The sequence below is a fragment of the Musca autumnalis genome, unplaced genomic scaffold, assembly GCF_047663935.1.
Source record: "Musca autumnalis isolate F117 unplaced genomic scaffold, ASM4766393v1 scaffold_1, whole genome shotgun sequence".
Taxonomy (NCBI): Eukaryota; Metazoa; Arthropoda; class Insecta; order Diptera; family Muscidae; genus Musca; species Musca autumnalis.
Genome location: NW_027411644.1, coordinates 50,006,171 through 50,150,349, shown reverse-complemented (window position 1 = coordinate 50,150,349; position 144,179 = coordinate 50,006,171). Strand labels below are relative to the sequence as shown.

At 37.2% G+C, this 144,179-nt stretch overlaps 7 protein-coding genes across 9 annotated transcripts; 2 read left to right on the top strand and 5 right to left on the bottom strand.

The window, feature by feature from the left end:
- Positions 1-34,685: 34,685 nt before the first annotated feature.
- Positions 34,686-35,749, bottom strand: LOC141386411 (chymotrypsin-2-like). Its single transcript, XM_073955313.1, has 3 exons — positions 35,689-35,749; positions 34,898-35,496; positions 34,686-34,838 (listed from the first exon to the last, which is right to left on the bottom strand). Exons 1-3 carry the CDS (start codon positions 35,747-35,749, stop codon positions 34,686-34,688), a joined length of 813 nt encoding a protein of 270 aa, XP_073811414.1.
- Positions 35,750-45,474: 9,725 nt separating this feature from the next.
- Positions 45,475-56,962, bottom strand: LOC141390530 (transmembrane protease serine 9-like). The gene is made up of 5 exons (XM_073963471.1): positions 56,869-56,962; positions 56,155-56,798; positions 55,929-56,079; positions 45,723-46,327; positions 45,475-45,657 (listed from the first exon to the last, which is right to left on the bottom strand). Exons 1-5 carry the CDS (start codon positions 56,936-56,938, stop codon positions 45,505-45,507), a joined length of 1,623 nt encoding a protein of 540 aa, XP_073819572.1. The 5' UTR covers positions 56,939-56,962; the 3' UTR covers positions 45,475-45,504.
- A 6,176-nt stretch (positions 56,963-63,138) lies between these two features.
- On the top strand, positions 63,139-66,752 carry Rsbp15 (Radial spoke binding protein 15). Its single transcript, XM_073963470.1, has 6 exons — positions 63,139-63,417; positions 63,480-63,790; positions 63,922-64,020; positions 64,086-64,145; positions 64,208-64,297; positions 66,404-66,752. The coding sequence occupies exons 1-6, from the start codon at positions 63,234-63,236 to the stop codon at positions 66,713-66,715; spliced, it is 1,056 nt and encodes a 351-aa protein (XP_073819571.1). The 5' UTR covers positions 63,139-63,233; the 3' UTR covers positions 66,716-66,752.
- Positions 66,753-70,315: 3,563 nt separating this feature from the next.
- Positions 70,316-72,523, bottom strand: LOC141390528 (uncharacterized). Its single transcript, XM_073963469.1, has 2 exons — positions 71,485-72,523; positions 70,316-71,418 (listed from the first exon to the last, which is right to left on the bottom strand). The coding sequence occupies exons 1-2, from the start codon at positions 72,373-72,375 to the stop codon at positions 70,633-70,635; spliced, it is 1,677 nt and encodes a 558-aa protein (XP_073819570.1). The 5' UTR covers positions 72,376-72,523; the 3' UTR covers positions 70,316-70,632.
- Positions 72,524-83,929: 11,406 nt separating this feature from the next.
- Positions 83,930-125,490, bottom strand: LOC141397527 (uncharacterized). 2 transcript variants are annotated; one of them, XM_073973932.1, is made up of 2 exons: positions 125,129-125,490; positions 83,930-84,514 (listed from the first exon to the last, which is right to left on the bottom strand). In XM_073973932.1, exons 1-2 carry the CDS (start codon positions 125,189-125,191, stop codon positions 84,347-84,349), a joined length of 231 nt encoding a protein of 76 aa, XP_073830033.1. In that variant the 5' UTR covers positions 125,192-125,490; the 3' UTR covers positions 83,930-84,346. The 2 variants fall into 2 exon arrangements, with proteins under 2 accessions (XP_073830033.1, XP_073830045.1); XM_073973944.1 differs by lacking the exon at positions 83,930-84,514 and adding an exon at positions 110,658-110,973 and having other exon boundaries at positions 125,129-125,402.
- Positions 89,838-93,680, bottom strand: Hip1 (Huntingtin interacting protein 1). Its single transcript, XM_073973920.1, has 2 exons — positions 93,269-93,680; positions 89,838-93,154 (listed from the first exon to the last, which is right to left on the bottom strand). The coding sequence occupies exon 2, from the start codon at positions 93,144-93,146 to the stop codon at positions 89,931-89,933; it is 3,216 nt and encodes a 1,071-aa protein (XP_073830021.1). The 5' UTR covers positions 93,147-93,154; positions 93,269-93,680; the 3' UTR covers positions 89,838-89,930.
- On the top strand, positions 96,598-104,184 carry Cog1 (conserved oligomeric Golgi complex subunit 1). 2 transcript variants are annotated; one of them, XR_012411420.1, is made up of 6 exons: positions 96,598-96,892; positions 97,611-98,275; positions 98,391-99,481; positions 102,216-102,875; positions 102,951-103,043; positions 103,926-104,184. XR_012411420.1 is itself a non-coding variant. In XM_073973901.1 (5 exons), exons 1-5 carry the CDS (start codon positions 96,756-96,758, stop codon positions 104,049-104,051), a joined length of 2,679 nt encoding a protein of 892 aa, XP_073830002.1. In that variant the 5' UTR covers positions 96,598-96,755; the 3' UTR covers positions 104,052-104,184. The 2 variants fall into 2 exon arrangements, 1 of the variants encoding a protein (XP_073830002.1); XM_073973901.1 differs by lacking the exon at positions 102,951-103,043.
- Positions 125,491-144,179: the final 18,689 nt, after the last annotated feature.

Here is a 144,179-nt window from a genome sequence, read left to right as displayed (position 1 = left end):
CCGCGAAGCCGAAATTCACAGAAAGACGTGTTCCTATGCTTTATTGATTATGAAAAAGCATTTGACACGGTCCAACATGACAAAATGATCGAGATTTTATTGTCCATTGGAGTAGAAGAGAAGGAGGTTGAATGCATAAAAAGCTTGTACTGGCACCAAACAGCGCAAGTCAACGTCAATGGCGAATTGACCGAAAATATTAATAATTCCAGAGGTGTTAGACAAGGTTGTGTCCTGTCTCCTCTATTATTCAACACATACGCTGAACGAATATTCCAAGAATCAATAAATGGTGTCCGGAAAGGAATATATGTAAATGGAACGTTCATTAACAACATAAGGTATGCCGATGACACCACTCTCATAGCCGATAATATAACAGCACTTCAAGAACTGGTTAACAGATTGACCACTTGCAGCGAAAAATACGGTCTTAAAATTAACATCAAAAAAACGAAATACATGGTCATCAGTAAACATCATACATATGCTAATGCGGCCCCATTAAAAATTAATGAAATAAATGTGGAAAGAGTCCAAAGCTTTAAATATCTTGGAGCGATAATCAACGACGAATGGGACATTTCTAAAGAAATAGCCTGCAGGAATGAAATGGCCAGAGACACATTCTTTAAATATAAAAAAGTTTTTACAAGCCATAATGTAAACTTAAAAACCAAAATAAGATATATGAAAACATATGTATGGTCTGTCCTATTGTATAGCATGGAAGCATGGACCTTAAAATCGGTAGATATGAAAAAACTGGAAGCATTTGAGATGTGGACATATCGTCGCATCTTAAAGATATCATGGACACAATTCATATCAAATAATGAGGTTCTAAGAAGATTTAATAAAGAAAAAGAACTGCTGAACAACATAAAGAGACGGAAAACGGCATACTTGGGCCACATTATGAGAAATCCGAAATACAAACTGCTGCAAAGTATTCTCCGTGTAAACATTGAAGGAAGGCCTACTAGAGGGAGGAAACAACTAATATGGATCAACAACATCCAAGAATGGACCGGCATACGTGATGTCATAAATCTGCTAAGCGAAGACAGAAACAGAGAGACTTTTGCCGATATTATAAACAATATTTAATAATTTAAGTATGATAATATAAAACTATTGTAATAATATTCTTATATTTGCATTTTGGTCGCCAACATTCGAAAATCGAATAGGCAAATAAAGAAGAAGAAGACACCTATGAAAAAACTATTTTCGGATAGGTAAATAAATACACATTCTTTCATGTGTAGTGTTTTTTAAATTAGTTTTTTGGCGAACCAAAGCGGACCTGCCGGTTCTGTAAACATTTTTATATTTTAGACATTCAAACACGAAGATACGTATTTAAAACTGTTTTCAATATGCAAAAATTTACGATATTGTCACAAATTTTCAAATTTCAACCACGTTAGACCTAACAAATATATATAGGAATTTTAAATATTTATAATGGTATCTCAATGCTGAGCGTTATTTTGCAAAAATTCCCTAGAGACAATTCGTAACACAGTGACATCCAACGTATGTATTTGTTTCCATCAAAAAATATCTTCTTTGATGACACCACAAAGAGTCACGTAGGGAATGGAAGATACCAAGGAACGGCTTTAACATGGCAAAGCCCAGGTCCCTCTTTCATCAAAAGTGGTCACTGACCTCCCCGTGGAGTCACCTGGGGTAGCTGCCTTTAACACCCGTTAAAGGTAGTGAGCTAAAATGTGCCGCGCGTTCACCCATAAGAACGTTAATAGGTTGGGTTTGGGCGCAGGGTTAGTAACCCTCCCTTAGAAAAAGCAGCCTACTATGAAAAAACAACAGAAAAGAAAAACAAAACCCTTAAAAGTTGACAACCCCCGCAAACGTTTTAAGGGCCATGATCTGCGAATCTACACCTGGAATGTTCGCACTCTTTATTGAGAAGGTGCAATTTACGCATTGGCAGATGTACTTGAAAAGTACAAGGCCGATATTACTGCCATACAGGAAATACGATGGAATGGGAAAGGCGTCACAACAACACTTAAAGGTGACGCACTGTATTATAGCTGCCATGACACAAAGCATGAGTTTGGTTGCGGATTTGTAGTTAGTCGGAGGTTAAAACACCTGGTTTCCAGCTTCACCCCAGTGAATGAAAGACTTGCTGCAATTCGAATAAAAGCTAAATTCTTCAACATCAGCTTTATTTGCGCTCATGCTCCCACTGAAGAAAAGGACGAACAGACCAAAGATATATTTTACGAGCGCTTAGAAGAAACATATGACCGTTGCCCTGCCCGTGACATTAAAATCATTCTAGGCGATTTTAATGCCTAAATTGGAAAGGAGAATATCTTGGGCCCAACAGTCGGGAAATACAGACTCCACAATGAAACATCTGACAATGGTATGAGGCTGATAGACTTTGCAGCTGCAAAAAACATGGTAGTTAGCAGTACCAGATTTAATCATCTCGATATTCATAAGCAGGGACGTACGCAGGTGGGGGGGGCACGGGGGGCCCGGGCCCCCCCCGAAATCGTTTGGTCCGACAACATTTTTTGAGCTACTTTAACAAATTATTACGATTTTTTCTCTAAAATAATTTTTGTATTTGAAATTTCAAATGAAATCTGATATTGTTCTGAAGGTTCTGTACTGAAAATGTACTTTATCAACAATTTGTCTGAAGAAATATTGAATTTTTTTGTTTGAATACGCTCTTTGAAAGAAACTTCCAGTAAAACTGAATTCCTCCCTTATGCCATGGCTGTGTTTTGGAATTCGTATTCAAGAGATTACAAATTCATTATTGTGCGGATTAGAAGTACAGAAAATGAAGTGCCTATTGGACAATATGTACGACATATCAAGGGTTTTCCGTGGAGTATATCTCGAAAACCAATTAGCAAATTGATATACTGTATTCCTATTTTATATTAACTTATTGCTAAATAGTGGGAGGAAATAATGGAGAAAAATTTATTGTTGTGCATCATAAAGTGATGATATCTGCTATAAATAGCATGCCCATCTGATTTTTTTCCTATCAGTAACAAATTCGTAGCTGAAAGCAACCGTAATCGAAATTAATGCTCAAACTTTGGTTATTTGGTATTGTATTAAAATCTGTTGTTATTTGTTTTGTATATAACGGTGCTCTTGAATCAACTTTAACCCTCCGTCATGCACATGTATCTGGCCAGATATTTTAGGAAATCAACTGTGATTTAAATATATTTCTAAATTAGCTAGGGGCTTGAGTCTCCAGGTACCCTCTACAAATATTGTAAGGTATCGTTTTATGAAAAAAAAACACATTAAAAAAACAACAAACAAAATTTATGTAGATTTTTTCATCTATACATCGTATACGTAGCGCATGTATCTGACCAGATACACACTCAGTTTGTATGAACAGTTATGTACTTTATTGATATATGTATTCCTAACGATATGAGAAAGGATCGTTCTCGTCCTGTTTTGTCATCGCTATTTGGATTCCACGAAAATTTGGTATCAATTTGCAGCTACGTGCAAAAAAAAAAAATAAATGTGTGACAGTTCATTTTACGAAACATTCTGAAGGGGAAGCAATGAAACCAGAAGCAATTATCTTTTACGCGGGATAAGCATGTACTAAGAACAAAAAAAGAGAAAATATATATCTGGCTGGCGCGATAACAATATAACAATATAATATTATCACTAAAATAGCATATTTTTCATATAAAAGTCTGAAATATATACTGTATCTGGCCAGATACATGCGCTACGTACGTGACTATCGGAACATGTGCATGACGGAGGGTTAAACGAATGAAGCTTACCCCTGACTTTACAGATGAAAAAATAAAAAAACGCATTTTTAGGGGTTTTCAGGTTTTGACCATTTTGCTGGAAAACCACAAACCCTATCCAAATGGAAATAAAGAAAATGTTGTAGCAGTGAAAATTCTTGTTCTTTTATGATATTTTCCAACGTTTTACTATTTTTGAGATATAGAAATTCAAGTTGGGACAATTCACTGACTGTATCGTCTCCTTATAAAACAATGTCATGACAGCAATTTCCCAACTTAAACTTATATATCTCAAAAATGGTACAACCGAGGAGCCAATTTTCAAAGCTACACCATTTTCCTTAGCCCCATTTCGATAGGACTTGCAGTCGCGAAAACCTAAAAATGTGAACTTTGACCGCGATTTATTTAAAAATCTCTCCAGCGATTTTTTTTGTTTTTGGATTTTTCTCGTCTATGAATATTGCTGTTTCAGAATCCGCAAGAACTTCCCGGTTTAACGTTGGTTCAAGAGCACCGTGATATTGTACCCTCAGCTGTTAGGCTAATGATAAAAATGTAACCCACGTTACAATTTGGAGTCGATTTATCCCAGTTCGTCCGTCCGTCAGTCTGTATGGCACGAGCGCATTATAACTCTCGAACAGATCAAACGATTTTGCCCAAAATTTGGATCTCGCAATATTTTGTTCAAACTTCCTTTGGACACTTCCCCAGCCAGACTTCAAAATGTTTCCCTAAAATCGCGAGCAAAGTCCAATTCGATTTTTTCGAGACCTAGAGTACTTTCGAATATGGATCGATTCACTTGAGGGATTGTTTACAGCGATATTGTATTTTTTGTGGGTGAGTCAATGGTTATATCAGTATTGGTCCAAAAGCTGTAAATCTTACGCCGACCAAATTAAAATTAGGCCCACTTCCAAAATGGACGATATCAGTCGATTCTTTCAGGTATCGTCTGTACAAAAATTCAAAACGTTTGCGCTTTCATCGAAGTCACATTTTTGATCACAACGCCAACAATCGAGAAGTTGTACTCCCCAAATATTTTGGTGTTTTTATGCACTTAAAGAATGTTATTTTCTTGCAATGATACAAAACGTTTTTAATGGCACTGAAATTAGTGTGTTATATATGGTAATATTAAAAAATGTTTTACAATCGTTGAAGTTGAGGTTCACCATTTAATAAGTCGCGAACTGTCAATATATTTTATACAATATGAATATATTTATATTAATTGAAGTGTTTTAGCTGGGGTCGCATAATGAACCATAACAAATAATTTATGTGGAAGCCGTGTTGGTGGTAATATTAAAAAATGGGTAAAAATGTGTTGAAGTTTACAAGTTTTTTTTTTGTGTTCTTTCTTGATTTCTGGTCAAACCACGGAAAATTCAGACCTGAGATCAAAGAAAGAATTGAAGAGTACCCCTTGGGCAACATGGTTCTAATGTATGACTTTTCGATATATACACTGCATACCCCTAAAATCGATGCTGACATTTTGAAGTTTTGAAATATGGGTTTTTTGAATTTTTCTTATAATTGGAGGACGCAATCAGATAAATACCCAAACTATTTATTGGATTGTAGAACTCGATTGATTTGATGTATATCTCATGAGTGTGCTTCATACAGTTCCCTAGTAATAGGATTCCAAATCGAAATTTTGGTGCGTAAATTTTCTTTAAAAACCTATTTTTTGGCTACAAAATTTACAACTGTGACTCAGGTACCCTTGAACCCCGCGTGATTTTAGTTTTTTTTTCGCCTTTTCGTCTTTTTTTCTACGCGTTGTCTAGAATCTGTACGTATTTTTAATTTATTTTTTCGAGTTTTATTTGTTTAGAATAAATTAGAATAAATTAAATTTACTCCAAGATTTTTTCAGTATTTCTTGATTCTCCGCGAAAATAGAAATAAATTTAGTAAATATTTAGGCATCTACGGATAGATATTAAATGCTGTTAAAGCTTTATATATACATTTTCTTATTACAGCAAAAATTGAATTTTAAATATTTGTCCTTTATAAGGGAATAAAACCCCCCATAACTTTGGAGCGCAGCATCCAATTTTGTGAAAGCGAAAAGGTTTGAAACCACAACTTTTTTTCTTAATATACATAAGTTCCAAAAATTGCGGATGTGCTCGCAAAAAAATTTTTTACATTTCTTCCTATGGAATTGCAAAAGAAATTTGAAATTCACCATATGTACTTTAAAGAATAAACGGCGTTATGTTCGGGTCGAACTGTTTATATCCTCCAAACACTGTATATATCTATTCCACATATTCGCACTTTTTGCATGGAAGTTCTTCCACCAAAAGGATTTCCAAAATCCAATTTTTTAAAAATTATGCTAATACCCTCAACAACACAACACATGGTCGTATGTCAAACTGTCCTGGGTATGATTATGTCAAATTACGTCTGGCGACACTGCGTGTTGCCTAGGCCAGAAGGTTTTTAGTGCCCCTCATACATAAAATCATAAAAACCCTTTAAAATAGCTTTACGTAACGATACATAACATTTTTAATTTTCATGATTTTTGGTGAAGTTAGGCCCCCCCGAAATGAAATCCTGCGTACGTCCCTGTTCATAAGGGCACCTGGCTGTCTCCAGATCAGAAAACAAGTAATCAAATTGATCACGTTGTGATAGATGGAAGACATGCATCGAGCGTGTTGCATGTACGATCGTTCCGAGGCGCAAACATTGATTCGGACCACTACCTTGTTGCAGCAAAGGTACGTACCCGTCTAAACGTTGCAAATAAAGCACGAACAGACACAACGCGGAAGTTGGACATCGGTAGGCTGCAAACACAACAGATAGCCACAGCATATTCCACTCAACTAGCCCAATTGCTTAATCAAAGCACTCCTCATCCCGATAACATATCAGCGCAATGGCAAAGTATTGCCCACTCCATGCAAACAGCCGCAAAATCCATACTTGGATACCAGAGACCTCCACCAAGGAATCCATGGTATGATCAGGAATGTCGTACTGCTACCGAAGAGAAAAATGTGGCATATAGGGCTACTTTACAATCCGTAGCAACGAGTAGCGCACGAGAAAGATATCATGAGAAAAGGAGAGGAGAAACGTCTTTTCCGCAGGAAAAAGAGAGAGATGGAAAAGCGGGAGTGTGAAAAAATCGAGATGTACAGGAGCCAGAATGAAGTCCGAAAATGCTACCAAAGAGTCAAGCATCAAACTGATGGCTTTGGTACAGGCACATCCTCCTGTAGAGACCAGCAAGGTAATTTGGTAACTGATACAGATAGTGTACTCAGGATATGGAAAGAACATTTTTCAAATCTGTTGGTATCCAATAGCAGCGAAGACGACTAAGATACCACAGTCCCAATCCCAAAAGATGGTATTGAATGTATACCGCCCAGCAAAAGATGAGGTAAAGACTGCAATAAACCGGCTAAAGAATAATAAGGCAGCAGGAGCCGACGGCTTACCAGCCGAGCTGTTTAAATCCGGAGGCGACACGCTGATAAGGTGTATTCATCAGCTAGTTAGCACCATCTGGCAGGAAGAACGAGTACCCGACGATTGGAACCTGAGTATCCTGTGCCCCGTCCACAAGAAAGGAGATAAGACTATATGCTCTAACTATAGGGGCATAAGTCTACTCCCTATTGCCTACAAGATCGTGTCAGGGATATTGTGCGAACGACCAAAGCCTATGGTCAACGAGATAATTGGACCATACCAATGCGGCTTTAGACCTGGCAAGTCCACCATTGACCAGATATTTACCCTGCGGCAAATCCTGGAGAAGACTCAAGAGATGCACATCGACACCTACCACCTTTTTGTCGGTTATAAAGCAGCCTTCGACAGTCCGCTGCTTTCAAAGGTATTCCAAGCCATGTCTGAATTTGGTATCCCGGCAAAGCTCATCCGGCTTTGTAAAATGACTTTAACTGACACGAGATCCTCAGTTAAAATAGGAAAGAACCTGTCCGAAGAATTTTGTACCAAAAGAGGTTTCAGGCAAGGAGACAGCCTCTCGTGTGATCTCTTCAAAATCCTGCTGGAAAAGGTTATTCGAGAGGCAAACGTCAAAAGAAGTGGCACAATCTACACCAATAGCCACATGTTACTTGCTTATGCTGATGATATAGACATCATCGGACGATCAGTAAAAGAAGTAACAGATACCTTTATGAAGGTCGAAGGAGAATCTGCTAAAATGGGTCTGGCGGTAAACGGCGGGAAGACTAAGTTCATGGTGTCGACGCGCAATGCGTCCATAGAGATCGGGCCAACTGTTGACGTAGTAAAAAACTTCGTCTACCTCGGCACCTCCGTAAACACAACAAACGACATCGGTTGTGAAATAAAAAGAAGAATTGTATTAGCCAACATATACAACTTTGGTTTGAGTAAGCAGTTTAAAAACAAAGCCACATCTCGTCAAACAAAAATAACGCTTTACAAAACACTGATACTACCCGTGCTGATGTATGGCTCCGAAGCCTGGGTACTTGCGCAAGCAGATAAGGCAGTGCTTGGTGTGTTTGAGAGAAAAATTCTTCGAAAGATCTACGGACCAATCTGCGTTGACGGTGAATATCGACGTCGCATGAACCACGAGCTGTATCTGCTATACGCAAATATGGCCATAAATACAAAAAATGCAAAAAAAAAAATAATAAACAATCCGAGACGAGTCCTTAAACGGCACTCTTTCCAAAATTTGTGTGGGAGGCAACCGAAGGAGTGTTCTGATGTAGTCCATATTCGGATGTAATCCAAGTCTCTAAGAAATAATGCGAAGGGAAAATGTACAAAATTAAGACCAAACCGGGTTTTCCCTTCGAGGGTTATCTTAGGCACTTGTCAGATTAGTTTGCGTCGTCTCAGGAAGTATGGACTTGACCCAAAAAAATTGCACCGCAAGGCGAACATGTTTCTAACAAATTCAAAACGGTTCGATAAAAACTGTTAAACTATACTTTTCCCAAAGGTAAAATCCTTTCTGGAACTATCGTTCGAATAATCTTAGCGAAAAATATTGAACTTTTGTTGGGGGTAATTAACGGAAGGGGTAGACCGATATGGTGCATCTTCGAACTTAAACTAAGTTTGGACAAAATTTACGAGACCTAAAATTTGAACCATCATTTCCAAAGGATCTTCGAACAGATCCTAAACTGTACTTAGACACAAATGTTGAACTTTTGTGGGGGATGTACCCTAAGGAGAGGACCGATATGGGTCATTTTAGAAGTTAAACTAAATTTGGACACAATATGAGGAGATTCAAAGTTTGGACCAAATTGGTTGCCCCGTTCAAGAGATACCGTGCATACCATTTGAGTGACATTTTTTAAATATTAGGGATAAGTACCGGAAGTTCTGGACCGGTATTGCCCATCTTCGAACTGAAACTAAGTGTGGACAAAATATGACGAAGGCCAAATTTTAGACCAAATCAGTTCATCAGTTCGAGAGCCACTACATATGGTGCCGTAGGAATTTTTACAACTTTTGGGCTGTTTTCTCAAGAAGTATGAACTTGCCCCTGAAGCTGCAAGTTGCTTTAACAAAAATCAAAGTGATTGGAGAGCAGGTCTTAAAGTAAACTTATCGGAAATTTTGAGTGGGAGGTACCCAAAAAAGTGGACAAATATAGTCCATATTCAAACCTGATCCATATCTGGTAAATATATGAGGATGTGTAAAGTATGGACCACATCAGTCACTCGCATCATCACTCCGAACATTTTGAACTTTTGTAGGGGAGGTACCTGAAGGAGTGGACCGATATGACTTATCTTCGAACTTAAAGTAAGTTTAGACAAAATATTACGAAGGCCAAACTTGATGAAACTTGCACCATCGTATGGGGGACAGTGAATACAATGTGTTGCAATAAAAATCAAAGCGATTCGAAATCAGGTCCTAAACTGAACTTTTCTGAACTTTTTGTGTGGGAGGTATCCGAAGGAGTGCACGGAGAGAGTCCATACTGAAACCTCATTTACGTATGGTAGAAATTTCACGATGTGCAAAGTATGGACCACATCGGTTACTCCCTTCAAGAGTTATCGTTCGCAGAATTGTTCGGAACATTTTCGAACTTTTGTGGGGGAGGTGCGGGAAGGAGTGGACCGATATAACCCATCTTCGAACTTAAACTAAGTTTGGAGAACATATTACGAAAGCCAAATTTTGAGCCAAATCGTCCGTTCGAGAGTTATCGTGCGCTCCAGCCAGCCAGACAGACGGACGGACATGGCTAGATGAACTCCAAATTCCAAATTCGTCCAAACATACTTGGGTCTAGGCTAGGATTCGAACCTGGGTCTCCGACAACTGAGTGTCAAGGTTGCCGGCGTCTTAGCGTTTTGAGCCACCATCAACTTGTCAAAACTCTAGTAGACCATAATTGATGATCTTCTGATTTAGAAGAGCAATTACTAATGACGTAGGAATAAAACTTACCATAGTATTTGTGAACATTGACTATAGGAAAAGTTTGGAATTTCAATTAACTGACATAATTTCGCATATGCATTTATCTAATGAAGTGCGATATGTATACTAGTTACCAAGCTTTGCCTTCGTCTGCCACAAAAACAACATCCTAATACGCCTAAAGATCGGCTTAACCACCCGTGAAACGTAGCGTAATGGTTGGATGCGTGGGACTTCGGTAGACTCCTACTTTTTCAATGTATCTCTTAGGTCATGAAAGCTCAACTCGAAAGAGAATTAATTAATTAAATAAACAAGTAAGAAAAGCGTTAAGTTCGGTCGGGCCGAACTTTTTATACCCTCCACCACACATTTCAGCCATTTCGGTGGATTAATGTGGCCACTACCTTCAAAATACCGAAATTCGTTCTATGGGGGCTATATGATGGCGTAGACCTATACCTACAAATTTCTGGGGGAAAGTTTTATACGCCTAAAGAAGACTAACTACCAAATTTCAGCCATATCGGTGTGATAATGAGGCTAAAACGTTCAAAATATCGAAAATCGGGAGATATTGTATTATGGGGGCTATATCAACACGTGGACCTATATAAACATTTTATGGTAGAAATGTTTCTTAGCCTCTGGAAACACAAAATACGAAGTTACAACCGATTCTTTGGTCAAATGGGTCTAATACATTCAAAATATATTAAAATGACGCGTACTTTATAAGGGGCCTTATGTGGGGGCTATACCAAAACGTGGACCTATATAACCCAACTTTGGTAGGAATGTTTTTTGGCCTCTGAAGACACAAAATACCAAATTACAACCAATTCTGTGGTCAAATGGGTCTAATACATTCAAAATATATTAACATGACGCGTACTTTATATGGGACCTTATATGGGGGCTATACCAAAACGTGGACCTATATAACCCAACTTTGGTAGGAATGTTTTTTGGCCTCTGAAGACACAAAATACCAAATTACAACCAATTCTGTGGTCAAATGGGTCTAATACATTCAAAATATATTAACATGACGCGTACTTTATATGGGACCTTATATGGGGGCTATACCAAAACGTGGACCTATATAACCCAACTTTGGTAGGAATATTTTTTGGCCTCTAGAGACACAAAGTACCAAATTACAACCAATTCGGTGGTAAAATGGGCCAAATATCTTAAAAATGCCTTAAAACGACGACGCGTCACGCGTCATTTTGTATGGGGGCTATACGAAAGCGTGGACCTACAAAGCCCGCTTTCAATACCAAAAGTCCTACGTAAATATAACATATTTTCCCAAAATTTCATCAACCTACGTCAATCCGTTCGGACGCTAGAGTGATTTCCACAGACGGACAGACGGACGGACATGGCTATATCGATGTAGAATTGCACGCTGATCAAGAATATATATACTTTGTGGGGTCTACAATGATTATTTCGAGTAGTTACAAACGTAGTGACAAACTTAATATACCCCCATCCTATGGTGGAGGGTATAAAAATCACTATAAATGACCTTCGCCTTAATAAGGTAAAAATAAAATAATTTGTTTGTATCCAAACAAATATATGTTTGCAACATTTTGTAACATATCTCAATTTTATTTGTTTGGATACCAACATATTTTTTATGTTAGAACATATTTTTTATGGGTGGAGAGAGGATTTTTTGTCAAAGAGAGTAACAACAGGGCTCTCGCGACTGCGGAATGCTGTTTTATAATAAAGAGCTGTGTGTATGGTGTGATAGATGACGCAGAAGCGAATACAGGAGGGTAAACAAATTTGGTTTTTGATGGTGTGTATGCGTTAAAACATGTGTGTTTCGTACGTTGTTGTTGTTAACCAACGTGTAATAAATGCAATCGTTGAGTAAAGACGGTAAAGTGAGTGAATAAATCAGTGTTTTGTGTTTTCTTAAAGACATGGTGCTTTTTAGTAAATATTTTATAATTGCAAATTTGTAATTGAATCAAAAAAGTGAATGGAAATATTTTATTGGATAAGGAAGAAATCGCATATTATATTGGTAAATACATCAATACATTTTTCATATACATACATACATATGGGGATTTCTTAGTGAAATCGGACACTTTTTCAAGATGAGGTTTTTGATTTCCTTTATTTTTTGCTGTGGTGATGCTGCTCATTACCAAAACATTTTAGTATATTTTCAGATTTTTTTGGCTAACGGTTCCAGAGATATCGCGCCTTGAAAAAGTCAAATCCTGTAAAAATTACATGCAAAGAAATACTCATAACTCCTTTAATATTGGTCCAATTTGATAACATCTTTTTTGTATGTTTTGTTGTTTTATCAGCTATTAAATAAAAAATAGCAAACAAATTTGCACAGTGGGCTTGGATGCTATTTTCGCGATTTAATATTTAAAATAAATTTTTAAAGATGTTCGACCCCTTCGATTTTCTTTAAATTTTTTTGTATTAAACTACGTTTAATTACAAACATTTTAAGTCCTATGTGGTAATAGGGTTCGGACGATTACTATTTTTTCTGAATTTTTTAAAATTTGTCAATACAATTTTCCCTTAACACCTTTGTCCAAAATTTGTATTTCCTGTGTTTTTGAAGCTAAGAGAACATATTTATCATTATATATTTATCATAAAAAATAGAAAAAAATGAACAGTGGGCTTTAATGGAATTTTCGCTTATGCATTTTCAAAATCGAAAAATGACGCAGTTTTTAAGATGTTTGAGATAAATTCATAAATATAAAATCAAAACAAATATGTATTTATAAATGAAACTTTTATTTTTTTTTAATAAAGTAATAAATTTTGCACAAAGGTATAAAGGGAAAATTGAATTGACAAATTTAAAAAAAAAAATCAGAAAAAATAGTAATCGTCCGAACCCCATTACCACATAAGACTTACAATTTGTGTAATTGAACGTAGTTTAATACAAACAAATTTAAAGAAAATCGAAGGGGTCGAACATCTTTAAAAATTGATTTTAAATATTAAATCGTGAAAATAGCATCCAAGCCCACTGTGCAAATTTTTTTGCTATTTTTTATTTAATAGCTTATAAAACAACAAAACATACAAAAAAAGATTTTTTTCAAAATGGACCAATATTAAAGAAGTTATGAGTATTTCTTGGCATGTAGAATTCGACTTTTTCAAGGCGCGATATCTTTGGAACCGTTACTAAAAAAATCTGAAAATATACTAAAATGTTTAGCTAATGAGCAGCATCACCACAGCAAAAAATAAAGGAAATCAAAAACCTCATCTTGAAAAAGTGTCCGATTTCACTCAGAAATACCCATATGTATATTTGAAATATGGATGTACATATTTTTACATTGTATAATCATTTAATTCCAAATGCCGATTTCCCACTGATGATTTCAACTTTGAGAAAAATGTGTTTTATTTCACAACTAAGGAGAAGCGTTAAACGATGGTTCTATATAATTTTTTCTTTTTAAAAGTGCGACTTTTTAAAGTTATTTCATTCAGTTTTTCTTTTATTATACCCTCCACCATAGTATGGAGGGTATATTAAGTTTGTCATTCCGTTTGTAACACATCGAACTAATCATTTGCGACCTAAGACGATCTAGCCATGTCCGTCTGTCCGTCTGTTGTAATCACTCTAGCGTCCGCAATAATTGAGATAGAGTACTGAAATTTTGCACGCGGGGGTCTTTTCCCAAAGCCAGGTCAAGTTCGAAGATGGGCTATACCGGTCCACTCTTTGGTATAGCCCCCATATAACGGTACCTCCGGATTTGAGGTATTTTGACATTCTTCGCCACATTTACAGACCGAATTAGCTATAATTTGGCACTTAGGGTTCCTAGTGATCAACAAACTTATATCCCAAAGGATATGGGCATAGGTCCATGTTTTGGTATAGTCCTCATATAACGGTACCTCCCGATTTTCGGTATTTTGAGCATTTTAGCCACAATTTTTAACCGAACTATCTGCAATTTGACATTTGAGGTTCTCAGTGGTCATGAAATATCTCCACGAAACATCGTCAACATAGGTCCATGTTTTGGTATAGCCCCCATATATCGGTATCTCCCGATTTTCGGTATTTTCAGAATTTTAGCTACAATTTTTAACCGAACTAGCTGTAATTTGCTCTTTGAGGATCTCAGTGATCACGAAATATCTCCTCCAAACATGGTCGTCAACATAGGTCCATGTTTTGGTATAGCCCCCATATAACGGTACCTCCCGATTTTCGATATTTTGAGAATTTTAGCCACAATTTGTAACCGAACTATCTGCAATTTGACATTTGAGGTTCTCAGTGGTCATTAAACATCTCCACCAAACATCGTCAACATAGGTCCATGTTTTGGTATGGCCCCCTTATAACCGTACCACCCGATTTTCGATATTTTAAGCATTTTAGTTACAATTTTTAACCGAACTAGCTGTAATTTGACATTTGAGGTTCTCAGTGGTCATAAAACATCTCCACGAAACATCGTCAACATAGGTCCATGTTTTGGTATAGCCCCCATATATCGGTACATCCCGATTTTCGGTATTTTGAGAATTTTAGCTACAATTTTTAACCGAACTAGCTGTAATTTGCCATTTAAGGTTCTCAATGGTCATTAAACATCTCCACCAAACATCGTCAACATAGGTCCATGTTTTGGTATAGCCCCCATATAACGGTACCTCCCGATTTTCGGTATTTTGAGCATTTTAGCTACAGTTTTTAACCGAAATAGCTGTAATTTGACATTTGAAGTTCTCAGTGGTCATAAAACATGTCCAACGAAACATCGTCAACATGTTTTGGTATAGCCCCCATATAACGGTATCTCCCGATTTTCGGTATTTTGAGAATTTTAGCTGCAATTTTTAACCGTACTAGCTGTAATGATCGGTATTTTGAGAATATTAACTACAATTTTGTCTATTCAAAAATAATCGTCAATATAGGTCCATGTTTTGGTATATCCCCCCATATAACTGTACCTCCCGATTTTCGGGAATTTTCAGTGGTCACGAAATTTCTTCACTAAAATTCGTCAACATGGGTCCATTTTTGAGGGTCTACATTGTTTTGATGAAACTACCCTCAATTTGACTCTTGAAGTTCCCTACTATAATAAAACTTTTCCGCCAAAAAATTTAAAGATAGGTTGACTCTTTGATATAGCCCCGTAGGTGGTACCTTTCACCTAGCTGAACACATTTTTTTTAGATTAGATTAGATAACACTGTGCAACAAAATGGAGGTGAAAGTCTGGGGCACGGAAAATTCCTCTTGGGGAAGAAAGGCCTTGGTGAGTATATTATGAACCCCGAAGGACAGATCCGCCGTGAGTCGAACTTCCGCGTTATGGCGTGATAAAATTTTTGTTAGAGACCCTGTGGGCCATCAGGAATTAGCGTTATATCTTTGTTCACTGTTGCTTAAGTGCTCTACAAAAACAACTAACAAAGATATAATGCTAATTCATGATGGCTTACAGGGTCTCTTGCAAAAACTTCATCACGCCATAACGCGGAAGTTCGACTCACGGCGCCATCTCCAAAAGGAATTATCTCTGCCCCAACATTTGTGTTCACAGTGTAATTTAAGCAATAGTGGGAGGCAGTAGGCGTCTGTCTATTCATTGTCGAAAAGTTGTTCCACCTAAAACTGTGAAAGGACCCTAATTATTCCATTTCAATTAACAATATTTAATGGTGGAGGGTATAAAAAGTTCGGCCCGGCCGAACTTAACGACTTTTTACTTGTCTTTTATTAAAGTGTGTTATGTATTTCTTTGGAATTTTGTATGTACCTATGTGTCTTTATTGTTTTGCCTTTTTTTCTATGCCCTTCAATAAAAAACACCACCATTTATAAATATGTAAATATCTTAGAAATATCCAGAGAGCGCTTGCTGAGAGCAAGTGAGCATACATTTCAATGTGTTTCACATTGACATTTACGCTCCCTTGCTCTCAGAAAGGGCATGTGTTTGGGTTTTTTTTTGCTTTTGGGTTTATATTTGTTTGCATGTTATGTTTGGGACTGATTGCAAACAAATATATGTTTACTGCAAAATATGTTTGGGACCTATGTTAGAGAGGCATTTTTTTGCTCCGTGTATGCGTATAAGTAATAAAAGCATGCGTTTGCTTCTTCCTACTTAAACTACTATTTTTTCGAATATTCTAGAAGGAACATGAGAAGACTTATCATATCAAATTGAACTAAAATTTAAATTATAATCCTTTGTTGCTTTCATTTTTCCTGAGATAATTGCCCGAAATCTATAAAAACCATTTCTTTCACCGAAAAGTACTGCCGCTCGTTGTTACTCCCGAGTGAACCTCTGAGCTCAATCTCTCTTCCCACTTCTTACTTGACCAATTTTGGAAAATATCACTGTCTTTTGTAGCTCTATCTTACCCATTATTTTACGAAGCTTCTTCATATGCCTACTATTAAATAGACTAGGCTAAACGAAACATTAAACCCTAATTTGGATAATAATCCTGACCAAAGCAACTCGTGATGCCACTTAGAGTGTGAAATCTCCTCTTTCTTCGACAAGTAAAACAAAAATCTGTAGGCGTTTGGCGCTTCAGTGCTTTTACAAAAGAAAACTTCTTTATCCTACAAAAGAGAAACACACACACACACACATATAGCATTTCATTTCACAGGCAACAACTGTGCCAATGTCAGAAGGTTGGTGGCGACATACTGTGTCCCATCATTGATATGCTATGGTATGGCTGGCTGAAAGGCTTGACTTCATTTTTGGCGTGTGTTCCAGGTTTTTGTTTGCTTCGCAGTGTGTGCGAAGTTTTTTTGTGCAGTTTTGACTGATTAAAAGTTGCTGATTTGATTAAAGCGAAAAGTAATATGTAGCCATGGATGGATATGACTCCAACAACAAGGAAAACAACAACTCAAATACCATATCAAAATCTACTGATGATGGTTCGGGTAGTGTTGAAGACATTGTTAAGTGTTATGAACTTTAAACTGTATTTATGTTTATTTGTTTGTTCTTACTTTGTTGTTGTTAATATTGTTGTGGATGGTTTCAATGAAAGCCACATCAGGCCAACTCCTGCTGGGTGTTTGTTGCCAGAGAAAAGGCCAAAGGAAATTGTTTCAAATTTTGTTGCTTAACACTTACACAAACATACAGTATTGTAATATTTATATACGGATTACATTTGGTAAAAGTAACAACAACTTCCCCTCCTTTCCCCTCTCAACCATATTGCCATAACATTATTGGGTGGGCCAATTAAGCAAAATTTCCGATGATACCCCGAACTCCAGTTTCTTAATAAACAAAAAAACAACAAACGAAATACTCAACACAAGGCGCCAATTCAAATTATATTCGCAGCTCTAAACATCACGACAGGAAATGACATGCAACCGCACTCCAGCAATCCACACTTTACACATCACAAAATATCACAACATTTCATGAAGTACGTACAAAGCGCAGAGATGATGAAGGATCTGGGTGTTCTCTTGCTGCCGCTGCTCCGGCTGTATTTTTTGATTTAAATAAAGCCATTTGATGTTCATGATGATGTTTATACCCCACCGAAACTTCGATATCAGCAATTAAGACAGTAGTCCAAAGGTGAAGACCTTCTTTAAGCCCAAAACAAAGCTCAGAAGGTGTGCATAATTAATTCGCCAAACTTCAAGACCACAGCCAACCAACCACTCTGCTGATCGATGCTGTAGCACAAATACACAAAACAAACTACCTGTACATGTGTACGAATGATCTCAGCCACCACCAGAACAAAATATCAACAAAGATATGAACGGTCGGACGGGCGGAAGAAGAGTGGATGGTCATACAAACAGATCAATATACCAATACTACTGCTGATATACTGCAAACAACATACATATCACGGCATCGCAAATCGAGAGAAGTTACCTGTGTACCCTATGTTACGGCCAGAATGATGATGCAAAGGTTTTGTTATTGGTTTTTACAACTTAGTTCACTAACTTTTGTAGCTAAACTCCTCAAAACACGTAAGGTCGGGAAGTATACCAAAATATGACCACTGCGAACCTCAAATGTCATATTAAGCTAGTTTGGACAAACATGCAGCTAAAATCCTCAAAAGACCTAAAATCCGAGGGTACCGTTATATGGAAAATTTTTAGTAGAGGAGTGTTGCGAACGCTAAGGATCTCAAATGACAAATTCCTGCAATTTTTCGGTTAAAAATTGTATCTAAATTCCTCAAAATACCGAAAATCGGGAGGCACACTTATATAGGGGGGCTAGAAATCAAAACATGGACATATGTTGCTAATTTTTGGTGTAGTAGTTTTGCTATCACTGGTGACGTCAAATGTCACCTTACAGCAAGTTCTATTAAAAATTGTAGTTAAAATCCTCAAAATACCGAAAATCGGAAGGTGCCGTTATATGGGACCTATACCAAAACTTTGACCTATGTTGAGCATTTTTGGTGGAGAAGTTTTGTGATCACTGGGAACCTCAAATATCAAATTATTCATAGTAAAAAATTGTAGCCAACATCCTAAAAATACCGAAAACCGCCTAGATAAACTCTTCTAAACACCTAAAATGAACCTCAGATAGTACGGTCAACAAATGTACCTTAATTTCTAAAAATACCGAAAATCGGGAGGTTCCTTTGTATGAGGGCTATGCAAAAACATGGACTAATGCTGACAATTTTTGGTGTAGAAACTTAGCGATCACTGGGAACACTGAATCGGTCAACAAATGTGGCTAATCTCTTCAACCAGCTAAATTCAAGATGTGCCAATATATGAGGGCTTTACCAAACCGTCACCACTGGGAACCTCAAATGTAAAATTACAGTTAATTCGGACAAAAATGCAGCTAAAATCCTCAAAATACCTAAAATCGAGAGAAGTTTGTGGGGGCTATATAGTCCATTTTCGAATTCGGCCCGCTTATGGAAAAATACACTGGGGACAATTATTGTGGACTCTAGAGTGATTACCGGATTGCACCAGTCTGTTCAATACTGACCTATGTCGCTAGAGCCTAACTCTAATGGCCCGTTCATCGAATGTATGGGTATAGCAGTCAGCAAGGAACTGCCGAGGAAAGTTTAATCATCCAAAGATCTGTTCCCTGATGGAATCTCTATGGTAATGCTGAAACAGCTGGATGAGCTGGGAGTCGTTTATCTCACTAAAGAATCGTTGCGATATCAATATAAGGACCAATGTGACTTTCGAATGTTATCATGTGTTGTAGTAACAGTGTTTATTATTATGTTTGTATGTTCATTCTTCTGTTCAATCTGGCTCTGGGTCCAAGAAAGTGGCTGCTTCGATGGGATGTAACCACAGATACACTGGAGTTAGATGAGTAGGTTTGGCGGGGCAGTTGAAAAGGTGTTTTGTGTTGTGCGGGCCAATGCCGCATACTGGGCAGATGTCTTGCACGGCGTGGTCGATTTCCGCCCAATAAGAATTTAGGCGACTGCAATATCCCGAGCTTAGTTGAGCCAAAACTACTCTAGTTTGTCGTGGCAGCTGACGCTCCTCGGCAGCGATATATGGGGGATGTACTCCGAGGACTTTATTCACACTATATATGCTTATGGCCTTAGCAACTGCATCCGTGAGAATACTATTTAAACCTGCTTGATATGCCTGTTGATCTAGGGGTTCTCTCCTATATTGTTGGACCTCCCTCTCTAGAGCATGAATATCCTTCCTGACATGTCTGAATTAGAGTTGTGTCGTTCATGAACGAACCGGCTCAAAGGAACGATTCCGTGAAAAGAACGAACGGATGCGTATCCAGCTCATTCTTTTATATCGTTCATTTAGATCCCCGATGGACGAGTCATTGCTGCTTACACAGTTAGCAGCATTGGTTTTGCTCTAAACAAACTCTGCGTTGGCGGAAGCAGCACAAATTTCCACACAAAACAAACAATGATTCAGAGAGCTACTCTCGCTTAGTAACTCACCTCATTCAGTAACACATCTCGATCATATCTTTCTTTTGCATCATTCGTTCATCTGGTTCTTTCATATCAAAACCACCACCACTACGTTCAGAAACAAAACCACCCCCATTAGCACACAAACAAGCAAGTAACACAACAGTTGTGTCATTCGTGAACGAACATTTTCAAAAGAACGATTCGGTGAAAAGAACGACGGAGTCATATGCAGCAGAGAACGAACGACTTCAAAAGAAAATAATAAAGTCAAATGTATTGTTGAACGAAAAAGAGCCAACGAACGAAGTAAATGACCCGGATCTTTTTGGTGAACGGAATGAAAAAGATCAATCCGCTCAATGAACGAGATTGCCCAACACTAGTCTGAATGTGTCGGACCTAGCCAGCAGATGGTGATTGGGATGGCTCTCATGGTAACACCCAAGCAAGTACTGCAACGAAAGCATCTCATTGTGTTGCTTTATTGGAAGAATATTTGTCTCCTCATGTAGATGGTCCACTGAAGACTTAAGGATGCACCCTGTTGCTGTTCTCAGTGCGGCATTCTGGCAGGTTTGAATCTTTTTCCAATTCGTATCACATAATCCCGGGGACCAAACGGGCGCCGCATAGCTTACCACACACCGACATATCGCGTTATATGTGGTCAGCAAGGTTTCTTTATCTGCACCCCAAGTGCTGCCGTCAAGGGACTTAAGGACCTTGTTCCCACTTTTCAGTTTGTCGCAGATAGCTGTGGCGTGCGCGCACGGCTTGAAAGTAGTGTCGAATGTGACCCCTAAAATTTTGAGGCCGTTTGTGGTAGGAATTCTGCTACCGTCGCTGTCCATGTGGTGAACAGAGTGGCTGTAGATTTTGTGGCGGAAATCTGCATATTCCTAGTGTGGAAAAAAGGTGGTAAGATCGGTTAAATAGGAGTTCAGTCTCTCACAGATGTTCTCAGGGAAGGTACCTGACGCCAGGATCGTGCAATCCGCATACGTTACGATCTCGATGCCGTCTGGAAGGGGGCGGAATACAGGAGAGGTAGAGGTTAAACAGTTCCGGAGATATCACCCCACCTTGGGGAACTCCCTGTTTCACTCTACGGGGTTTGGACCTCTTGTTCCTGAATTCCACGTACGACTGGCGTCCACACATATAGTTGACTATCCAACGTTTCAAGCTTGGCCGGAGGTTTGTCTGCTCAATGTCCTCAAACAGCGTGGAGTGCCTGACTGTTTCAAAGGTATTTGATAAGTCAAGCACCACCATAACTGTTCTATCACACGGCTGTCTCTGGTTGAGTCCTGCTTACGGAATCCATTACCATGGAGATTCCAGCAGGGCTCAACGCTTTAGATGATTTAGCGTTCCTGATGGCATTCGCAACATTATCCTTTGTAAACTGTAGTGGTTCATACTCGGCAGGGTTCGAGACCGACTTAACCGTTGCCCACAATTCACTTATACCGGCTCCAATGTTGCAACTCTTCAGATTATTTAACCACTTGTTCCGCTTATGTTTGCCGACCAGCATGTTAACTTCCAGTGTCAGTTCCCTGACTCTAAGGTAATTGGAGTTGGCTCGACGAAGCTCTTCATGCTCATTTGCTAATGCCGTCGCCTCTGCTGGGAAGTTTGGTCTTACTTCGGGTATTCGACCAGCAGCGATAAGACGAGCGGCTGCAGCACTGATGATGTCTCGGAATGTCCTTTCCGCTACCCGAACACCAGAAGAATTGGGCAGTTCTCTGAAGCGGTGATTGGTGAACTCTCTGAAACTCGGCCAATCAGATTTCCTACGATTGACGAACGTGTCGAGTTCAGAGGTGATAAAATCGGAAAGCTAATCCCCCACATCCACTTCTGGTGCGATCCTTTTTTAACACGTTGTAAGCTACAGTTGTTGTTGAGCTTGGTTTCTTGCACCGCTGGGACCTTGATGTTCTCCCGACTCATGAAATCTACTATTTCCTCGATCTTACCTAGGAGTCCATTAAAATTAAGTTGCAAAAAGGATGCATTTTCTGGGATTGGGACAACAACGACTGGTGTTAAAGGCTGTGTCTGCGGTTGCTGTCGAGAGGACTGCGGGGGAGTTTCATAATCAGACGACGAGGGAGTTTCGTAATCCGATGACGCCTCACTGGGGACTGTATTCACGCAGCATGCTGCAACATAGTCCCTGTCGTAGTCCCCCACGTGGACAAGTCCAGAGCAACCCCTTAGATGCACCCACTCCAGACATCTATTGCATCTCACCGAAGGTTGGATATGGGTGAAGATGCGAATGTGACAAACAGAGCACAGATAAATTGGGCCTGGGTTTTCCTCCGTCCCGGCACGTACCAAAAGAATTCGGAGCAGACATTCCGGGATATGCTGATCCCAACACAGAAAAACGAAACAAATACGAACACATATATCATGTACCCTATCGGTTTCAGTTGGTCACCGTAGGATTTTCAGAGCTTTTGAGCTATTTATCTCAGGAAGTTTGGACTTCGGCGAAGACTACCTTCGCTTAACATTTTAAAACGACTGGAAACAGCGCTTAAACTGTTCTTAGGCGAATATATTTGAAACTTTTGTGGGGGTGGTTATGGTTAGTGAGTGGTTATTTGTAAGTGAGTAGACCGATATTGACCATCATGGAACTTAATGTAAGTTTGGAAGAAATTTTACGATGTGCAATCTTTAAACTATGTTTGAAAGAATGATAACGATGCACGAAGTGTAATCACCTGCGAGATTTATCGAAACATGTCGATCGTGGGGTGTAAAAAACATTATTTCGTCGAGGCACAATTTTTATTGTATCAAAGTGCATATACCATCATAAGCCACATAATGATATAATAGTACCTCAGTTTTGCTGAGATCAAACGGCGTGTAGGACATAGAAACCACCTGTAGTAAATGGCTGAAATACTCAGTAAATGTAGGCGACATAACGCTAAGTCGTTAATCCATCATGAAAAATGTATTGATTTTGTCTGGCTGGAGGCTCGAGCTATCTATCCACTTTCGGTGCGCAAGACGGCTATTCTAACCATAGTACCCACAGCTATTTTATCTTAAAAAGGGTGTTCAGAACTTCGTTGCAAACATAGAGGATTTTCCTGTTTTTCTACTGAAAATCAGAACGTACCGCAGCCTACCGGCAACAAAACATATCCTAAAATAAAATGATTCATTAGTTAAAGGTGGAAATCAGATTTTAAGTCACATGCAAAACAAAACAAACAAACCTGACATCTGATGCCTTGAGAAACATACATATCTAGTCTGGTCTTCTTACTTGTCTCAGGCGACAAACAACAACAAAAACAACTATGGATTTTGGACAGATACAGATATGTATGTGTGTATCTGCACATTTAGCCACATTCACAACCCGCTCAAAAGAAAAACACGTCTAAACCAGAACAGCAGCGGCAACTGATCCAAACAACGTAGGAGACGACAGCTCAAAGAGTCAATGGATGTAAGACTGATTTGCATCGTACATGCGAACGAGCCAAGGTGTTGATTGGTAGGCACACAAAAACCATAATATTCACCAACGTTGTCAGTGCTGTTGCTGCTGATGTTGTTGTGAAGTTACACTTTGGGCTTGAATATCCTAGAATTACTATTTCATATGAACATTGGGCAAACAGGGTTGCCAGATTTTTTAAATTTTTTATATACACATACATACATATAGAAGCAACCTTTCTTTCAAAAAGGGTCTATAAAAAAACCTTTTCTATTAAAAAGGTTTTATAGAAGCACAATTTCTCTCAGAAAGGGCATATATAAGCACACTTTCTCTCAGAAAGGGCATATAGAAGCACCCTTTCTCTCAGAAAGGGCATATAGAAGCACCCTTTCTCTCAGAAAGGGCATATAGAAGCACACTTTCTCTCAGAAAGGACATATAGAAGCACCCTTTCTCTCAGAAAGGATATATAGAAGCACCCTTTCTCTCAGAAAGGGCATATAAAAGCACCCTTTCTCTCAGAAAGGGTCCATATACGCACCCTTTCTTTCAGAAAGGATCTATGGAAGCACCCTTAACCTCGGAAATTGTCTATAGAAGCATCCTTTCTCTCAAAAAGGGTCTATAGAAGCTGCCTTTCTCTCATAAAGGGTCTACAGAAGCACGCTTTCTCCCAAAAAAGATCTATAGAAGCAGTCATTCTCTCAGAAGGGGTCTACAGAAGCACAGTTTCTCTCAGAAGGGGTCAATGGAAGCATCCTTTCTCTTAGAAAGTGTCTATAGAAGCACACTTTCTCTCAGAAAGTGTCTATAGAAGCACACTTTCTCTCAGAAAGTGTCTATAGAAGCACACTTTCTCTCAGAAAGTGTCTATAGAAGCACCCTTTCTCTCAAAAAGGGTCTATAGAACCGCACTTTCTCTCAGAAAGGGCCAATAGACGCATCCTTTCTTTAAGAAAGGATCTATAGAAGCACCCTTTCTCTCAGAAAGGGTCTATAGAAGCACCCTTTCTCTCAGAAAGGGTCTATAGAAGCACCCTTTCTCTCAGAAAGGGTCTATAGAAGCACCCTTTCTCTCAGAAAGGGTCTATAGAAGCACCCTTTCTCTCAGAAAGGGTCTATAGAAGCACCCTTTCTCTCAGAAAGGGTCTATAGAAGCACCCTTTCTCTCAGAAAGGGTCTGTAGAAGCACCCATTCTCTAAAAATGGCCTATAGAAGCACCGTTTCTCTCAGAAGGTGTCTACAGAAGCACCGTTTCTCTCAGAAAGGCTCAATAAAAGCATCCTTTCTCTCAGAAAGGCTCAATGGAAGCATCCTTTCTCTCAGAAAGTGTCTATAGAAGCACTATTTCTCTCGGAAAGTGTCTATATAGAAAGGGTCTATAGAACAACGATGAAAGGCGAGTGCTCTTCTTGTTCATCTATGCTTTAGAATCACCCTTTCTTTCAGAAATGGTCTATAGAAGCACCCTTTTTCTCGAAAAGGGTCTATAGGAGCACCCTTTTTCTCGAAAAGGGTCTATAGAAGCACCCTTTATCTCAGAAACGGTCTATAGAAGTACCCTTTATATCAAAAAGATTCTATAGAAGCACCCTTCGTATCAAAAAAGGTTCATAGAAGCACTCTTTATATCAAAAAGTGTTTATAGAAGCAACCTTTCTCTCAGGAAGGGTCTACAGAAGCATCCTTTCTATCAAAAAGGGTATATAGAAGCACACTTTCGCTTATAAAGGGTTTACAGAAGCAACCATTCTCTCAGAAAGGGTCTATAGAAGCACCCTTTCTCTGAGAAAGGGTCTATAGAAGCACCCCATCTCTCAGAAAGGGTCTATAGAAGCACCCCTTCTCTCAGAAAGGGCCTATAGAAGCACCCATTATCTCATAAAGAGTCTATAAAAGCACCCATTATCTCATAAAGAGACTATAAAAGCACCCTTTCTCTCAGAAAGGGCCTATAGAAGCACCATTTCTATAGAATCACCCGTTCTCTTTTAGAAAGGGTTTATAGAATCACCCTTTCTCTGAGAAAGGGTCTATTGAAGCACCCTTTCTCTGAGAAAGGGTCTATAGAAGCACCCTTTCTCTCAGAAAGGGTCTATAGAAGCACCCTTTCTCTGAGAAAGGGTCTATAGAAGCACCCTTTCTCTGAGAAAGGGTCTATAGAAGCACCCTTTCTCTCAGAAAGGGTCTATAGAAGCACCCTTTCTCTGAGAAAGGGTCTATAGAAGCACCCTTTCTGAGAAAGGGTCTATAGAAGCACCCTTTTTGAGAAAGGGTCTATAGAAGCACCCTTTCTGAGAAAGGGTCTATAGAAGCACCCTTTCTGAGAAAGGGTCTATAGAAGCACCCTTTCTCTCAGAAAGGGTCTATAGAAGCACCCTTTCTCTCAGAAAGGGTCTCTAGAAGCACCCTTTCTCTGAGAAAGGGTCTATAATGCACCCTTTCTCTGAGAAAGGGTCTATAATGCACCCTTTCTCTGAGAAAGGGTCTATAATGCACCCTTTCTCTCAGAAATGGTCAATAGAAGCATCCTTTCTCTCAGAAAGGGTCTATAGAAACACCCTTTCTTTCAGAAATTGTCTATAGGAGCAGCTTTTCATACAAAAAGGGTCTCTAGATGTACCCTTTCGTTCAGTGGCACCCTTTCGTTTAGAAAGAGTCTACGGAGGCTTTCTATTCGATAAATGCCACACACGAAGGTCCTCTATTCTAAAGAAGCCCCAACGAAGGTCCTCTATTCTATAGAAGCTTCCTACGGAGGTCTTCTATTCTATAGAAGCTCCCTACCGATGCCTTCTAATATATGGAGTTCCCTACGTAGGAATTCTACTGTATAGAACCCCTCTCTATTCCATAAAAGCATCTGCAGAGGCCTTCTAATCTATAGAAGCCCCCTACGGAGGCCCTCTACTCTCCTCTAATACTGTTAGGGAGGTCCTCATTGGCCGGACAAAACAAAGAGCTCTCAATATGTTCAACTGAATTGTTGCAATATGGCAACCCTTAACGGTTATTCGATATATTCGAATTAAAAGAAATGTAGACGTCTGTTAAGTTGCACAACACAGTTTAATCGTAAAATATTTAAATTATTTCACTGATTAAATTTATTTCGAAGCACAAAAAGCAGCAACAAAACTCGATCATCCATACATACCTATGAGTGTATGCATGTGCATGGTACTATGCAGATAAAGCTGATGGTAGGTAGGTGGGTTAGGTACGTTCGGTAAATACAACTGATAAACCTAACAAGGTTCAATAGTCGGTGGTGGTCTGCTGGTTGGCGGTGGTTCGTTGGCCAGAAGTCGATATAGTCGTTGTAATTGAATAAAAGTCAATTGTTGATTTTGATTGGTGTCGTTATGGTGTTGTAACAGCAACTCGCTGCTGGCATATGCCACCACCGCCGCAGTTAGTGTAGGTGTCAATACCACGAAATTATCAAGTGAACTGAAATGCCACCCAATTCGAGTAATGGAAAAGAAGAAGAACAAAAAAAACAAAACATGTATGCAAATAAAAGCAACTGGAAAATGATGCAAAAAATAAGATATGAATATAGGATACGCATGGGAAGGAGTGGGGATAGGTAAATATGGGGATTTGGGGGATATTGATAGAATATTTTCCACCAAAGCAGTAACCGCGGATTTTTTAAAGAATATTTTTCATGGTACACCAAAGCAATAATCGTGGATTTAAAAAAAATAGAATATTCTCATGGACCACCAAAGCAATATTTGTCAACGTACAAACAACAAAATGAATAAAAGTCGAGTTCTGCTTTCAATAATGCCTTTGTCAACTTCAAGATTGGTCCCACTGTATAAAATTATGCAGATCAATTCATATTTCATTCCCCCACCCCCCTCCTTCTCCCCATCACATAAATGCACAGCCATCTAAGTTTATAGGTTAAGCTACAAATCGCAAAAATTCTTATCTTATCAAAAGATCTTCACATTATTTCATAAATATCTTCAACATTTAATCTTGTTTAAATAACCACCATAGTCACTTGTAGACTCACTTGCTGCCTGTTTACATACCAATGCTTTCCACCTTCCTCCCTCCTCCCTTGTCACACTACCACACCAAATGTATTAATCTGTAGCAGCAGCACATGCTTGGTAAACAGTTCAGATCATAATTTATCATTAAGTTTTTTTCAGTTGTTGCCCAAAACAGCAAGAGACGACAAGTAGAAGAAGAAAAAACGTGTATCTGCAACATTGGACATTTTTGCTGATTACCAACCAGCAGCAAGAAGCGCAACGACCAGCGAACAAATTTGCAAATCGAAAGTAACAAGCTATTAATTTAAAATAGACAAAACATATGTTTATCTTAAGCGTTTGCAGGATGATAATTTCTGGATTCATTATGTGAAACATAGGTTGTATCGATAATGGGAGATATACTTTTTGACAACTGCGAGACTTCTATAAAATAGGAGGCCTCCGTAGGGGGGCTTCAAAAAATAGAAGGCCTCTCAAGGGGGCTTCTATAAAATAGAGGAGGGTGGCCTCCCTAGGGGGCTTCTAAAAAAAGAAGGTCATCGTAGGAGGTTTCCATAAAATAGAATGTCTCCGAAGGGGGTTTCTATAGAATAGAAAGCCTCCGTAGGGGGCTTCTTTAGAATGGGAGTCCACCCTCCTCTATAGAATAGAAGCCTCTGTAGGAGAGCTTCTATATAAAAGAAGGCCTCCGTAGGGGGTTCTATACAATAGAAGGCCTTCGTAACAGACTCCTATAGAAAGTAGAAGTCCTCCGGTGAAGTCTTCTTTAGAAAGAAGGCCACCGTAGAGGGCTTCCATAAAGCACACTTTCTATTAAAAAGGGTCATATAGAAGCACACTTTCTCTCAGAAAGGGTAAAGCAGCCTTTCTCTCAGAAAGGATCTTTAGAAGCACCGTTTATCTCAGAAATGGACTTTAGAATCACCCTTTCTCGTAGAAAGGGTCTTTAGAAGCACCCTTTCTCTCAGAAAGGGTCTTCAGAAGCACCCTTTCTCTCAGAAAGGGTCTTTAGAAGCACCCTTTCCCTCAGAAATGGTCTTTAGAAGCACCCTTTCTCTCAGAAAGGGTCTTTAGAAGCACCCTTTCCCTCAGAAATGGTCCTTAGAAGCACCCTTTCTCTCTGAAAGGGTTTTTAGAAGCACCCTTTCTCTCTGAAAGGGTCTTTAGAAGCACCCTTTCTCTCAGAAAGGATCTTTAGAAGCACCCTTTCTCTCAGAAAGGGTCTATAGAAGCACCCTTTCCCTCAGAAAGGGTCTTTAGAAGCACCCTTTCTCTCAGAAAGGGTCTATAGAAGCACCCTTTCTCTCTGAAAGGGTCTATAGAAGCACCCTTTCTCTCTGAAAGGGTCCTTAGAAGCACCCTTTCTCTCTGAAAGGGTCTATAGAAGCACCCTTTCTCTCTGAAAGGGTCCTTAGAAGCACCCTTCCTCTCAGAAAGGGTCTATAGAAGCACCTTTTCTCTCAGAAAGGGTCTATAGAAGCACCCTTTCTCTCAGAAAGGGTCTATAGAAGCACCCTTTCTCTCAGAAAGGGTCATAAAGAAGCACCCTTTCTCCAAGAATGGGTCATATAGAAGCACCCTTTCTCTCAGAAAGGGTCATATAGAAGCACCCTTTCTCTCAGAAAGGGTCATATAGAAGCACCCTTTCTCTTAGAAAGGGTCTATAGAAGCACCCTTTCTCTTAGAAAGGGTCTATAGAAGCACCCTTTCTCTTAGAAAGGGCCTATAGAAGCACCCTTTCTCTTAGAAAGGGCCTATAGAAGCACCCTTTCTCTTAAAAAGGGTCTACAGAAGCACCCTTTCTCTTAGAAAGGGTCTATAGAAGCACCCTTTCTCTTAGAAAGGGCCTATAGAAGCACCCTTTCTCTTAGAAAGGGTCTATAGAAGCACCCTTTCTCTTAGAAAGGGCCTATAGAAGCACCCTTTCTCTTAGAAAGGGTCTATAGAAGCACCCTTTCTCTTAGAAAGGGTCTATAGAAGCACCCTTTCTCTTAGAAAGGGTCTATAGAAGCACCCTTTCTCTTAGAAAGGGTCTATAGAAGCTCCCTTTCTCTTAGAAAGGGTCTATAGAAGCACCCTTTCTCTTAGAAAGGGTCTATAGAAGCACCCTTTCCCTTAGAAAGGGTCTATAGAAGCACCCTTTCTCTTAGAAAGGGTCTATAGAAGCACCCTTTCTCTTAGAAAGGGTCTATAGAAGCACCCTTTCTCTTAGAAAGGGTCAATAGAAGCACCCTTTCTCTTAGAAAGGGTCTACAGAAGCAGCCTTTCTCTTAGAAAGGGTCTATAGAAACACCCTTTCTCTTAGAAAGGGTCTATAGAAGCACCCTTTCTCTTAGAAAGGGTCTATAGAAGTACCCTTTCTCTTAGAAAGGGTCTATAGAAGCACCCTTTCTCTTAGAAAGGGTCTATAGAAGCTCCCTTTCTCTTAGAAAGGGTCTATAGAAGCACCCTTTCTCTTAGAAAGGGTCTATAGAAGCACCCTTTTTCTTAGAAAGGGTCTATAGAAGCTCCCTTTCTCTTAGAAAGGGTCTATAGAAGCACCCTTTCTCTTGGAAAGGGTCTATAGAAGCACCCTTTCCCTTAGAAAGGGTCTATAGAAGCACCCTTTCTCTTAGAAAGGGTCTATAGAAGCACCCTTTCTCTTAGAAAGGGTCTATAGAAGCACCCTTTCTCTTAGAAAGGGTCTATAGAAGCACCCTTTCTCTTAGAAAGGGTCTATAGAAGCACCCTTTCTCTTAGAAAGGGTCTACAGAAGCAGCCTTTCTCTTAGAAAGGGTCTATAGAAGCACCCTTTCTCTTAGAAAGGGTCTATAGAAACACCCTTTCTCTTAGAAAGGGTCTATAGAAGCACCCTTTCTCTTAGAAAGGGTCTATAGAAGCACCCTTTCTCTTAGAAAGGGTCTATAGAAGCACCCTTTCTCTTAAAAAGTGTCTATAGAAGCACCCTTTCTCTTAGAAAGGGACTATAGAAGCACCCTTTCTCTTAGAAAGGGTCTATAGAAGCACCCTTTCTCTTAGAAAGGGTCTATAGAAGTACCCTTTCTCTTAGAAAGGGTCTATAGAAGCACCCTTTCTCTTAGAAAGGGTCTATAGAAGCACCCTTTCTCTTAGAAAGGGTCTATAGAAGCTCCCTTTCTCTTAGAAAGGGTCTATAGAAGCACCCTTTCTTTTAGAAAGGGTCTATAGAAGCACCCTTTCTCTTAGAAAGGGTCTATAGAAGCGCCCTTTCTCTTAGAAAGGGTCTATAGAAGTACCCTTTCTCTTAGAAAGGGTCTATAGAAGCACCCTTTCCCTTAGAAAGGGTCTATAGAAGCACCCTTTCTCTTAGAAAGGGTCTATAGAAGTACCTTTTCTCTTATAAAGGGTCTATAGAAGCACCCTATCTGTCAGAAAGGGCCAATAGAAGCACCATTTCTCTCTAGGGGGCACCCTTTCTCTTAGAAAGGGTCTATAGAAGCACCCTTTCTCTTAGAAAGGGTCTATAGAAGCACCCTTTCTCTTAGAAAGGGTCTATAGAAGCACCCTTTCTCTTAGAAAGGGTCTATAGAAGCACCCTTTCTCTTAGAAAGGGTCTACAGAAGCAGCCTTTCTCTTAGAAAGGGTCTATAGAAGCACCCTTTCTCTTAGAAAGGGTCTATAGAAACACCCTTTCTCTTAGAAAGGGTCTATAGAAGCACCCTTTCTCTTAGAAAGGGTCTATAGAAGCACCCTTTCTCTTAGAAAGGGTCTATAGAAGCACCCTTTCTCTTAGAAAGGGTTATAGAAGCACCCTTTCTCTTAAAAAGTGTCTATAGAAGCACCCTTTCTCTTAGAAAGGGACTATAGAAGCACCCTTTCTCTTAGAAAGGGTCTATAGAAGCACCCTTTCTCTTAGAAAGGGTCTATAGAAGTACCCTTTCTCTTAGAAAGGGTCTATAGAAGCACATTTTCTCTTAGAAAGGGTCTATAGAAGCACCCTTTCTCTTAGAAAGGGTCTATAGAAGCTCCCTTTCTCTTAGAAAGGGTCTATAGAAGCACCCTTTCTTTTAGAAAGGGTCTATAGAAGCACCCTTTCTCTTAGAAAGGGTCTATAGAAGCGCCCTTTCTCTTAGAAAGGGTCTATAGAAGTACCCTTTCTCTTAGAAAGGGTCTATAGAAGCACCCTTTCCCTTAGAAAGGGTCTATAGAAGCACCCTTTCTCTTAGAAAGGGTCTATAGAAGTACCTTTTCTCTTATAAAGGGTCTATAGAAGCACCCTATCTGTCAGAAAGGGCCAATAGAAGCACCATTTCTCTCTAGGGGGCCTCTAAAAAATAGAGGGCCTTCGTAGGGGGCTTCTTTAGAATGGAAGGCCTCTATAGGGGGTTCTATAGAATAGAAGGCCTCCGCAGGGGGTTTCTATAGAATAGAAGGCCTCCGTAGGTTGCTTCCATAGAATAGACGACCTCCGTAGGTGGCTTTTGAGTTAATTTCAGCGCTGCTATCCCTGAAAAAAGATTCGCAAATACCTTGTGGCTTTGGGAAGTTGTGAAGCTACACTGACAGTGGTATCTTTTCTTTGATAGAGGACAGAGCAGTCTTTTGGCCTCAGGGTTTTGTTCCTCTGTTGACCTTACTCTCTTCACCTTGTTATTTGGTAGAGAAGTGTTGTTTTCACAGGAACCGCACGACCAAGCTTCCTAGCGTTCTGCTCCCTTTGACTTTCTTCCCTTTCTGCTCCCTTCAACTTTAAGGGGTGTGCTACCGGTGTGGTTTCAGATCCTGCCTTTGAAGAATTTATTCAGATCCATGGTACAATTACCAGGTAGTGGTATCACACCAGCTGTTCGAATATGAAGTGTCAAAGCCCTTTATACAAAAATTATTTTTGTTGTAATTTCCTCAACAACATAAAGAAAATTTGGAGCAAGTTGAGTTTAAGCATTAAGCTCGGATAAAATTATAATTTTTTTCTATATAGCCGGCCTTCGGCCGGGGATTTAAGACTTTCTGCTATGGACAGGAGCCAATCTAAGGAACGGGAGCAACATTTTCTTTTAAATTACAATTTTTCTCTAAGTAGCCGACATTTAACAAGGGAATTTTCGGAACTTCGGAGGCCCATATCTCGGAAAGTATGGACTTCCGCAAAAAATGTTATATATATTTTGGATCAGGGTAACAAGACCTACCTGTGGAAAAAAATTGGTCCCGATCCGAGCTTAATGCTTAAACTCATCTTAAGCCGAAAATTTTTACATAACATATTCAAAATTTAACGATGCCACTACCTTGGTAATTGTGCCATGTTCAGATCAAAAGAGGTGAATTGTTCGTTGGGCGCTGAATCAAGTAACCATCGCTCCTGATTTGGAGTTTAGGGCCTCTGCGTACATCGGGAAGAGAGAGAGAAAGCTTGTTAAGGTCAGGATTTCTCTTCACTAGGTGAGGGTATCTATTTTCGAAATTTCTCATCACCTTGAGGTTGATCTTGATTATCTAACACACTCTTATCTAGGTGGACGGGGGTTCCCTACCGATGCACATATTGAGGTAGCGTATCGACCTGCGGTAGGCTTTGGTTAGTTTGTAAGGCTATATTGGCAGTGGTATCTTTCCGGCTCTCATTCTCATGATAGAAGACAGAGAAAAAGACGACTTGGAGTACTGCTTTTGGCCTTAGGGTTTGGTTTCTCCGTTGATCCAAATCTCTTCGCCCTGTTACTTGGTAAAGAGTTCTTGTTTTCGTAGGAACCGCCATGATCAGGCTTCCTAGCTTTCTGCTTCCTTGACTTTTTCTGGGGCTGATTTCACATCCTTCAACTTTGATGGATGTCCTACCGGTGTAATTTCCTTTGAAGGATTTTATAAGGTCAAAAGAGGTGAATCTTTTCTTGCGACGTTGAGTCAAGTCACCATCGCTCCTGATTTAGAGTTTAGAGGCCTCTGCGGCATTGGGAACAGGGAGAAAGCTTGTAAGGTCAGGATTTATCCTCGGCAAGTGAGGTTATCTTCTTTTGAAATTGCTCACCACCTTGAAATTAATCTTGATTAACTTACACACTTTCTTCGAGGTGGCCAATGTACTTCCTGAGGTAGAGTATCGACCTACGGTAGGCCCACTTTTCTTTATCTTTTCTATTTGCAGCGCTGACCGAGGCGTTGGGTGGTGATGAATGGTCCTTCCTCGTTTTATAGGGTCATACTTCAAGGTCAATTTATAGACGACTACAGTTTGTCATCGGATAAACTGCCCTCGCCCTCAGCGGAAACACTATTCTGACTGAAACTTAGGGACATCATCTGTTCCGGGGCTCAGGGCAAAAATAATTGGTCGCAGTTCCTTCCTTAGCGGCGACCTGCCTCGGAAGACTAGTTCTACCGGATATGGTAGATGGATAGTCTTTCTTAATTTTCGATGGTACTGGTTGCAAGGAATTAGCGCTCTCGACTGAGGCCGATAACAATTTATCAACGACTACAGTTCTTCGTGGAATTTGTTTTTAGGTATAATTTCTTATGATTCATGTGTCGTTATATTAGTAGGGGGAACTGAGGTGCACCCTGACTTTGCCCTCCAGTTCCATGGCCACGACTTGACATCTTAGTCTTTACTCTTTGAGAGGCCCCGATATCCTCTTTCCTTTCTAAATCAGTTGGTACCCTTACTTCAAACCTTGGAACATCCATAGGCAAGCGTTCGCTTGACACCCTGGCGTTAGGTGATCTCTAATATGTTCGTCCAAGTTTTCCAGGATACTGTGTAACAGAAGTTGTGATTTTAATCCCCCCATTGCGTCAATCAATCGTAATTGTTAATCCCTCGTAATTGTTTTTTAGGGTCATAAACTGAGAGTATATAGCTGTCGGCAAAGCGTCTGATTCTTTTCTTTGAATATATTATCTAAAAAGAAGGAATACGATGTTTTTATTTTGGAACCTTGTTTTATTACATTTTTCCAATGAATAAACCCTGCTCAAATCCTGTCTTTAATCCACTCATTAAACATACCAACTCTGGTATAAACATCAAGGCCATCTGAACCACATTTACGCCTGCCATAAGAAACAATGCCAACCTGGATCATTTCCCCATTTCTTTCCATGGCCAAAGGGCCACCTGAATCTCCCTAGCAAAAAAAAAATAGAAATATTAAGTAATGTCACTAAAGTTCAATTTAAAACTTACCGCACATGCTCCAGTACCTCTGGCGGACTTGGCACAAATTTCCGTCTCAGTAAGGTTACGCATTTTTCTCCTACACACCGCATTATCCATGGTACGATATGGCAGAATTTGTAAATGATTTGGATAGTGGGGAGATGATCGGGATTGTCGTGTTGAACCCCAACCAGTTAATATGGTCTTCTCATTGTCACCAATCTCTTCGCTATACGCAACATTTATTGTTGCCATACGCTCACCATCCAATGCAAGCGGTGGATTAACACTCAATATAGCAATGTCGTTGCATTTTAAAGGTTCGTAGCCTTCGTGGGTATCAATGTTTGTAACTTGAGATCTCAACCCGTTCGAATCTTGTAAATCTATTACACCTGCCAATATTGAAATGCGTTCCGGATTTTGACCCACCACACAATGGGCAGCGGTTAAAATACGATTTGGTGTAATAATTGAACCACCACAAAAGTGACGATTTGTATTATTTTTCAAATATTGTATTGAGACTTGATAGTGCACATATTCTCCATCCGGTACATTATTACCTCCCACAATACGATCTTTGGAATTTCCCGATTTGTCCATGGCATCGAAATAGGCATCCACTGGAATACAAAAAAAAAAAATAAACAAATTTAGAATGAAGTAAAATCAATGGTTTTGGAAATAAAAAACCAAGGCATTACTTGCGGAACTACACTTCTACACAAGATTTATAATAATTATTTTTAATTTCACCACTAAATAATTCTTAATATTGTCATAACTAAAACATCTACATATAAATTGCCACTTACAATCCCAACGAATATCTTCTGAAGATCCTCTGATATGATCCCACTTCAAAGCCCAGAACATTAAAATTAGCACAAATTTAGCGAACATTTCAAACAAATTTTTCGCAAAAATAAGTTTTGATTGTAGATATCCTTTCTGTCTACAATGTAGCCAAAGGATGGTTTTTATACTAAAATATGAGGTATTCTACTTCTTTTTTAATTAAATTTAAATAACTCCGATAGCCCTTATCTTCTTATGTAACAGCTGAGGACAATTATTCCAATAAATTAACTTCTTAAAGCTATTAACGTCAATTTTCTTGACAAAAAACTTAAAAGACTTACCGCAATGACATTCGTTTGGAATTACTTCTTATTTAGAAACATTGTGTGTTATTTAGCGATAAAGAAATAGGGCTAAAGCCGGAGGAACTTGAACTTTAGTTATGGACAGTGTGATGATATTATGTTGTTAAAAGCAAAGGATTTCTTAAAGAATATTTTTCAAAAATGTTTTTATGGTGAATTTTTAAACAATAAATTTTAATAAAAATCGTAGATTTTTAAAAAATATTTTAATAAAAATCGTTGATTTTTTTTTAATTAATGTTTTTTAATAAAAATCATGGATTTTTAAATAATATTTATACCCTACACTACTATGTAGAAAGGGTATTATAAGTTTGTTTTGGGAAAAATTCATGTAACACCGCGAAATATTCGTCGGAGACCCCCAATGTGGTATACCAGTCTTCATATCTCGGCGAGATAAAGCGATTTTGAGATGTGTGTCCGTCCGTCCGTCTGTCCGTCCGTCCGTGTGTCCGTCTGTCCATTATAAATTGTAATCAAACTCCAGGCCGCAGTTATGGACCGATCGTCACGAAATTTGGTATGGAGGTCGGTTTCACATCAGAATAGATCGCTATTTTAATTGTTGATGATCGTGAAATATTTAGCGGGTGAAATGGACCAAAAACATAATTTTTATCCGATTTTGTAGTTGCTCTGTAGGTCGCAATAATAGTCCGATAGCCTCGAAATTTTAAATAAGATAAGAGTATATGACAAAGAAGAAGCTTGCGATTTGAGATGGCGATCAGATGATATTTAGAGGGTTAAATGGACCACAACTTTTGTGTGAAAATTGTGAAATTTTTTTATAAACAGCTTATATCTTTATTCCTGAACGACACATTCCCCACTCGTGAGTTACATTTGGAAGACGATCTCTTGACCTTTTAATTGATGTCAATTATGTGGATGTACGTGATCAGATAACAGAGTTACAGCCTAATATATCCAGTTTTTTGTTTGTAGTATAATTATAAACCCGCTAGAGGTCGCAATTATAGTTCAATAGTCACGAAATTTTGCACGTGGTAAGAGTTTACGTAGAAGAAAATGCCTATAATTTTGAATGATGATCTGATATTATTTAGCGGGTGACATTGATCATTAATTTTGTATGAAAAATATTCAGATTTTATTTTGGGTCCATATTTTAATGGAAGGCATATACCGGCAAAGTAGCCTACATATGGAATAATAACTACTGACCTTTCCCCTGATGCAAATTGCAATAATGTGTCTGCCAGATAACGGGAATACTGCCTAATATGTAATGGGGTTTCTGTAAAGAACCATAATTTCCTCCCATGCTACCAATTGTCTTATATCATGACAGAGACATTTTCAGTTCCGTTCATCTGTCTCTCTTACTGTCTAGCTGGCTGGTGCGCACGACAACTCCCGAACAGATCTACCGATTGGAACCAAATTTTGCACTTCGTAATTTTTGCCCAAACTTAATTTAATTTCGAATATGGTCAACATCGGTTCACTCCTTCAACACCTCCCCCACAAAAGTTCAAAATTTGTCTGAAAAATTGTGTGAACGATAATTGTCGAAGTGCGAAATCAATTTGGTCCAAACTTTCCATATATTAGTATTCCTTCCAGGTATAGATCCGGTAAGACGATATCATTCCACAACTTCAAGTATCTCCCACACACAATTTGGAAAGGTGAAATTTAAGAGTCCTATCGAATCGTTTTCATTTTCTTCAGCAGATTGTCCTTGCGGTCCCCTTTGCGATGGTACAATTGCAGTGGCAAGTCCATACCTCCAGAGATTATGGCCGAAAAGGTCCAAGAAACCCTGAAAAACAAGCAAGAAACCTATCTAAAATGGCAAATCCGCAAGATAACTCTCAAGGGGATTTTCTGATTGGTCCAAACTTTGCACATTCTATTATTTCATCCAGTCATGTATCAGGTTGGAATATGGACTATATCGGTCCCGTTCTTCGAGTACCTCCTACACAAAATTTGGGAAAAGTGCAATTTAAGGACCAGTTTCGGATCTATTTGAATTTTTTGAAGAAGGTTCTTTTCACGGTACCTATTGCAGCGGTACAATTTTTCCTGAGTAAGTCCATACTTCCTGAGATAATGGTCCAAAATTTCCAAAAAATAATTCTCAAACTTTTTCAAAAATCAGAAGTTAGATTTGGTAAAGCCTTACATTACGATACCTACAAAATATATATTTTTTATACGGCATAATTATTGTGTTTGCTTCTTTTTTGGTCAGATGCTGAGGGTATATCACCGTTAGCGGAGCTGACTTATAAGTACTATCTTACTTAGTGTGTAATTGAATATGAAGGGTTTGGTGTTCCTAACAACAATTTATAATTCTATTATGAGGCTGTCCCATTTTCCAGTGCAATGGAAATGTGCTAAAATAATTATGATACCAAAACCTGGAAAACCTGAAAACCTGTTATCATCGTATAGGCCTATAAGTTTATTGTCCATATTTTCTAAACTGTTCGAAAAATTGTTTCGAAAGCGACTTTTTCCGATTTTAAATAATATAAATGTTATGCCAGATCATCAGTTTGGATTCAGAGAAAATCACCGAACACCTGAGCAGTGTCATAGACTGGTGAAGGTTATAAGAGATTGTTTGGAATGTAAGCAGTTCTGTTCTGCAGCCTTTCTGGATGTCAAACAGGCGTTTGCTAGGTTTGGCATCAAGGCTTGTTATATAAACTAAAAATGTTATTACCTGCTCCTTTTTATTTATTATTAAATTCATATCTGAATGGAAGAACATTTTATGTACAAATCAATGATAAAGAATCTAATTTTGGCGTCATTAAAGCTGGTGTGCCACAAGGTAGTGTTTTAGGTCCCGTTTTATATACGCTTTATACAGCAGATATGCCCGTAAGAAATGAGACTATGATTGCTACTTATGCAGATGATACTGCCGTTCTTGCTATTAACGATGATCCTTCTTCAGCTACTGACTTACTCCAAACACATCTGAATGATATCGAGAAATGGTTTAATAACTGGAATATTGGAGTCAATACTGAAAAATCTGTGCATGTTACATTTTCCTTAAGGAAAGGAAACTGTCCTTCTCCAAAATTGAATGGACTTACAATTCCTTCTGCAGAGTGTGTTAAATATCTCGGTCTGCACCTTGATAGAAAACTTAACTGGAAAAATCATATAACATATAAGAGACAGCAACTAGATCTGAAGACTAAAAGAATGTTCTGGCTTCTTGGTCCAAAATCAAAACTGAACCTGAATAACAAATTACTACTGTATAAGACCATTCTTAAGCCTATTTGGACATATGGAGTACAACTATGGGGAACAGCCAGCAATTCTAATATTGAGATACTTCGACGATATCAATCAAAGACGCTTAGATTGATTACGGGTGCTCCTTGGTTTCTAAATAATAACGCGATTCATAGAGATTTAAACATAAATAAAATTACAGATGAAATTAAAAAAATTAGTACTACGTATCTTAACAGATTAAGTAACCATTCGAATGTGTTAGCAATTAATCTATTAGATGACACAGATGAAATTAGAAGACTAAAACGAAGACATGTTTTAGACCTCCCATTTATTTAATGAGTTTCATAAAATATGTAATCTGAAATTGAAGTTGTAATATGTATTTATTGTTAAATCCATTGGGGTTTAACAATTCTGTTATATTGTAGTAATTATTAAATTTGCTGAAGGTTTCTTGTAAATAGATTGCAAATAAAAAGAATAAATAAAAAAAAAATTATTTGAATTTCTATTCATTATTATTTGTTATTTCTATCGGTATAAAATATGTACATATATAACCACAATGAACTATTTTCGAAATGCCCTGAAAATCACCATTACCAAGCATATGTGAGGACGATAGAACTTCAATAAACCCACAATCAATGTGAATTTTCCAATTTTGGCATATTGTTTAGAAATATATAATTTAAAAAATTGTTCCACAAAATCCCAGTAGGGACAAGGGAGGGAATGAATTCATGTTATGTCATTTTATCGCCGAATCCGAAAGGCGTGTACAAGTTGCCACTTGTAGAGAAGTTTTTCATGGCTGAAATAATCAGGAAATATCGGCAGCATTACAAAGGGGTATTATGCCACCGTTGAAAATTTGATGTGGCCAGGCCTGGGAATCATACCCGGACATTCAGCGTGCAATGCGGTTGCACATAGCTAATTCCTACAGGTGGTGTTGTAGGGTATCACATGGTCGGCTCCGTCCGACTATAGCCTTTGCTTACTTGTTTTTAATAAAAATCGTGGACTTTTTACAAAAATATTTGTAATAAAATTCATGGATTTTTTTACAATATATATTTTTTAATAATAATCGCGAATTTTTTTTAAATATATTTTTAATAAAAATCGTGGATTTAAAAATATATTTTTTAATAAAAATCGTGAATTTTTTAAAAATATATTTTTGATTAAATCGTGGAATTTTAAAAAATATTTTTTAATAAAAATCGTAAATTTTAAAAAATATTTTTTTTTAAACATATCGTTGATTTTTTTAAAAATCGTGGATTTAAAAAAAATATTTTTTAATAAAAATCGTGGATTTAAAAAATATTTTTTAATAAAAATCGTGGGTTTAAAAAAAAATATTTTTTAATAAAAAACGTGGATTGTTTTTAAATACATTTTAAAAATTGTGACCTTTTTAAAAATCGTGGATTTTTTAAAAATGTATTTTAAAATTCTTGGATTTTTTAAAAATATATTTTAAAAATCCTGGAATTTTAAACATATATTTTAAAAATTGTGGATTTTTTATTTAAAACTATATTTTCAAAATCGTGGATTTAAAAAAATGTTTTTAATAAAAATCAAAGAAAATATTCTTTAAAAATCAACGATTTTTCTTTGAAAAATACGCTGTGAAAAATCCACATTTTTCATTGAAAAATATTCTTAAAATAATCCACGATTTTTGAACAAAAAATATTCTAAATTTTTAAAGAATAATTTTTAATAAAAATTGCGGATTTTTAAAGAATATTTTAATAAAAGTCGTTGATTTTTTTAAATAATGTTTTTTAATAAAAATCGTTGATTTTTTTTTATGGATGTTTTAAATAATATTTTTTAATAAAAATCGTGGATTCTTTACAAAAATATTTGTAATAAAAATCATGGATTTTTTAAAATTATATTTTTTTAATAATAATCGTGATTTTTTTAAAAAAATCGTGGATTTAAAAAAATATTTTTAATAAAAATCGTGATTTTTTTAAATATATTTTTGATTAAAGTCGTGGATATTAAAAAAATATTTTTTAATAAAAATCGTAAATTTTAATAAGATATTTTTTAATAAAAATCGTGGATTTTTAAAATATATTTTTGATTAAAGTCGTGGATTTTTAAAAAATATTTTTTAATAAAAATCGTAAATTTTAATAAGATATTTTTTAATAAAAATCGTAGATTTTTAAAACATATCGTTGATTTTTTAAAAATTTATTTTAAAAATCGTGGATTTAAATATATTTTTTAATAACAATCGTGGATTTTTTAAAATATATTTTAAAAACTGTTGCCTTTTTAAAAATCGTGAATTTTTTTTTAAATGTATTGTAAAAATCTTGGATTTTTTAAAAATATGTATATTTTAAAAATCGTGGATTTTTTAAAACTATATTTTAAAAATCGTGGATTTTTTAAAACTATATTTTAAAAATCGTGGATTTTTTAAAACTATATTTTAAAAATCGTGGATTTTTTAAAACTATATTTTAAAAATCGTGGATTTTTTAAAACTATATTTTAAAAATCGTGGATTTTTTAAAACTATATTTTAAAAATCGTGGATTTTTTAAAACTATATTTTAAAAATCGTGGATTTAAAAAATGTTTTTTAATAAAAGTCAAAGGAAATATTCTTTAAAAATCCACGATTTTCTTTAAAAACAAGTGAAAAAGTGTCAGTCGGGTTTGCCGACAGATGTATACCCTCAGCCAATGTGAATTGAAACTTTCATCTACGGACATATAGAATGTATTTAGCGTATCTTCAGAATTTTGTGGCCCTTTTTCAACATTAGGAATTAACACAAATGTTGAACTTTTGCGGGGGAAGTACCCTTAGGGAGGACCGATATGGGCCATTTTAGAAGTTAAACTAAATTTTGACAAAATATTAGGAGATCCAAAGTTTGGACCAAATTAGTTGAACCATTCAAGTGATATCGTCCTAACATTTTAGTGACATTTTTAAATATAGGGGAGAAGTACCGGAAGTTGGGGACCGGTATTGCCCCATGAAACTAAGTTTGGATAAAATATGACGAAGACCAAATGTTGCACCAAATCGGTAGAACAGTTCGAGAGCCACATATGGTGACATAGGGCTTTTTACACCTTTCGGGATGTTTTCCCAAGAAATATGGACCTGCTCCTGAAACAACTTTTACCGTCGTAATGGAGGTAGCGAATGCAAATCGCTTCAACAAAAATCAAAGTGATTCGAGAGCAGGCCTTAAAGTGAACTTATCCGAAATTTTGTGTGGGAGGTACCCAAAGGAGAGCACAAATATAGTCCAAATTCGAACCTGATCTATATCTGGTAGATATATTGGGATGTGCAGAGTATGGATTACATCTGTCACTCCCTTCAAGAGTTATCGTGCGCATATTTTTTCCGACGATTTTTGAATTTTTGTGAGGGAGGTACCTGAAGGAGTGGACCGACATGGTTTATCTTCTAACTTAAACTACGTTTGGACAAAATATTCCGAAGGCCAAATTTTGGACAGAATCGGCAGATCCGTTCGAGAGTTATCTTGCGCTCCATCCACTACACACGGTGTCATAGGGCCTTTTTGCATCTTTCAGGCTATTTTTTCAGAAAGTATGGACTTGCCCCTGATGAAACTTGTACCGTCGTATGGGGGGCGATGAATACAAGTTGTTGCAATAAAAATCAAAGCGATTCGAGAGCTCGTCCTAATCTGAACTTATCCGAAATTTTGTGTGGGAGGTGCCCGAAGGAGTGGATCGATTGAGTCCATATTAGAACCTCATTTAGGTCTAGTAGAAATTTCACGATGTGAAAAGTATGGATCGGTTACTTTCTTCGAGAGTTATCGTGCTCACAAATTTTCCGAACATTTTTGAACTTTTGTGGGGGAGGTACCGGAAGGAGTGGACCGATATAATCCATATTTGAACTTGAACTAAGTTTGGAGAAAATATTACGGAAGCCAAATTTTGTACCGAATCGGCAGATCCGTTCGAGAGTTATCTTGCGCTCCAACCACTGCACACGGTGTCATAGGGTTTTTTTGTAACTTTCAGGCTATTTTCTCAGGAAGTATGGACATGCCCCTAATATAACTTACAGCGTCATATAGAGGACAGCGAATACAACTCGCGTAAACAAAAATCAAAGCGAACTGAACTTTTCCAAAATTTTGTGTGGGAGGTACCCGAAGGAGTGGACCGATTGAGTCCATATTGAAACCTCATCTAAGTTTGGTAGAAATTACACGATATGCAAAATATGGACCAAATCGGTTATTCCCTACAAGAGTTATCGTGCGCACAAGTTTTGCGACAATTTTTGAACATTTGTGGGGGAGGTACCTGAAGGAGTCGACCTATATGGCCCATCTTCGAACTTAAATCGAATCTGGACAAAATATTTCGATACCCAAAATTTGAACCGAATCGATTGATCCGTTCGAGAGTTATCGTGCGCACCAGCCAGCCAGACACACAGACAGACGGACAGACGGACGGACATTGCTAGATCTACTGAAAATTGTCTGAAACGGATATCATACAAACATACTTGGGGTCTAAAACCATTATTTCGATGAGGCACATTTTTGGCCGTATCAAAGTGTAAATACCCTCTTTAGCCTAAAGGCTGAGGGTATAAATACGCTTTGAAAAATCCACATTTTGCATTGAAAAATATTCTTAAAACAATCCACGAATTTTCAACGAAAAATATTTTAATTTTTAAAGAATAATTTTTAATAAAAATCGTGGAGTTTAAAGAATATTTTAATACTAATCGTTGAATTTTTTAAATAATGTTTTTAATAAAAATTGTGGCTTTTTTAAATAATACATAATACATAATAAAACATCCACGATTTTTCATTGAAAAAATATTCTTTAAATATCCACGATTTTTCTTTGAAAAAATATTCTTTAAAAAATCCACAAAATATTGGAAAAAAAATCTGTAAAAAATCCACGATTTTTCATTGAAAAAAAAATTTTTTAAAAAATCCACGATTTTTCACTGAAAAAATATTTTTTAAAAAATCCACGATTTTTCATTGAAAAAATATTTTTTAAAAAATCCACGATTTTTATTGAAAAAATATTTTTTAAAAGATCCACGATTTTTCATTGAATGAATATTCTTTAAAAAATCCACGATTTTTCTTTAAAAAATCCACGATTTTTCATTTAATTCACAGTTTTTAATTGTAAAATATCATTTAAAAAAGTTACGACTTTTCATTAAAAAAAATTCTTTAAAAAATCCACGATTTTTCTTTAAAAATATTCTTTAAAAAATCCACGATTTTTCTTTAAAAATATTCTTTAAAAAATCCACGATTTTTTATTTAATTCACAGTTTTTCATTGTAAAATATCCTTTAAAAAAGTTACGACTTTTCATTAAAAAATATTCTTTAAAAAATCCACGATTTTGTTTAAAAAATCCCCAGTTTACCTTTGGAAATATTCTTTAAAAAATGTAAAAATCCAAGATTTTTCATTGAATAAATATTCTTTAAAATATCCACGATTTTGGATTTTTCAAAGAAAGGAAAACGTGGAATTTTTAAAGAATATTTTTCAATGAAAAATCCTGGATTTTCAAAAATATTTTTTCAATGAAAAATCGTGGACTTTTTAAAGAATATTTTTCAATTAAAAAACGTGGATGTTTCGAAGAATATTTTCAATGAAAAATCTTGGATTTTTTAAAAATATTTTTAAATTTAAAATCGTTCATTTTTTAAAGAATATTTTCCAAAGGGAAATTGGCGATTTTTTAAACAATATTTTTTCAATAAAACATCGTGGTTTTTATAGAACATTTTTCAATGAAAAATCGTAGATTTTTTAAAGAATATTTTTCAATGGGAAATTGGGGATTTTTAAAAAGTATTTTTCAATGAAAATTTTTAATTTTTAAAGAATATACTTTTTGATAAATATTTCAAAGGGACTTATTTTTCGGAAGACCTTCATAAGAACTTATTTTCCAGAAGACATTCAAAGAACTTATTTTCCAGAAGACCTTTAAGATGCTCATATGAGACCTTCAAAATAAGGTCCCTTATACAATTAAAAAGTTTTACAAGGTTCTTTTTCGACATAACCTTACTTCAAAATTACAAAAATAGCTCCTCGTGGCTTAAATATTCAAAAAAGTTTATTACAAAGTTCTTTTGTGGCAAAAAAATAAATAAAATACAAATCGATGGTTTTAAAGACGCTCCTTAATCCAATCATCAAATTCGGTAACTCTGGTATAGACGTCTGGAGCACTTGAAGCACAAAAGGCGGTACCATAAGACACAATGCCAACTTGGGTTAAGGTATCATCTTTTTGCATAACCAAGGGACCACCAGAATCACCCTAAAATCAAAGAAACCAAAGCAATAACGAGTAAATTGAAAACAAATTCTGATCAATAAACTTACATTACAAGCACCCTTGCCAAACCTCTCGCGGGCACAAATTTCCGTATCTGATAAATCCGACATTGTCCGTTTGCAATCCTCATTGGCCATGGTTACATAGTTCAGCAATTGCAATCTCTTTGGATATCTGGCCAAAATTCCATTACCGAAATGATGTACTGAACCCCAACCAGATAAACGTACAGCTTGTTTAGCACCCACCTTCTCGGGGTTACTGAAATTAATTTTATCAATACGTTTACCATCGAAGCTTAGTGGTGGATCAATATTCAAAATGGCAATATCACTGGACTTTAGGGGAACATAATTTTTGTGGACATCAATGGCTGTAACTTGTGAGCGGGTGCCATCTTTAGCTCTTAAATCATTGATACCAGCTAAAATGCTTAATTTTTCCGCATTCTGGCCTTGGACACAATGGGCGGCAGTTAAAATACGATTGGGAGATATTATCGAACCACCACAAAAGTGACGATATTCTCCATCCTTATTGTACTGTAGAGATATTTGATAGTTGATGTATTGCTCTGAGTCAACGCCATAACCACCCACAACCCGCTCTTGGGAATCGGGAACAGCATCTAAGGCATCAAAATACGCATCCACTGGAGGAAAGATAAACAAAATTTTAACACAATTTATTAAATAATTTAATTTAAAATTACGAAATAACATACAATCCAAAGGTTCCTCCCATGATGATGCAGCATAACTTTGGCCCGATGCCAACAGAAAAGCAAAACTCAGCAATACTTTTGGAAACATTGTACCGACACTTGTTTTCCTCTAAAGAAAACTGAGTAACTTTTTCTATTTCCAAGTTGTTTTATTTATAGCAACATAACATTTACAAAGAACTTGGAAATTGACTTTAAGACGCCACAGGGCAACTCTTATCATAATGAGTAGAAGGTGGAACACCCATGTGGTTGTACTACTTATTTATATGCATTCAGGCAATTGTCGGAACTTTGTTGCTGCTATTCAAATGACATTGAAATTGTCAGTGTGTCAAATTTCTTGCCTTTTATTCCAAATACCTGCCTTGTTTGTAGCTGATAGCTTAGGAATGAGGTTAGTTTACCTAAAGATTTAAATCAGTTACTAAAACAGGTTGCTTTCAACTTTTTATTATAAATTTAGATTATCGCTTTTTATCGTCTAAACATTATTATGAAAATTTATTTGCTTAACGCGGTCGAATTTGCTCATATTTGCCAAAACAAAAGTTAAATCCCCTCACAATTAGATTTATGTTATATCCGCCACAGAATCTAAGATGCAACTTTTTGTGGAAAAAAATTCCGAACACTTCCGAACAAAAGGTACCAAAATTGCAAGAGTTATTAGAGATAGGGGATGAAAGACACCGGTTCAAACCTGGACTCTGGTGAATTAAAGAAAAATCCACCACCAACAGAACAATAATCGAGGAATTTTTAAAAAAATATTTCTTTTCGACCACCAACAGACCAATAATCGTGGATTTTTAAAAAATATTTTTTTCCTCCACCAATAATCGTGGATTTTTAAAAAATATTTTTTTCCACCACCAATAATCGTGGATTTTTAAAAAATATTTTTTTCCACCACCAATAATCGTGGATTTTTAAAAAATATTTTTTTCCACCACCAATAATCGTGGATTTTTAAAAAATATTTTTTTCCACCACCAATAATCGTGGATTTTTAAAAAATATTTGTTTCACCACCCACTGACCAATAATCGTGGATTTTTAAAAAATATTTGTTTCACCGCCCACTGACCAATAATCGTGGATTTTTAAAAAATATTTGTTTCACCACCCACTGACCAATAATCGTGGATTTTTAAAAAATATTTTTTTTTCCACCACCAAGAGAGCAATAATCGTGGATTTTTAAAAAATATTTTTTTCCACCACCAAGAGAGCAATAATCGTGGATTTTTAAAAAATACTTTTTTCCACGACCAACAGACCAATAATCGTGGATTTAAAAAAAATCCACCGCCAACAGACCAATAATCGTGGATTTTTTAAAAATATGTTTTTCACTGCCAACAGACCTATAATCGTGGATTTTTAAAAAATACCTTTTTCCACCACCAACAGACCAATAATCGTGGATTTTTAAAAAATACTTTTTTCCACCACCAACAGACCAATAATCGTGGATTTTTAAAAAATACTTTTTTCCACCACCAACAGACCAATAATCGTGGATTTTTAAAAAATACTTTTTTCCACCACCAACGGACTAATAATCGTGGATTTTTAAAAAATACTTTTTTTCACCACCAACAGACCAATCAATAATCATGGATTGTTAAAAAATATTTTTTTCCACCACCAACAGACCAATAATCGTGGATTTTTAAAAAATATTTTTTTCCACCACCAACAGACCAATAATCGTGGATTTTTAAAAAATATTTTTTTCCACCACCAACAGACCAATAATCGTGGATTTTTAAAAAATATTTTTTTCCACCACCAACAGACCAATAATCGTGGATTTTTAAAAAATACTTTTTTCCACCACCAACAGACCAATCAATAATCATGGATTGTTAAAAAATATTTTTTTCCACCACCAACAGACCAATAATCGTGGATTTTTAAAAAATATTTTTTTCCACCACCAACAGACCAATAATCGTGGATTTTTAAAAAATATTTTTTCCGCCACCAACAGACCAATAATCGTGGATTTTTAAAAAATATTTTTTTCCACCACCAACAGACCAATAATCGTGGATTTTTAAAAAATACTTTTTTCCACCACCAACAGACCAATCAATAATCATGGATTGTTAAAAAATATTTTTTTCCACCACCAACAGACCAATCAATAATCGTGGATTTTTAAAAAATATTTTTTTCAACCACCAACAGACCAATCAATAATCGTGGATTTTTAAAAAATATTTTTTTCCACCACCAACAGACCAATCAATAATCGTGGATTTTTAAAAAAATATTTTTTTCCATCACCAACAGACCAATCAATAATCGTGGATTTTTAAAAAATATTTTTTTCAACCACCAACAGACCAATCAATAATCGTGGATTTTTAAAAAATATTTTTTTCCACCACCAACAGACCAATCAATAATCGTGGATTTTTAAAAAAATATTTTTTTCCATCACCAACAGACCAATCAATAATCGTGGATTTTTAAAAAAATATTTTTTTCCATCACCAACAGACCAATCAATAATCGTGGATTTTTAAAAAATATTTTTTTCCACCACCAACAGACCAATCAATAATCGTGGATTTTTAAAAAAATATTTTTTTTTCCACCACCAACGGACCAATCAATAATCGTGGATTTTTAAAAAATATTTTAAAAATTAACTTACAATTTTTCCAACAATAAAAAATCACTACCTTGTTGCAGCAAAGTTACGTACCCGATAAAAAGTAGCAAATAAAGTACGAAAAGACACAACACGGTAGTTGGACATCAGTAGACATCGGATTTTAGCATGTTTTTTATTTCTTATCCGATTGGACTCAAATTTTGGATCTAGGCGTTTTGAGGGCCAATTTTTCGATATTTGGGGTCATATCAAAAACATGCAAAAAATATGCAAAATATATGCAAAAAATATGCAAAAAATATGCAAAATATATGCAAAAAATATGCAAAATATGCTAAATATGCAAGAGTTTTTTGATGAAAATCGTCAATTAAATATGGAAAATCATCAAAAAAGCGTTCTAAATTAAGTTTTTTCCCGTTTAACATAGTTTTTTGCAGATTATTATGTTATTGAGACTCTCCAGATATTCCGCCACAGCAATAAATCTGGACTAACAAGACTTAAATCAGTTTTCACAAGGTGAGAAAATGTCAAAGAACCCAGCATTCCTATTACAACATAAGTTGCTTCCTATACAAATGTAGATAATGGAAAAATTTCAAAAATTCAATCAGAAATGTCAAAATCAACGTGTCCAAATATGGTGATAGTTTCTAATCGACCAAAATTGTCTAGCAGAAAAACGAAGGAGCTAGAGTTGGTCATCGCTATTTTTGTTCAGATAAAAGCGCAATTTTTTCTAGTCTTTGGAAAAAGGGTTAGTTTTTAGCGCAAAATGGGATTTACGATTCCAGGTTCTGGAATATAACTATAATTAGAAGTATACGTTTTGAATAGCCACATATTAGATTTGAATATATTTTATAGTGTTTAGTCCTATATTTGCGGTCAAAAAGCTTCTTTGGAAAAATGCTGTAACTGCCACTTTAATATTGATGACATGGTTTTAGTTTAATGCACTAAAAATACATAATTTTATATTGTAAGCATACAACCGCCTTATGCAGAATTGGAAAATGTTCACTCCTCGGCGAAAAGTAATGCATTATTTTAAGATTCACTTTTAGTTTTGTTGAGATTAGGGATACACAGTGAATTGCAATAATCGGTTTTTCGATTATTCGGTTTTCGTCAAAAACTTAAAACTCGATTTTCGGTTAGTCGATTATTTGAGAGTGTTCTAAAAGTCGACTTTCGATTAATCGTTAACCGCCGAAAATCGATTATAATCGAATATAATCGACCATTTTCGTTGATGCGATCCGTGATGGTTATATGTATAAAAAAATACCGCCAATTATGCGGTTTTAGCACACCCAATAGTCAACTACGACTAATAGTCGACCACGATTAATAGCCGACTACGAATAATAATAGACTACGACTAATGGTTGACTACGAATAATAGTTGACTCCGTCTTCCGAAAGTCGACTAAGAATTATCGATTTTTCGGCTTTAGCACAATCAATAGTCGACTACGACTTTTGAAAATTTTACGGTTAATAATCGATTAATCGATTAACCGAAATCGATTTTACGTATCCCTAGTTGAGATGTGTATTATTTTATTGTTGTAAAATAATTTCAGCCTTATCTCTGGTTTTGTTGTTTTCAAAATTTTTAAAAACAACAAATTTTATTTAAATTGTGATGTAGTTAAAATTGATGTGAAGAACACCAAATGATTAGTGCAAAATGGCATCACTCAGAAAAACCACACAATAGCGTGGTAGTGGTAAAATAAGTCAAACCTTTGGAATTATCTTTCACATGGCAAAACCACTCACATATTTCTGCTAGAAAAGCATTTGGAATGCTAAAAAAATATAGTTCTTTCATTCCTGCTACAGGAAAACAATTTTGATAACACAGTCGAAAAGAAATTATACAATTAATTAACTTATACCTGATCGTGTACTCGATAATTTAAACTAATTATTACAAATGTTTCGACTTTGGACAGTTGTTTAAAGCTGTAAAATTTTTTTCAGAAACATTTAGAAAAAATTATGGAGTACAAGGATATAACACCTTTTATAACACATTAGTCTTGTTGCCTAGGATATAAATAAATATATTAAGAAAAATATTCGCCGCAATATTGTCATTAAAATTGTCAAATGCACTATACACCTAAAAGGCAAAGATTTCAAGGAATCTTAATTTCCAAAAAAATAAATTTCACATCTGTCCCTTGTTTTGCTTACATCCTGATGTAAACATTAAACACGTCATATTTCTATGTCTACCTTCGCAATCTGATTGGCTTTTTCTGTATTTTTGGGAAAATTATGTCTTCTTGCATGGTAAATTGGTAAAAAGTATGGAAAGGAACAAATACGGGCAATGCCAATAAAAATGTCCGAATTGTCGTATAGAAAAATCTCACTATGGACCATTATTATATGTATTCTTTTACTATCTGATGGATTAGAAAACGCAAAATAAACCAATTTGGAGGCATTAAGAATATAATTTTTAAATTGAAAGTTAAGAAATTGAAAATTGAAAGAAAGAAAGGTAAGAAGCTCCTCCTAGAAATTCAATCATCACTTTTAACTTTAAGTTAGGCGGAACGCTCTAAATCTGTTCGGTAAATCCAAAATATAACAAAAGAAGACTTGTAATAATGGGTGTATTTTTAACACTTAGAGCACGTAGAGTATTATATAACTACCACGAGTTATTTAATCATAGAAAATAATTTATTTTCTTTACTATTCGTTAATCCGGACAATTTGATAATTCGGACACCGCCGAAACCTGTGGTGTAGGGATTATCGAGATTATACTGTATATATGGGTGCAATATCCAAATCTGAATCGTTTCTTACCAAAATAAACAGGGATCGCCCTCCAATTTTTATGCGAATTGGTCTATAAATGTGAACTGTACTTTGTTTTCAAAAAGACCTGGCCAGATGGATAAATGCGAATATATGCAGATAATCAAAAGGAACTGTGGGTCTATTTCGGTTCCTTTTGCATGTTGCAAACTCATTCACTAAGACATAATACCCTTAGGGTATTAAAATATAGTTATCAGTGCAATCATGAATAAAAATTAGGTGCATAATTTGTTTCCTCTCCCAAATTTCACAATTTTTTCCATATTTATGCCCAAAAAGGGAATATTTTTGCCGATTCGACTAGATTATGCCATCATGAAGCGAATCTAGTACCTTTCAACTTTTAACAAATATTGATTTTAAAAGAGTTTCACTTTCTAAAATTATTTTCCGTGCGGAAAATTCGGAGGGAAATATTCATGATTGCCCTGTATATGTTTTTATATGTTTTTAGTAAAATATGAAACATTTTATGTAATATTCAATATTGTCTTAGTCTTAATTTCTAGCTCATTTGTTATTCTGTCAGACAACTTGGCCGAGCAGAAACTATCAACATATTTGGATACGTTCATTTTGACATTTCTGATTGTGTTTTTGAACAAATTTGTATTAGAAACCAACTTATGTTGTAACAAGAAGGCTGGGTTATAGAAAATTTTCTAAGTCTCTTAGTCCAGATTTATTGCTGTGGCGGAATAATAATTAATAACATAATAATCTGCTAAGAAATCGACGTTTAACGACAATAAACTTAATTTAGAACACTTTTTGATGACTTTCCAAATTTAATTTGACGATTTTCGTCAAAAAAATTAGTTGCATATTTTGCATATTTTTTGCATATTTTGCATATTTTTTGCATATTTTGCATATTTTTTGCATATTTTGTGCATATGCAAAATATGCAAATATGCAAAAAAATAAAAAATATGAGCCTGTCATTGCATTCAGTTTTCTTCAAAACGAATTTTGGTCCAATCAGAATTTTCGTATCTTTATTAATAAAAACAAGTAAAAAAGTATCAGTCGGCTTTGCCGACAGAGATATACCCTCAGCCTGTGCAAATTGAAACACTTTTTTCACAAAAAACTTATGTATTTAGGGGTTTCAAAATGTTGGTCTAGTATGAACCGACAAAAATATTGATTAGGATTAAAGTTCAAAAATTTAGCTGAAAAGGTACTTAAAGGAATGGACCGACATATAGACCATGGGGTGCCATAGGGGGTTTTTACACCCTTCGGGCTGTTTTCTCAAGAAGTATGGACTTGCCCCTGAAACAACTTTTACCATCGTAATTGAGGCAGCGAATGTAAGTTGCTTCAACAAAAATCAAAGTGATTCAATAGCAGGTCTTAAAGTGAACTTATCCAAAATTTTGTGTGGGAGGTACGAGATGGAGTGGACAAATATAGTCCATATTCGAACCTGATCTATATCTGGTAGATATTATGAGAATGTGTAAAGTATGGACCAAATCGGTCGCTCCCATCAAGAGTTATCGTGCCCACAATTTTTCCGAATATTTTTGAACTTTTGTGGGGTAGGTACCTGAAGGAGTGGACCGATATGGCTTATCTACGAACTTAAACTAAGTTTGGAAACAATAAAACGAAGGCCAAATTTTGGCCGGAAGCGGCCTTTCCGTTCGAGAATTATCTTGCGCTTCCACCCATAAACATGGTGTCATAGGGTTTGTTTTTCAACTTTCAGGCTATTTTTTCAGGAAGTACGGACTTGCCCCTGAGGAAACTTGTACCTTCGTATAGGGGACAGTGAATACAAGATGGTACAACAAAAACCAAGGCGATTCGAGAGCAGGTCCTAAACTGAACTTTTCCGAAATTTTGTGTGGGAGGTACTCGAAGGAGTTTACCGATTGAGTCCATATTGAAACCCCATCTAAGTCTGGTAGAAATTTCATAATGTGCAAAGTATGGACCAAATCGGTTACTCCCTTCAAGAGTTATCGTACGCACAAATTTTCAGAACATTTTCGAACTTCTGTGGGGGAGGTACCGGATGGAGTCGACCGATATAATCCATCTTTGGACTTGAACTAAGTTTGGACAAAATATTACGAAAGCCAAATTTTGGACCGAATCGGCAGATCCGTTCGAGAGTTATCTTGCGTTCCACCCACTACACACGGTGTCATAGGGTTTTTTGTAACATTCAGGCTATTTTCTCAGGAAGTATGGACTTGCCCCTAATGAAACTTACAGGGTCGTATAGAGGACAGCGAATACAACTTGCGTAAACAAAAATCAAAGCGATTCGAGACCAGGTCCTAAACTGAACTTTTCCGAAATTTTGTGTGGGAGGTACCCGAAGGAGTGGACCAATTGAGTCCATATTGGAACCTAATCTAAGTTTGGTAGAAATTACACTATGTGCAAAGTATGGACCAAATCGGTTATTCCCAACAAGAGTTATCGTGCGCACAAGTTTTGCGACAATTTTTGAACATTTGTGGGGGAGGTACTTGAAGGAGTGGACCTATATGGCCCATCTTCGAACTTAAATCGAATATGGACAAAATATTTCGATACCCAAAATTTGAACCGAATCGATTGATCCGTTCTAGAGTTATCGTGCGCACCAGCCAGCCAGACAGACCGACAGACAGACAGACAGACAGACGGACGGACATTGCTAGATCTACTCAAAATTGTCTGAAACGGATATCGTACAAACATACTTGGGGTCTAAAACCATTATTTCGATGAGGCACATTTTTGGTCGTATCAAAGTGTAAATACCCTCTTTAGCCTAAAGGCTGAGGGTATAAATATGCAAATATGCAAAATCCGATGTCTAGACATCAGTAAGCTGCAATCACAGCAGATAGCCACAGCATATTCACAATGGCAAAGTATTACCCTCTCTATACAAACAGCATAAAAGTCCATACTCAGATACCAGATGAGGTAGAGACAACAATAAACCGACTGAATAATAATGCAGGAGGCGATGGTTTACCAGGCAAGCTAATAAATTATAAAGCACGCTTCGACAGCTCTATATGTTCAAAGGTATTTCAAGCCATGTTTGAATTTGGTATTCCCGTAAAGGTCATTCAGCTTCGTAAAATGGCATTACAATAGGAAAGTTTCTCTCCGAATAGAGGTTTCAGGCAAGGACACAACTTTTCGCCCACATGTTTATGCCGACGACATTGACATCATGATAAATGATGTAACTGACACCTATAAAAAAGTCCAAAGCTCTGTAAACGGAGATAAGACCAAGTTGATGTTGTTGTAGTAATGCAAATATATTCGTTCGTATAACTTGTTTCTCTGTGTCCGGTTTCAATAAAGAATCAGGAAACAGGAAAGTGGAATTAGCCGGACAGCTAAACATATGCAACGTGTCGTGCGGTCTCAATCCACATGCAGGGCATGTGTTGGGTATCGTGCCACCAATTCGGGCCGTAGCTTGTCGAAGAACAATAACCTAAGAACAAAGAGATAACAACTTACATGCGAAGGGGCAAAACAATGTCTACAAATCGTGTAAAATACCGATGTTTTGGGGAAGCTCTATGCTTCCAAGAAGAGTAAAAGGCCAAAATAACTGGTATTGTGCATAAAATATTGATTAAGATTATAGCACTTAGCTCTAATAGTTTTAAAGTTTTTCTATAAATTGTTGTTGGCGTTTTTTTATTGTTGGACTGCAGAATTTTACATCTTTGTGTTTATTTCAGCTCTAGTCCATATTTTGTTGTATTCAAGTATTTGAATAACAACAAAATGTTTTACAGTGGATATGAAATTGATTAGTTGCGGGCGGAGGGTGGGGAATACTATAGTTTCAGTTGTCACCAAACAACTTCATCAGTTCCCTTTTCCGCCGACTCTGTATCGATAAACAGGTCAATAAGCCCATCCAGCAAATTAAACAAAATGAGAAAATTGCTGTTGTTATTCAAATACTTGAATACAACAAAATATGGACTAGAGCTGAAATAAACACAAAGATGTTTTTCTATAAATTTTATTTTATTATCAACTATTTTTAAGTGTTCATATTACTCTCTATCCAATCTGTGTATTCGGAAATTCTCGTATACACATCCGGCACGAGTCCATTGAAAACCCCGCAGACAAATAAGCCATAAGAAACCAACCCCACTTGAATTAAACCGTTTTTGGTGACCATAACTAAGGGTCCACCAGAATCACCCTGTAAGAAAGATTAACAGTTTTTTATTTCAATATTTCTGAGGGATCAATTTAAAGAATTTGCTTTTAAACTTACCGAACATGCTCCCGAAATCCAATCGCCTGTAACACACAATTCTCTCGGTGTCAAATGTTCGATGGCAAGTTTACACTGGAAATCTGAAACTGTACGAAAATGCATAACTTGCAATATTGTCGGGGTGCTAATTGTATTCAAGTGTTCTTGCAATGAGGGCCACGAGAAAGGTATTTGTAAATTCAACGGTAAACGCAAACCCCATCCCGTTAAAAATACCGTAACACCACCTGGTATACGTTCGCCGCCCTTAAAATCTATTACCGATTGAGTATGATTGTCTATATCCAAGCGGGTGGATAATTTTATAATTGCAATATCATTTGAAAATAATTCGGTATAATTTGAATGTAATCGTATGTTCTCAACGGGATAACGTTTAGCTGTTGGATCGCGTAAATCTCTTACACCAGCCACAACTGTCATACGATTGGCGTCGAAGCCATAACAACAATGTGCCGCTGTTAGAATGTGTAGTGCAGATATAATTGAACCACCACAAAAATGTTTATATATTGGTCCACTACTGTCTTGTAAACCTTCGGGATTCATTAAATACTGCAAGGAGACCTGATAGGGTACATAACTTCCCTCGGGTATATCCACGCCACCCACAATACGTTCCGGTGGCCAAGATGCTTGCACTGCAATGCAAAACAGAAACGAAAAAAAAGGAATTTGATTTTTAATTAAATTACGCTTTATACCAATTACATTCGGCGTATCCTTTCCGCAGTATAGTTGTTAGCAGAATAAATGTTACGGAATTTTTAAAACGGATCATATTTTTTCTAGCTTGTTCAATAAAACTAAAACTTATATTGAGTCAATTGTATTATAGTGTGCATGTATTTATATAATTTTTAATGGCACCACAATTTGTTAGAAAACATAGATCGGGGTCAATATCAAAAATTACCGAGTATTGAATAATTGATTATGCTGGTTAAACAACTGTTCTCTATGGAGAATCTACGTTGTTTCATTGTCAATGAATTGGAACATTTAAAAAAAAAAAAAACAAGTAAAAAGTCGTTAAGTTCGGCCAGGCCTAACTTTTTATACCCTTCACCATAAAATAGTATTAATTAAAATGGTATAATTAGTTTCCTTCCAATTTTAGGCCACGGCCACCCATAATGCCTAAACTATCTAATCCAAAGAATTTGTTCAGCCATTTGAAAGGTACAACCTACGGGGCTATATCAAAGTGTGGTCCTATATTTACAGTTGTTGGTGTAAACATTTTATAACTGCAGGGAACCTCAAAAGTCAAATTACAGGTAGTTCCGTCAAACAATGTAGCTAAGAACCTCAAAATACCGAAAATCGGGAGGTATAGTTATATGGGGGCTATACCAAGACATGGACCTATGTTGACAATTTTCAGTGGAGAAGTTTCGTGACCAAAGAGAAGTGCCAAATTACAGCTAGTTCGGTTAAATATTGTAGCTAAAATACTCAAAATACCGAAAATCGGGAGATACCGTTATATGGGGGCTATACCAAAACGTGGACTAATGTTGACGATTTTTATTTGAGAAGTTTCGTGACCACTGAGAAATGTCAAATTACAGCTAGTTCGGTTAAAAATTGTAGCCAAAATCTTCAAAATACCGAAAATCGTGAGGTATCGTTATATGGCGGCTATACCAAAACATGGGCCTATGCTGACGATTTTCAGTGAGACGTTTCGTGACCACTGAGAACCTCAAATTACTGCAAGTTCGGTTAAAAATTGTATCTAACATCCTCAAAATACCGAAAATCGGAAGGTATCATTATATGGCTATACCAAAACATGGACCTTTGTTGACGATTTTCAGTGGAGAAGTTTCGTAACCACTGCGAACCTCAAATGCCAAATTGCAGCAAGTTCGATTAAAAATTGTAGCTAAAATACTCAAAATACCGAAAATCGGGAGGTATCGTTATATGGGGCCTATACCAAAACATGGGCCTATGTTGACGATTTTCAGTGGAAAAGTTTCGTGGCCAATGAGAACCTCAAATGTCAAATTACAGCAAGTTTGGTTAAAAATTGTAGCTAAATCCTCAAAATACCGAAAATCGGGAGGTATTGTTATATGGGGACTATATCAAAACATGGACCAATGTTGACGATTTTTGGTGGAGAAGATTCGTGACCACTGAAAAGTGGCAAATTACAGCTAGTTCGGTTTGAAAATGTGACTAAACAGCTCAAAATACCAAAAATCGGGCGGTACCGTTATATGGCGGCTATACCAAAACGTGGGCCGATATAGCCCATCATCGAACTTGATCTGCCTGCAAACAAAAGACGCTTCTTCTCAAAATTTCAGCGTCCTATCTCCATTTTTGTAGATGCTAGAGTGATTACCACAGACGGACGGACGGACTGACATGCATAGATCGACTGAGAACTATATATACTTTATAGTGTCGGAAAAAACAAACTTAATATACCCTCCATACTATGGTGGGGAGTATAAAAAGTAAGACGGTATAGCCTCGGACCTAAAGAAAAGAAACAAATACAATACTTCTGACGTTTTGGGCCAATTTCTCAGGAAGTATGGATGTGCCCCGAAAAAAATGTACCGCCAAAAATTTAAAAACGATCCAAGACGAGTCCTTAAACTGCTCTCTTTCCGAACTATATGTGGGTGGTACACGAAAGAGTGATCGTATGTAGTCAATATTCGGAAATAATTCAAGGCTGTAAGAAATAATACGAGGTACAATGTTTGGATCAAATCGGTTTTTTGCTTTGAGGGTTATTTTACGTACTACCCAGTTTAGTTGGTGCTTGCAGGCCTTATGGAGATTTTGTTCCATTATCTCAGGAAGTATAAACTTGACCCGAAAAAATGCGCCGTCGTTACAGGGCCGCCAAAAAGAACTTTTTGGAAAACATTTCAAAACGATCAAGGACGAGCTGGTTAACTGAACTTTTCCAAAATATTGTGTGGGAGGTACTCCAAGGACTGGACCGATATAGTCCATATTTCAACCTGATACATGACTAGATGAAATAATACGATGTGCAAAGTTGGGACCAATCCAAAACTCCCTGCAACACTTATTTTGCGGATTTACCATTTTAATTGGTGCCGTTAAGGTTTCTTCGAAGTTTTAGGCCTTTATCACAGGAAGTATGGATTTGCACACGAAAAAATGTTACCGTCTTAAAGGGGACCGCAAGAACAAGCTGCTGGAAAAAAATTTCAACACGATCCGAGAGTAGCTCTTAAACTTCACTTATTGCGAATTTTGTTTGGGAGGTACCCGAAGTAGTGAACCGATATAAACCATAATCGAACCCGGTCTTTCTTTCTCTGAACTTAAACTAAGTTTGGAAAATATATTATGAATTTTGTATCCGATCGGTTGCTTCGTTCAAGAGTTATCGTGCGCACTAGCCAGCCAGACGGACGGATTTCGGCCAAACATACTTGGGGTCTAAACCAATTATTTCTATGAGGCACATTTTTGGTAATATCTTTAGCCTAAAGGCTGAGGGTATAATAAGACCAAAGAAAATTTCTGGCGAATTTAGATTATTGTGGAATTGGTAATGAATAGTTTTGAGGGACTTATTGGGACCATTTGTCATATAAGCCGAACTAAGAAAAGATGTTCGCTCCCCTTTATTTGCTTTTGTTGTAACAGTCTGGCTCTTCATCTGGCTCTGGGTCTATCTCCAGTTATAGGAATGTGGCTGCTTCGATGGGATGCAACCACAAATCTACTGGAGTTAGTTGAGAAAGTTTGGCAGGGCAGTTGAGAGGTGAAGAGGTGTTTCGTGCGGACATGTGCCGCATTATCGGCAGCTGTTTTGCGCGGTGTCATCGATCCTTGCCCACCATCTCGAGCGTAGTTGAGCCGAAACTAATCTCAACTGAGATAGATGGGGTATGTTCTCCTAAAACCGCATTCACACGATAGTTGTTGCTATTTAAACCTGCCCGATAGGCTTGTTGATCTAGGGGTTCTCTACTGTATCGTTGGACCTCTCTTTCGAAACCATGAAGATCCTCCCTGACATGTCTGGGTGGAGGGTTCCTATCCACCATATGGTGATTGGGATGACTCTCACGGTAACACCCGAGCAAGTACTGCAGTGGAAGCATGATATTGTGTTGTTCCACTGATAGAATATTTGTCTCCTCATGTACATGGTTCACTGGTTGCAGTTATCAAGGCGGCATTCTGATAGGTTTCAAAATGCTTCCATTGCGTTGCCCTTATATTCGCGGACCATACTTGTGCCGCTTAGCTTACCACATAGCAGACGCATATGGCCTTAAGGACCTTGCTCCTACATCTCAGCTTCTCACAGATAGCTGTGGCATGCGTGGACGACATGAACATGCTGTCGAATGTGACCCCTAGAATTTTTGGAGTAGTTTGTGGTCGGAATACTGCTAACATCGACCATTACATTCAACTCAGTTCAAACTTCTGCCGTCCATGTGGTGAACAAAGTGGCCGTAGATTAAGTGGCGGATATCTGCATATCCCTCGCGTGGAAAAAAGTGGTAAGATCAGTCAAATAGGAGTTCAGCCTTCCACAAATGTCGTCAAGGAAGGTATCTGATGCCAGAATCGTACAATCATCCGCATACGTTACGATCTCGATGCCGTCTGGAGGGGACGGACAGGAGAGGTAGTTAAACTGTTCAGTTCTTGGGGAACTCCCAGTTTCACTCTATGGGGTTTGGACTTCTTGTTCTTGAATTTCAGGTAAGACTGGCGTCCTCACATATAATTTATTTTCCAATGTTTCAAGCTTGGCCGGAGGGTAGTCGGCTCGATGTCCTCAAACAGCGTGGAGTGCTTGACAGTATCAGAGGCTTTTGATATGTCAAGCGTCCCCATCACTGTTCTACCGCACGGCTTGCTCTGCTAGAGTACTCGACTATTATGTGTGGAGATGGCGGGAAGAGCTGTTGTCATACTGAGCTCCTTACGTTGACCATGCTGATGGTCGGCAACTGTATAGCTATTTCTGACGCTGGGCTAAGGCCTCAAGGGTTTTTGCTACGGGCGACAAAATCGAACTCGATTTCTACGACTCACCGTTGCTGGCATCTTTGCTTGGCTTCTGTAGCGGATCCACCCTGTTCATTTTCCAGACTTTGTGAACGATGTGGGTGGCTGGATACCGGATGAGAAATTTAGTGAGAAACTCGACCCTTGACACATCCAACTGTTTCAGCATTACCATGGAAATTCCATTAGGGTCCAAGACGTTGGATGATTTAGCGTTCCTTATGACCTTCGCAAAATAATCGATTGTAAATTGTGGTGGTTCATCCTCTACAGAAAGAGATCTATTGCCACGTTGTACTCTTTTCTTAGCCCAGTCACACCCGGGGTGCTCGACAAATTGTCGATTAAAATAACTTGCGCACCTCTTCGGATCAGACAGCGTAACTTCGCCAAACGTGGCTGACGCCCTATCTTACAATGTTGCAACTCCTTAGATGATTTGACCACTTATTTCGCTTATGCCCACCGACCAACCTGTTAACTTCCAGTCTTAGCTCCCTGATTTTGGGTCAATGGGGTAGGCACGACAAAGCTCATCACAATCATTTGCTATTCCCGTCGCCTCTGTCGGGAAGTTTGGTATCACTTCGGCTATTCGACCAGCAGTTATATGGCGAGCGGCTGCGTTAGTGATAATGTCTCGCAACATCCTTTCTGCCACCTTAAACATCAGAAGGTTTGGGCAGATCTCTGAAGCGGTGATTAGTAAACTCTCTGAAACTGGGCCAATTACCTTTCCCATGATTGATGAAAGTGCGGCGTTCAGAAGTGATGAAATCGGGTAGTCTGCTGATGGAGACAATTATGGACTGATCCAAGAGAAACGACGGGTTGGCAGCTGACATCATTTCACATACCAAGAGACATCCTCACTGAACGTGCAAAACGTAGATATATGCTGAGTTTAACTCAGGTACCTGCCTTTCAGCCTAACACCAGGTGTTCTCAACACCGGACGGAAACAATGTGTCCGTGGCGCTCTCAACACAAGTGTGAGTACCAATTTGTTCCCACGCCTTTTTACGTGTTCACCCCCTTGGTTTGGAACGGAGCCTATTTAACACTCCTGCCTTGCTATGGGTCAGGCACCCGATTGATAATGCAACTCCACATTTGAGCCAAGCTCAAAACAGGGGCCTGCACTAAACTGCCAGGCAAAATCTTCGAGACCTAGGGGCTCCTGCGGTACCAGAACATAGCCTCCGCTCTGGCTTCGTAGTATAAAAACTACTATCAGTACTACTCCAAATAGTTCAGCAAAAACTTAGAGCTATCAATCTGCTCAGTAAGCATTATACCCATCTGGTCGTTTCCGAGGAAAGAATACCACCACTCATGATGAGCATTAAAGACCAGACGGTTATGACCTTCCAAAAGCAGGCTAGTGTTGGGCTTAGAACCTGAAGTACAGCCGTTTATCGGCAGGATGTATACGTTCAGCAACACTACCTCGGCAGTTCCACATCTGACTGACCTCTGAGAATCACCCACTCCCAGCATCTATTACATGTCACCGAAATTTGAGTGTTGAGGATACGACAAATTGAGCACATTCAATTACGGTACATCCCATTACAGAACATTTGTTCCATAAACCGAACTAAGAAAAGATATCAATATCTCTCTGTTTGGTGCTTAGCTTTTTGGAATACCGCGTGTTTTGATCTCCTTTTCCGCTTGTTCGTGGTTCATACGACGTCGAAATACAACGTCAACGCAAATTGGACAGTAGATCTTTCGACAAATTTAAATTGACAATCTAAAATTCACTAGATTTACTAAGTCCAGGGGCTAGATTCTTGTTCTATGAAAATTTGAAATGAAAAATCAGTTGACATTTTTATCCATTATAAAAGTTTTCATTTCACTTTTTCATAGAAACAGGATTGAGCCCCAGTACAATGTAAACATACTATATGTCAACAATAATCATTAAATTTTTAAAGCATACTTTGGGGGTTTATCGATGATTAAGATTTCTTGACTTGTACATCAAAGTAAATTGAAATTCAATTTTAATTTCCATACCAAACGCTTGTAACATGTCCTATTTGATACAACATGGTAAAATACGTTCCCAAACGATCAATGTACCGGATGGTCTGCCTGAATTACTGTCCGATATAACGCGCGAAGTTTTGCGATGTCAACCAACCAAGGAATGTCTTTGCCAATTCATCATAGATTATTTGCATTCTCTGATAGTAACAAGAGAGAAGGCCAGAAGTAAGTTCCTAAAAAAGAAAGCGAAAAAGAAATTCCACAATGATTTCCCAAATCTCCTTTAGTGGCCAAAATGGCCATAGATCGTGCTCTTCGAATTGTTGATGAAATTGTTGCCGACATGTGCATTTGCGACATTCAACCATCAAAGGCCGAGAAAATGTGTGAAGCTATGGAGGAGTGCTTCAAACGTTTTTTGGCTCAACGACGCTGTGATATGGGTCAGAATATAGAAATAATAAAATTCAATGAAATCGATATGCTGGATGAATTGATTAGAAAGTGTAAATTCTCGGATGATGAGTTGAAAATTTCCAGACCAATCATAGAGGCTGCATATCAGAAATTTGTGGATGCCTATATGACGGCACATGAGGTAATTACACGCGATTAGGATTTACAAGTTAAATCAAAACAAAATAACCCTTTTAGGCAGTTAAAATGGCTAAATTCTATCTTTCTCCGAAAGCACCACTTCATACTAATTAATCATTGTATTATTTTCAGAACATGGAGGGCACCGAAGCCTTGTATCAATATTTTCGAGAACGTGAAATGAAACGCCTAGAAGAACATAAACGCCAGGAGGCAGCTGTTAAGATACAGGTGTGTATTATAAATTACTAACAAGTTTTTGGAATTGTAATTCCTTTTTGTGCTTCCTATCTTAGGCCAACTTCCGTGGTTTCTTGGTAAGACGTTCAATGTTTTTACCCAAGGATACAGAAAAGGCAAGGATTCTATTCAATTTCTTTATTAATCCTCCATAATTATAAATGTTATATTTTAACAGGAAGCCTCCGATCAAAGCCTTGATTTATTGGCCAAAGAAGAAGCAGCTCGTAAGATTCAACGATTCTTTCGTCATCGTATAAAGGAAAATGTAAGTACCTATTTGAAACAGTAACTTAATTATCGCTTAGGTTGTCCGAAATAGAATGTTTGTTCCATAAGTGTAGTTTAAGGGCTTTTCGAGGATCGATTTGAAATATTCCTTATTGTCCTGGTTATCTAGATTTTTTTTATACCCTCCACCATATGGAGGGTATTATTAAATTTGTCATTCCGTTTGTAACACATCGAAATATTCGTCGGAGACCCTATAAAGTATATATATATATATATTATTGATCAGCATAAAATTCAATGTCGATTTAACCATGTCCGTCTGTCTGTCTGTTGAAATCAAGATATAGCTCGCAATTTTAAAGATAGAGAGTCAATATTTGGTACAGAAGTTTTTATTACTTGCAGGATGGTTGGTATTGAACAGGTTTTAAGGTTTTAGCTTCATTATCCCACCAAAATGGCTGAAATATGGTATTTAGTTATCGTTGGGTGTATAGAACTTTCCACCTGAAATTTGTTGGTATAGGTTCACGCCTTCATATAGTCCCCATATTCGGTATTTTGAAGGTTTTAGCTTCATTATCCCATCAAAATGTTCGAAATTTGGTAATTAGTCTTTGTTGAGGATATAAAATGTTCCACCTGAAATTTGTTGGTATAGGTTCACGCCTTCATATAGCCCCCATAGAACGGTACCTCCCGATATTCGGTATTTTGAAGGTTTTAGCTTCATTATCCCATCAAAATGTTTGAAATTTGGTAATTAGTCTTCGTTGAGGATATAAAATGTTCCACCTGAAATTTGTTGGTATAGGTTCACGCCTTCATATAGCCCCCATAGCACGGTACCTCCCGATATTCGGTATTTTGAAGGTTTTAGCTTCATTATCCCATCAAAATGTTTGAAATTTGGTCATTAGTCTTCGTTGAGGATATAAAATGTTCCACCTAAAATTTGTTGGCATAGGTCCACGCCTTAATATAGTCTCCATAGAACGGTATCTCCAGATATTCGGTATTTTGAAGGTTTTAGCTTCATTATCCCAACAAAATGGCTGAAATTTGGTATTTAGTTATCGTTGGGTGTATAGAACTTTCCAACTGAAATTTGTTGGTATAGGTTCATGCCTTCATATAGCCCCCATAGAACCGTACCTCCCGATATTCGGTATTTTGAACGTGGTGGCCTCAACATTCACCCGAAATTGTAATATAAAACTGTTCCCCAGGTATATGTCTGTATAGGTCCACACCTTCAAATTGCCCCCATTCCCGTCTAAAATCCGTCGGTATAGGTCCACGTTTCGATCAATATCCCACCGAAATGTCTGAAATTCGTTATTTGGTCTTCCAAGAGGTTATAAAATATTCCAGAACAGTATTATCAGTATAGGTCCAGGTCTTCCTATATCCCCATAGAAGCGTACTTCTTGATTTGCGGTATTTTTTAAGTTTTAGCCACATTCTCTTTCCGAAATATTTGGTATTTAGTCTTCTTTGACTCTAAAAACTTTCCGTCAGAAATTTTTCGGTATAGATCGACGTGCCTCACATTGTTTTACCGAAATTGCTGAAATTTGGTATTAAGTCATACACGAAAGGAAACTATTTATTCTATTTTACTTCAATACATCTTGTGGTGGAGGGTATAACAAGTTCGGCCCGGCCGAACTTAACACCGTGCTTATTTTAGTTCTTGTTTAAGTTTAGAACAAGTTTCACCTGCATCATCAAAAGACAAATTGACGTACCCAGAACTTAGTTCATTACTCAATTTTTCGTTTACCAATTAATTATTCGTATTCCCGTCCCATAACTCGACACGCATACATATGTATGTTCCCACAACATCTATATTGGCTCAATGATATGGGACCTCTACTTTTTATCGCCGAGTCCGAACGGCGTGTCTTACGACGTCACTTGTAGAGAAGTTTTTCATAGCTTAAATGCTCAGGAAATGTAAGACAGCATTACACTGAAGGGATTTGCCACCGCCGAAAATTTTGATGTTCTGGTCAAGGTTGCAAATCTTCTGAGTGCAAGGCAGACGTGCTTTCCACTGCAACACGGTGGCTCCCAGCACACCTAAATTTGATTTAAATTCACATTTTATGTTTCTCCATCAACATTTTGTTAGGTCCCTAAAGATGCTGTACCAGCTGGCGAAGAATATGTTTTCCAAGATGTTTGTCAGCCAGAATCAAAAATATCCTTAGATATTCCGGCAATGGGAAGTAATGCTGTTGATCAAAGAAAATCTGTAGACAATGATAACGAACAACCCAAAATTCCAGAAGAGATGGAAATTATTCAGGCTAGAGAGGAAAAACCTGTAAACAATGTTGAACCTCAACAAGTAGAATTAGTTACGAACGAAGAAGAGCCTAATATGAATGAAGAAGCAGATATTCAAAATGGAGAAAATGCCACAGAAAACAATGAAAACTAAGTATATTTGTTGATGTTTTAATGGTCTTTCAATTGAATTCTTTTCACACCATAGCATAGACATATGTACATATTTTATCAAATAATTTTTTTAAGTTACCCTTATTCTCCTTATGTCCACCATTTGATAACTAATGATTGATTTTATGGAATGAAATTACAACATATTTACAACAGCTCTGGCCCATTTCCTCTTCGTTTTTCTTTGAAAGCAGAACTGCAATAACACCAAGAAAACGAAATTAACAAAATCGTCTTAAGAGGGCAGAAAATAGAAGAAAAGTGTATTCCGCCCATCGCTCACTCTAGGATTTACCAAACATCACAAAATAGTACACTCTCTGCCGTCTAATAAGACGAGCCCTTTACTGGCAGGCACGTTGTAAGTCGGGTCACACCTACCAATCACACCATGATGTTTGATCAACCATTACCGGCCTACATGGTTTTCAACAATTCGTGTTGGGATCGGGGGTGATGAATGTGACTTATAATCAGTACCTTGGTGATAGCCCGGCCCAGTGTTTTATGTGATTTAGAATTTCTTCCTTCCATCCTGTTGCGGTTCTCAAGCCGGCATTCTGAAGGTGTTTCACTTAAATATGTTCGTGGATCATCGCGTTATGTGTTGTCAACAAGGTTTTATGGTTTGCCCCCGAGTCTGTCTAGGGTCTTGATGAACTTTTTCCTACATCTAAGCTTTTCGTTGAATGTTTTGACATGACCAAGGCAATCATGAATACAAATCCAGAGCGGAATTTTTTCTTTTCTCCAACTTCAGAATTTTTTATTTCCATATTTATGTATGTCCAAAAAGAGAATATTTTTGTCGATTCAGCGAGAATATTGCATAATTAAGCGATTTTAGTAGTTTGCAACGTTTTAAAATATTAATTTTAAAAGAATTTCACTTTTTAAAATTATTTTCCGTGCGGAAAATTCCGAGGGAAATGAAAACATAATTATCCTGGACGTGACATACTATCGAATCTTACCACAAGAATCTTAGAATTCGGTTGCCATCGACCATGACATTAAGATCAGTGCTCTTCTCTCTAGTCCATGTGGTGAACAGAGTGGCCCCGTAGATTTAGTTGTGGATATTTGCATATTTCTTGCGAGGAAAAATATGGTAAGATCAGTCAAATAGTAGTTCAGCCTTTCACAAATCGCATCAGGGGAGGTACCTGACACCAAGATTTCAATGCTATCTGTATGGGGGGCGAAATGCAGCAGATATAGAGTTTAAACCAGAGATCTCACCACACCTTGGGGAAACTCCCCATTTCACTCTACGTGGTTTCGACTCGTTGGATCTGAATTCCACGTACGGCTGGAGTCCACACTTATAATTGATTATCCAACGTTTCAAACATGTCCGGAGGGTAGTCTGCTAGATGTCCGCAAACAGCGTGGAGTGCTTGACAGTATCAAAGACTTTTGATAAGTCGAATGCCACCAACACACGCCACTGTGGCGAACTCTGTATTTCACTGTACGTGGCTTCGACTTCCTGGATCCAACGTTTCAAACTTGGTCGGATGGTAGTCTGCTCAAACAGCGTGCAGTGCCTGACAGTATCAAAGGCTTTAGACAAGTCAAGTGCCACCATCACTGTTCTATCACACGGCTTATCCTGGTTGAGTCCTCGACAAATATGTGTGGCATGCAGCGCTGTTGTCGTGCTGTGCTGCATACGGAATCCATGCTGACGATCGGCAACTAGTTAGATATTTCTGACGCTGGGGAGAACTAAGTCTTCTAGTGTCTTCGCTACAGGCGACAAAAGCGTAATCGGCTTCAGTAGCAGGACCACCCTGCCCATTTTCCAGACTTCAGGAATAATGAAGGTGGCTAACAACAGTTTGAGAGCTTTCGTGAGATACTCGACTCCCGGCACATCCAGTGTTTCATCATTACCAGGAGACTCCATCAGGGCCCAACGCTTTGGGCGATTTAGCGTTCCTGGCGACATTCGCAACATCATCCATTGTAAATTGTGGTGGTTCAACCTCGGCTTAAAGAGATCTAATACGACGTAGTGTTCTTCTCTCCCCCCTGTCACTAGCGGGGTGATCGATAAACATTCGATTGAAATAACTTGCGCACCTCTTCGGATCAGTCAGCGTAACGTCGCCAAACGTCGCTGGTCGAGGTCCTATCTTCCTTCTTTCCAGGGTTCGAGAGTGACTTAAGCGTTGCCCATAATTCACTTATTCCGACTTCAATGTTGCAAATCTTCTCTACATCATCTAGCCCCTTGTTCCGCGTCTGTTCACCGATCAACCTGTTAACTTAGGCTGCGTTCCGAAACGTCAGTTGCTTTGTATTCGTGCATGAAATTTTATGAAATTGAGTAATGGGGAACTCGATCTAAAAGCCCCTAGTTTCATGCACGAATACAAAGCAACTGACGTTTCGGAAGTCAGCCTTACAGTGACAGCTACCGTGATTGATTGATGATATCGGGCGGTTTGCTGATGGAGACAATTATGAGGAGATGGTCTGACCCAAGAGAAACGACGGGTTGGTTGCAAGGCGGCGCCATTTGTCAGACCCGGCGACACGACGGTTATATCTGGTGAACTATGACACTCTCCGCTGATTCTGGTAGGGGCGTACTCATTGACCGTGGAAATCTGCTCAGCCAGCAATATACCTCTCTGGTGGTTTCCGAGGATCGAATGCCACAACTCATGATAAGCATTAAAATCCTCCCAAGACCAGACGGTTATGACCTTTCAAAAACGGATTAATGTTAGACCTAAAGCCTAGATTACAGCGGTTTATCGGCAGTAGGTATATGTTAAGCAACTCTACCTTGGTAGTTCCACACCTGACTGCTAGCCTTATACATTTCTTGTACGGGTCATTAGAGCCAGGTCCAAGCGAGATAGGTCTGTATTGAACAGACTGGTGCAATAGGAAAGCTAATCCCCCACCTCCATGCCTCGTGCGATCCTTCCTCATTAAATTGTTAACATCACAACCCTGTAAGCTGCAGTTGTTGTTGAGCTTTTTTTGCACCGCTGCGACCAAGACATTTTTCACTCTTAAACTGCAATAGTTCTTCGATCCTCAAGTGAAATTCTGTCTATAGAAGACCTCAATAGGTCTTCCGCACATAGAAGATCTCAAGAGGTTATGCTGCCTGTAGAATACCTCGCGTGCTCTTCTGTCCATAGGAAACTTCAAGTGGTATTCTGTCTATAGTAGACCTCAAGAGGTCTATGGAAGACCTCCAGACGTTTTTTGTATATAAAAGACCTATTGTCTATAGAAGACCTCAAGAGGCCTTTTATCTATAAAAGACCTCAAGAGGTTCTGCTGTCTATAGAAGGCCTCAAGAGGTCTTCAGCAATTGTCTTCTGTTTAGTAAGATGTCTACACAAAATGTCTATAGAAGAAGACCTCAACAAATTCTGTTGTCTATAGAAGACTTAAAAAGGTATTTTCGTATATGGAAGACTTTAAGAGATATTCAATCTATAGAAAAAATTTAGTCTGTCTATGGAACACCAAGGGCCCCAAGATGTTTATAGAACACTTCAACAGGTGTTCGGCCTATAAAATACCTTATATATAACAATTTCAAAATATCTGTGTTTTATACAAAAATATATTGTATTTTGTTTTTAAGGGTTTTCTTCAATTATTCACTAGGAGAACGTATAAAATTCTTTTACATATAACATTATAGATAAATTAATTAATACCTATAATAGTTAAAATATAACCAAATGGTTTGCAGTTATATTTAGAATGACATACAATAAAGTTCTAACTTAGCAAAATAATATTAAGATCTTAATATGTGAAACTTTTAAAATATTATAAAGAAAAATAAGCATACAAATAGTTATGCAAGTGCAAAAGAATAGAGGAATAAAATAATAGTTGAAAACATCGCTGAAGTAATTAAATAATCTCCACCACTCTTGATTTACACATTTTTGTATCCACAATTATCGGTTCCTGACGTTGTTTGCGTGGCTTAAATGATTCTTTGGTAGATTCTTTTTCATGTTGCAGCATATGTTTCTTTAGCCTTGTTGAATTATTGAAACCCTTCGAACAGACAGTACATTGATAGGGTAAATTATTAAAATGAAGACGTTTATGAGCCACCAAATTACTCGAGATTCTAAACGGTCTACCACATATATCACAACTATATGGATATTCATTGGTGTGCAATAGCATGTGTCGTCTATAACCAGACATTTGTGTAAGGCCTTTACCACAGACATCGCATTGAAAAGGTTTCTTGTCACCATGTGTAAGCAAATGTTGCTTCAGGGAATGACTTTCTCGATAGGCTTTATCGCAGATATCACATTTATATGGTCGCTCTCCTGTATGGATCATAACATGTAATTTCTTTTGTTCGGCCGTGTGGAATGACTTGTCACAAATCGGACAGGCATAGGGACGTATATCTGAATGTTTACGTTCATGGACTCTCAAACTTGTCGAGGTGCGATAATGTTGTCCACAAATATCGCAACGATATTTTTTCTCTTCACTGTGTGTTAACATGTGAACATTGTAGTGTGTCTTGGTACGGGACCGTTTGCCGCATATTTGACACACATGAGGTTTTTCTCCCGTATGGACATAAGTGTGTTCCCGTAGACGACACATTTTATCAAATTGTTTGCCACAATATTGGCACTTGAGGTCCTCTTCAGTCAGGCCACCAGACTGGAAGACAAAAAAGGAAGGTGTTACTATTTAAGTTTACCTAAAAAAGAGTAAATGTTTACATACCTTAACAAATTTCTTTCTCGTAATTTTCTTTGCATCATCTTCTTCTGCATCCTTTTCCCCTTGCTGATCAATGCCATTTTCTTTTTCATAATCCTTACTGTCATCTATCGAGTCCGCACTTTCAAAGTGTTCTTCATCTTCTGCTACCAGGAATTCCTCACCTTCACCACCATTACCTTCAATTTTAATAAAATGTTGCTCTTCCACATCTTGCTGTGATGATTCCGGTCGTTCATCAGTTGGTGTTGTGCTTTCTTCATCAATTTCCAACCATTCCACCATTTCATATTCCACAACATCATCTCTTTCATCTTCATTGTGTTCTTCTTCGACCAATTCATGTGCTTTCATTTTTTCCGGCAATGGTTCCGGGTCAATTTCTTTAACTAAATGCTTTTCTTCTTTTATCGTTGTTGTCTGTTTCTGTTTTTCAACTGCAACCTTTTCCTCTGGTGGAAATCCCTTAAGATTTTCCTCCTCAGCTTCGCCAACATCAATATCTTGTTCCACAAAGTCATCACATTGTTTTATTTCACTCACCGCCATCTCACTGCCAGCATCATCAGTCTCTTGAATAACTTGATCAATTTCCAAATTAGATTGTGATTCTTCAATTTCCCGTTTGATACGTTCGCGTAAATCTCGATCATTTTGTAGAACCATTTCTTTGAACAGGTACGATTGGAGTAAATGTTCCACACAACTATTGCAAATGTGTTCGGGCAGGGAGAAGTCTTCATTTCCATCAAAACAATCCAATGTGGTGCAGTAATTCAGTAGCGCAGCAAGGGTTGTGGCCTCATCATCGATCAGGGTTTCATCCATCAAGTGTTTATAATCTCCACACTCTCGGTTACATGCCCGACAATTAACTTTTAAAACTAATGTCATTTTTAATGCCCAACCGATTGGTTTTTACGAATATATAAATAATTTTATATTTAGTATGATTTTTTTGGAAATTTAAAGGAATTGAAGTCAAGCTGTAGCTTTTGTAAACATCTGTTCCTGTTAGAGCTGACAAAAATTCGATGACACTATCGATAATTTCTAATTGTTAAACCGATATCAATACATTGCTGGCCGACAATTCTATACACAACTGCATGGTACAATTACCAAGGTAGATGCCTCAGCCCAGATGATCGAATCTAATGCCATGTTCATACCTGTATTTGAATCACGTTGTTCGCTCTCATAATTACGTACACGAATTAACCCGTTCATACGACATGGTACACAATTCATAGCAACAAGATTCATTATTTTATACTTTTTATTTACTGATTTTAAAGAAAGCTTCAGCCAAAAGACGAGTAAAATTAATTGAAATGAACTGAAAAAATATTTGCCCATTTTTCAGATATCTATTGCCAAAATTGCTACAGAGATGGACAATAAATGCAGAAATGTAAAGGAGACTAAACAATTGCTTTTATTTTATAAAAATGTTAAAAAATGCATTTTACTACGGACTTACTTTCTCACACACACAAAACTGAAAAGCAGCGAAATTTCTATTTATTTCAATGAAATTTAGGTTGGGGACTTTTGTTCCGATAATATCGATATGCCAAAACTATCTATCGATATTTAATTTTTAAAAAATAATCGATTTTATCGATAGTGCCATCGATTTTTTGCCAGCTGCATACAGCAATTGCTTTGTTCCAGAACCTGCAAGAATCTACTATTTTTTACTACGATAGCATTTTTCTCTTTATGTTATCGGAAAAAATAGTAAAAATTAGTAGATTCTTGCAGTTCTGGAACAGACCAAATAATTTTCGTTTTCATTACTGTGGCTGTTTACTATGCTGTTAAAATGTCGACAGCGCAGCATAGCATTAGTTTTTGTCCTTGATGACTACGACTATGTGCTATGCTGTGAAGATTTCACAAGCATAGACCATGTGCTGTGCTATTTCAATGTTCGTTGCACAGCACAGCAAAAGTTTTCGGTAACAACACAGCAATATCATTCGTTTTTGATGATAACATATCTATAGCTCTGTTCCAGAACTAAAAAGTTTTTACAAGTTTTACCACTTTTACACATTTTGCGTTCCCGTACACAAATCGCACATATGAAAATCGTTTACGACTTTTACAACTTTTACCACTTTATAAAGTACGGGTATAGGCCATATGTATGTATTTATATCATTATATATATATATATATATATATATATATATATATATATATATATATATATATAAGTTAAGAGACAATATGTTGAACGTATCACATAACCAACCATCCAGCCATGGGAACAATCAACGAAATTCATTCTCATAATTATTGTATGCAATATCAGGTTGCACCAAAATGTGGGAATGAAATAATGCCTACTCAGCGCACGTGTTGTCGTTGCAGCAGAATAAATTAGTTAAGTAGCTTTAAATCACAATTGTAAATTTTAGTGCCAATATTTTATTAATAAAGTGAAGACGTGTTGCTCCGTCAACACTAAGTCTTTTTTAAAAAGATAAAATATCCTGTTTTTAATTAACTGGCGCCCGAGCAGGGACCCGAACGGTGTTATCCTGAGGAAAAATAAGTCTAAACCGCGGAGTTAGCATTTTCCCAGGACGGGTCCACGTCGATAGTAAAAAAATTAAAATAAAAACCGTGAAAAAATTAAGAAAGAAAACAACAAGAGAGTGCGGAAATGATGCCCCCGAGTAGATTCAATTCAAAAAGGAGTCCTCAAAAGGACAGCGGCCGCATTGTATTATAAGTGACTTTAGGAAAATAAGTAAAATTATCTACATAAAAGTGAACTAAACAAAGAAAAAATATTAAATAAATAAAGAAACATAAGAAAAAATATTGACTCTAAAATAAGCAAGAATTTGTGAAAATTAATTAAAAGAAATTATAAAAAATAAATGTTGTATGATCCTAAAGAAGGAGTTTATGAAAAATAAGTGACTCTAAGAAATAGAAAAAAATAAATATTGTGACTCTAAAATAAGAAGGAATTTGTGAAAGTAAATTAAAGAAATTATAAAAAGTAAATAAGTGACTTTAAAATAAGAAAAATAAGTTGTGAAAATTGAAAGAAATTATTTAAAATTAAGAAATATTGCATTGAAATATGAGAAAAATAGAAAAAGAAATAAATATTGTGACTCTAAAATAAGAAAGAATTTGTGAAAATAAATTAAAGAAATTATAAAAAATAAATAAGTGACTTTAAAATAAGAAAAATAAGTTGTGAAAATTAAAGAAATTATTTAAAATAAAGAAATATTGTATTGAAAAATGAGAAAATAATATTAAAAAAGAAAAAAAGAAGTTAACCTTTAAAAAATACAAAGAATTTTAAATTGTTGAAAAAAATAAGGAAAAAGAATTATTTCATAAGAGAATACAATTGAATTAAGGAAAATTTAAATTGAAAAATTAAAATTTTAAGAATATAATTGAATTAAAGGAAATTTAAATTGAAAAACTAAATATTAATTTTAAAAAAGGCAAAAAGGAAGTGAGATTAAAATTCCGAAATATGCTGCTTTACTTTTGGTAAGTTAGTTAATTCAACTTGGCACTCAATTAAATAAATAATTAAGAAAAAATTGTTCCGTACATTTGGTTTGATCATAAAATAAAATCCTTCAAATACATGATTTTTTCCTGACTGCAAGAATTAATTTTTCTAAGTACCAAACTAATTCCCTGATTCATAAAAAATGCCTGGAAATCCCATAGATGAATTGTCAAATAGACTTAGTTCAACCTTAAATATTGCCAACATGAATAATAACAGTGAAACTTCAAGATTTTCGTCGGCGCAAAGGGACGAAATTAGAACGATAATATCTGAAATATTGAAAATAGATTCAAACAGTGACTGTTTAGATGAAGATTCCGATCAACCCATAGGAACCGTAAAAGTTGAGGAATTAGAAAAAATTCCAGACATTGTAAAAACAATAAGGGATTTTTCAGGAAAGCCTGGAGAATTTGGATCCTGGCGAAAATCTGTAGAAAGAGTATTAGGCCATGTTTATATTATAGCCTTTTGGAGGGTTAACCTTCTTATTGAGGATTTACTTGACGTACACGTAAAGGAATTGACATTTGAAACCCAGTGGGTTTGTTAAATCCGGTTATATATAAACGTACTATTAGACCTTTTTAAGGAACTCAAAGGCACAAGTAAATATTATGCCATATTACACACTATTAGAACTAAAATAGTAGGGGAAGCGGATACAGCCTTAGATTCATATAGAACACCTTTAGATTGGCCTAAAATTATAAAATGCCTCATGATGCATTACTCAGATAAGAGAGACATAGGGACTTTGGAGTATCAACTCTCCACGATGATACAGGGACAAAAATCAATAACTGACTATTATCAAGCAGTGTACCAACATTTATCACTAATTCTTGATAAAATTGCCTGCTTAGAATTGGACGAAAATAGTCTAATGGCCATGACTAACGCTTATCGGGATAAAGCTCTTGATACCTTTATTAGAGGTCTAAGAGGGGATCTTCCGAGACTCTTAAGCGTTAGGGAACCCTCATCATTGCCGCAAGCATTACATATATGCCTTAAATTAGACAATATGAATTATCGTATGAGTCAGGCATATGGGCATACGCAAAAACCAGATTATTTACGAAAAAATTCTGCGGGAAATTTCTATCCACAGCTAGCACATATTGGTGGAACAGCAAAACCACCATTACCACCAAGATATCCATCTAGACCAAATTATGGTAATGGTATGGTGCAACCACAACTGCATAGAACATTTGTGAATCCTTATGTGAATAATTTCCCACAACAACAGATGTATCATCGACCCAATCCTACATGGAGCACACAGGTATTTCCAGGCCAATCAAGTTCACCCAGACCTGAACCAATGGATATTGATAGGTCTATTCAGACGAGGCAGGTCAATTACGCAAACAGGCAACAGTTTAACCCTACAGTCAAGAGAGCAGCTGGATCGTACCAAGGGCCGTCCCCAAAGGTGCAACGGAACTTCCATTTAAATACAGGAAGTCAAAATGATCAAATGGTTGAAGCCGGGGAAAGCATAAATTTACCCGACTACGGACAACAGGTAGAGGCCGGATATAATAATACTGACTTGGCCAGCTACTCTGATATTATGACAGAGGAAAATGTAAATGATCTGTTGGATCAAGGAGGCAGTGAAATTTACGCTTCTGATAATATCATTCCTGACGAAGATACCAACGCTGACTTGAATTTTTTTGCATAAAAAGTTCCTCGTTGCCATTCTTTACCGTAAGAACGAGGAACGGACATTCATTACGGATGTTAGTTGATACTGGAAGCAACAAAAACTATATAAAACCTAGTTTAGTTAGTAATCCCCAACCTAATAAAGATTCATTTGCTGCCAAAGCTGTAAAAGAAGAAATTAATGTATCCCACCACGTATATTTAGATATTTTTGAAGGAAAAACACAGCCGTTACAGTTTTTCCTTTTGCCTGGATTACAGACATTCGATGGAATATTAGGAAACGACACAATGAGGGAACTCTCAGCAGTTATTCATACTAAAGAAAACTATTTCACATTAGACGGTGTTGGAAAAATACCTACAAGCCAGCATTTCTTTCAGGATGTAAAAAATATAGAACTTCGCTTATCTCATTTGTCAGAAAATATAACATCTAGAATAGCAGATATCGTAAAAAAGCATAAGAAGTTATTTTCAGAGCCAGACGAATGCCTAACCTATACAACGAAGGTGGTGGCCGAAATAATAACTTCAAACGAATCTCCTACGTACACAAGAAATTATCCATATCCTTTGGCCTTACGAGAAGTGGTAGATAATGAAATAAAAAAGCTTTTGAATGACGGAATAATAAGACCATCCCGCTCACCCTATAACTCACCAATTTGGGTAGTACCCAAAAAAGAGGACGCCTCAGGACAGAAAAAATATAGGGTAGTAGTAGATTTCAGGAAATTAAATACTATTACCGTCCCTGATAGATACCCCATACCAGAGATAAGTGAGGTATTAGCAAATTTGGGAGGAAATAACATATTCTCTGTTGTAGATCTAAAAAGTGGTTTCCACCAGATACCCCTTAGAGAGGAAGATATGCAAAAAACAGCCTTTTCCATAAGTAATGGTAAATTTGAATTTACTAGACTTCCTTTTGGGTTAAAAAATGGTCCTTCTATATTCCAAAGGACTTTGGACGACATCCTTAGAGAGTTCATAGGCAAGACATGCTATGTTTATATTGATGATATAATAATCTTTAGTAAAGATATAGAAAGTCATCTTAAACATCTTGAGGAAATATTTTTCACCTTGGAAGACGCAAATATGAAGGTTCAACTGGATAAATGCGATTTCTTTAAAGAAGAGGTAGAGTTTCTTGGATTTGTAGTGTCAGCAAAAGGTGTAAAAATGAACCCGAAGAAAGTTGAGGCCATTGTAAATTTTCCATATCCAACTAACTTAAGGGAATTGCGTTCACTCCTTGGGTTATTTAATTTTTATCGAAGGTTCATAAAAGGATTCGCTGAAATAGCTAAACCTCTTACAAACATGTTAAGGGGAGATAACGGAAAAGTTACAAGAACACAATCAAGGAGGATAAAAGTTTTCCTAAGTGATGTAGAAAAAAAGGCAATAGACTCTTTGAAAAATGCGATAATATCGCCGGAAGTCGTACTAGCCTACCCTAACTTCGAAAAGGAATTTCATTTGACGACAGATGCGTCAAATAAAGCTATTGGTGCAGTCCTTAGCCAAGAAGGGCGACCTGTGACATTTATTTCTAGATCCCTTTCCCACGAGGAAGAAAATTACGCCACAAACGAAAGAGAGATGTTAGCTATAGTTTGGTCTCTATACAATCTTAGGAATTATTTGTATGGTACAGCCAAAGTTGTAATTCATACTGATCACCAACCACTCACATATGCCCTTAGTAATAAGAACGCTAACACCAAGATGAAGAGATGGAGGGCTATCCTTGAAGAGTATAACTATGAAATTAAATACAAACCTGGGAATACGAACTTAGTGGCTGATGCCTTATCTAGGCCACCTATTTCAAACGTCTACACCTTAACGGGATCGGTACATAGCGCAGAAAGCTCAGCAGAGGACCTTATACCGAGTGTCGAAGTACCCATTAATGTTTTCAAGAATCAGTTGTTTTTGATTGCAGGCGAGGAAACTTCATACCAATTTCAAATAGTATTTCCAGGATACCATAGGCATTCAATAACAGAGAGAGATTTTACTAATGAAAAATTGCTTTCATTACTAAAAAGATATTTAAACCCTTCCGTCGTTAATGGGATAAAAGCACCAGAAGAAATAATGGGGAGAATTCAAGAAATATATCTAAATCATTTTGTCAATATCAAAGCACGGTTTACACAAAAAGTAGTTATTGATATTACATCAGAATCCATGGAGGAAGGTATAATTATTGATACGCACAAGCGAGCTCATAGGAATGCTGTAGAAAATAAAGCGCAAATAATGGAGAAATACTATTTTCCTAGCATGATGAAAAAAATAAAAAGAATTGTGAAACTCTGCACTATTTGCAAAAAAGGTAAATATGACCGTCATCCGAATGATCCAAAATTGAGTGAGACACCTGTACCATCATATCCAGGTCAGGTAGTACACATAGACATTTTTGCAACTGACAAAAAGCTAGTCTTGACTGCAATTGATAAGTTTTCGAAGTACGCACAGGCTAGAATAATAAATGGAAAATCTGTAGAAGACATTAGGAAATCTCTTCGAGATTTAATATTTTTCTACGGAGTCCCAAAAACTATAATTATGGACAATGAAAAATCACTAAACTCATCGACTATCCTATTTATGATGAAAGATGAATTAGGAATAGAAGTTTTTACAACACCGCCATATCGGAGTGAGGCTAACGGACAAGTAGAACGTTTTCACTCCACATTGGCAGAACTGATGAGATGTTTAAAACAAGAAGAGATTTGCAGGAATTTCGAGGAATTGCTAGAAAGGTCGGTTAATGAATATAATCACTCAATTCATTCCACCATAGGTAGAGAACCGGTAGACATATTCTTTGGAAGGACGGTGGATTTTTCACCAGGAAGTTATGAAAGGACTAGGCAATCGAATATGGAAAAGATCAAGGAAAAACAGAAAAAGGACTTGAAATACCACAATAAAGAAAAGAAGGACTTTAAATCATACCTTCCGGGACAAACAATTTTCGTCAAAATTAACAAACGTTTAGGAACAAAACTATCTGAAAGATACAAAGAAGAGATTGTTAAAGAGGACCGCAAATCCACCATTGTTACGGAAGGTGGAAGAGTTGTCCACAAAAAATTCATAAGAAATTAATCAGAACAAACATTTTGCAGGTTTTTAATGGCGTTTAGTCAATGTATGGGAGAGTTTCGGATTTTGGATTATTCGAACTCGAAACTGGTTGCAATTGATGTCGGACTGGCAAAGGTTCAAACTGGCACCTTCAAGCTAGTGCACATGTTCGACCTGAAAAATTATGAGAGCATAATACAAGATTTGGAATCAAGTGTCTGGCAGAATAATGAAAAGAATCATCCTCTCCTTCCCTTCCTTCATCATTCCCTTTCCCAAATAAAATCATGTATTTATCGTTTAAAACCAAAAATAAGGTCAAAAAGATCCATTGACTTCTTAGGAAGTGCATGGAAATGGCTGGCTGGATCGCCAGACCACCACGATTTTCAAATAATTACAGAAAAAGTTGAGAATGTACTGGCCAACAACAACAACCAGGCCATAATTAATCAATTATCAATAGAAAGGTTGAATTTACTCTCAAATGCTACCAACAAGATTTTGAAAGAATTAAAAAACAATAAAGAAACCTCAATGGAAAAAATAACTGAGTTGAAATACAGATTAGAAATAATAAAAGAAGAAATCTTCAACGTGGAATTTGCCATAGAATGGGCGAAGGCCGGCATTATCAATTCATTTATATTTTCAAAAGTCGAAGTAGAGACATTGCAAAAACTTTTCAAAAAATCAGAAATCCCATTTAATAGCGTAGATGAATTACTAAAATTCGCCAAAGTAAAGGTAGCATCTGATTCAGAGAGTTTAATTTACATTGTAAGCATTCCAACCACAGACAATGAAAATTGTAACCATAATCTGTTAAAACCTGTAAAGTTTAAAAACTCTGTTTATAAAATAAAATATAATGAAATAATAATTTGTAAAAATAAATTACTAGGTATTAAGAACAAATGTGACAGCTACGAAAGCTTAAATATCTGTAACATTGAAAATATAGAGAAACTTAAAGACACAGATTGTATTGTACAATTATTACAAAGTAAACCATCCACGTGCGCTGTTACTAATAATGACGATGTCCCCTCAGTTGAACAACTTAATGATGACCTGATATTTCTAAACCAATATTCTGGCGAAGTTTTTGTAAACGAATCCCCCATTTTATTAAACGGCACATTTATTGTCCATCATGCTGAAACGAATGTAACAATAGAAGGACGATCATTTTTCTCAAAACAAATTACGGGTCTAAAACCATTACCAGCACTGGTGCAACCCAAAGAGGCCGATAGAGAAATAGAAACGTTGTCACTTGAAATGATGAAATCTGTATCATTTAACAACACAAAAATGATAGAGACTATCCAAAGAAGAGAACAGATTGACATCGGAGTGGCTGTATTTATTTTCATAATAATACTTATCATAATAACCGTAATCACTAAACGGAAACATAACTACCCAAAAAACAACGAAAGTGCAACAAAACCAGACCAAGAATCAACAACAGAGGAAATCACAATAGAAAATGTACCCTGTTCATCTTCAAACAAGAGGATCAGAAGTCTTAATAATATCCCGTTTTTCTGAAAAAAAAGATGACCAATTGATTCATACGAGGACGTATGAATTTAAAGGGGGAGGAGTTAAGAGACAATATGTTGAACGTATCACATAACCAACCATCCAGCCATGGGAACAATCAACGAAATTCATTCTCATAATTATTGTATGCAATATCAGGTTGCACCAAAATGTGGGAATGAAATAATGCCTACTCAGCGCACGTGTTGTCGTTGCAGCAGAATAAATTAGTTAAGTAGCTTTAAATCACAATTGTAAATTTTAGTGCCGATATTTTATTAATAAAGTGAAGACGTGTTGCTCCGTCAACACTAAGTCTTTTTTAAAAAGATAAAATATCCTGTTTTTAATTAACTTATATATATATATACATGGTACAATAATTCTTAGGTAGGCCACAGCTAACAGCTGATTACAATTCTTTTTTGTTATGGCTTAATCTGTCAAAAACGTGTTGACATGCAGAGTTGATCTTTATTATTGATCAAAAAATTCAACTCTGTTTTGTTTTCATTTCAACATTTCGTTCTTCTTCTTCTCTGTATACTCATCCGTTATCATTCATCAAAACAATTTTGACGTTTTAAGCCATAGCGACAGGGTTGTACTTTTTTGGCGATTCTCATACCTGGCCTACCTATGAATTATTGTACCATGTATATATATATATATATATATATATATATATATATATATATATATATATATATATATATATGTATTCATATCATTTCAATAGGTATGTCTGGTTACTTTCCCAGAAAGAATAGTACAGCAAGAACTTTCTCAGAGATTAAGGAGTTTTCTTTTATTTAAAATAAGAAAAGAAAATGGCCCAAAAAAGAAATTTTTCCACATTGCAACTTTGTTCTCCGAAGAAACAATACAACTAGGCTTGCTATTTCCACAATAAATGTGTTTTTAATTTTCACAAACATAAATCCCCGAATAATTAAAAACAGGTGATTGATTGTTTTCAGGAAGAAGAAGAGTTTCATGTGCTTGCTAAAAGAAATTTGTCCAGCAAGAATTTGCAAACTCTCACTCAAAATTTCTCTCTCGATTCGCTCTCTTTTGCTGGCTTTTTGTGTTAAAAGCGGTGGTGCTCAAAATATTTTTTGCATTAGTGTCTCTGAGCGAGCCTATCCCTTCCCAGCAAACCAAATGTCGGATGTCCGACACGTCTGAACAATTTCGGAAGCAACGTCGTTCAGATTTCGTTACGATTTCTAAACGATTTTTCGGAGCTGAAATAGTTCAGATTTTGTACCGATTTCGGAACGAATGTCGGAAAGAAATTTCATTTCCGAATTTCCCAAGGATTTTCTTCAGATTTCGTTACGAAATCGGATCGAAATCGATACGATGTCGCTCCGACATTTCGTTCCGAAATTATGTCAACCACTTCATACAACTTTCGTTAAGATATCGTTACGATTTCGGATCAGACATCGGACGTATCGTCCGAATTTTGTTCCGATTTCGTTAAGATGTCGGTACGATTGGTTTGCTGGGTTGCTACATCAAGGCTGATGAGAATAAAGTCCCAATTTACATTAGGCGAGTTTACTTGCGGCAATTGTCAGTTTGTAGGTGAGAGAGGGTGCTGGGAGGCGAAGGGTTACCATATGCCTCACCTCTCTCTCCGACAAAATGACAATTGCCGCAAGTAAACTCGCCCAATGTAAATTGGGACAAAGAGAACATATGTATGTTGTTGTAGTCACGTTAACGTATATGGGTGATCTTGGCTGGTTAAAAGACGACTTCCAGCAACAATTGGTACAAATTGTTACAAGTCTTGGGTAACCAGACAGAACAAAAGATAAATTGGCAAATAAATGTGAAAGAGAAAAAATTAAATGAAATGAATTAAGTTTTTTTCAAAATAGTCTGGCTTAATCCCAGTGTTGTTTTAATATTTTAAAACAACTAGTTTATAAGTGGAAAAGATTTGGCATTGTTCGCCAAGGGGTAAGGCAGGGAATACTATAGTTTCGATTCTCGCCACAGAATCTCATCAGTTCCCTTGTTTTTTGTTTGTGGATATTCTCCACCGAAGTTATTTTTCAATAACTTCTTCAAGAAAAAACTTGTTATACCCAAACATCAATCGTCAGCTCGAAGTATAAAGGTAACCAAAGAAAAAGTTCAATGAGAAGTTTTTCCTTGGCAACCTCACACAACTCCGACGAAAGTGTCTGCGAAAACAATTCAAACCTTTTCCACTAGTATGTGTCGTCGAATTTCGACGAATGCACACACCAAAATATGGTTGGTCTGCTTTACAGCAATTGCAATTTTGTTTTTTTTTTTAATGAAATGAATTAAAATAAAATAATAAAACTTGAACAAAAATCATGTGTTTCTTTATACAAAGCAAAACGTGAAAATTTTGTAAACAAAATTACAACCAAAGGAAAAAAGTTGTTTGCAAAAATCTTAAAAATTAATGAATTAAACCAATAATAATTTTAGTTTTTATTCAATATAATCTTTTTATTAAACTAACAAATTTCGTTTTATTTGTTCCCTTATTTTTTTCCTATGTTATTGGTTTCTGTGCCTGGACTAACTTCTATTATGGGAGTTTCTTCATTAAAGTTGCTGTCGGTATATCCCTGTACCTTGAATAATATGCATATGTTCTGCAATGCGGTACATACATTGCCAAACTCGGCCACTTTTTCTGGGATATACCGGCTTCTTTTTTCATGGCATAGAATTTTCGAACCTCCAGGAAATCCAAAATTGGTATAAAATAACTTCTTGCAAGCACTAGATAAATAATGTTAAATAAAGATGTTAAATTATTCGTGTGTCGTTCTCACGACAATCGGATCTACGCTCCGGAACGACCCGAGTCCAATTGGATGTGTTGTGGGCATAGCTTTTGATCCGTTTGATTCACAACATGTTTCACAATTTTTGACGTTGTACTCTGGCTCAAACCTAAGAGGAAATCATTGCATACGGTGACAGCGTTGCTGCCAGCTGCAATGTTGGTGGGACAGATAATGAAATTGTTCCCTGAAATTCCAAGCACGAAAGGACATAATTGAAAGCCTTCGTCAGCCTGAATCTCTGAAAGCCTTCGTCAGCCTGAATCTCTGTCGAAATCTGCAAAGAAATATTTTTATAAAATTTTAATTAGTCCCGGTCCACACTAGCGTGAATTTCATTAAAAAATTTCATGAAATTAGGTGTTCTTAAGTCCAATTTACATATGCATAGTAAATGATTTCGTTTTACGAAATCCTAAAATCAAATGAAGTGTATTTACATCTGTTTTTTGCGTCATTTGCTTACGCACACAATCGCACATACACACTTATACAATAACACAAACACACGCACACAATATATTTATTCAGAAAAATAGGAATTTCACAACACAAATGTGTATCAAATAACTTAAATTAATTTCAAAAACAAAAAAACATAATTTTTGCAAGTTTTTTAACCATTTATTTTCACTTTTGTCATCGTTTGAGTATTTTTGTTTTTCTACAACACACACAAACAAACAAAGACATCATAAAACAGTTGCATTTTTTGGTAGTTTATGACGAAAAAGCAGGGTTGCGTATAAAAGTATGGTGTTTTCGTGCGTTGTTTAGAATAAATGACGTAGCTATCGTCATTTATTTTTGTATGGTAAATGACGCAAAATGTTGCCTGTTTTAGCAAATAAATGACGAAACAGCTCTAAATGACGAAAAAGTTGCTAATGTAAATTGGACATTAAATCGAATTCCCCACTACAGCAATTTTATCATTTTACTCTACTATGGACGTCGATCTAGAAACGCATAATTTCATATCAAAATTTCAGTGAAATTACTGTAGTGTGGCCCAGGACTTAATACATTTTTAGATTTCATACTTCAAAACACTTACACTTCTGGTAAAGACAAAGGTTCACTTTGTGTACGGATTTGTTTTCTAATTAAATTAACATTTGTTTCATCTTCTTCATCAGAAATGATAATAAAAAAAGCACAGAGGGTTGCAATTTATTTTTTTTTTCTTAAAATATCGCGCCAACCAGCAATTGTTTTTAAAGAGCATTAGCTCTGTTCCTTTACGTGCAAGAATCTTTAATTTTTACCACTTTTTACTCGAAAAGCGTTCCTTTACTTCAGACGCCGTACAATTCATACGGAAGCAGTTTACAACTTTTGCTACTTTTTCCGGTTTTACCACTTTCAAAAGTAAAGGAACAGACCAATTGTCAGTTTTGAATGTCGATATTTCTCAAGTATCGATAACTGTCCAACCATCCAGCAACCACAAAACATTTTGCGATTGCATGATGAATGATAAAAATGAACGGCCACACTAGCAAGCAACAACAAAGCTGTCATTCAGAACTGACAATGTGTACCCAGCTTTAATATTTCAATTGGTCTGTTCCAGTACTGCAAGAATCTACTAATTTTTACTATTTTTTTCGATAACATAAAGGAAAAATTGTTATCGTAGTAAATAGGTCTGTACGATAACCCAAAAATTTGTACAAATTTGTAAAAACTTTTACAAAATGCTGTTCGATAACAAACTTGTAAAGTAAAATAGAGCGAATTTGGAGATAATAGTCAGAGATTTTTGGAGAACTTTGGAGAGTTTTGTTTACAAGTTTTTGCAAGGAAAATTTTTCTTGTAAGAACTTGCAAGTTTGATCAGCTTATTTAAATTCGAATGTTTTGTGGCGGACTTCTTGGCAAAAACATAAACAATTAAAATATTAAAATAAATAGAAATAAAAATGGGAAAAATTATTAAATAAATTATGGAAAACGATTATGTAAATAAAATAACTTATTTTGTAGTTTGTGGTGACTACTTTTTTATTTTATTATGTATTTATTTAATCTTTTCCGCCAACATCTTCTTCTTCTTCTCCAAATCACCTGATTTCTTGCAAGTTTTTACAAATTGCAGTTCGATAAAAATCTGCAAATTTGTAGCTTCGGTAGAGTAAAATTGGTGGAGAGACGTTACTGAGAATTTGCTGAGTACTTGCAAGTACTTTTCACTTGCGAAGTTATCGTACAGACCTAAAGCTGGGTACACATTGTCAGTTTTGAATGACAGCTTTGTTGTTGCTTGCTAGTGTGGCCGTTCATTTTTGTCAATCATCATGCAACCGCAAAATGTTTTGTGGTTGCTGGACGGTTTGACAGTTGTCGATTATTGCGAAATATCGACATTCAAAACTGGCAATGTGTACCAGCTTAATAGTAGTAGCTTCTTGCAGGTTCTGGAACACAGCATATTTGACACAAACCACCGTACATTTATTAAGGTAGATGCATCAGCAATCAGTTATAACAATGTTAAAACGATTTTGCAATAATAAATAATTTCGTACATTTTCGTAGCACGACTTCATTTCTAAATTATTATTCAATGTATTATTCAAACAATTCAACAGATATTCAATACTTTTCATTCATAATTTTCGTTTAAGTTAAATATTTATTTTCGGGGTCTACCTTTATGAATGTTAATGATTTTTCCTTCTCGACCGAGTCCCATCATACCAATATTTTTCCGTGTCGACATTTTATTCACGAGTAAATTCTCGATCGAATCGAATCTCATAATTAGGCCCCTGGTAGCAAATTCAAACACTGGATAGAATTTTATCATACAGGTATGTGATGGAAATCGATTTCGATCTCAAAACGAGTCAAAAATGACTGTAGGTGTGATGCATGTACATTTTCCGACATCGAATTGTTTTCGATATCGGTTTTATATTCCTTTTTGTTCTATGGAAAAATTGATCAAAAAGACGTGTGATGCAATTCGATAATCGTTTATTTTTCTCGTTTTGAAAACGGCCATATTTCTGTGGTCGATTTCTAAACGATGTAATGAATTTTGATATTTTTTAAGCATAGTACACACTGACCAACAAAACTAACAGTCATCGAGGTATATTTCGTTAATATCAAAGTCTAGCTGAATAATTACTTTCCTAATATGTAAATAATACTTTACATATTGCATTTCATATATTTTTAGCTAAAGAAATGCTTTTATTTGCGAGAAAATTGTACTAAAAGGACGTTGACTGTCAGTTTTGACTGTCGGTGTGTACCCCACTTTAGGAAAAAAGCTATAGAATAGATAAATTTACATTTGCCTTATTTTTGGAATATTTTGTTAAAAAAATATTTGATATTTCGAGAAAAAAAAAGAACACGGTTCAAAAATCTACTTTGAACATGTTTCTTTCCTCTAGATTACTGAAGACATCCGCTTATTATAAGTCTGTCTGGTTACTTTCCCAGCAAGAATTGTCCAGCAAGAACTTTCTCGGAGAGTAAGGGGTTTTTATTCTCTTTTGCTAGAAAATTTTAAAAAGAAAACAGACACCTTCCCAGCAAAAACCAGCTAGCAATCAGCTGACTTGCCAAAACAGAACAATTTGTCCGCCAACAAAGGAAGCAAACACGTTGTATTTTATTAAAAATAAAAAAGAAAATGAAACAAAAAAGTATTTTTCCACTTTACAAATTTGTTCTCCATAAAACAATACAATTAGACTATGTTATTTCCACAATAAAATTGTTTTTAATGTTAACAAACATAAATCAACAAAAAACTAAAAACAGCTGATTGATTGTTTTCAGGAAGAAGAAGAGCTTGCAAGTGCTTGCTAGAAGAAATTTGTCCAGCAAGAATTTGCAAGCTCTCAGTGAAAGAACTGTCAAAATGTCTCTCTCGAATCGCTCTCTTTTGCTGGTTTTTTGTGTTAACAGACGACTTCCAGCAACAATTGGTACAAATTGTTGCAAATTTTAGGGTAACCAGACACAGCTTATGTTGTTTGCACTATGTGTGTTCGTTTACTCAAAATTTGTACGAATTGTTACTGGATGTTGTTCGCTCTACAGTACAATGCAAAAGACCTTAGCGATTAGAGGAAGTTACTGAACTTGTACAAATTGTTGAGTAAACGAACACACCAACTGTTTGTAAAGTTCTCCTCATGTAATTGAACAAGAATTTCCACACTAAACCTCCATATAGGCCAATTTAAACAAGAACACAAATTAATTTTATTTGTTATTACATTTTTTCGGTTTTTGGCATCGCCAAGACTAAAAAAGTGTTTTTTATTTCTATTTTCTTCTTTCAACTGCTGATCAGGTATCACCAGTCCGTTTTTTGTTTGTGGAAATTTAAACAACGTGGAATTGAAATTCGATGCGGATCCCATAACATCTAAAAACAATTCACTCGTTTTGGGTAAATCTTTTTCATTGCCAATCGATTCGAAATTCATCACATACCTGATATACTATTTGAAAATACCACAGCAATTATCATTTTTTTTTCTAAAAAAATATTTTTTCTCATGTATTGTAGCGATCTTTGCTTCTTGTTTCGAACAGTTGAACAGTTTTTGTCTGAAAATAGAACATTTTGAGTTACTACCCTTTTGTTAAACATTCGCGATATGTGGGGTGGGTCTAAAGGTTTTAATTCAATGAGTCACATTGATAATCATAACAAGGAGTATATACCCTCTGTAACCACCAATTTGAGGGTATAAGAACACATCATGATATCGTGAAACCCATTGCAAATATAAATACTGGTTGACTGAATTATAAATACAATTCTTTAAACAATAACAGACAATTAAGTGAGCAAATATTTTTACTTCCATGGAGTAAAGCATAGATTTTAAAAAATAGATATTCCCTCTCTGACCATACGCATATCTATTTAAAAGTGACGACTTTAAACCGGTTTAAAAAAAATGCAATGAATGTTTAATTGTATATATGTCTAAGTGTATTTGTCACGTATATTTGTTATTAGTCAACACACTCTATGTGTGTAATTAACAATAAATGGTTGTTATTTCTTAAACGTAATTTGAAAAAACTGTAACATAATTATAAAATATTTATAATATTAAAAATATATATAAGAATTATTAATTGGATTTTTTACATAAAATACAATTGATAACACAGGGTTATTTTGTATATGTCTCTCTCTGTGTGTGTGGGTGTTTTAAACAATTTATTGGAAATTTTTGGTTTTATGTTTATTTTTGTCTTAATGGGTACGTACTATCAATAAAGATAGAATGCATCTGATAGATTAGCTCCAATTTGGTTGTTTTTCTGTTTTCGTTAATTAAACTGGCAGAGTTTTCTTTGTTTGGATCATCAACATTCTACATTCATACATATTTATGTGTATAAAAAAATTGTTTATATATCTACAAAACAAATGTTAGTATGTATTTTATTAGTAAGTAGGGGTAGGGTAGGTTTGTTTGCAATTTGATATAGTTCGTTATTAGGTGTTAGTAGATTTTTAGACATTTAAAATGTTTCACATTTATCGATATTGTCATGTTTTGTATAGAGTCGAAAAAAGTATGATAAAAAAATAAAATATATAAAAAATATATATTTTTATAATGTTTTTAATAAATTAGAGCCAATAAAAGGAATGAAATTTGATACTGTTATTCTGTGGTGTTCGGTTTTTTGCATTTCTTCTAGTCATCATCTGCACTTTGATAGAAGGCTTTGCGGAATGACATTAGTTTTTGTTGTTCACTTTGCAGCGAGTGTTCCAATTGAAGGACCTTTATTTGCATTTCCATTTCCATGGTTTTCTTTTGGGAGGGGGTCAATTTGGAGATGTCAATTTCGTTTTTATACTCCAGTTTGCTGCTACCATCTCTTACGGTGGCCACAACTTGTCCCGTGGCCATTGAGACATCACGTGAAGCCTTGGTGAGATTGGCAAGTTTCGGACTATCATTACGGGCCTTTACCTTACTGGCAATCACCAATTGAGCTGTACTGGCAGCAATATCTTGTGCTGCCACAATAAGCTCAAAACATTCAGCTGAATCGGAAACAATTGTTTTATTGGCAGCATCCACAAGATACTTGGCGCCCTTGGCAATGCTTTTCGAGGCAGATATTAAACCCTCAGTCCATTGGCTGTTACGTTTATAGAATTCCTTGGCTGTGGAGGAACCCTTTTGAGTAGAAACAATTTCATTTTGCAATTCTCGAGAACGTTGTATCAACACAACTATGCATTGCATGAGATTTGTACATGAATCAAGAATCTTTTCATTGACCTCCAATTTAATGCCCTCATGTTGTGATTTGGTGTTCAACAAAAGATCCATAATCTCTTTGGTTGCCTCTTCAATGATGTTGTCCATTTGTTTCAGTTCTTGTTGCAGCATATCGCCCACATTAAGACTTTCGCTGAATGAATTTTCCAAGCTGGTCACCACAGATTGTATGTTGTGAAGTTTGGGTTGTATTTCCCTAAGGGATAATTTTTCAATGACTGATGGTTCCAAATGTTGTTCAATACTCTGATACAAAGTCATCACAGATTGTCTCAACTCATTACACAATAAACGCAACTCTTCGGCCTTGTTTAGATCTGTGGTATTGCTAAATATCAGCATAATATGTTCATGGAATATTTTCAAATTCTGATTCAATTCCAAATACGTAGACATAAATGTGGTAATGTTCTGGCCATTTGTTTCTTTGAGTGATTTATATTCATTTGGTATCTGTTGCAAAAGTCTTTGTATTTGTTGAACATTTCTCTCACTGGCATGGGGTATTGAGGTGATTTCTAAATAATCAAAATTGAAATCATTTTCAACGTTATTTGTCAATAACTTGTTGAGTGATGATAGTAAATTATCCATCATATTGCGTGTGTTTGTTTCACTTGTTTTTAGTACCACAACTTCATTTTTGGTTGTCTCCAATTGTTTTGAAATTTCAGTGATTTCTTCACTCCTTTGACTAAGGCTTCGATTCAAAGTTTCATTAGTTTTTGTACCTTCTTGAAGTTGTTCTTCAAGCTTTTTTATTGTCTCGCTTTGCTGCGATTTTGTTTCTTGCAATTGTGCCAATTCATTTGCTTTCGTTTTCATTTCACTTTCATGGTTTTGTATCTTTTGTAACATCTCTTGCTCCATTTCCTGTAATTTAAGACTTAAATTATCTTTATCTTTTGTGGTGACTTCCAATTGTTGTTGTAATTCTTGTAAATTTTTTTCATGTTGCGATTTGATTTGCAACAACTCTTGCATTTCATGCTGTTTGGTTTGTACTTCCAAGTCGTAGTTCTCTTTGAATTTTTTCAATTCCATTTTTTGTTCCAGTAGTTGGTTTTCATATTCACTTATCACGGCACTTTTGTCTAAATCGTGTTTTTCAAACAATGCCTTAGAATTGCTTAGCTGTTGTTCCAAATCTTGTACTCTCTGTTCTTTCTTACTTAAGGTTTCCTCATATTCCTTTAGTTTGCCATTTAATTGGGCATTAATCTCCTCGGTTTTGCCAAGATCCTCTTCTTTGGCCTTAAGGGCAATAATCTCGGTTTGTAAACCCTCATTTTTCTTACGTTCAGCCATAAGTTGCTTGGAATCATCATTGCGTACCCTTAACAGTTGAATGTGTTCTTCTCTTAACTTGGCATACATTGTTTTGATTTTGTCGAATTTCTCTTCCACCTGTTTGTACTTGTCATCCCCCACCTTAACCTCCACCTCCAGCTCTTCCATTTCTTTGAGTTTTTGTTCCAAATTCTCTTTTATTTCATTGGTGTTTCTTAACATTTCCTTGGTCAAATTGACTTCCGCCTCCAATGCCTCATTGCGTACCTGAAGATTAGACATTTCCCTGGTAATATTTACCAACTGCTCAATATGGATTTGTCTAACCCTTAACTCTTCTTGCAAATTTGCAATCATTATTTGGGCCTCATCAATTTGCTCTTCCGGAGCAGGAGTTTGAGGCTGTTGTTCTGTGGGTGAAGCATTGTTTTCACTTGAATTGGATAAATCCAATAAACTTTCTTCAACTGTTGGCAGTTCTTCCTCCTGATAAACATGCATAACCGGGGCAATATAGTTTCCCACATCGTGGACCGAAGAGAAATTTGGTGCATGATCTGGTAGGTGGGGCAATTGTATTATATCCGAGAAATATTGCAACGGCCTGACACTTTCGTAGAATAGCTTCAATTTAACAAACAATTCATTGAAGCGCGTACGATGACCCGCCAAAATGTCATGGGGTATACCATCATGCAGACGAAACAGTACTCGGACACATAAATCATACAGAGGATTTGCATCTTGTATCATGGTAACAAGTGGCGCCAAACGACACTGGCCCTGAGGTGTCATTGACGACAAACGATATGTATTCAGGGCCTGAAAGATAACCAATTGCAAGGCAATTATACAATCCAAATAATCAAATATTTCAACACACAATTGAAAATAGTTATTCAAATCGTCACCAGTAATTTTTCGTATCTCATTGAAATCCATTGTAATCGCTCCAGGTATTCCCAAATTCTTTTGGTGAAAATCCAATTTATTCACCAGCAATTGGGTATAACTTTCTATGCATTTACCAACACCATCTTGCAAATGACCCCACAGCTTTCCCACCTCTAATATCAACGTCTTGTGTACTTGTGAATGGCGTATGCAATTTTCATGACCCTCCCGCAACACTTTATGGAGTACATGACAAAACTTCCAAGCAGTAAAACGATGTTCCATCAACGGCTGTCTCGTCACAATGTTCCAGAATAGTTTTCCACCTTTATATCGATGTGTTGCAATAATAACCGAACGAGCATGTTTCATTTTTAATGGTTGCTCCGAAGGGTGCAACGCTTTAGTAACACTCATTTGAAATTCGTGGTCCATTTTTTATGCTGCAAAACAAATAAGCACAACCAAACACGCACACACATGAAAATAGAGGAGTAAAATAAATTAATTGGGTTTGTTTATGAATCAAACATTGAAGTGACACAAATTTCACATACTTTAATATCGCCCTTTATCTTATCATAAACAAAGTATATTTGGATTTATACATCAACTAGCTTCCACAACACAACATTTAACACCTTTTCATGAAGCGAGCAGCAAAACAACTAAAATTCAGAGTTTGCTGACAGGCCAATTCCCCCGCCGTCAACTTGCTTTCGCAGCTGAATTTTTTTGCACAGAACAGAAACTTGAATGAAGCCTCGTAACAGAGATGGCACCGTAAAGAGTTGGTGTACTTTTTGCGATTTGGAAGGTTTCTGCAAAATTTATATTCGATCAATAAGTTCTTGGAGTTCTTGGTATAAACAAATATTTTAATTTAATTAATACAGTTAAAAACAGATGCGCCTTTGAAACATCTGGTGTTTGATATGGCAGATGTTATCGTTTTGTTATATTTTGCATGTATTATTTTCTCTATTTTATCTGCGAGATAAAAATCAAGTGGCGTTGGCGGCGAGCTCATCACAACGGAAAAAACAGCTGATTATCAGACTAGTTCTCAAAATGCATTATTGTGAATAAAATCACATACAAAAGGTAGACAAACAATTCACAGTAATGCGTTATTGTGAACAAAATTTGACGCTTCCCAGCAAAAAATTTTGGAGTTGTGCATGGAGTTATAATTTCACAACATCCTTCGATGCAGTCCACACGGAGTTATGAAAAATGCAATCCGTTGGATACAACTTATAAACATATGCTTTAGAGATCCCTACAAAAAAAAAAAAAAAAAAAACAATTAAGAACGGCGTTAAGTTCGTCCGGGCCGAACTTGTTATACCCTCCACCACAAGTTGTATTGATTCTAATGAGAAATTCATTAAAAATTAATACTAAAAAAAATGATCTTCGCCTAAAAAGGCAAAATTTTCAAATAAAAAATAAAATCAGCTGAGCCAGGCTGGGGTTTGAACCCACGTCCTTGAAAAACACAAGAAAAAAGTGTTGTCACGGCGTGTTAGCGTTCAGAGCCAAACTCATTACTTTCAAAGGCAGCGCTAAGCGTTTGTCATGAAAGCACAACTAAAATGGGAAAATCCTCATTGTTGTTGTAAAAAAGTTCGGTAAAACAATGTGAGGCACCGTTCTATGGGGGCTTTTCCAAAACGTTGATCTATACCGACAAATTTCTAACGGAAAGTTTTTAGACTCAAAGAAGACTAAATACCAAATTTCCTATATTTCGGTAAGAGAGTGTGGCTTAAACTTAAAAAATACCGAAAATCAAGAAATACGCTTCTATGGGGATATAGGAAGTCGTGGACCTATACTGAGAATACTCTTCTGGAATATTTTATAACTCTTGGAATACTAAATAACAAATTTCAGCAATTTCGGTGGGATATTGACGTCACAATCTTCAGTATTACGAAAATCGGGAGGTACCGTTCTAAGGGGGTTATATCAAAACGTGGACCTATACCGACGAATTTTAGTCGGAAATGGGGCAATATGAAAACGTGGACCTGTAAGACAAATTTCTGACGAACAGTTTTATATCACATTGAAGACTAAGGGGTCAATTATGGATAGCAACCCAACTACAGTTGCGTTGCCGACAAGAAATTTATTAAGAGAAATTTCCACTTCCGCATGAAATTCACACTTTTTTTACAATTAAATTTATACCTAAAGGTTCAAAACACTGATAATTCATTCAATATCAGTGTTTTGAACCTTTAGGTACAAATTTATGGTCTGTTCCAGAACTGCAAGAATCTAATAATTTATACAATATTTTTCGATAACATAAAGGAAAATTTTTTATCGTAGTAAAAAATAGTAGCTTCTTGCAGGTTCTGGAACAGAGCATTAATTGTAAAAAAGTATGAATTTCATGCGGAAGTGGAAATTTGACAAAAATTGCTGTCGTTTCACTTACTTTATTTGCATGATTTTCTACTCTGGCAACGAAACTACAGTTCAGTTGCTATCCATAATCGACCCCTAAATACCAAATGTCAGCCATTTTGGTGGAATATTAAAGCCACAACCTTCAAAATACGGAAAATCGGGAGGTACCTTTCCATGGGGGCTATATGAAGGCGTGGACCTATACCAACAAATTTAAAGGTGAAGTTTGAGTACCCCCAACGAATTCTAAATACCATAATTTCAGTCATTTCGGTGGAATATTGAGGCCACGACGTTCAAAATACCGAAAATCGGGAGGTACCGTTCTAAGGGGGCTATATGAAGGCATGGACCGATACCAACAAAGTTCTGGGGGAAAGTTTTATACCGCCAACGTAGACTAAGTACCAAATTTCAGGCATTTCGGTGTGATAATGAAGCTAAAACCTTCAAAATACCGAAAATCGGGAGGTACCGTTCTATGGAGGCTATATGAAGGGGTGGACCGATACCGACAAAATTTTGGGGGAACTTTTTATACGCCTAAAGAAGACTACGTATCAAATTACAGCCATTTCGGTGTGATAATGAAGCTAAAAGCTTAAAAATACCGAAAATCGGGAGGTACCGTTCTATGGGGCTATATCAAAACGCGGACCGATATATCCCATTTTCAATACCAACCATCCTGCAAGTAATAAAAACTTCTGTACCAAATATTGACTCTCTATCTTTAAAATTGCGAGCTGTATCTTGATTTCAACAGACAAACGGACGTACAGACGGACATGGTTAAATCGACATAGAATTTTATGCTGATCAATAATATATGTATATACTTTATAGGGTCTCCGACGAATATTTCGATGTGTTACAAACGGAATGACAAATTTAATTATACTCTCCATATGGCGGAGGGTATAAAAAAACAGTTGGTTGGTCTCTACCGCGTAATAATTTCTACCACAAATAAAAAAGAGTGTATACATTTCTAAGAATTTGTTATAAACTAAAGAAATAAAAACTTAAGTTGCAAACATTTTTGCGGTAATTCACGAGACGGAAATTCTTAATGGAGTGTAGTTGGAGTCCATGTCGAAAGCTGTACTGGTGATGGGAAGGCAACATAAAAAACCTTTTGGATAATGAAGCAAATTCAGTTGGGGTTGTATAAAATGCAGAGTAGGAGGAAGTAGATTCAGTTGTGATTAAATTTAATGACGATTTTTTTTATCATTTGTGCTAATGTAATAACGTTTTTAATATTCTTGATTTAAACAAATAAAAAATGAATTTTATTTATTCTGGGATATATCGCAATAGCTTGCATTTACGTGTATCGAACGGAGTGAATTTTTCATAATTCTGTTGAATTTTGTCGAAAGATGTTGTGAAATCATAACTCCAATTGTACAACTTCCAATATTTTTGCTGGAATATTTTACACATCGTTGACATCACTGTTTCTTTATTATTGAGAATGACTGCGAAACAGCTGTTCCCTGATGGACCATTCACAGTAATTTCTGATAGTACGTGTCAGAATAAGAAACAAAACAAGTAGTAATTTAATCAAGTAGTAATTTAAGAAAAAAATCAGCAGAATCGAAATAAAAAGCAATGGCTACATTAAATCTTTTAAATATAAATGTTGATACGCTCTTTGAGCAGCATAGTGTAGGCGAAATTGATGCAATACACAAGAAAATCCAAGAGGTCGTTGAGAATAAAAGAGAGGAGTTAAGAACTATGGTTGGGTAAGCAAGCATCATCAGAATTTATCAAATTCTTTGGAACAAGTTTCCGGAAAAATTTAGCCCTTTCTATTCTGATTCCAACGGTGTAGAACTTTTGCCCCGGAAATATATACTCCCCGAGATTAATACCTCGAAAGTTCCGCAAAAACCCTAACTTAGACTTTAGTTAAGTTATTTACTAAACCCGAATCGTATGGGATTTTTGTTATTACAGGTAATTCTTTCCCCCCCCTGAGCACACCAGTATGCAATATGGGAAAAGTCCAAGTTTCCCCAGAAATAAGCCACTTTTAAATTGTTAGTTTTTCTCTAATTAGCCGGCCCTCGGCCGGGAATTTAAGCTTTTATCCAATAGAAAGTTGCAATTCTCGGGAAAAAATTTGGGCATATCTTTCCTTTACCGGCAGTATGCATAAAATTATGAAATATTTACCACAGATGGTGTTTTTGTCCTGATTCCAACGACATATAACACTTTCTGGGGAAATGTATACTTCCCGAGATATGGGCCGAAATTTCCCTTGTTTAATGGCCGGCTACTTAGGGGTTTTCCAGATGTTTCAAGGCCTATATCTCAGGAAGAATACATTTCGGCGACAAACATCATGTATCGTTGGAATCAGAATAGAAAGTGCAACCGAAAATATGACCTTCCTACCCTAAAGGAAATTTAAGCCAATTCTTGGACCGGCATATAATATATTCTTTTCATTTCCAGAGAACGCTATCGAGATTTGTTAAAGGCTGCTGACACAATAACATCCATGCAAGATTCGACTAAGGCTCTCATAGAACAGGTCGAGAGTATAAGTGTTAATTGTAAACATCTCAATGAACAACAATTACTGGGCTTCAAAACGGAACCCGATAGTGCCGGTGAATTGAAGACAAGAAATGCCAATAAACAATTGAATAACTATTTTAGTACCATGGTGCAAATAAAACTGTTAACATCCTTACCTGAAATGATTTGGTCACAAATCGATCGGGAACATTATTATGCAGCTACTGAATTGTTCATATTTAGTCGACACATTAGCACAGGTTTGCAGTTGGATTCGAGTAATCCCTTAATGCAAAAGTTACCGGTAGCCAAGAAACAATGGGAAATCTTAAAGCCATTCCATATGACAATAAAACAACAAATTATGATTGCTTTGGAACGAGAAAATCTGGCACCAGAACTTACGGCCGATTGTCTTTTGGCTTTGTTGCAATTGGATCGTTGTTCGTTGGAAAGTGCATTGAAGGTGTTTCTAAATTTGCGTTCATCGGCATTTCTCAATTGCCTAACCTCTGAGGGAGGTAGGGTAAAAGAACGGATACTTGTCAGCCTAAGGGTACTCAATGAGAGTATTGATATGGTTTCCAAATGTTTTATGGGTAAGAGGTGTGGCATATTTTTAATAAATATAAATATAATTTTTTCTTCTTTTAGAGGATGGTTTGCTATTTAAAAAGCTTTAATAAATATAAATATAATTTTTTCTTCTTTTAGAGGATGGTTTGCTATTTAAAAAGCTCAAAGAACACTCTGATCCAAGTGCACCTCCAACCATAGCCCGCATGGATAGTGATGATGTACAGTTTCCCTACTTGTTACCCGACATAATAACCAACTTCAAGCCTAAATTTGAAACAATTACTTTGAACAATGAATCAGTAGCCCATGCTGTGGAAACCTTCCTCGCCGATACCCAACGCATAGCCGATACTCAATTGAAAGTACTTTTCGATTTTGTTCTAAATATGAATACGATACAGGAGATTAAAACCGAAGCAAATAACTTGAGAAAACAATTGAATTTATCAGCCCTAGCCAAGCAATATAATTTAACGCATTCATTGGATTTCTATGAGTTACGTTATGTGCCATTGATAAATCAACGTATACGTAATATCATTAACGATAGTTGGACTAAAGCCATTAATGAAACATTTTCCACGCTCGAAAGCACCGTCCAACAAGATGGGCTATTAAATAAACAAAACTATAGCCTATGGCAAGAGTTTAGTACAGATCTACCCAGTAGTTTGGATCAAGCTCTATCCGAGAATAAGAAAACTAAAATATTGCTTATGAAATCTAAAGGTTACGACGATCAAATTATACAAATGGCTACACAATTCGATAGTAATTTAGAAGCAATCATAAAAGAAATGAATGTGTTGCTAGAAGAGCCAACAACAAAACAAGAAGATAAACAGGATTTAGTTGATTTCCTTAAAGAGACCGCACAACGACAAATTACAGAATTTATTACGAAAATGAAACATTTGCAATTGTATTCATCTCAACGAGAGGCATTACTGTTTGTAATTAGATGTTGCTGTTCCCTAATTGAACTTTGTCCACATTTGAAGAAATGCTTCTGCCAATCAAGTTCCTGGCGTCAACAATTGAGTGGTGGTACGACAACTGTAGCAGCAAGTACCATGCAAGAAAATTGGCAACGAATTTGTGGCTTAATCGAAGATGAAGTATTTCAATTGTGGCTTTGTCTTGTACGTGGTATTCTAGAGGAATATAACTGTGATCGTTATCTGATGGAAGTGAATTCGAATACGGTTATTTTGGAAGATTTTGCGGTAAGTGTAATACGATTAGATTAGATTTTTTCTAGAATCCCATAAAAACTTTTTATGGAAGGCCAGATGAGCCAACAAAATTGGTTACAACGTTCCGCGGAAGAAATGTATAAAAAGCGGACATGCCTTTCTTATGCACCGGTCTGTACAGTATAGACCTAACTTAATTAGTCTTTCCTCTAGTGATCCATACATGGGATGTATGGGAATATCAGCTTTTGAAGGGCAATAACCGTCTGGTTCTAATTTTTCATGAGATTTGGCATTCCGTCATAGGCCAGAGGGGTGCAGCGAACTTATAGCTTCACATTTTGCCCAGTGAGCAAAGACACTCCTAACTAGGATATGAAATGTTACTACAGCTGCCACACATCACCACTGTAGCTCCCGATCTGATAAATGACGCGTCCTGGAAACCCGTCATTTTGTTTAGCGCAGACCACCTTCTTATCGCCGTATCCTTTAACAGACCAACCGAGTTCATAACGTCCGACCGCCGTACTTTTCTGAACCATGAGAGTTTACCAATCATCGTTTCAGAGAATAATTTTCCGGGATATCATCATAGTTACGCCTCTCACCACATACCTGCTGGTCGAATACACGAAAATACTCAAAATTTTCCACTAGTCGTGTTCTAGGTTCTCTATAAGCGGAAGGACCCCTATTGGCCATGACGTCTTCTATAGACAGAAGGCATCTTGGGGTTTTCTATACAGACAGATGGCCTCTTGAGGTCTTATATATATACTGACGACCTTTTATATAAGCAGAAAACCTCTTGCCGTCTTCTGTGTACAGAAGACTTCTTGCTGTCTTCTATAGAGAGAAAATCTCTTGAGGTATTCAGTCGACAGAAGACCTCTTATATCTTATCTTATAAGGTATTCTATAGACAGAAGACTTCAAGTGATCTTTAGTCTATCGAAGATCTCATGAGGTCCTGTGGAAGACATCAAAATGTCTCCTGCCTGTGGAAGATCACAAGATGTCTTCTGTTTAGGTCTTTTATAGACAAAAGAACTCTTGAGGTCTTCTCTTCTATACACAGAAGCCCTCTTGTCGTCTTCTATAGACAGAAGACTTCTTGCAATCTTCTACAGACAGAATACTTCTTGCGGTCTTCTATATACCTCTTGAGGTCTTCTATAGACAGAAGACCTGTTGAGGTCTTCTGTAGGACATCTATAAACAGAAGACGAATTGAGAAATGAAGTCTCTCGAGGTCTTCTATAGACAGGTGACCTCTTGAGGTCTTCTATATAGACAGATGGCCTATTGAGGTCTTCTATAGACTGAAGACCTCTTGAGGCCTTTTATATAGACAGCAGACCTCTTGAGGTCTTCTATAGATAAAAGACCTCTATAGAAGGAAGACATCTTAAAGTCTTTTAAGCGTTTTGAGCTAGACAGAAGACCTCTTGAGGTCTTCTCTTTTATACTTACCGACAAAAATCGGTAACATTAAAACGCAAAATTCAAAATAAAAATAAACAAAAATAAATTCAATACTGTTGCTATCAGTAGAACTTTTCATCTACTTTTTATTGGTCGCTAACTTACCGAATAATATCGTTAATTACAGAAATTATAAACATTTTAATTTTACTCTAAAATGGGTTAGAGAATCGCACTACTGAGGTAGACAGAAGACCTCTTGGGGTCTTCTAAAGACCGAAGACTTCTTGATGTCTTCTACAAACCTCTTGAGGTCTTCTACACACCTCTTGCGGTCTTTTATAGATAGAAGACCTCTTTATTTCTTTATTTCAGTCTATTGAAGATCTCTCCTCGTGAGTTCTTCTATAGAAAAACATATTTTAAGGTATTCTATAGACAGAAGAGTTCAAGTGATTTTCAGTCTATCGAAGATCTCATGAGGTCTTATGTTTGTACAAGACCTCAAAATGTCTTCTGCCTATAAATAACCATAAGATGTGTTCTGTGTAGGTCATTTATAGACAAAAGACCTCTTGAGGTCTGCTCCTCTACACCCAGAAGACCTCTTGCCGTCTTCTATAGACAAAATACCCTTTGCCGTCTTCTATAGACTTCTTGTAGTCTTCTATAGACAGGGTGATTATGAATATAAACTCCCCATGAGTTTTGTCTTTCTGGCTATTAATTTTAAAGGAGAAAGTGAAGAAAAAACTCTCGAGGAGTTGATATTCATGATTGGGCTGAATAGTTCTTGCGGCCTTCTATGGACAGAAAATCCCTTTGAGTCCTTCTGTAGACAGAAGAAGACCTCGTGAGAAGACTCAAGAGGTCGAAGATCTCATGAGGTCTTATGTGTCTTCTGTATTTAAGACCTTTTGAGGTCTCATGTCGAGACCTCAAGAGACTTTGCTACTGCAAGTCTTCTAATTTGAAGACCTCAAGAAGTCTTTTATCTTTAAGGCCTAAACAGAACTTCTGTCTTAGAGCACCTGAAGAGGCTCCTAAGAGGTCTTCTATTTATAGAGGATCAGAGAATATAGAGGTCTCCTGTCTATATTATACCTCAAAGTGTCTCCTGAATTTAGTATTTTAGTTTTACCTGTTTCAAACATCGTGTGCTATTTCACAGGTGTAATGTCATGTCTTCCCTTAAAACCGCATGAGGTATGAAAGGACATGACTTCATTTAATCGGGTTTAAAACCTTATGGATACTGGTCCAACTATTTTCCTGTTCCTAGACTTAAACTGTATTCTCCAACGAAATAATCAACATAAAATCTCTTTCTTTACAGCATTGGGAAATAATTACCCTGGAGCAAAAGGACGAACAAGATATGCCCACACAAACCACATTCCGTGTACCAACACAGCCACGTATTTCTCTACAATCCTATTTCCATACCCTTATAACAGCATTAAAGAAAATTGTGCCTGAAACTTTACCCCAAAAAGTATTGATAACATTAAAGAAAATGTTATTAGAAGCCCTACTTCATCACTATAAGAATCTTTTGGATGAATCCAATCAAAACACAACAATGGGTCAAAATATTGCTCTACAGCTATATTTCGATTTAAAATTTTTGCAAAATTCCTTTGAGCTAAGTCGTGAACAAAAAGATCAATTTACATCAGTTCAGGATGCCTATAGAGATTTAATTGATCCATTCGATTTTGAGCTGCTCTCATCACAACTTATGGCAAATGTTAAACGGGCGGTTACACGTTACAATTGTATATTGGGTGTACTAACAACAACGACACAAAGCAATATTCCCTCAGGTGGTAGCAGTACTATTGTACCCGAAAAAGATCCAAACGTTCTGAGTTTGTGTTCAAGTGGTGCCACAACATTGTGGTTCCCTCTGCTGCCGGTAGTTACAAATACCACCAATATTGTTACACAAGCTGTTGAAAGCAAAAAAGTCTCGTTAAGTGCAGAAAGTGAGAAGGTAAGGGACAAATGAGAAATATATTTCTTTTATTATTATAATATTTTAATTTAATATTCCACATCTTTTTTAAAGGATATTTTATATGAATTATAAAATAAGTTTCTTTTATATATTCAACACAATGTGTGTGTGTTATGGTTTACTTGGGAGAAATGTGTTTTATAAGTAAATATTGTTTATATGCATGCGAGTTAATGCGTTGTTGTTGTAGTGTTTTGTTCAAGAATGTGTTTTTTAGTTAAAAATTGCTTTAAGAGTTTCAATAATTATGTTACACATTATTCACGCAACTAATTCAAAAAAAAAAAAAAAAGAACTAGAGGATATCAAGGACCAAGATCACTTTAAAGCCCCCTCTCGGATCTCTTTGCCGTCTGTACTTTTGGTAACCCTTTGGTGTCCCGTTTACAACGTTACATATTTTTTGTTGCGAAATGTAATACATCTCGAAATATGGACCTTAATTGATTTGGAAGACACCAAGGCAATATGTGTACCAATGTAATGCTCTTGAAGTCCAACGCCAGCTACACGATAAAATATATCGTTAACAAGTATACGATTTTGTTGAACGCCTGCCTACCACAGGTTACGTGATAAAATCTGGGTACTTACGAAAATTCGATTGCCCATGTCTCAGAAAGACTTTATGACTTCGGCAACAAAAAATATATTTCTTTGTAATCAGGGCCGCAGGGGTTTCGGATAAGGGCCATGCCAAATAAATCGGATAGGTGGCCTTAAATTGGACTTAAACCAAAATCACTTTGAATTTGTAAAGAACAACAAGAACAATAAGTAAATAATTGTATCTAAAAGACCCATCATTACACAATTCGATCTTCAAGTTTGTAAATTCAGCATTTTAACTGTTTTAATATCCATCAATATCACCTATTAATATAAATACATCCTGAATTTTTCGATTGTTGTTTTATTCAAAATTCTTGTCCTGCTTTCACTTAGTTTTTAAATTTATTATTTATCAGAGACTACATTATAATAAACCCACTTCCATTTCTTCTTCTTTCCTTTCCAATTATACAGACCACACCTACACGTAAAGCCACAACCAGCTCAACATCATCATCTTCTACACGGAAAAGTGATACAAAAAGTAAATCTGGAGCAGCATCATTTTTTGGTGCTATGTCACAGGAATGGTTCCGATAGTCGTAAAGACAATGTTATTCTTTTAAAACAACTTTCAGCATTTTTCAATAGAATTAGTAGCTACTATTTTATTATATCCTTAAAAGTATTCAAAGAATATAAAATATGTTTATTAAAATTAAAAAAAAATAAATTTTTTTTTTAAATTTTGTAACAAAAACACGAGTAAGTAGAACAATGATGTAAGGAAATTTTGCAATTCTGTGAGTGATATATTTCTATAGAATATCATCATTTTGAAATCAAGAGGTTTTCTGTCCATACAAGACTAAAGATGTGTTCTGTGTACGGAAGATCTTAGGAGGCTTTCCATCTGCCGAAGATCTTAAGAGCTCTCTTCTCTGTAGAAGCACTCAAGAAGTCTTGTGTCTATAGAAGACCTCAAAAAGTCTATAGAAGACTTCAAGAGGTCTCCTGAGGTCTTCTTTCTGTAGAGAGGCGTATGAGGTCTTCTGCTTGTAGAAAATCTAAAGAGGTCTTCTATCTATAAAATAGCTCTTTTATCTATAGAAGCGCTCAAGAGGTCTTCTATCTATAGAAGACCTAAAGAGGTCTTCTATCTATAGAAGCGATCAAGAGGTCTTCTGTCTGCCGAAGACCTCAAGAGGTTTTCTGTCTATAGAAGTGCTCAAGAGAGCTGCCTTTTCTCTCTATAGAAGATCTCAAGGGCTCTTCTCTCTACAGAAGATCCCAAGAGGTCTTCTGTCTATAGAATACCCCAAGAGGTCATCTGTCTATAGAAAACCCCATGAGGTCTTCTGTGCATTGAGGACCTTAAGAGGTCTACTGTCTACAGAATGCCTCAAGAGGCCAGAGGTCTTCTGTCTATAGAAGACCTCAAGAGGTCTTCTGCCTGCCGAAGACCTCAAGAGGTTTTCTGTCTATAGAAGTGCTCAAGAGAGCTGCCTTTTCTCTCTATAGAAGATCTCAAGGGCTCTTCTCTCTACAGAAGATCCCAAGAGGTCTTCTGTCTATAGAATACCTCCAGAGGTCTTCTGTCTATAGAATACCTCCAGAGGTCTTCTGTCTATAGAACAGGGGGGTTACTCTCTATTGCGATGCGTAAGAAAAATGCGATGCGTAAGGAAATTAAATGCGTCTCTAATTCGTTGTCGTATGTCCTTTGGCAACTATTTTTGTTCCTTTTTTCCTTTCTGGCATCGCCGCAATCTGTAATACAAAAGCGTATGTCAAAATCGTGCGTTAATGCAAATATCTTGCGTTAACAAAATACCAAACGCAAACGCATCGCAATACAGAGTAACCCCCCAGCTCAAGAGGTCTTCTGCCCATAGAATACCTCAAGAGGTCATAAGATTATTGAAGACCTCAAGAGGTATTCTATCCATAGAAGACCTCAAGAGGTCATCTGTTTATTGAAGACCCCAAGAGGCCTTTTGTCTATTGAAGACCTAAAGAGGTCTTCTATCTATATAAGCGCTCAAGAGGTCTTCTGTCTATAGAAGCGCTCAAGAGGTCTTCTGTCTATAGAATACCTCAAGAGGTCTTTGTCTATAGAACAGCTCAAGAGGTGTTCTGTCTATAGAACAGCTCAAGAGGTCTTCTGTCTATAGAAAACCCCAAGAGGTCTTCTGTCCATAGAGGACCTCAAGAGGTCATCTGTCTACCGAATACCTCAAGAGGTCATATGTTTATTGAAGACCTCAAGAGGTCTTCTGTCTATAGAATCCCCAAGAGGTCTTCTGTGCACAGAGGACCTCAAGATGTCTTCTGTCTACAGAATGTCTCAAGAGGCCAGAGGCCTTCTGTCTATAGAATACCTGCAGAGGTCTTCTGTCTATAGAAGAGCTCAAGACGTCTTCTGTCTATAGAAGACCTCAAGACGTCTTCTCTCTATAGAAGAGCTCAAGAGGTCTTCTGTCTATAGAATACCCCAAGAGGTCTTCTGTGCACAGAGGACCTCAAGAGGTCTTCTGTCTACAGAATGTCTCAAGAGGCCAGAGGTCTTCTGCCTATAGAATACCTCCAGAGGTCTTCTGTCCATAGAAGACCTCAAGAGGTCTTCCGTCTATAGAAGACCTCAAGAGGTCTTCCGTCTATAGAAGACCTCAAGACGTCTTCTCTCTATAGAAGCGCTCAAGACGTCTTCTGTTTATAGAAGAGCTCAAGAGGTCTTCTGTCTATAGAAGAGCTCAAGAGGTCTTCTGTCTATAGAAGAGCTCAAGAGGTCTTCTGTCTATAGAAGAGCTCAAGAGGTCTTCTGTCTATAGAAGAGCTCAAGAGGTCTTCTGTCTATGGAAGAGCTCAAGAGGTCTTCTGTCTATAGAAGAGCTCAAGAGATCTTCTGTCTATAGAAGAGCTCAAGAGGTATTCGGTCTATAGAAGAGCTCAAGAGGTCATCTGTCTATAGAAGGCCTCAAGAGGTCTTCTGTCTATAGAAGAGCTCAAGAGGAATTCTGTCTATAGAAGAGCTCAAGAGGTCTTCTGTCTATAGAAGAGCTCAAGAGGAATTCTGTCTATAGAAGAGCTCAAGAGGTCTTCTGTCTATAGAAGAGCTCAAGAGGTCTTCTGTCTATAGAAGATCTCAAGAGGTCTTCTGTCTATAGAAGAGCTCAAGAGGCCTCCTGTGTATATTGGAGCTCAAGAGATCTGTCTATAAAAGAGCTCAAGAGATCTTCTGTTTATAGAAGAGCTCAAGAGGTATTCTGTCAATAGAAGAGCTCAAGAGGTCTTCTGTCTATAGAAGGCCTCAAGAAGTCTTCTGCCTATAGAAGACCTCAAGAGATCTTCTGTCTATAGAAGGCCTCAAAAGGTCTTCTGTCTGTAGAAGACCTAAAGAGGTCTTCTGTCCAAAGAAGACCCCAAGAGGTCTTCTGTCCATAGAATACCTCAAGAGGTCATCTGTCTACAGAATTCCTCAAGAGGTCATCTGTCTATAGAATACCTCAAGAGGTATTCTGTCCATAGAAGAGGTCAAGAGGTCTTCTGTCTATAGAAGAGCTCAAGAGGTCTTCTGTCTATAGAAGAGCTCAAGAGGTCTTCTGTCTATAGAAGAGCTCAAGAGGTCTTCTGTCTATAGAAGAGCTCAAGAGGTCTTCTGTCTATAGAAGAGCTCAAGAGGTCTTCTGTCTATAGAAGAGCTCAAGAGGCCTCCTGTGTATAGAAGAGCTCAAGAGATCTGTCTATAAAAGAGCTCAAGAGATCTTCTGTCTTCTGTCTATAGAAGAGCTCAAGAGGTCTTCTGTCTATAGAAGAGCTCAAGAGGTCTTCTGTCTATAGAAGAGCTCAAGAGATCTTCTGTCTATAGAAGAGCTCAAGAGGTATTCGGTCTATAGAAGAGCTCAAGAGGTCATCTGTCTATAGAAGGCCTCAAGAGGTCTTCTGTCTATAGAAGAGCTCAAGAGGAATTCTGTCTTTAGAAGATCCCAATAGGTCTTCTTTCTATAGAAGACCTCAAGAGGTCTTCTGTCTATAGAAAACCTCAAGAGGTCTCCTGTTTATAGATGACCTCAAGAGGTCTTCTGTCTATCGAAGACCTCAAGAGGTGTTCTGTTTATAAAAAACCTCAAGAGGTCTTCTGTCTATAGAAGACTTCAAGAGATTTTCTGTCTATAGAAGACCTCAACAGGTGTTCTGTCTCTGTCTATAGAAGATTTCAAGAGATCTTCTGTCTATAGAAGACCTCAACAGGTCTTCTGTCTCTGTCTATAGAAGACCTCAAGAGGTCTTCTGTCTATAGAAGACCTTAAGAGGTCCTCAAGAGGTCTTCTCACGGTGCTCTTGAATCAAATTTAAATGGAAGGTGCTTACACCTGGGAAGTTTTTGTGGATTCTGAAACTACAATGTTCATATATGAGAAAAATCAAAAAACAAAAAAAAATCGCCGGAGCGCTTTTTAAATAAATCGCGGCGATTCAAGTTGACATTTATAGAGGTGTTTTAGGTTTTCTCGATTTTGCTAAAAAACCGCAAGTCCTATCGAAATTCGATTAAAAAAAATGTTGTAGCCATGAAAATTCTCTACAAGATTGACCTTTACGGTATTTTCGTAGGTTTCACCATTTTTGAGATATTGAAGTTCAAATTGGGACAATGCACTGACTGTACCGCCTCCTTATAAAACAATGTTTTGATGGGTGCGCCTTAACTAACTTTTAATGAAAACCGCTTACACAGGGGAAGTTTTTTGAATTCTGAAAGAAAATGTTGTAGCTATGAAAATCCTCCACAGGATTTAGGTTTATGATTTGTTCTCAGACTGTACCATTTTTGAAATAAAGAAGCTTAGTTTACATTTTTATGTTTTTTTGTTAGGTTTTCGCGATTTTGCTTGAACACGGCAAGTCTTATCGGCAAGGGACCTGAGAAAATCTTATAGCTGTGAAAATTCTCTACAAGACTGGCTTATGTAATTATTCCTAGGTTGTACCATTTTGTTAGATACATAAGTTTAAGTTGGGAAATTGCAGTCATGACATTGTTTTATAAGGAGACGATAGAGGATTGAATTGAATTTGAATTGTCCCAATTTCAACTTCTATATCTCAAAAGTTGTGAAACCTACGAAAATATCATTAAAGCCAATCTTGTAGAGAATTTTGATACCTACAATACTTTCTTTATTCCCATTTTAATAGGACTTGCGGTTTCCAAGCAAAATCGCAAAAACCTAAACAACCCCTAAAAATGTCAACTTGAATCGCGATTTATTTAAAAAGCGCTCCTGCGATTTTTTTTTGTTTTTTGATTGTTCTCATCTATGAACATTGTGGTTTCAGAATCCGCAAAAACTTCCCAGGTGTAAGCACCTTCCATTTAAATTTGATTCAAGAGCACCGTGTTCTGTTTATAGAAGACCTCAAGAAGTCTACTGTCTATAGAAGACGTAAGAGGTCTTCTGTCTAGACCTCAAGATGTCTTCTGTCTAGACCTCAAGATGTCTTCTGTCTAGACCTCAAGAGGTCTTCTGTCTACAGAAGAGCTCAAGAGGTCTTCGTCTAAGAAGAGCTCAAGAGGTATTCGTCTAAGAAGAGCTCAAGAGGTCTTCGTCTATAGAAGAGCTCAAGAGGTCTTCTGTCTATACAATACCTCAGGAGGTCATCTGTCTACAGAATACCTCAAGAGGTCTTCTGTCTATAGAAGACATAAAGAGGTCTTCTATCTATAGAAGCGCTCAAGAAGTCTTCTATCTATAGAAGACGTCAAGAGATCTTCTGTATATAGAAGACCCCAAGAGGTCATCCGTCTATAGAATACCCCAGGAGGTCTTCTGTCTACAGAATGCCTCAAGAGGTCTTCTGTCTATAGAAGTCTTCAAGAAGTCTTCTTGGTATAGAAGACCTCAATAGGTCTTCTGTCTCTGTCTATAGAAGACCTCAAGAGGTCTTCTGTCTATAGAAGACCTCAAGAGGTCTTCAGTACATAGAGGACCTCAAGAGGTCTTCTGTCTACAGAATGCGCAAAGAGGTCATCTGTTTATTGACTACCTCCAGAGGTCCTCTGTCTATAGAAGACCTCAAGTGGTCTACTGTCTATAGAAGACCTCAAGAGGTCTTCTGTCTTTAGAAGAACTCAATAGGTCTTCTGTCTAGACCTCAAGAGGTCTTCTGTCTAGACCTCAAGAGGTCTTCTGTCTAGACCTCAAGAGGTCTTCTGTCTACAGAATGCCTCAATAGACCAGAGGTCTTCCGTCTATAGAATACCTCCAGAGGTCTTCTGTCTATAGAAGTCTTCAAGAGGTATTCTGTCTATAGAAGACTTCAAGAGGTCTTCTGTCTATAGAAGACCTCAGGAGGTCATTTGTATATATAAGAGCTCAAGAGGTCTTCTGTCTATAGGAGGCCTCAAGAGGTCTTCTGTCTATAAAAGACCTAAAGAGGTCTTCTGTCTATAGAAGACCTCAATAGGTCTTCTGTCTATAGAAGACCTCAATAGGTCTTCTGTCTATAGAAGACCTTAAGAGGTCTTCTGTCTATATCAGTCCTCAAGAGGTCCTTTCTATAGAAAATCTCAAGAGGTCTTCTGTCTATAGAAGACCTTAGAGTTCTTTTGTCTATAGCAGACCTCAAGAGGTCTTCTTTCAATAGAAAATCTCAAGAGGTCTTCTGTCTATAGCAGACCTCAAGAGGTATTCAGTCTATAGAAGACCTTAAGAGTTCTTCTGTGCAAGACGTCCTCTGTCTATAGAAGACTCCAAGAGGTCTTCAGTCTATAGATGATAAATGTTTTCTGTCTATCTGCCTTTAGAAGGTCTCAAGAGGTCTTCTCGCTATAGAAGAGCTCAAGAGGTTTTCTGTCTATAGAAGACCTCAAGAGATCTTCTGTCTGTATGGATAAGCTCAAGAGGTCTGTCTATTGAAGATCCTAAGAAGTCTTGTGTCTACACGAGACCTCAAGAGGTATTTAGTCTATACGAGACTTGAAGAGATCTTCTGTCTATTGAAGACCTCCAGAGTTCTTCTAAGAAAATCTCCAGAGTTCTTCTTCAAGAGGCCTTCTGTCTATAGAACATCTCAAAAGGTCATCTGTCTATAGAAGACCTCAAGAGGTCTTCTGTCTATAGAGGACCTCTAGAGGTCTTCAGTTTACAGAAAATCTCAAGAGGTCTTCTGTCTCTTTGTTGTTGAAAGTTTATTTTTAATTAATTGAATTTTTAAATTTATTCATATAAAATAATAAAAAAATTTGTTACAATTACAATTTATAGGAAATTAATGCATTAAAAAGATTAGCACTTTAAAGAAATCATAAATAACTGTATTACAAAAATATAGTCCATCTTCTGTTGTTGTACTTTTACTTCTTGCCTCCTTTTTTGCCACCACCACCGGCTCCGCCACCAGCTTTTTGGTCTTGACCTTTTTTAGCGCCACCTCCTTTATCGCCTCCACCGCCACCCTTATTTTTTCCACCTCCTTTATCACCACCTCCGCCGCCGCCACCACCTCCTCCACCTTTTTTCTGCAAAAATACACAATTCGAAAATGTTAATTACCTCTTTTCTTATTTATGTGTTGTTGGTCGTGTTTGTGTTTTTCTTTTTTTCTTCACCTCCTTCTATTTTTTCTACCTTTCCTTCATCAGATTACCTTTTGACTGATAAAAAACAGAACCAACAGCAACTACTGTTTGTTTACGGATAATTTAGTTTAGAGAGGTGAAAAGTTCAAAGTTTTTCCAACTTATTTTTAAGTCCATACAAGAGAAATAGTTGTAGTTGTTGCTGTTTTTTGCAGAGCCGTTTTCAAAGAAACGTTTCACCTTCATCTCTAACTCTAAGATTAGTTAATTACATGCTATTTTAATTTGTAGACCGACCATCCACCAAAAACAGAGATGAAGAAAAAAAACAAGTGAATGAAAATGAAATGAACTACCTATAATAAAATAATGAATAACAAAATTATGCAGGTGTGGATGGGTGGCGGAGGGGGTAAAAGAATTTGCAAAAAAGTAACAACGAAATACATACCCTGCCCTTAAAATTATAATTATAGTCGAGGTCGTTTAAAATTGCCTAACTTAGATTTGTCTGATTTTAATAAGAGATTTAAATGCATTGGGAATTTTGGGAAAAAGGCAAAATAAAGTGATTTTTCGTTACACCACTCCCGTCTTTGTTTTCTAAAGAAAGAAGACGTCTTCTATATAGATGACTTTGTCAATTCAAACATTGGGGAGAGTTCTATAAGGAAGTCAGTCTCCAGAGACACACCACAGGGAGGTTTTTTTCACACTTATTATGGCTTTAGAAGGTGAAGGGAATACTCTGGGTGGTTGACAAATTAGGAACTAGGGCAGTTGCCTATGCAGATAAGGTAGTAATTTTTATCAGGGGAAAATTTCTATCTACGTTGTCGGACCTGCTTCATTTAAAACAAAGTTGGTACTTTTAATTAATTTCTCATTGGGGTCTAGCTTAATGACCGATGATTTTTTGCAAGCGAAAAAGGAAAGCCGAAGATTTGAGTTGGTACTATTCACCAGGAAAAAAATTACTTATGACTTCTACCGAAGCCAAGTACCTTGGTGGGGTGCTTGACCTTCGATTAAAATGGAAAAGGAAGACCGAAGAATGCACGAAGACAGCGACATGATTGCGCTATATACCTGCAATATAGGCAAAAAACAGGGATCTTAGATTACTGGTTGTATGGACAGAAATGTCATGATTAACGTGGATACCTACCTTCCGGTCTAACCCCACGGTGTTCTCACAACACGGACTGGTTACAAAGCGACCAATCAGCGCCCCTTGCACCGTAGTGAGGTACCAATTGTGTTCAAGTGTTTGGCCCTGTTCACCACCTTGGTTTGGAGCGGAGCCCACTAAAAATTCCTGTCTTTCTATGGCTCAGACAGCCGGTTGCAATGCAACTCCACATTTAAGCCGAAGACTCTACCCACAACCACCAAGATACTCCCACAAGGGGGCCGATACCAAGTACCAGTCTAGATCAAAAGATCTACGAACAACTGGCTCCTGTGGTCCCAGAATTATGTCTCTGGTACGATCTCCTAACCATGAAGACTACTTCCAGTTGGTCCCCAAACGGAGCCCTGGCTGGTGGCCCACTGGTTGTATGAACAGAAATGTCATGATTAACGTGGGTACCTACCTTCCGGTCTAACCCCACGATGTTCTCACAACACGAACTGGTTATAAAGCGACCAATCAGCGCCCCTTGCACCGTAGTGAGGTACCAATTGTGTTCAAGTGTTTGGCCCTGTTCACCACCTTGCTTTGGTGCGGAACCCATCTAAAATTCCTGTCTTTCTATGGCTCAGACAGCCGGTTGCAATGCAACTCCACATTCAAGCCGAAGACTCTACCCGAGATTTGGGTACAACCACCACGATACTCGCTCAAGGGGGCCGACACCACCTACCAGTCTAGATCAAAAGATCTAGGGACAACTGGTACCCGTGGTCCCAGAATTAAGTCTCTGGTACGACCTCGTAACCATGAAGGCTACTACCACTTGGTTCTCAAACGGAACCGGGACTGGTGGCCCAGTGGTTGTATGGACAGTGGGACAGCTGAAGTTATGGATGTAATACAACGGCGGACGGCGGCCGGCGGTAGGAGGAATCTTAGACCAGGGGGCCGTCAGCTGCCACGACAAACGCGAGTATTTTTGGCTCAACTATGCTCGGGTTGATTTAGACCTCCGAATTCCTATAGGGCAATGATCAATGACACCGTGCAAAACATTTGCCCAGCAATCGGCACAGGTCCGCACGACACACTGCACCTTTTCAACTGCCCTGTCAAACCCACTCAACTAGTTCCAGTAGATCTATGGTTACATCGCATCGAAACAGCCACATTCCTAGTACTGGAGATAGACCCAGAGCCAGATTAAACAGGAAACGAACTTACAAATATATCATGAAAATACTGTTACAACAACAACAGCAACAACCAGGGGCCGTGACCTCAACAATTATATGTTTATGTTGGTGTATTTTTTCAACATTGGAGCGGCAATATATCCCAGAATATCCTACTGAGTTATTTTGGTCCGTGTCGGAATAGAGATTAACCCCGGGCCCGTATGGATCTGTTTCGTTTGTCAGATCCGCATCCACCACATGCCAACAGTGGTGAGATTTAATGGATGCAGGAAATGTGTGAACTTCTGAGGGTGACCTTGCTTGCTGCGCAAGAACATCTCCCAACGTTTTTCCAACTTCGTCGTTCGATTCTTAGTCATCTTCGAAATGCGAGAAACCCCCGAAGTCTAAAAAAAAAAACCCAGCATGTTGTTGTTCAGCGCCTCGGAAACGCATCGTTCCTGCAATTCAATTGCAACGGGCTCCACAACAAGGTCAGGGAAATTGTGGATTTTATGAGTCGAAAAACATCATGGTCGCCGTGATCCAGGAAACAAACCTCACAGTCATCTGTAGCTTGCAAATTTTCGATGGTTACAACATTTTGCGGAAGGATCGTAGAAGAAGCGGAGGAGGAGGACTTGGCTTCATAATATACCAATCTGTCCAGTATAGACCTAACTCGCTTGAGCTTGACTCTAGTAACCCGTACATAGAATGTATGCGGATAGCAGTAAAGTGTGGTACTGCCGAGGTAGAGCTGCTTTATGGATACATACATAACACCGATGGACCACTGTGCCCTGCCCATATTCCCAATATATATTTACTTTTAGGAGGCAAAAACGTCTGGTGCTAGAGGACTTTAATGCCCATCATAAGCTTTGGGCTTCGGTCCTAGGTAATCTCCAGATGGGTACAGCGCTGTCAGAACAAATTAATATCTCCACTTTTAGCACGCTGAATGAAGACCCTTTTACGAGGATAAGAGGAGATTGCCACAGCTCGCCAGATATCACCATAGTGAAACGGGGTTCGATAAATGACGTATTCACCTTCCTATCATCGTTTCCGTAAATAGACCACCCGACCCCATATCCTCTGAACGCTGTACTTTTCAGAACCATGAGCATAGTTGATTGACAAGGGTTCAGAGAATTTACCAATCACCGCTTCAGAGATATGCCCTCTCTCAGATTCTCGGGTAGCTGGGAGACTTTTCCGGGACATTATCACTGCAAAATACCTGCTGGTCGAATACCCAAAATTATACCAAATTTCCCAGAAGAGGCGTCGGGGCTAGCAACTGAGCGTGATGGGCTTCGTCGTACGAAGCCTGATGACCCAAGAGTTAGAGAACTTACTCTTGAAGTCAACAGGCTAGTAGGCGACCATAAGCGGAAAATGTGGCTAGACTATCTGAAGAAATCCAACATTGGTACAGGATTAACTAGATTGAGGTCAACGGTTAAATCACTCTCGGGAAAAAAGGATGACTTACTTTTAATGGCGCTATGGTAACTGTTCCAAAGAGGTGCGTGTCTTGGTTTTAACCGTCGGTTTATAGAGCACCGTGAGAGTGATAGGGTGTGCTACGCCGTATAAGAGCCCTTCCAACCGTATAAGAGCCCTCCCACATTATACGATGGGCGATGTTGCAGACGCTGTTCGAGAATATAGAGAAGTCATCCTTCCAGTCGTGTTTGATATCAGCTATATATAAGAAGTCAAAGACCCGTACAGTGAAGGAGGTAGTTCTCCAAGGCTGGGTATTAACCATGCCAATCTGTTCGATAATATATAGAAGACTTCCCTCCAGCCGTTTTCGAAACGTTGGGTAATCAACTATGTGTATAAACACACACCGTAAAATGATGCAGGGAGTTCCCCAAGGTGGAACTCCACTGCCATACTGTTCACTACCTGGATGTCTGAAATGAGGTTCCGACTGAACAAATTGGTCGATGGTGTCCTGATTCCGATCACGAACTACTCCAAGATATTGGGTGTAATGTTCGGCATGATGTTTAAGTTGTCGGCACAAGACACAGCCATTTGTGACAAGATCAGAAATAGGAACAAGGTTCTCAAGTCGCTGGCCGGCAACACTTGGGGTGCTGACAAGGAAACCTTGTTGACCACTTACCTCTAGAGAGGGAGGTCCAACAATATAGGAGAGAACCCCTACATTAACAGGCATATTAAGCAGGTTTAAACAGTATTCACACGGATGCAGTTGCTAAGGCCATAAGCAAATATAGTGTGAATAAAGTCCTCGGAGTACATCCCCCATATATGGCAGTTGAGGAACGTCAGTTGCCACGACAAACCAGAGTAGTTTTGGCTAAACTACGCTAGGGATATTGCAGTCGCCTAAATTCTTATTGGGCGGAAATTGACCGCGCCGTGCAAGACATCTGCCCAGTATGCGGCATGGGCCCGCACGACACAAAACACCTTTTCAACTGGCCCGCCAGACCTACTATCTAACTCCAGTGGATATGAGGTTACATCCCATCGAAGCAGCCACTTTTCCTGGAACTGGAGATAGACCCAGAGCCAGATTGAACAGAAGAACGAACATACAAACATAATAATAAACATTGTAACAACAACAACCACTTATAAAACAATAGGCCGGTCTGCGGAAACCATGACATCAGTGGACCATCTTCGTGAGGAGACGAATGTTTTTCCGGTGCATCAATACAACAGTTTGTTGTCGATGCAGTATCTGCTTGGATGTTACCGCCATGAACATCACTGCCATGTAGTAGAAGACAGGCTTACCCCACCCAGGCATGTCAGCAGAGATCTTCATGATCCAAAGTTAAAAGCGAGAACCTCAAGATCAGTCATACACATGGTGAGAGCGTACCAGACCATGAACATCCCTGCCACGATCTAGTGGACAGGCTTCCCCCACCCAGGCATGTCAACAGAGATCTTCATGATCTGGAGAGAGGGGTCCAAAGATATGAACGAGAACATCTAGATCAGTCATGTACAAGGTGAAAGCCTATCAGGCAGGCTTGAATGGCATTCACACCGATGCAGTTGCGCAGGCAGTAGAAAGGTATCGCAGTAGAAGAACGCCAGTTGCCAAGGCAAACACGAGTGGCGTTGCTACAGCAACAACCTGCTGCAAAAGAACAACATTCGGGAAATTACCTTAAACTGCACTTTTGCGAAAATTTGTGCAATTTTGTGTGAGAGTTACCCGAAGAAGTGGGCCAATATAGGTAATATTCAAATCTGATCTAGGTCTCGAAGAAATATTGTACCAAATCGATTACTACCTGCGACACTTATAGCGTGCACCATTTTAGCTAAAAATTTTGAAAAATTTAGCTAAAAAATTTGCAGCCGAAGGAATGGACCTATATGGTCCATCTTCGAACTTGATATAAGTTTGGTTATTCCCTTGGAGAGTTAATTTGCGCACGATTTAAGAGAAAAACTGTTTGAACTTTTGTGTCGGAGGTAGCCGAAGAAGTAGGCCAATATGGTCTATCTTCGAACTTGTTCGAAGTTTGGACAAAATATTATGAGGTGCAAAGGTTGCATCACAATGGTTAATCCGTTCAACTTCCGAATTGTCAGAAACTATTTCGCCAAAATATACTTGAAGTTCAAAACCATCGCACATACGTTTCAATCAGGAAATTTTTGGCCAAAACCTTTTTTTAAGTTTCGAAATTTTAATTTTTTATTGCACAGAATAATAAAAAACACATCAAGTCATCTGAAAATAATTAGTTTTTGTAAATAACGTTAGTATTCGTTGATTGGCGCAGTACCAAAGTTGACACTTTTTTATGTAAAAATAAAATAGACTTTGTGCTGTAAAATATAAAATTTTTGTTCTATTGCGTCGCTGCATAAATATACAGATGAGAGACCAAAGTTATTATGAATCGGGAAGCTGTTAATGAGTACTTTCATAATATTTACAAAAAGAACGATAAAATTTGTATAATTAGCGTAATAATATCAATATTTTTATATATATTAAAAATTATTTTTTACAAATATTTTTTAAATATACTTAAACTTTTAAAAAAAGTCCAAATATGTCCACCTCCAAATCGAATTTGAAAGATAGCAGGGGGTCTGTACTAATAAATTCGGAAGTAAAATCGTGCTCAAATTTGCCACAGTTAAAATAAAGTGGATTTTTCTATTTTAAGATGGGAGAATTTGTTGTAAATACCTGTTGTAAATGTACGTAGTATCCAATGGAAATAGAACGGTAATACCCACATCTATCAACCGATTTCCCTTAAAATTCATATTTAAGGGTTTCAGAGTGTAGAAAACAAGTATGTATAATTTTTATGAAAATAGGTCCATTTTTTGTCATAGTCCCCACATAAAAGTACCGTCCGATTTTAGGTATTTTGTGGATTTTAGCGACACTTTATGACCGATTCGGCTGAAATTTGGTATTTTGACCTCCTGGAAGATATGAATCTTTCATACCAAAAATTATTAACATAGGTCAATGTTTTGGTTTAGACCCCACACAACGGGACCACCCTGTTCAACAAATTTTGGCAGGTTTTGGTCATTTTGGTCGATAAAACGTAAGAATTGCTGTTTGTACACATTTATTATAAATAATAATTAATTTCAATACAAAATGGACGTTGAAATAGTTTTGGCCAGAATATTTGGATTTGGGACCATTGTGCATCGTTTCGATTAGACACATTTTTGTATCATATAAATGTAAGCCTTAACAATGAGGGTATAAAAAATACGATTTTCACAAGAAATATCCAAGACTGTCGAAGAATTCCATGCCTTTAATTTGTTTTAATTTTTAGAGTATTTTTTATACCCTCCACCATAGCACGATGGGGCCAATGACAGGTTTTCGAGGCAACAAATCACTGGGGCAAGCTAGACCTTCCAAATTTTGTACAGATGTTTATAATGGGCTTAGAAACTAATACGCCAAATTTGGTTCATATCGGTTCATATATACATATAGCTGCCGTATATATGTTCGCCCGATTTCAAGCAATTGATGGACCAAACACGCAAATTCTGCCCAATTTTTATGCGATTTGGAAAATACCACGGAATTAGGACTACAAATAAGTTTGCCAAGTTATATTGAAATCGGTTCAGATTTTGATATTGCTCCCTTATATATTTTCGCCCGATTTTAGGTATTTGGTGCACCAATCCCGCTATGTACGTCCAATCTTGATGAAATTTGAAATGTGTGACGGATTTTGGTCTAGAAACATTTCTGGCAACTCATATTGAAATCGGTTCAGAATTGGATATTGATCCCATATATATGTTCGCCCGATTTCAGGAAAATGATTGACCAAGCATGCAAATTCCATCAAATTACAATAACATTTGGAAAATGTTACGGAATTCGGACTACAAATAAGTTTGTCTAGTTATATTGAAATCGGTTCAGATATAGAAATAGCTCCCCTATATACATATGTTCAAATTTCATGGTTTTGTCTGTGGTTTGTTATAAGTTAATAAAAAAAGGTTCCAAATTTAGTAAAAATCGGCTAAGATTCCGCCACAAAAGCCAAAGTTTGCGATATATTTGAAATTATATATTATTATTATTATTATATACGTCTATTAAATTTTTCCGAAATCCAATTGGTAACATTAATGGGTTTCCGATTATTAGCCAACAAAAACATAAAAATGTCCATATTTTTAAGTATTACGACATCTGAAATCAGATTTTTATGAAAAGGCGCAGATAGGCGCAGCTACTTTTTTCACAAAATGATAGTACACATTAATACCTTTCACCACATATATATAATATCCTAGATCTACCTAGATCTCAAAAGTTATACTCCAGAGAACACATGGATAACAAAGCAAAATACTCCAAAAAAGACATAACATCTTAACTCAAAAATACATTTACCACACATAACATTTTTATTATTTGTTAACACTATCTTATTTTACATACCCATTGAAGAGCTTTCCATGTTTAAAAAATATAAAAATGTTGAAATGTTCTTTTTGGCGCCTAAAATGCTTTCACTACATATTTATAATGAATGTCGGAAAATAATGCAAAAGAAAATATGTCACCATTGATTTATTTTTTTATTTTTAGTGATTCAGAGTGTTGGCAATCGAAATCCGTTATTATTTTTTTCAAATTGTTCACTTCAAAAATTGACTTTTTGCCTCGAAAACCTGCTATTGGCCCCATCGTGCATAGTATGGAGGGTATATTAAGTTTGTCATTCCGTTTGTAACACATCGAACTAATCATTTGCGACCCTATAAAGTATATATCGTCTGCTCCGTCGGAAAAGGTCGTAAGTCCACTTTTTTTGGAAATCGCGTTTTTGTTACAGGATGATAGTACAAGTCAAAACACGTCGTATGATACAAAGAAAATGGTAGTATGTCGCGTTTTTCTATACGTTTTGCCCTTGTCGGAAAAGGTCGTAAGTCCACAAAACGTACAAATTTGAGAACGAAAAGGTCGTAAGTCCACATGAAAATTTATACTTTAAAAGACTACTACAGCTAATGTAGTTCAGATATAATGTTTAACGTCATCCATGGTTGGGGTACAATGTAAAGAACTAGCCTACACCTTTGGATGATAATCGGATGATATTTGGCGGAGCCTGTGGACCAAACTTTTGAACAAAAATGTGATAATTTCTATATTGCAACGAAAATTTACATTTGAAATCTATTTCGCCTATAAGCGAACTGATTATGAAAGATGGACTTCTGGCCTTTTCATTGATACAAATTGGGATGCTGTATCGTCGGTGTCATGCTTAAGTGTTCCATACGCCATTTGCCCGTTTTGAGATAATCGTATTTTAATGTTTTGCGTCACAACTGGGTTGAGCTGACTAAAGCAAATATTTATATTTTTGACTTGAAATATTAATAATAGTATATAGAACATATTTGCAAAAATTTAGAGGAATATGTATTGGAATATAAAAATTATAGAGATTTTTTAAAAAAAAAGAATTTTTGTCGATTTGTTCCATATCCGCACTTATGACACAAATGTGAAATATTGTAAATCACATGGAACAAAGTGACAAAAAATTTTTCCAAATTTGGCTCAATAAATTACTTACTTACTTACTTACTTAGCTGGCCCATTACAGAACATTTGTTCTATAGGCCGAACTAAGAAGAGATCTCCATTCCTCTCTATTTGTTGCTTTGCTCTCTGGAATACCGCGCCTTGTCATCTCATCATCCACTTGTTTGCGCCATCTATTCCTTGGCCTGCCAATTCTGCGTGCACCGCCATGTGGCATGTATTCATACGCCTTTTTAGTGGGTTCATCATCGCTCATTCTTTTGATATGGCCTAGCCAACGCAATCGCTGCATCTCGATACGTTTAACAATATTGATGTCGTTGTATAGCAGATACAGCTCGTGGTTCATGCGACGTCGATATTCACCGTCAACGCAGATTGGTCCGTAGATCTTTCGAAGAATTTTTCTCTCAAACACACCAAGCACTGCCATGTCTGCTTGCGCAAGTACCCAGGCTTCGGAGCCATACATCAGCACGGGTAGTATCAGTGTTTTGTAGAGCGTTATTTTTGTTTGACGAGATGTGGCTTTGTTTTTAAACTGCTTACTTAATCCAAAGTAGCATCTGTTGGCCAATACAATTCTTCTTTTTATTTCACAACTGATGTCGTTTGTTGTGTTGACGGAGGTGCCGAGGTAGACGAAGTCTTTTACTACCTCAATATTATAGGAACCAACTTCCACAGTCGGTCCGAGCTCAATGGACGCATTGCGCGTCGACACCATCAACTTGGTCTTCTCACCGTTTACCGCCAGACCCACTTTAGCAGATTCTCCTTCGACTTTTATAAAGGTATCAGTTACTTCTTTTACTGATCGACCCATGATGTCTATATCATCAGCATAAGCAAGTAACATGTGACTATTGGTGTAGATTGTGCCACTTCTTTTGACGTTTGCCTCTCGTATAACCTTTTCTAGCAGGATGTTGAAGAGGTCACACGAAAGGCTGTCTCCTTGTCTGAAACCTCTTTTGGTACCAAACTCTTCGGAGAGGTTCTTTCCTATTTTAACTGAGGACCTCGTGTCAGTTAAAGTCATTTTACAAAGCCGGATGAGCTTTGCGGGAATACCAAATTCAGACATGGCTTGGAATACCTTTGAGCGCAGCGGACTGTCGAAGGCTGCTTTATAATCGACAAAAAGGTGGTAGGTGTCGATCTGCATCTCTTGGGTCTTCTCCAGGATCTGCCGCAGGGTAAATATCTGGTCAATGGTGGACTTGCCAGGTCTAAAGCCGCTCAATAAATTAAATACTTCTAAATCGAAAATTAAAATTCTGATTTTTGAAATGTGTTTTTAATCTTCTAAGTTTTTAAAATATTAATTTCATAACTGAAAAAAGTTTATGCTTTTCCGTCGAGGAGTGGATATCTCGGAAACTAGAGCAGATATGAGAAAGCCGACTAGAAATTCAGAAAGAGCATACCGAAAAACCCTAGAAACCACATGTATCTCAAAAAGTCAAAAATGGCGTATGGAACACTTAAGCATGACACCGACGGTATGTGTTCAAATACCTCATGTATTGGAAAATTTTTAAAAAAAATCTAAATTTTTACTGTTTTTTCTGTCGTATATCTTACTTAACTTTATCAACTGGTAATTTGTGGTTTCTCTAGGGGCATTTATTCACATAACGAGATTAGTTTGTATTCTGAATTCAATAAAGTAATACCTTCTAACGTACGGGTAAGTGCAATGTTTATATTATTAAATGATTCTAAAATAATAATTGATTGAAATGTTATTAAACTAAGAAGACATCATGTTTTTGCTAACAAAGAACAGCCGTTTTTGAGTCTATGCGGAACATACAAACATACACACATTGTCTTTTATATAAAGGATTTCACATAAATGTTTTGGTCCATTAAACCCGCTAATAATTATCTCATCACTATGTTAAATTGCATGCTTATTCTTTGTCTTAAACTCAAATCATTCTTAAAATTTCGCTCCGATCGGAATATTACTGCGATCTACAGGACAGCTACAAAGTCGGGTAAAAATTGTGGGATTGGTCCATTTCACACCTTTCGATCATAACCAACATCTAATGGGGTCACTTCTGGTCGGAACCCGACCTCTCCACAAAATTTCGTGATGTCGGTCCAAAATTGAGGCCTGGAGTTTTATTACAATTGTTAATGGATAGCTAGATCGCTTTATCTCGTCAAGATATGGAAAAATGGCAAGGGGAGGAGGTCTACGACGAATACTTCGCGATGTTACACGAATATTGGACAAAACAAACTTATAATACCCTTTCCACATTGTTTTGTAAAGTATAAATATTCTATTTTAAAAACGTCCGTAAATTGTAGGAAAAGGTCGTAAGTCCCTACAAAAATACAAAACTGTACAAGGAAAAGGTCGTAAGTCCAAAGACATCCAATCATCTCCCAAACGCGATGGAACTTTATCAAACAAAGTAGAGGTATTGAAGCGGAATAAATAAACGAAGAATACTGCCTTTACCACGATAATAAAATCTTTAATACAGAAAGCGCTGGAATGTTTTTTCTTCCTCCTGAAAAATTTATTGAGAGGGACTTACGACCTTTTCCGACGGAGCAGACGATATATTCTTGATCAGGATAAAATTCCAAGACGATCTAGCCATGTCCGTCCGTCCGTCTGTCCGTCTGTTGTAATCACTCTAGCGTCCGCAATAATTGAGATAGAGTGCTGAAATTTTGCACCCGTGGGTCTTTTTTCCGTAGGCAGGTCAAGTTCGAAGATGGGCTATATCGGTCCACTCTTTGGTATAGCCCCAATATAACGGTACCTCCGGATTTGAGGTATTTTGACATTCCTCGCCACATTTGCAGACCGAATTAGCTATAATTTGGCACTTAGGGTTCCTAGTGATCAACAAACTTATACCCCAAAGGATATGGGCATAGGTCCATGTTTTGGTGTAGTCCCCATATAACGGTACCTCCCGATTTTCGGTATTTTGAGAATTTTAGCCGCAATTTTTAACCGAACTATCTGCAATTTGACATTTGAGGTTCTCAGTGGTCATGCAACATCTCCACGAAACATCGTCAACATAGGTCCATGTTTTGGTATAGCCCCCATATATCGGTACCTCTCGATTTTTGGTATTTTGAGAATTTTAGCTACAATTTTTAACCGAACTAGCTGTAATTTGCCATTTGAGGTTCTCAGTGGTCATGAAGTATCTCCACCAAACATCGTCAACATAGGTCCATGTCTTGGTATAGCCCCCATAAAACGGTACCTCCCGATTTTCGGTATTTTAAGAATTTTAGCTACAGTTTTTAACCGAAATAGCTGTAATTTGACATTTGAAGTTCTCAGTGGTCATAAAACATCACCAACGAAACATCATCAACATAGGTCCATGTTTTGGTATAGCCCCCATATAACGGTATTTTGAGAATTTTAGCTACAATTTTGTCTATTCAAAAATAATCGTCAATATAGGTCCATGTTTTGGTATATCCCCCCATATAACTGTACCTCCCGATTTTCGGGAATTTTCAGTGGTCACGAAATTTCTTCACTAAAATTCGTCAACATGGTTCCATTTTTGAGGGTCTACATTGTTTTGATGAAACTACCCTCAATTTGACTCTTGAAGTTCCCTGCAGACTTTTCCGCCAAAAAATTTAAAGATAGGTTGACTCTTTGATATAGCCCCGTAGGTGGTACATTTCACCTAGCTGAACACATTTTTTTAGATTAGAATAGATAACACGGTGCAACAAAATGGAGGTGAAAGTCTGGGGCACGGAAAATACCTCTTGGGGAAGAAAGGCCTTGGTGAGTATATTATGAACCCCGAAGGACAGATCCGCCGTGAGTCGAACTTCCGCGTTATGGCGTGATGAAATTTTTGTTAGAGACCCTGTGGGCCATCAGGAATTAGCGTTATATCTTTGTTCACTGTTGCTTAAGTGCTCTACAAAAACTACAAACAAAGATATAATGCTAATTCATGATGACTTACAGGGTCTCTTGCAATAACTTCATCACGCCATAACGCTGAAGTTCGACTCACGGCGCATCTGTCCTTCGGGGTTTTTAATATACACACACACCAAGGGCTTTCATCTCCAAAAGGAATTATCTCTGCCCCAACATTTGTGTTCACAGTGTAATTTAAGCAATAGTGGGAGGCAGTAGGAGTCTATCCATTGTCGAAAAGTTGTTCCACCTAAAATTGTGAAAGGACCCTAATTATTCCATTTTAATTAAGACTATTTTATGGTGGGGGGTATAAAAAGTTCGGCCCGGCCGAACTTAACGACTTTTAACTTGTTTTAATTTCTAAAGGTTTTGTGGCCAACTGTACCAACAAGATTTAATTGTAAATCCCATAAATTTTACAAAAAATTCTAACAACTATCTGTTCTGTACTTTATATTTGCCGTTAGCACATTTTCAATTTCCACAATCAAAATCCATAGGTATTTACATTAGGCAATTTTCCTTGCAGCAATTGCCAGTTTGTCGGTGAGAGAGGGTATATAGAGACAAAGGGTGACCATATTCCTCACCCCTCTCTCCATCAAACTGACAATTGCCGCAAAGAAAATTGCCTAATGTAAATATGGACTTATATAATCAATCAAAAATACCCATTTTTTAATTCACACTACACATGAATTCGATTTTCTATTCACTTGTTTTCATTATTAAATCAATTTTTTGCTTACATTGCCACCACCACCGCCACCGGAACCACCGCCGCCGCCACCTCCTCCTTTATTTTTACCCATATTTGATTATTTGTTTTTAAAGATTTGTAATTGTAATATAATTATTAACTTTTAAGTTAAACCCGAACGACAAAAATAGACAATTCTCTGTTTTACCACGACCCTACGCTACAATTTCAAGAGAACCACTAAAATAGCGACATAATTAGCGGAAAGGCAATTTGGTATTTTTCCTTCTTGACTTGTTTTTTTTGTTTGTTTGTTGTTTGCTTTGGTTTTGGCCTTGTTTTTGGTTTTTCATAAATATAATCATTTTTTTTTTGCATTTTCAAGAGCAAGTACAAGGAAGAAAATAAGAATAGCGGCAATAATGAAATGTGCAAAAATGTAATTGCAAAGAACTGTTTTTTTTATTTTGTAAAATATAAACGATTACCCGAATATTTTTAAGGTATTATTTTTACCAATAGACAAATTTATATTCATATGGAAATGAGAATTTCGAGATAAGACAATGAACCCCATTTTAAAAATTAATACATATTCCACGAAGAGACGCATGAACCTCCCTTATATTTACGACTCCTGCAAACGTATTAAGGGCACAATCTGCCAAATATTCAACAGGTATGCCAGAACTTTACAGAGTTTTTGAACTGATGAATGAATTTGAAAAATACAACAGTCATGTATTTATCGACTTTAACCTAGTGAGATTAAATGAAGAACAACACCTACATGAGACATGGCTTGGAGGAATCTTCGACAAAAGGGCGTCAACTATAATATAATTGTTCCACAAACATCCCAGACGAGACAGGGAAGCCTTCAACTCAACAATTATATTTTTGTGTTCGTGAATTTTTTTCACCACGAGAACGACCATATTTCCATATTTCGAGAGCAGGGCCCTATTCCACGAAACAATTTATCAACTTTTCATTTTGCACTTAGCAATATTTTTGACAATTCGCAAATTTTTCCGTTCCACAGAACCCTTTTTTTATAAGTGATAACTTGCTAATGATAAGATGAGTTTGCTAAGTTTTTAAAAAATGTTTGGTCTCTTTTTTATTTCTGTTCAACAAACGTTCTCTTCTGCTAAGTGAAAAGTTGTAACTGCAAAGTGTATTTTGCTAAGATTTTGCAAAAAATCGTGATCTTTCGTTCCCCAGAAAACTTTGTTTTTTTCAGACCAAATTTTGATAAGTATGCCTAAAATTTGCGGGGTAAACGTTCTCTATGCCAATGTACATGGTTAAAATAAGTAAAGTTTTTAAAACGTTACGAAGGATGATTTTATTCGGAAATATTGAAAACACGGTAATGCCAAGAAATAATAAGGATCCACCCCCTCTTAACTTCCCTCTCCTCACTTCCACCCTCAAAACAATCGCCCTCAGAACTTCCACCCTGCGAACCACACCCTTCTGAACTTCCACCCTGCGAACAACCCGATTCCGAACATCCAACCTGTGAACCACCCCATTCCGAACTTCCACCCTCCGAATTTCAACCCTGCGAACCACCCCATTCCGAACTTTCAACCTCCGAACCACCCCATTCCGAACTTCCACCCTCCGAACTTCGACCCTGCGAACCATCCCATTCCGAAATTCCAACCTCCGAACAACACCCTTCGAACCACCCCACAAATCAGTTAGACTAAACTCTATTTCAGAGTTTTTTATTTTATTTTATTTTGTATTTACTTTATTTTATTTTTATTTCATTTTTATTTTATTTTTATTTAAATTTATTTTATTTTAATTTTATTTTATTTTTAGGAGGGTTGGCGTTTTTTATTTGTGATGACGACTTCTATTTTGTTCTTCAAAATAGTCAGGCTTAATCCCATAGTCGTTGTTTTAATATTTTATTAAAACAACTTTAATTTATTAGTGGGAAAAAATTGGCGATGTTTACCAAGGGGTAAGGCAGGGAAGACTATAGTTTCAGATCACGCCACAGATCTTCATCAGTGCCCTTGTTTCTTGTTTTTCAACAAGAAAATTTTTATACCCAAGTGCCAATTGCCCGCTCAAATAGATACGTGTGCAAAGAAACACTCTGATCGAGAATTTCTTTGGCACTACCTATTAAAACAACTTTAATTTATTAGTGGGAAAAAATTGGCGATGTTTACCAAGGGGTAAGGCAGGGAAGACTATAGTTTCAGATCACGCCACAGATCTTCATCAGTGCCCTTGTTTCTTGTTTTTCAACAAGAAAATTTTTATACCCAAGTGCCAATTGCCCGCTCAAATAGATACGTGTGCAAAGAAACACTCTGATCGAGAATTTCTTTGGCACTACCTAAACTCGAGCAACTTCACTTGCAAACAAAACCAAATCTTTCCCACTGCTATGCGTTCGTCGATTCTCGACGAAAGAACACATAACTAATTTGTTGGTATTGCATACTACAGCAATAAACAACATTTGGACAGTGCCCGGTCTCACAATTAGGAGGGTTGGCGTTTTTTATTTGGGATGACGACTTCTATTTTGTTTTTCAAGATAGTCAGGCTTAATCCCATAGTCGTTGTTTTAATATTTTATTAAAACAACTTTAATTTATTAGTGGGAAAAAATTGTCGATGTTTACCAAGGGGTAAGGCAGGGAAGACTATAGTTTCAGATCTCGCCACAGATCTTCATCAGATCCCTTGTTTTTTGTTTTCCATTTAATTTTATTTTATTTTGTTTTATTTTATTTTATTTTATTTTATTTTATTTTATTTTATTTTATTTTATTTTATTTTATTTTATTTTATTTTATTTTATTTTATTTTATTTTATTTTATTTTATTTTATTTTATTTTATTTTATTTTATTTTATTTTATTTTATTTTATTTTATTTTATTTTATTTTATTTTATTTTATTTTATTTTATTTTATTTTATTTTATTTTATTTTATTTTATTTTATTTTATTTTATTTTATTTTATTTTATTTTATTTTATTTTATTTTATTTTATTTTATTTTATTTTATTTTATTTTATTTTATTTTTCATTTATTTTTCATTTTTTTTTATTTTTTTCCAAAATAGTCTTGCTTAATCCCATTGTTGTTGTTTTAATATTTTAAACATCTAATTTATTAGTAGAGAAGGTTTGTCATTGTTCGCCAAGGGGTAAGGCAGGGAAGACTAGCTTCGATCCTCTCCACAGGATCTCATCAGTTCCCTTGTTTTTTGTTTGTGGATATTCTGCACCGAAGTTATTTTTCAAAAACTTCTTCAACAAAAAACTTGTTATACCCAAACATCAATCGTAAGCTCGAAGTATAAAGGTGAACCATGAGAAAACTTCATTGAGAAGTTTTCCTTTGGCAACCTCAAACAATCCCGACGAAAGTGTTTGCAAACCAAAGCAAACCTTCTTCCACTGTTATGTGTCGTTGATTTTCAACGAAGACATCATAACAAAATGTTGTTGGTGGCTTTTTCTAGCCATAACCAACCACACACAAACCGTGCCAGTGTTTCTCAAATATAACATTGGTGGCTTTTTTATTGGGATAACTGTTACAATTTTGAGTTTTCCAAAATAGTCTGGCTTAATCCCATTGTTGTTGTTTTTCCTGCCTTACCCCTTGGCGGGAAATTGACCTCTGTGCATTGTCATCGTATCAAAATGTATATACCCTCTTTAGCCTAAACGCGGCGGGTAGAAATAGTGTAATATTCGAAAATAGTTTTGGAATTTATGCAGGTTGCACTCCTTGTGGTCCTGATTGCAATGGTCTATTTTTTTTACCACACCCACTTTTAAGCCCACTTTTTTCAATTTTTATCTTTTCTACAAAAACGACTGAACCGATTTTCCTGAAATTGTCAGGGAATGTACAGGGATGGCCTCCGGTAAAAATAGGCTAAAAATTTTGTTGAATTTCGCAGCGGGCGGGGTACTTTTCCTATACCCTATTTTTAAAAATGCTATATCTATATTAATAAAAATGAAATGTCGTTCGTTGGTAATTCCATCAGTTGAGAACTGCTGGACCGATTTGGATAATTTTTTTTAAAATGTTCGTCATAACCCAATTTAGGTTTTTATGCAAAGAAAATTTAATCACGCTCAGTTTTTTTAAATTTTAATATTTTCTACGAAAACTTTTTATGTTATATCTCCAAAATACTGAACCGATTGCCATGAAATTTGCAGCACATGCTCAAGGTCTGCCGTGGCAATACGTACTTAATGAATTTCAGAAGAGGTGGAGTACCTTCCCACGCATTTCTTTCCAACGCTATGTGTATATGCCAAACTTATGATTATATCGGTTTCAGCATTAATATTGAAAGACAATGGGGTTGTGTCTCCGATCTTAGGTACATATTTGGAGCCAAAACACAGGACCACGCTCACTTTTTTAAATATGTTATGTCTTGAAAACAGATGACGACGCCCACTATTCAAAGCATTTTATCAAAACTTACCTACATACTTAGCTGGCCCATTAAAAAACATTTGTTCCATAAGTCGAACTAAGACAAGATCTCCAATTCTCTCTATTTGTTGCTTCGCTCTATTGAATACCACGCCTTTTCGTCTCTTCTTCCACTTGTTTGCTCCATCGATTCCTTGGCCTACCAGTCCTGCGTGTACGGCCATGTGGCCTGTATTTATACACCTTTTTAGCGGGTTCATCATCGCTCATTCTTATGGCATGGCCTAGCCAACGCAATCGTTGTATCTCGATACGTTTATCAAAAGTGATGTCGTTGTATAGCAGATACAGCTCGAGGTTCATACGACGTCGATTTTCACCATCAACGTAGATTGGTCCGTAGATCTTTCGAAGAATTTTTCTCTCAAACACACCAAACACTATCTTGCCCGCTTGTGCAAATATCCATACTTCGGAACCATACATCAGCACGGGTAGTATCAGTGTTTTGTAAAGTGTTACTTTTGTTTAATAAGGCAGAAAAAGCCGATGGCCTACCAGCCGAGCTGTTCAAAACCGGAGGCGATACGCTAATAAGGTGAATGCATCAGCTAGTAAGCACCATTTGGCAGGAAGAAAGCGTACCCGACGATTGGAATCTGAGTGCCCCATCCACAAGAAAGGAAATAAGACTGTATGCTCTAACTATAGGGCATAATTATTCTTCCTATTGTCTACAAGATAGTGTCAGGGTTATTGTGCGAACGACTAAAGCCTATGGTCAACGAAATAATTGGACCGTACCAATGCGGCTTTAGACCTTGCAAGTCCATCATTGACCAGTTATTTACCCTGCGACAAATCTTAGAGAAGACCCAATATATGCAGATCGACACCTACCACCTTTTTGTCGATTATAAAGCAGCCTTCGACAGCCCCCTAAGTTCAAAGGTATTCAAAGCCATGTCTGAATTCGGTATCCCCACAAAGCTCATACGGCTTGGTAAAATTACTTTAACTGACACTCGATCTTCAGTAAAAATAGGAAAAGGTCATACGAGAGACAAACGTTAAAAGAAATGGCACAATCTACACTAATAGCCACATGTTACTTGCTTATGCTGACGATATAGACATCATAGGACGATCAGTAAAAGAAGTAGCTGATACCTTTATGTAGGTCGAAGGAGAATCTGCTAAAGTGGGTCTGGCGGTAAACTGCGAGAAGACCATGTTGATGGTGTCGACGCGTAATGCGTCCATAGAGCTCGGACCAACTGTTGAAGTTGGCTGAAGTTGGTAATGAAAGACTTCGTTTATCTCGGCGCTGCCGTAAACACAACAAAAAACATCAGTTGAGAAATAAAAAAGAAAGATTGTATTGACCAACAGATGCTACTTTGGTTTGAGTAAGCAGTTTAAAAACAAAGCCACATCTCGTCAAACAAAAGTAACACATTTTTTCAAAACTATTGAACATAATTTTATGAAATTTTCAGAAAATGTTCAGGAATTACCCGTGGTACAAAATGCTATTTATTTGATGATGAATTTCGGGGGCCGCTTTAGGACGATAATAATTTCTAAAAAGCATCAATGGGCGAAAACATCCAAGAAAAGAAAGGTTACAGACAAAATCTGTTGATAAATTTAAAATCCTCAATGAATAATTCGGTTTGACAATGGACCCGAAAAAATTAAGTAGAAAATACCAGTTTTTGAATTGTAAAACATAAACTCCAAAAAAAGTTGTCATTAAAACGCAATACGACGGGTCAGCAACGCGGACCCGATTCTGCTAGTAAATTTTAATGAAATGTTAATAACTATGTTAATAACAGGCAATACTTCCAAAGATTTGTTTAAAGGATATTTGGGTCGATCACTCCTGTTATTGTTTTTTGTACATTCATGGGTTCAGAGTTTTAGCTTCTTCACCTCTTCCATTCCATTCCCTTCTAACTGAGTTTTCCTTGTAATGATTTAAAGATATTTATTACATTGCTCTCAAGGGAAAATATTCGCTAATGATACACCCTAACAAATAATAACAACGCATTTAGACAAATTTTCGGATAAAAAGGGAAAGTGATAATTCAATTCAAATGTGTTTATTTGTAATTTGTTAGACAGTATATACATACGTACATAACATACTTAAATTCATACGCTATGTCTGTACGTTGTTGTTGTTGTTGTTGTGCATGGTTTATTTTTAAATCAGGCGACACGTAAGGGGTTGTGGTAATTTGTTTGAATGTTTGTTATTACACAGAATATACACCTCTTGGTTGGATGGTGTATGCCAAACATTCTAAATTTGGATACTTGGGTTGGGAAGAATGCTAAGTGTCAATGTACAAAGTGTAAGAGTTTATTACAGCACACAAGTATATAATACGAGTACAATGCATGGGGGAATAAATTACTCATGTGTAAATAGGGCCTCTAATGTTATTTATGTCGCGTCTATTATTAATCGATATACTATTGCTGTTTAATGGTTTTTCAAAACTTTACTTTAAAAATTTATTTTTAAGAAAATTATCTCGTAACTTTGTTTAGAATATTTTTTAAAGTTTAGAAATTGTATTGTATATTCGGCCCATTAAACAATGTTCCACGAACATCGCACAGTGGTTTAGCTTTTTCCTGGTCAAAACTTTATAACTTTTGAAGGGATAGAGATATTTGCATAATTCTTTTTTTTTCGTTTGACAGATAACACAATCATCAAATTCGGTTTAGTAGTTACAGGGGAATTCAAGGTCAAAGTTTAAATGTTGAGTTTTTTCATATTATGCATCAAAATATGAGCATTTTTGAGTTTTTCATATGTTCCAATCTATTAAAAACGGCAAAAAACAATGAACATACAATAAAAAAAAACAAAAATGTTAAAAAATTTTTTAATTTTTTTCAAGAAATGGTTTTTTAGGAGGGTTGGCGTTTTTTGTTTGGGATGACGACTTCTATTTTGTTTTCAAAATAGTCAGGCCTAATCCCACAAAATAGAAGTCGCCATCCCAAACAAAAAAACGCCAACCCTCCTAATTGTGAGACCGGGCACCGCCAAAATGTTGTTTATTGCTGTAGTATACAATACCAACAAATTAGTTATGTGTTCTTTCGTCGAGAATCGACGAACGCATATCAGTGGGAAAGATTTGGTTTTGTTGGCAAGTGAAGTTGCTAGAGTTTAGGTAGTGCCAAAGAAATTCTCGATCAGAGTGTTTTTTTGCGCACGTATCTATTTGAGCTAGCAATTGACACTTGGGTATAAAAAGTTTCTTGTTGAAAAACAAGAAATAAGGGAACTGATGAAGATCTGTGGCGAGATCTGAAACTATAGTATTCCCTGCCTTACCCCTTGGTAAACATCGCCAATTTTTTCCCACTAATAAATTAAAGTTGTTTTAATAAAATATTAAAACAACGACTATGGGATTAAGCCTGACTATTTTGAACAACGAAATGGTTTTTTTTATAAAATTTCATATAACTGACATAAAAACTCATTTACGTCAAAAAAATGTTCATTTGTGTAAAAAAGCTATAACCCAGCCAGCATTTTTGTTGAAATTTTTAATTAAATTCGAGTCTTGTTTGATCCGACTGCGCGATTAAAAAGCTGGAATATGCGAGTATTTTCTGATCACAAAAGACTCTTTTGTCGGGAGAAAAACGTAACGTTGGGCGACTCTTCTTAACAAATCATACATGAGTCTTCCTCTGCATTAGTTTACAGTCTTTTTCGACCATTTTCTGATGGTATATAAAGTCTTTTTAGAGTCGTATTTTAAATATTTATTGGTGACAAGCAGACCCGGGCCCACGTTGCTGACCCGTCGCATTCCGCTTTAATGACAACTGTCTATGGAGTTTATGCTTTACAATTCAAAAATAGATATGTATTTTCTAACTCATTTCTTCGAGTCCATTGTCAAACCGAGTTATTCATTGAGGATTTTAAATTTATCGACAGATTTTGTCTGTAACCTTTTTTTCCTCTTACGGACTTTGTCGGACTTTTTCGACCACTGATGCTGTTTAGGATTTATTATCGTCCTAAAGCGATCTAATAATAAAAGTTAAAACAAATGGTTAAGTCAAATTCTCCCGCTTATTGAGACGTATATATTTTTAGTTTTTCATCGCTGATGGACCGTTGAACTTCACCATTTAAGGAAATTTGTCGTTTTTCTTAATAGGGAGGATACCGTGCCACCTTCGAAATTCATGCCTACGTGTACCACGGAAAATTCCACAAAATTTTGTGAAAATCGGCTATTTTTATAACATACTTTAAAACTGGCCGTGGTTGGGATTTCGGGTGCCAAAAAGAACATTCGATCGGTGGCGCAACCACTGTTGTCTCGAACATTAAGTTGCAAGCGGATGCATTCATAAGTTGAGCAAATATATCGATTATAAACATTTTCTGAAAATTTCAAGAAATTATGTTCAATAGTTTTGAAAAAAAGTATTGAAAAGAGTGTGCGTGGTCATCAGGTTTCCAGACATACTTACTTACTTAGCTGGCCCATTACAGAACATTTGTTCCATAGACCGAACTAAGAAAATATCTCCAATTCTCTCTGTTTAGTGCTTTCCTTTCTGATATACCGCGCCTTGTCATCTCTTCATGCACTTGTTTGCGCCATCTATTCTTCGGCCTGCCAATTCTGCGTGCACCGCCATGTGGCTCGAATTTATACGCCTTTTTAGCGGGTTCATCATAGCTCATTCTTATTATATGGCCTGGCCAACGCAATCGCTGCATCTCGATACGTTTAACTATATTGATGTCGTTGTATAGCAGATATAGCTCGTGGTTCATACGACGTCGATATTCACTGTCAACGCACATTGGTCCGAAGAATTTTCGAAGAATTTTTCTCTAAAACACGCAAAGCACTGCTTTATCTGCTTGCGCAAGTCTCCAGGCTTCGGAACCATACGTCAGCACGGGAAGTATCAGTGTTTTGTAAAGCCTTATTTTTGTTTGACGAATTGTGGCTTTGTTTTTAAACTGCTTACTTAAGCCAAAGTAGCATCTGTTGGCCAATATACGAAGTCTTTTACTACCTCAAAATTATAGGAACCAACTTCAACAGTTGGTCCGATCTCAATGGACGCATTGCGCGTCGACACCATCAACTTGGTATTCTCGCCGTTTACCGCCAGACCCACTTTAGCAGATTCTCCTTCGACCTTCATAAAGGTATCGGTTACTTCTTTTACTGATCGTTGACGTTTGCCTCTCGTATGACCTTTTCTAGCAGGATGTTGAAAAGATCACTCGTAAGGCTGTCTCCTTGCCTGAAACCTCTTTTGGTACAAAACTCTTCGGAGAGGTTCTTTCCTATTTTACCTGAAGATCTTGTGTCAGTTAGAGTCATTTTACAAAGCCGAATGAGCTTTGCGGGGATACCAAATTCAGACATGGCTTGGAATACCTTTGAACGCAGCGGGCTGTCGGAGGCTGATCTGCATCTCTTGGGTCTTCTCCAGGATTTGCCGCACGGTAAATATCTGGTCAGTGGTGGACTTGCCAGGTCTAAAGCCGCATTGGTAGGTCCAATTATTTCGTTGACCATGTGCTTTAGTCGTTCGCACAATATCCCTGACACTATCTTGTAGGCGATAGGGAGAAGACGTATGCCCCTATAGTTGTATCATAATGTATTATCTCCTTTCTTATGGACGGGACACAGGATGCTCAGGTTCCAATCGTCGGGTACGCGTTCTTCCTGCCAGATGGAGCTAACTAGCTGATGCATACACCTTATCCGCGTGTCGCCTACGGTTTTAAACAGCTCGGCTGGTAGACCATCCGCTCCTGCTGCCTTATTATTCTTCAGCCGGTTTATTGCTGTCTTTACTCCATCTTGGCCGGGTGGTATACATTCAATACAATCTTCTGAGATTGGATCTGTGGTATATTACTTCGCTACTATTGGATACAAACAGTTTGGAAAAATGCTCTTTCCATATCTTTAGCACACTATCTGTATCAGTTGCCAGATTACCATGCTGGTCTCTACAGGAGGATGTGCCACTTCCAAAGCCATCAGTTTGGTAGAATTTTCGGACTTCATTCTGTCTCCTGAACATCTCGATTTGTTCACACTACCGCTTTCCATCTCTCTCTCTCTTTTTCCTGCGGAAAAGACGTTTCTCCTCTCTCCTTTTCTCCCGATACCTCTCTCGTGGGCTACGCGCTGCTACTGATTGTAAAGTAGCCCTATATGCCGCATTTTTCTCTTCGGTAGCAGCACGACCAAGGTAATACCATGGATTCCTTGGTGGAGGTCTCTGGTATCCAAGTACTGACTGGAGTGGGCAATATTTTGCCATTGTCATGATATCTAATCGGGACGACGAGTGCTTTGATTAAGCAGTTGGGCCAGTTGTGGAATATGCTGTGGCTATCTGTTGTGATTGCAGCTTACCGATGTCCAACTTCCGTGTTGTGTCTGTTCGCACTTTGTTTCCTACGTTTAATCTGTTACGTACCTTCGCTGCAACAAGGTAGTGGTCCGAGTCTATGTTTGCAACTCGGAACGATCGTACATCCAACACGCTTGATGCATGTCTTCCATCTATCACAACGTAATCAATTTGATTTCTTGTTCTTTGATCTTGCGACAGACAGGTGCCCTTATGAATATCGAGATGCTTAAATCTGGCACTGCTAACTACCATGTTTCTTGCAGCTGCAAAGTCTATCAGCCTCATACCATTGTCAGATGTTTCACTGTGGAGACCGAATTTCCAGACTGTTGGGCCAAAGATATTCTCTTTTCCTATTTTGGCATTAAAATCGCCTAGTATAATTTTAATGTCATGGGCAGGGCAACGGTCATAAGTTTCTTCTAAGCGCTCGTAAAATATATCTTTGATCTGTTCGTCCTTGTCTTCAGAGGGAGCATGAGCGCAAATAAAGCTGATGTTGAAGAATATTGCTTTTAATCGAATTGCAGCGAGCCTTTCATTCACTGGGGTGAAACTGGAGACCAGATGTTTTAACCTCCGACCAACTACAAATCCGCAACAATCTCATGCTTTGTGTCATGACCGGCTTTAACATGGCAAAGCCCAGGATTTATCTTGGTCCCTCTTTCATCTCAAGTGGACACTGACCTCCCCGTGGTGTCACCTGGGGAACTGGCTTTAACACCCGTTAAAGGTAGTGAGCTAACTTGTGCCTCGCGTTTACCCATAAGAACGTTAAAAACTTGGGTTGGGGCGTCGGGTTAGTAACCTAGAAAAACAGTCTACTATGAAAAAAAAACGAAAGAAAAGAAAAACAAACCCCTCTAAAGTTGACGAACCCCGCAAACGTTTTAAGGACCATGATCTGCGAATCTGCACCTGGAATGTTCGCACTCTTTATAGAGAAGGTGCAATTTACGCATTGGTAGATGTACTTGAAAAGTACAAGGCCGACATTACTGCCATACAGGAACTACGATGGATTGGGAAAGGCGTCACAACAACACCTAAAGGTGACGCACTGTATTATAGCTGCCATGACACATAGCATGAGTTTGGTTGCAGGTTTGTAGTTGGTCGGAGGTTAAAACATCTGGTCTCCAGTTTCACCCCAGTGAATGAAAGACTAGCTGCAATTCGATTAAAAGCAACATTCTTCAACATCAGCTTTATTTGCGCTCATGCTCCCTCTGAAGACAAGGACGAACTGACCAAAGATATATTTTACGAGCGCTTAGAAGAAACATATGACCGTTGCCCTGCCCATGACATACACATTTTACTAGGCGATTTTAATGCCAAAATTGGAATGGATAATATCTTTGGTCCAACAGTCGGGGAACTTAAGTTTCCACAGTGAAACATCTGACAATGGTATGAGGCTGATAGACTTTGCAGCTGCAAAAACATGGTTAGCAGTATCAGAATTAAGCATCTCGATATTCATAAGGGCACCTGGCTGGCAAGAAATCAAATTGATCACGTTTTGATAAATGGAAGACATGCATCGAGCGTGTTGGATGTACGAACGTTCCGAGGCGCAAACATTGATTCGGACCACTACCTTGTTGCAGCAAAGGTACGCACCCGCTTAAACGTAGCAAACAAAGTACGAACAGACACAACACGAAAGTTGGACATCGGTAAGCTGCAGTCACAACAGATAGAGACATCATATTCCACTCAACTAGCCCAATTGCTTAATCAAAACACTCCTCATCCCGATAACATATCAGCGCAATGGCAAAGCATTGCCCACTCTATGCAAACAGCCGCAAAATCCATACTTGGATACCAGAGACCTCCACCAAGGAATCCATGGTATGATCAGGAGTGTCGTGTTGCTGCCGAAAAGAAAAAAATGCGGCATATAGGGATACTCACAATCAGTAGCAATGCGTAGTGCACGAGAGAGGTCTCGGGAGAAAAGGAGAGAGGAGAGAAACGTTTTTTTCCACAGGAAAAAGAGAGGATGGAAAAGCGGGACTGTGAACAAATCGAGATGTACAGGAGACAGAAAGAAGTCCGAAAATTCTACAAAAGAGTGACACATCAAACTAATGGCTTTGGAACTGGCACATCCTCCTGTGTGCTAAGGATATGGAAAGAGCATTTTTCCAAACTGTTGGTATCCAATAGTGGCGAAGTCGACGAAGATACCACAGATCCAATCCCAGAAGATGGTATTGAATGTATACCACCCGGCCAAGATGAGGTAAAGACAGCAACAAACCGGCTGAAGAATAATAAGACAGCAGGAGCTGATGGCCTACCAGCGGAGCTGTTTAAAACCGGAAGCGACACGCTGATAAGGTGTATGCATCAGCTAGTTAGCTCCATCTGGCAGGAAGAAAGCGTACCCGACGATTGGAACCTGAGCATCCTGTGTCCCGTCCATAAGAAAGGAGATAAGAATTTATGCTCCAACTGTAGGGGCATAAGTCTTGTCCCTATCGCCTACAAGAAAGTGTCAGGGATATTGTGCGAACGACTAAAGCCCATAGTCAACGAAATAATTGGACCATACCAATGCAACTTTAGACCTGGCAAGTTCACCATTGACCAGATATTTACCCTACGGCAAATCCTGGAGACGACCCAAGAGATGCAGATCAACACCTACCACCTTTTTGTCGATTATAAAGCAGCCTTCGACAGCCCGCCATGTTCAAAGTATTCCAAGCCATGCCTGAATTTGGTATCCCCGCAATCCCCCTGACACAATATCTTCAGTTAAAGTAGGAAAGAACCTCTCCGAAGAGTTTTGTACCAAAAGAGGTTTCAGGCAAAGAGACAGCTTTTCGTGTGATCTCTTCAACATCCTGCTGGAAAAGGTTATACGAGAGGCAAACGTCAAAAGAAGTGGCACAATCTACACCAATAGCCACATGTTACTTGCTTATGCTGATGATATAGACATCATGGGACGATCAGTAAAAGCAGTAACCGATACCTTTATGAAGGTTGAGGGAGAATCTGCTAAAGTGGGTCTGGCGGTAAACGGCGAGAAGACCAAGTTGATGGTGTCGACGCGCAATGCGTCCATTGAGCTCGGACCAACTGTTAAAGTTGGTTCCTATAATTTTCAGGTAGTAAAAAACTTCGTCTACCTCGGCACCGCCGTAAACACAACAAACGACATCAGTTGTGAAATAAAAAGAAGAATTGTATTGGCCAACTGATGCTACTTTGGCTTAAGTAAGCACTTTAACAACAAAGCCACAACTCATCAAACAAAAAAATTACAAAACACTGATACTACCCATGCTGATGTATGGTTCCGAAGTTTGGGTACTTGCGCAAGCAGATAAGGCAGTGCTTGGCGTGTTTGAGAGAAAAATTCTTCGAAAGATCTACGGACCAATCTGCGTTGACGGTGAATATCGACGTCGTATGAACCACGAGCTATATCTGCTATACAACGACATCAATATAGTTAAACGTATCGAGATCCAGCGATTGCGTTGGCTAGGCCATATAATAAGAATGAGCGATGATGAACCCGCTAAAAAGGCGTTTAAATTCGAGCCACATGGCGGTGCACGCAGAATTGGCAGGCCAAATAATAGATGGCGCAAACAAGTGGATGAAGAGATGACAAGGCGCGGTATTCCAGAAAGCAAAGCACTAAACAGAGAGAATTGGAGATCTTTTCTTAGTTTGGTCTATGGAACAAATGTTCTGTAATGGGCCAGCTAAGTAAGTCAGTAAATAATTTCAATAAATTAAAAAAAGTGTTCAACGGACGGAATGGGTACAAACGTATATATGGGCCGAAAGAGGACAATCTTAGGGATCATTCTGAGAAAACGAAAAACTGTTCCATGCTGTTGCCTAAAAGTTCTAGTCCACTAAATTTGGAATTTCACTAAAATTTAGTACCTGAGGAAAAATAAAATAGCTCACTTCATGTAAACGCTACGGTAGTTTATGAAAACGAATCTTAAAAGCAACAATCCTACCTACCTACCCAACAATAAACAATGAAAACAATATATGTTATAGTTTCCGAGAAATAGCTATTTCTTTCTCCAGAAATTTGCAAAAAATAAGTATTTTCCAAAATTGGGGAAACAATGTCGACTTTATGAGCACACCAAGCCCACACCTTCCATAATTTTGGCCTATTTTTTCGGTTTCCTTAGTTCCAACATGTTTACTATCGAATGGAATATATAAATTAACAAACGGTGATAACAAAAAATGGAAGTTTTGGCCCGGAAAATCGATTCCTAAGCCACTGTGCATGGGTAACGTATGATTAACATTGTGATAAAACATACATACGTATACGCCACAGCATAACTGTTACACAATTTAATTAGCATTTTAAAATTGATCCAAAATTAGTTTTTTATTATACCCCCCAAAAGGCAACAACCTCAAATCCCATTACTCTAATATCTATCATTTAAAGAGGTCTCTCTAAAGAAGAAAACGAAAAACGTATTCGCAACTTCTTAATAACATTTCACGTACAACAATATTGAAAACCAAAATTGTTTCATTTTTCCTAATTTGGCATCATTTTTTCTCTTTCTACACATTTTCAAACTCATTAAGTCCCATCGACTTAATGTTCAACATAATGGGCAGGGCAGCAAGCAAAATGTTCATGACAAAACTTTAATCGTTTATATCAATTTAACAATTTTTCATTTCACTTCCAACACTTTCCAACAAGGATGGCCTCAGCAACAAACTTCAATTCAGTTGACAGTTTTATGACAATAGCCCTGACGTTTAATAAACATTCAACTTTTTTGGAATATTAAATACCCCTATCGGACTGACTCTAAATTCTCGAACTACTATCATTTTACATTTTGTAACTGTCAGTGCTAATTATATTTTGTCATCATCATCATCGTCATCCTTCTTTCCTAAATTACCTAAAAGAGAAGAACGAATCATCATTTCCCAGTACATAATGCATTCATTGTCAATGGTGTGGTGTCTGAAAAAAAGCTATAAGCACTTGTACATACTTATATAAAAGAACAACAACAACAACTCCAACTGGAAGACCTAACAACAAAAAAAGAACAGTTAGAGCAACTAGGGGACAATAAGCATATTCCCTCGTTTTGCATGAACTGCATAGAAATTGCACAATTTTCACCTTCGTTGACTAAAGTGAACTAATTACAGCAGCATCAGCCAGCCAACCAGCCAGCCAACCACCTAAACAGCCAGCCAGCATATTCGCTCGTTTAAACATGACAACGTCCAACACCGTCAAACATTTCTACACAAATAAACCACGTTGCAACGTGCAAATAGCGTTATGATCATCATTAGCATTTACAGTGGTTGTGAAAACAACGAAAATAAGACCATTAGAAGGTCTGCTGTCAATAGAAGACCTTAAGAAGGTCTTCTGTCTATCGAAGACCTCAAGAAGGTCTTCTGTCTATTGAACACCTCAATAAGTTATTCTGTCTATGGAAGACCCTTAGAAGACCCTTCTTTCAGATAGGTTCTATAAAGCACCCTTTCTTTCGAGAGGGTCTATAAACCACACTTTCTTTCAGAGAGGGTCTATAAAGCACACTTTCTTTCAGAAAGGTGTATAGTAGCACCCTTTTTCAGAAATAGTCTATAGTAGCACCCTTTCTTTCAGAAATGGTCTATAGTAGCACCCTTTCTTTCAGAAATGGTCTATAGAAGCTCCCTTTCATTCAGAAAGTGTCTATAGAAGCACCCTTTCATTCAGAAAATGTCTGTAGAAGCACTCTTTCTTTCAGAAAGGGTCTATAGGAGCATCCTTTCATTCAGAAAATGTGTATAGAAGCACCCTTTCTTTCAGAAATGGTCTATAAAGGCACCCTTTCTCCAGAAATGATCTATAAAGGCACCCTTTCATTCAGAAAGGGTCTATAGAAACATCCTCTCATTCAGAAAGGGTCTATAGAAGCACCCTTTCTTTTAGAAAGGGTCATAGAAACATCCTCTCATTCAGAAAGGGTCTATAGAAGCACCCTTTAATTCAGAAAGGTTCTATAGAAGCACCCTTTCTTTCAGATAGGGTATAAAAAAGCACCCTTCCTTTCACAAAGGATCTATAGAAGCACCATTTAAGTCAGAAAGGGTCTATAGAGGCACACTTTCTTATTGAAAGGGTCTATACAAGCAACCTTTCTTTCAGAAAGAGTCTATAGAAGCACCCTTTCTTTCATAAAGGGTCTAGAGAAGAACATTCCTTTTAGAAAGGGTATATAGAAGCACCCTTGCATTCAGGAAGGGTCTATGGAAGCACAATTACTTTCAGAGTGGGTCTATAGAATCACCCTTTCTTTCAGAAAGGGTCTATAGGAGCACCTTTTCTTTCAGAAAGGGTCTATAGGAGCACCTTTTCCTTCAGAAAGGATATATAGGAGCACCTTTTCTTTCAGAAAGGGTCTATAGGAGCACCTTTTCTTTCAGAAAGAGTCTATAGGAGCACCTTTTCTTTCAGAAAGGGTCTATAGGAGCACCTTTTCTTTCAGGAATGGTCTATAGAAGCAGAAAGAGTCTATAGAAGCGCCCTTTCTTTCAGAATTGGTCTATAGAGGCACTCTTTCTTTCAGGAAGGGTCTATAGAGGCACCCTTTCCTTCAGAAAGGGTCTGTAGATGCACGCTTTCTTTCAGAAAGGGTCAGTAGAAGCACGCTTTCTTTCAGAAAGGGTCTATTGAAGCACCCTTTCAATCTGAAAGGGTCTATAGAACCACCCTTTCTTTCAGAAAGAGTCTATAGAAGCACCTTTTCTTTCAGAAAGGGTCTATAGAAGTACCCTTTCTTATAGAAAGGGTCTATAGAAGCAACTTTTCTTTCAGAAAGGGTCTATAGAACCACCCTTTCTTTTAGAAAGGGTCTGTAGAAGCACCTCTTCTTTTAGAAAGAGCCTATTGAAACACCCTTTCATTCAGAAAGGGTCTTTGGAAGCACCTCTTCTTTTAGAAAAGGCCTATTGAAGCACTCTTTCATTCAGAAAGGGTCTATAGAAGCTCCCTTTCAGTCAGAAAGTGTCTATAGAAGCACCCTTGCATTCAGAAAGGGTCTATAGAAGCACCCTTGCATTCAGAAAGGGTCTATAGAAGCACCATTTCATTCAGAAAGGGTCTATAGAAGCACCCTTTCTTTCAGATAGGGTCTACAAAAGCACCCTTTAATTCAGAAAGGGTCTATAGAAGCACCCTTTAATTCAGAAAGGGTCTATAGAAGCACCCTTTAATTCAGAAAGGTTCTATATAAGCACCCTTTCTTTCAGATAGGGTATACAAAAGCACCCTTCCTTTCACAAAGGATCTATAGAAGCACCCTTTAAGTCAGAAAGGGTCTATAGAGGCACCCTTTCTTTCAGAAGGGGTCTATAGAAGCACCCTTTAATTCAGAAAGGGTCTATAGAAGCACCCTTTCTTTCAGATAGGGTCTACAAAAGCACCCTTTCTTTCAGAAATGTTCTATAGAAACACCCTTTCTTTCAGAGAGGGTCTATAGAAGCAACCTTTCTTTCAGAAATGGTCTATAGAAGGACCATTTCATTCAGAAAGGTTCTATAGAAGCACCCTTTAATTCAGAAAGGGTCTATAGAAGCACCCTTTCTTTCAGATAGGGTCTACAAAAGCACCCTTTCTTTCAGAAATGTTCTATAGAAGCACCCTTTCTTTCAGAGAGGGTCTATAGAAGCAACCTTTCTTTCAGAAAGGGTCTATAGAAGGACCATTTCATTCAGAAAGGTTCTATAGAAGCACCATTTCATTCAGAAAGGGTCTATAGAAGAACTCTTTCTTTCAGAAAGGGTCTATAGAAGCACCCTTTCTTTTATAAAGGGTCTATAGAAGCACCCTTTCTTATAGAAAGGTCTATAGAAGCAACCTTTCTTTCAAAAAGGGTCTATAGAAGCCCCTTTTCTTTCAGAAAGGTTTTATAAAGCACCCTTTCTTTCAGAGAGGATCTTATAAAGCACCCTTTCTTTCAGAGAGGCTCTATAAAGCATCCTTTCTTTGAGAGAGGGTCTATAGAAGCAATCTTTCTTTCAGAGAGGGTCTATAAAGCATCCTTTCTTTCAGAGAGGGTCTATAGAAGCCCCTTTTCTCTCAGAAAGGGTCTATAGGAGCACCTTTTCATTCAGAAAGGTTCTATAGAAGCACCATTTCATTCAGAAAGGT

Coding starts and splice junctions, on each gene's coding strand:
- Cog1 (XM_073973901.1), top strand. CDS start 96,756: ATGGCTACATTAAATCTTTTAAATATAAATGTTGATACGCTCTTTGAG. Junction 99,482..102,215: donor TTATTTTGGAAGATTTTGCG/GTAAGTGTAATA, acceptor CTTTCTTTACAG/CATTGGGAAATAATTACCCT. Junction 102,876..103,925: donor TAAGTGCAGAAAGTGAGAAG/GTAAGGGACAAA, acceptor CCAATTATACAG/ACCACACCTACACGTAAAGC.
- Hip1 (XM_073973920.1), bottom strand. CDS start 93,146: ATGGACCACGAATTTCAAATGAGTGTTACTAAAGCGTTGCACCCTTCG.
- LOC141397527 (XM_073973932.1), bottom strand. CDS start 125,191: ATGGGTAAAAATAAAGGAGGAGGTGGCGGCGGCGGTGGTTCCGGTGGC. Junction 84,515..125,128: donor GTGGCGGTGGTGGTGGCAAT/GTAAGCAAAAAA, acceptor ATTTCTTTGCAG/ATTTCGACAGAGATTCAGGC.
- Rsbp15 (XM_073963470.1), top strand. CDS start 63,234: ATGTCCTATTTGATACAACATGGTAAAATACGTTCCCAAACGATCAAT. Junction 63,418..63,479: donor AACAAGAGAGAAGGCCAGAA/GTAAGTTCCTAA, acceptor AATCTCCTTTAG/TGGCCAAAATGGCCATAGAT. Junction 64,021..64,085: donor AGGCAGCTGTTAAGATACAG/GTGTGTATTATA, acceptor TTCCTATCTTAG/GCCAACTTCCGTGGTTTCTT.
- LOC141390528 (XM_073963469.1), bottom strand. CDS start 72,375: ATGACATTAGTTTTAAAAGTTAATTGTCGGGCATGTAACCGAGAGTGT. Junction 71,419..71,484: donor CGAGAAAGAAATTTGTTAAG/GTATGTAAACAT, acceptor TTTGTCTTCCAG/TCTGGTGGCCTGACTGAAGA.
- LOC141390530 (XM_073963471.1), bottom strand. CDS start 56,938: ATGATCCGTTTTAAAAATTCCGTAACATTTATTCTGCTAACAACTATA. Junction 46,328..55,928: donor ATACACAGATTGGATAGAGA/GTAATATGAACA, acceptor TCTTTCCTCCAG/TGGATGCGTATTTTGATGCC. Junction 45,658..45,722: donor TTGGCAAGGGTGCTTGTAAT/GTAAGTTTATTG, acceptor CTTTGATTTTAG/GGTGATTCTGGTGGTCCCTT.
- LOC141386411 (XM_073955313.1), bottom strand. CDS start 35,749: ATGTTCTGGGCTTTGAAGTGGGATCATATCAGAGGATCTTCAGAAGAT. Junction 35,497..35,688: donor AGAAGATATTCGTTGGGATT/GTAAGTGGCAAT, acceptor TTTGTATTCCAG/TGGATGCCTATTTCGATGCC. Junction 34,839..34,897: donor GAGGTACTGGAGCATGTGCG/GTAAGTTTTAAA, acceptor TTTTTTTGCTAG/GGAGATTCAGGTGGCCCTTT.